The sequence below is a fragment of the Rhodamnia argentea genome, chromosome 7 (assembly GCF_020921035.1).
Source record: "Rhodamnia argentea isolate NSW1041297 chromosome 7, ASM2092103v1, whole genome shotgun sequence".
NCBI classification, from domain to species: domain Eukaryota; kingdom Viridiplantae; phylum Streptophyta; class Magnoliopsida; order Myrtales; family Myrtaceae; genus Rhodamnia; species Rhodamnia argentea.
The window spans coordinates 40,710-159,355 of NC_063156.1; the positions used below are offsets into that span (position 1 = coordinate 40,710).

A 118,646-nucleotide genomic window follows, 5' to 3' on the forward strand; every position below is an offset into this window, starting at 1 on the left:
GCGAATTCTAAATTCTGGCACCGTAAGCTGGGGCACATGAGCGAAAAGGGGATGAAGTTGTTAGCATCTAAGGGAAAATTGCTTGAATTGAAGTCCATAAATATTGGTCTATATGTAGATTGCGTTCTGGGCAAGCAAAAATGTATCAATTTTCTAAAGATTGGGAGAGAACCAAAGAAAGAAAAACTAGAGTTGGTGCATGTAGATGTGTGGAGGCTAGCCCCTGTACATTCCTTTGGAAGCTCGTGCTATTTTGTCATGTTTATTGATGACTCCACCAAAAAGATATGGGTTTATTTTTCTAAAAAATAAATTTGACGTGCTTGCTATTTTTAAGAAATGGAAAGCTAAAGTAGAGAATGAGACTTGCCTGAAGATTAAATGTTTATGGTTTAATAATAATGGCGAGTATGATAGCAAGAAGTTTAAGCAATTTGTGTAGATAACGGAATCGGAATGACAAGAATCGATCCCCATAGACTGCAGCAAAACGGAGTTATTGAGAGGATGAATAGAACTTTGAATGAGCATGTAAGAAGTATGAGGATGCATGCATGATTACCTAAGATGTTGCGAGCGAATGCAATTGACACAACATCATACTCGATCAATAGATGGCCTTCAGGCCCACTTAATTTCAAGCTACTAGAAAAAGAATGGAGTGGAAAAAAAGTGAATCTCCCACATCTAAAAGGTTTTGGTTGTGTTTTGTTTGTCCACATAGATTTTGATAATAGAGATAAGCTTGATGCAAAAGTTAAAAAATGGTTTTTCATTGGATATGGTTATGATTATTTTGGCTATCGGTTCTGGGATGAGCAAAATAGAAAAATAATAAGAACTGTTGATGTTACATTCAATGAAAACTTTTTGTACAAGGATAGAGATATGGTAGAATTTAGTGTGTAGAGAGATTGAATTGGAAGAGGTTTCTAAGAATATTATGGTTAGAAATCCTAAAACTGTTGTTGTAGACTCTAAAAAAAATCAAAATAAGAATCACATGCTCTTGAGCCCCCTTTGAGAGACCTAGTAGAACATTTAAACCCGTACATAAGTATTCTCAGTTATTAAATTGTTTGCTTTTAATTGATGTTGGTGAACTAGAAAATTTTTCAGAAGCAAGACAGATTAAAGATTCTGCTAAGTGGGAGCTAACAATGTAGGATGAGTTGGATTCACTCGAGAATAATATAACTCGGGTGTGAACTCATTACCGGATGGAAAGAAGGCATTGCCAAACAAGTGGGTGTACCAGGTCAAAGAAGAACTTGATGGCAGCAAGAGGCACAAAGCAATGTTAGTAGTAAAAGGTTTTTAACAAAAGGAGGGAATTGACTACATTAAGACTTTCTCTCCGGTTGTGAAATTGACTACTATTACGCTAGTGTTGAGTATTGTTGCTGCTAAGAATTTACATATAGAGTGGTTAGATATAAAGACTGCATTCCTCCATGATAATTTAGAGTAGGATATCTATATGGTACAACCGGAAGGTTTTCAAGTTTCTGGAAAAGAAAATTATGTCTGCAAATTGAAGAAAAGTCTATATGGCTTGAAATAGGCTCTTAGATAGTGGTACAAGAAATTTGACACTCTTATATGTGGTAACTGGTTCACCGGAAGTGAGATGGATCACAAATGTTACTTCAAGAAATTTGATGACCGCTACATTATTTTGTTACCGTATGTGGATGATATGCTCATTGTGGGATCTAGTTTGAGGGAGATCAACATACTGAAGCAGCAATTGTCAAAAGAGTTTGAGGTAAAGGACTTGGGCACAACGAATCAGATTATTGGGATGATGATCACGCAGAATAGATCCAAAGGAATTGTAAGATTCTCTCAAGAAAAGTACATTGAGAACGTTCTGGACAAATTCCAAGTTTAGAATGCAAAGCCTAGAAGTACTCCTTTGGGAAGTCACTTCAAGCTCTTGAAGAAGCAATCGCCAAAGAAAGATGAAGAGCAGGAATGTATGGCTAAGGTGCCGTATGCGTTAGGTATTGGTAGTTTAATTTATGCTATGGTGTGTACTAGACTAGACATATCTAACACTGTGGGAGTTGTGAGCAAACACATGGCTAATCTAGGAATAAAGCATTGGGAAGCCGTAAAGTGGTTATTAAAATACTTGAGAAGCACTTCAGATATGTCATTATATTTTATGAAAAAACGGTGTAAGTTTACAAGGCTTTGTTGATGCTGATCTTGGTGGTGACTTCAATAACGGGAAGAGCACATCGGGTTATGTTTTTACTTTAGGTGGCACTGCAATAAGTTGGATGTCTAGACTTCAAATGTGTGTGTCTCTCTCAACCACTGAAGCAAAGTATGTTGCTGTATCTGAAGCTAGTAAGGAGATGATTTGGTTGACAAATTTTTTGAAGGAGATAGGCAAGGAGTAGGATAGCAGTATTCTTTTCTGTGACTGTAAGAGTGCCATTTGTATTGCAAAAAATCCTTTATTTCATTCAAGCATAAAGCATGTTGAGTTGAAGTATAATCATATTCATGAGCTGATAGATGGTGTGACATTGTCATTGAAGAAGATTCTTGGTGCAGAAAATCCAATAGACATGTTAACAAAGGTTGTCACCATTGAGAAACTAAGTCTGTTCATTGCCTCGGTTAGCCTCCATGGTTAGTGATGCGGGGCCGCCGCACTAGGACAATTTGAGTTACAAAGGTGAGTGAAGATTGTGAAAGATTATTGTTGTTTTGAAGATTAGCCTCCAAGTGGGAGATTAATCAATTTGTGGAGTCCGATAGAAAAAAGTAATAGTAAGCGTAGAACTTTTTCATGGCATACTCGTAAATATTAAGCGCAGAGCTTTTACATGGCATACTTGTAATTTTCGTTATAATTATATATGCCCCAAATTCCTACTATATATTGGGGCAATATCTTCTGTATTTGTACTGAAACCGATAGTGAAGAGATTATCTAGTTCGGCATCGTGATTTTTTCCCCTTTTGATTTGGAGAGGGTTTTTCTACATAAAATATTCGCTTGTTTTCTTCTCTAGTTTTTTCTTTAATTCAAAGATTCGCGTTCCTAACAATATCATATTTGAATAAATAAAAAGATGAGAATAATGTTAAAAGGTGGGCCACATAAGGGGCAATATGTACAAAACATTACGATAGGGAGTGTTTAAGCCAAATACAAAGTGGAAAAAGCGCAGCCCTTTTATAAACAATACCATTTTTAGCTAATTACAACAAGTCATAAACATATTGCATTGGTACTAATTCAATTCTAAACTTTTTAGTTGGACCAATTTAGTCTTAAACCTTTTTGTGTTTGTGCCAATTGAGTTCATCCACACAATTTTCGCCAGAAATCGCAACGTGGACACCAATTGTCCCACGTGATACGGCCAACGCCGACATGGACCGCAATGACTTAACCATAAAAAAAGAAGAAGAGAGAACCATAAAATCTACGGTTTGGAAAGATCTTTCAAATTGATAAACCCCGGAAGGATCGGGGGTTGGCTTATGGGAGAGACAAGGCGGGCGGCAAAATCTAAAGTAAATCGATTTGGTATGAAAAACCCCGAGTGCCAAATCCACACGACAAGTTCACATTCATACGTTATACACAATGGAAACATTATTTGTAAGGACGATGAGTACACCGACAATTCTGACCCAAAGAAAAAAGCACACCGACAACACGTTACAAAAACACTAGTGAATTTGAAAAGCGACAAATACATGGTTTGGATTCGCGTAAGAGATGAAAACACATCAAGAGGAAGTACCCTTATTGCCGATACCACCTCTCGTGCGCTGTAGGGACAATAATGGAAGTCTCTTTTGAAGCGTCCATGGTTAAGATTAGTTGTAGATGACCATTCGACCTCTCCGTAATGAGGGCTTCTTTCCAAATTATGAAAAAAAAAGTTACAAAAATAGGCTAAAAAAAACATATTTACCGGTTTGGAGTCTACTCGGCGATCTTAATACCAATCGGGTCCCGCTCGGCAGCCTTACTATCGAGCGTGACCAGCTCGGCAATTACACAGCCAAGCAGGGGTCGCTCGGCAATTGGGCTGCCGAGTGGGCCGGCCACGTTGGGTCGCGCAAACGCCGAGCGGGAGCACGGTCTTTTTCGAAAAAAATTTCGTAATTTTTTTTACGTTTTTTGTAATATTTATTTTATTTATCATTTTTTTTCTTTTGAAGCTTATTTTTATAAAATAAGTATCAATAATTAATTAAGATATATAATTAATGAATAATTATGTATTTATGTAATTAATTAAGAATATTTATAAAATAAAAGTGCTGAGATATATGAAAAATATGTAATTTTCATAATAGATAACGATCGTTAACCGCAATTACATCTACGAACGATGTCGTCTTTCTACATTACCTCCTATTCCGCAATCGGGTTCTCTTCGGTGCTCGGCAGGTCTAGTATTGTACCGACGAGGACAAGGATTCGACCGAGTAGGATATGTAAATGATGAAGGCATATCTTGTGAAAATATGTTATGCTCAAACGGTGCATATCTTATTGTAGGAAAGTCTGGATAAAAAGGAGAGAAATCGGATTCATATGAAGCGGGAGAAGGAGTTGGAGTCTGCGGTTGTAGATTGTCAAGAAATGCAAAAGTAGATCCCTCGGGAAATGGAGCAAAGAACCGGGCGAATCCCGCATTGAAACCTGTCTAGCCTAACCCGGGAGTGAAACCCAGAGTGAAATCTGTCGTATGATACTCTAAGGTGTAAGGGACGACATCACCAACTAGATGAGCTCGATAAGTCCTCCGAGTTTGTTGAATAGGCTCGGGTGGGTCATCATAGTGAGGGCCAATGGGTACTGCTGTAGTTGCTGGTTGGGGTGGTGGTATCATTGTTAGCCGCATATCCTCATTCCGGGAGAATAGCATTGCCCGAATCAAGTTCACCTATGTGTAGCATCGCTCGTTGACATCTAAGGACTTCAATCGGATGTATCTGTGAAATATGACATGAACAGTTAGTTGCAATTTTGATAATGATGTTACAAAGGACAGATCAACTGCTAAATTCCTTAGTTACTTTAGCGTCCCATATAGCCCGAGATCTATGTCGGGCTTGCCCAATAAGTAGTGAACCATTCTCTAGGGCCGACTGAATGTGAGTACTCTGTGCCATATCTACATAATTGTAATATTATAACATTACAACAAATTCTCATATGTATTAATAATATGTAATAGATGAACCGAATAAATATCGCGCAATTGTGATATTATAACATTACAAAAAAATCATATATGCAATGTAAAAACTCGAAAAAAATGAACTTCATAAATATCAATCCAATAATGATATTATAACATTACAAAAAATTCATCAAACTAATTTACATAATTCATACAACTATGATCTACTCTTGGGGCCGATCTGTGTGCATAAGTTTTCTTGTTGTGCCATGATTTTCCATAGTGTGTGTAATGATTTCATGAAGTGCTACTGCTCGGTCTTCTCCAGTCCATCTCATTTCGTATCCGTGATGCACGGGGCCTTCCTTTCTTCCGAATACGACTCGGGTCCGGCACTAATAGCAGCTCGTCGGGTTCAAGCCGGTTATCAAGATGCCTTAACGGATGAAACATGTATTGATAGCACTGAAGAGTTTTATCTAATGTATACCATTCATCTACGTACGATTCGTAATTAATGCTATACGCTTGACATGCTGCAATTACGTGTGAATACGGAATTTTTAGCCCTTGAAATTTTTCACAAGTGCACATTCGCAAGTTTAGGTCCACTATGTGTTTGTGGGCCCCGAACTTCCTGGATCTGTCACATCCAGTTTTCACTTCGAAAATCCCGCTATCGTAGTCGAAACATGTTACTGCATGCCTATTTACTTTTTGACTATTGTGCTCGAGTGTGGCACCCGCAAATTGCCTATATTCCCACATATTGTCTTTCTACATCCTATACATTGTTCTTCTCATATCAAAATAGTGCACAAACCGATTAAATATCTTGTTCACCATGGTTACTATTGATAAACCACGAAAACCCTTTAGCATCCCGTTGAGTGATTCAACTTAATTTGTCATCGTCGATCCATATCTCCTCCTTTCATTATAAGCCTTTGTCTATTTTTCTCTTGGAATCTGATCGCACCGTGCGGCTATGGCTGGATCGAACTCCCTAATTTGGCTCATGATTTGATCGAACTTTCGCCGTTGGTTCGTGTAAGCTGTACATTACGACGATAATTAGTACTTTGTACTCAAATTTATGAACACGTATTTTCCTCAAATTTACAAATTCGAAAATTTACATGCCATCTCAACAAGTTTTTTGCCTTCAACATTTTTGAATTGTTTATTGTAGTTGATGACAACGTGCCGAATGCAATATCTATGGTGGCCATGTGGAGGACACCATTGTGCTGTCTCCATTGCTCGTTGAATCCCGATGTACCTGTTTGATATTACACAAATATCATCCCTCCTAGTGACATATCTCCACAACTGATTCATAAACCAAGTCTAATTGTCAACATTTTCTCGATGGACCACAACAAATGTCAAAGGGAAACTATGATGGTTGCCATCAAGTGGGGCGGCACAAAGGAACGTTCCTTGGTATTTTTCGTACAAAAAAGTACCATCAACAAATATCACAGGACGACAACTTGCGAAACCTTCAATTGTCTACTTGAAAGTCCAAAACATCCGGCTGAAAATCGTGCAACCCCGATCTAGGTTGATGTGATCATTGATCACGAAATGCGAACCTGGATTCTCGCTCGCTATTTCGATCACCCATATCTTCAACCTACCATATGACTTATCCCATCCTCCAAATTGTCCGGCAATCGCCATTTGTTTGGCCTTCCAGGTTTTATGGTAAGTAGGTTTGAAGTGCAACTTGTCTTGAATCTCCGCCATCAATGGTTTGATTTTGATATCCGGTTGGACGGGGACCATTGTTTCTATCTAGCTGCAGAGGTACTTTTGAATAAGGTGCCGATGATCCCGTGACATTTGCAGATTACTGCATGTATGTGGTCCATTGTACTTAATTATTTTCCAAACATGCCACTAGATTTAGCAATTGCGCGGAACCTCCAACCACACGGTTCATTTGGATTGGCATACTTTTTCACATATTCTGTTTTCTTTGTTAAATCACCGTAAAAATTTTGATTTTTTCTCGGAGAGTACTCTTTCATAGCCAACTATACCGCGTCACGTGATGGAAACAATATGCCAACATCAAATTCTTTTGATGGATCAAATAACATAAAGCCCGGCTTGGTTCTTGTATCGTCCTGCATCATGTCAAAGTCTATCTCTCAATAAGGCGGTGGATGTACCAACGGCAAAATGGGATTACTGCAATGGGTATTGTAATAAGCCCGCATATTGTCACATCCGCCATCTTCTTCATCGCTGTCATCAATGTCCATCCAAGGATCATTTTCTTGTTCACCATCATCATCATCATCATTATCATCGAACTACACGTACCGATTATGTAGACCATCGTCATCTTCACAAACATTCGAACATTCCCCAACATAATCATCTCTCATTTGGTGTTCACCTACAATTGTATAAAAGTGTAAAAACCCCATAGCACCCGCTTGAAGTGCAAATTGTTGGATCATCCTAACTATAGCATCATCATGCACCTCCGTAATGTCATATGTAAAACAATCGTGTGCTACAACCGGATATCTATACACCATTGTTTGAATATACTGGTTTTTTGTTATATTCAACGCACTCTCAATCGAACCGCGTAATTTTTCAAATGTCGATATGTTTGCAAACCCGAACATGGTAGATTGTTCGCCTTCGTAATCAATTCCATATTCAGTTCATACTATTATACCTCCTAGTACACAATCACAAAAGATGTATACGACATTACGCTTAATAAATAAATTAAAAATTATTTCGCACCTACAATTTAGTAAATATTGTCATGTATATATTAACAAATTAACATTATAACTATCAATATCAAATGAAATAAATATCCTAGTATAGCCTTAAGAGCTTAGAGAAATTTTTTTGAAATTTTTACTATTTTTTTGGGAGACAATTTGTCGGAAGGGCAAAAACGTCATTTTATTTAAAGTCGCCTAGCAAAATACCCAAAATAGTCCATGCTCAGTTGATTGTGGCCATTTCCTATTTTTTTGAGATTTTTTTTTGGAAATTTTTACTTTTTTTTTAGAGAATTTGCTAGAAGGGTAAAATCGTCATTTTTTAAAAGTCGCTCGGCAAAATACTCAAAATCGTCCATGACTAGTTGATTGTGGCCATTTCCTATTTTTTGAGATTTTTACTATTTTTTGAAAGATAATTTGTTAGAAGGGCAAAATCGTAATTTTTTAAAAGTCGCCGGACAAAAAATCCAAAATCATCCATGGCCGATTAATTGTGGTCATTTCCTATTTTTTGGGATTTTTACAATTTCTTTGGGAGACAATTTGCTAGAAGAGCAAAATTGTCATTTTTTAAAAGTCGCCGGCCAAATTATCCAGAATCATCCATGTCCAGTTGATTGTGGCCATTTCTTTTTTTTTTTTTTACTATTTTTGTGGGAGACAATTTGCTAGAAGGGCAAAATTATCATTTTTTTAGAGTCGCTGGCCAATATAAAGCAAAATAGTCTATGGCCGATTGATTGTGGCAATTTCCTATTTTTTCGGATTTTTTACAAATTTTTCTTCATTTTTTTTAAGTTTCTATGATTTTTCTATATTTTTACTCAATTTTCTAGTTTCTATTTTTTCTAATATTAGAATTTTGAAATTATTAAAAACATATTTTTCGAATCGGGCCAAACCCCGCCCCCGCTTCTCGGGCCATCCGATCACCGTTTTTTTTATTTTCCCAAAAAATTATTTTAAACTCCTAAAATTATTTTTAATATTTTGAAAATCATCAAAATGAATATGGACATAATTGCAAAAATGAGTCTCAAAAAATTTATTTTTACGAGATTAGGGTGATTTTTTATATTTACCTAAATTCGTAAATATTATAACTATTGAAGGTATAAATAATAACAAATTATAAGTAACATAATAACCAAATAAATAAAACTATACTTACGAAATTGTAAAAAATAATTATAACGAAATTTACCTCAAACTATCGAGGGTAAGCACATGCCGAATGAAGAGCTCAAACCGTCAAGAGAAAGCACCGAGTAAGGAGGCCGGTTTTGCTTTTGTCTCAACTTCTGTAAAAGAAAAAAGTCCCAATTTAATTTAAACATGATGAAAATATTAACAATAAAATAAAAACACTAACAACCTATAATAATATCAATAAAGGCACTTGAGCTGAGGGGGATCTCATTCAAAGAGCAAATGAGGCCGATGAACAGCAAGAGCGAGAAAAATTGAATGACAGTAATGAAGGGGCATATGAGAGAGAGGGCGTTTTGAGGCGAGACGAGGGAGAATTTTTTGAAGAAAACTTCGTAAGCTGAGTGAGGGAGAATGGGATAAAAATTTTCGAAAGTGCGAGAGGAGGGAGGGCTATGAGAGTGCGAGAAGAGGGAGAGTTGTGAGAATTTATTTTTGAGAGGAGAGACTTTGGCTCTGCTTTAAACAAGGTTGAAGGTTCTATCTCGTGAAGGTGCTGTAGCACCTTTGTAGGCGCTATCAGCGAGGCAGTCATGCTGCCGAGCGGGTGGGACCTCCCCCACGCTGCGCTGTCAGCCTCAGCCGCTCGGCACTGTCAAGGTTTTTGATAACTTGTTTTTCTATATTATAATAAGTGATTGAACTTTCCCCATTAAAGTTGAACGGAGGAAACGGTGAGTGGACAGAGTCTGAGAAGACTGGGTGACGCAGCCCGAAGTTGCGGGGACGTTTCGTCCGCTTTCCCAACTCCGATAAAAATGAACAAATGCAGAGATAGGCAGACAAATGTATCCTCCCCTAGCCCAACCTCCGTAACTTCACTCATCCCCACCAATATCATGACCTCACTCCGCATCCCTGTCCCCTCCGCCTCCCTCCCCTCTCCCCCGCCTCCGCCCTCCCACCACCGCCTCCGCCTCCGCCTCTTCTCCTCCTGCCCCCGCTCCCGCACTCCCCTACTGCTGGCGATGGCATCCTCTTCTCCCCCACAACTACCGGAGCTCAGGCAGGGGATTGCTGACTTCTACGACCAGTCCTCCGGCTCGTGGGAGCAGATGTGGGGCGACCACATGCACCACGGCTTCTACGACTCCGACGCCGACGACGTCTCCCTCTCCCTATCCAACCACCGTTCCGCCCAGACCCGCATGATTGAAGAGTCCCTCCGCTTCGCCTCCCTTCTCGATCCTGGTGAGTCTCCAAGACCGCTTTTTTTTTTTAATCTTTCATGGACGGATGTCCACGTTTCCAGTTGCCTGGCTCATCTCCCCATCGCAGCATCACCCTAACACCAGTAAGATTTGATTGATTCAATGTGGTAAAGCACGCTTCGCTGCTGTTTTCCGGCCACGGCCACCGTATCTCTGGGCTTGATGTCCCTTACAAAGTTCTTTCTGACTTTGAATCTGTGTGTACGCCCTCCGTGATGATGAGGACGAGATTATGCGAATGGGAGAGACCCCGTGGTTTTGATCCCTCCTCCTCTGCCTTTCGTGCTAGAATCCAAGAGACCGAAGCGAATCGTGGATGTGGGATGTGGAATAGGAGGGAGCTCCAGATACCTGGCCCGGAAATTCGGAGCCCAATGCCGCGGCATCACCTTGAGTCCTGTCCAAGCCCAAAGGGCCAACGCTCTCGCCACCTCCCAGGGCCTCTCCAACCAGGTGTCCGTCCTTCCTTTTCCTTTTGCTTTTCCTATTCCTTTTCCTTTCCTTTCTCCGATCAATATTGTCTCATTGGAAAGCAGCAAGTAGTAACCCTTACAAGCCTATATCCAATCCAGGTTTCTTTCCAAGTTGCAGATGCTTTGCAGCAGCCCTTTCCTGATGCTGAGTTCGACCTCGTTTGGTCCATGGAGAGCGGTGAACACATGCCTGACAAGCCTAAGGTCCTCCCTCTATTCTATCCTATGCAATCTGATCTTTCCCTTCACTTTTACTTGTATATTTATAATTTGCAGTTTGTGAAAGAGCTGGCTCGAGTTGCGGCCCCAGGAGCCACGATCATCATCGTCACCTGGTGTCACAGGGATCTCTCAGCCTCTGAAGACTCGCTGAACCCCTGGGAGAATGAGCTCCTCCAAAAGATCTGTGATGCTTATTTCCTTCCCTCTTGGTGTTCGGCTGGTGACTATGTCCACCTATTGCGCTCCCTTTCCCTCCAGGTAACTTTAGTGGCTCGACTATCTCCATAATCGCTCATTCTGAGCGGCACCCGAAACTAGACAAGGGAAGTACTTGTCGGAGGATTTAAGGTGATTAACATAGAGTTCCTGCGCCATCCAGGACATTAAGGTAGCGGACTGGTCCCCAAATGTTGCGCCTTTCTGGCCAGCAGTGCTGCGCTCGGCATTGACGTGGAAAGGCCTCACATCGCTGCTCTTCAGTGGTGAGTCTCTTGCTTCCCCACAACTCACCAGCCATTATCCTGGTCTTATTACGCATGGAATGGAGGGGGCATCTAGTCCCATTAGTGTGTTGGCGGCAAGGGTTATAATTCTCGAAACCATGCAGAGGACATTCAAAGTAATATATCTATTTTAGCTAGCTGAACAGAACATTTTTGGATCTGACTTTAGCATAAGATGGTGCCAAGCTACGGCAGACTCTTCCTTTTCTTATTCTGATAGAGAGAGAGAGAGAGAGAGAGAGAGAGAGAGAGAGAGAGAGAGAGAGAGAGAGAGAGAGAGGGGCAAACTATGGAACTGAGGGCATTGTGCATTGATTTGAACAGGATTCAAGACCATCAAGGGAGCACTGGCAGTGCCACTGATGATTGAGGGATACAAGAAGGGACTCATCAAGTTCACCATCATTACATGTCGAAAGCCCGAACAAGCTCCAGACGTGTAGACGAAATAAATGTCTAGAGTTAGTCTTCTGAACCTCGCATCATGATCATCGCGCCACTGTTGGCTTACTGAAACTCTGTCGTTGTAGCTACCTTGTGCTGAATAAAGATCAGGTGCCGCCTCCTTTTTTGTCCCTGGTTGTCTACACATTGGTGCCTCTCCAGTGCAATTATTCAAATTTGTTGCGATTGTAGAGATTCACATCTCTCCCAGCATGTTCGATATTTCCTTTTGCTTGTCGTATAAGCGCATGTCCTTTGGAGGTCGTTGCCACAAGAAAAGAAAACCAGAGGAAGAGAAGGAAAAGAAAAAGATGACCACTAAGTCAGAATTCACGATGCTTGAGGTGAGGGTGGCGATTGCCCTTCTTGTAATTTCGACTCCTATTATTCCGTGAAAATAAATAAAGAAAAGATATTTTCATTATATACGGAAGTATATCCATATAAATTATTGTTAATTATAAAAATATATTTTTAAAATCATTCATTTTTCGCAAACAAAAATAATATTTATTGCATTTAATAGGTGACTAACCACGAATGCATTGCAGTTGAATTTGATTAATATGGATGGCATATACTTATAGGGTGTATATGTGACTGAATCGGGGAACCACGGCCTTGTTTTTGCTAGGCCTGAATCCTAAACCCCAATTCTAAAAATAAAAAATTAAATTTTGTTTGGAATTTTTTTCTTGTCTAAAAAAAAACCAAACTTTATGTCTGTCTTGGACTTTTTTTTATGTAAAAAAATCACCAATTTTAACTCTAGTCCCAAATTTATCCCGAACTTCCTTTATTAAAAAAACCACAAACTTTCAATCTAGTTTCAAATTTGCTCGTTAACTCTCCATCCGACCCATGAAAAAAACTCTCCATCCAAAAATATTTCCACGTCGAAAATAAATCCATATCGGTTAGGTCACGTGAAAGATTATCTTCAATCTAAAACATTCTCTAAAATAAAAATAAAAAAATTAGTGACAACTAACAATGATTTTTGAATGGAGGGTAGAAAGGACAGATTTGAGACTACAATTAAAGTTGAGATGTTTTAGATAAAAGAAAAGTGGGACAAATTTGGACTAGACCTAAAGTTGATTTTTTTTTAGACATAAAAAGTTTGAGATAGAATTAAATGGGATAATAATAGAAATAGTCCCCGAACTTTGACCCAATGTGTAATGTAGTCACTAGATTTTTAATTTGACCAATATAGTCCCTGAACTTTAACATGTGCAATGCATTTCTTGAACTTCTAGTTTGACCAATATGGTCCATGAACTTTTGGAACATTTTTAATTTAATTCCCGAACTTGAATCGGATGCTCAATATAGCTTTTCCATTGATTCAATTTCAGGGATTAAATTAAACATGTTTCAAAAGTTCAGGAACAATATTAATCAAATTAAAAATTTAGGGGTCACATTACACATTGAGTTAAAATTGAAGGATCATATGAATCAAATTAAAAGTTTAGGGATTATATTGTATATTGGGTCAAAGTTCAAGGGCTATTTGTGTCATTTTGTCAATTAGAATTGGACCTAAAATTGATTTTTTTTTTAGGAAATTAGGCTTTTTTGGGATTTAAAGTCTACCCTAAACCAGCTCTAAATCATCCCAACTTTCTGTTAAATTCTTTTATTGCTCAAGAAATTGTCGCATTTTTGCCGATCACCAGACGCATTGAAAAAACAAGCAGGACGTGGGGTCGCGTCAACATCAGCAATAGGCCGAAATCTACAATGAATACTTTCATGGTTTTTAACTTCATTTGAGTACTTATCTGGACCATCTTTCTGATGTTAAAAGAAAAATGTAAAAAAGAATCATAAAAAATCACAAATCTCAACCTTCACCTGACCCAGTTGCCCCTTCTAATGAAAACCAAGCGCACCGTGGAAGGGCCAAGAGAAGAAAGAAGACCATGGGGGCAGTAAAAAGAGGAAAAAAAAAAAACCAAAAGAATATTGAAAGTGAAAAATAATAATAAAATGAAAAGAATAGTGGCATTATTATTTTATTGGGGATTTTTGGGGAAGAAAAAAAAAAAAAACAAAAAGAAGAGAGAAGGGTGGCTGTCCGAGTCCTCTCTGACCCGATTTCGTTTCACCTTTCACCTCTTTGCTCTGCTCTGCTTCATCCTCTTTTCCTTCCATTTCTTCAACAATTCGGTTCGTCTCGCCGCTTTCTCCTTCAATCCATCTCCTTTGATCTATCACTCCGATGCTGCTGTAGATTGATCGTTGATTGCGATTCAGAAATGCTGTGATACAGTATGGGATTAGATTCCGTTGGTGGAAGGTTTCTGTACCGCCGCTCCGCTCACTCTGCCTTCTTCCACGGGTATCTTTGATTGATCGCGGCCCCTCTCTGTCTTTCCATCCTATTATCCTTCTGCTCGTATTTAGGGATAACATGAGATAGGATATTTCATGGATGAGGTCAATTCGTGCTTTGGAGAGTGAAGAAAGGCCTTTGTAATGGATGAGGTCAGCCCTAACAATGACGCTGAACCTCAAGCCCGCGACCTGGGCCGTGCCAGCGATTCAGCCGAGCCATCGTCATCGTCGGGAAGGTGGCATCCCAGGCAGTTCGCCTTCAGAGGTTATGCGTCGCAGCCCGAGACTGGTCCCATGTCCCCAAGTTTGCGGGTTGTTGTTAGAAGACCTGTGAGTGTTCTCTCCTGTTTTTCCTTCTGATTCAGCTAGTTGAATGCCTTACTCTTTCCCCGTTTGTCTTCCGATCAAGAGTTTTCCTTCGTAATGGTATACATGCTTTTCTGTGGTGCGAATGATGCATGCTACTGGAAATGAAAGCAAAACCATAAATCTGAATATGTATTGACCTCTAGACTGAGCATCAAGGATTTGCTCGTTCGAGACTTGATCATCCTGGTAATTCCAGTTCCTCTCACACGACATTCTTTGGTAATGGTTAGGATGATTACTCTTTCTTTTTCTCTCTAATGTGCGACTTTTCCTCTCATCTTTGAGAATATGATCGAATTACTGGTGTGAAGTCTTTGCAGCGAAAGCATTTCTTGGAGTTCGATGCAGCTGCGAAAGTCCAAAATCTTGAGTTTTATTGCGACAATAGAATGCTAGTTAATTTAAAAATCTTGATTATCTGAAAATGTAACTTATGCCAAGGTAGCATAAGGAATAATGGGCAGTTTTTCCCGGTAGAATGTGAAACTCTTTCTTTTCGTGCTTCCAGGTGGGTCTTTTTCATCCTACTTATTTGTTAGGAAATTTTTTTTCCCTCTCCAGGTGTTAATTCTTTGATGTAGATTACCTAAGCGTGGGCTCCTTCAACAAAGTAGATGTTTCAGGTTAATGGACTAGGTCATTATAAGGATTGTCTTTAAAAAGTCAATTTCTTCTACTCTGCGAATGAGCCTTCCATATGCTTGGAGAGAAATCAAGGAGTTTTCGGAGATGCAGTATATGATGTTTGCTGAGAAATCTACTTGGTGTTTTCTTGAAACATTTTCCAGTGAAAGTAGTAGCACATGCCTAACTCATTATCATTCCAGTGTGAAAGTTGATGTTGGGAGATTAAATAGATAGCAGCTCTCTGGAAGAATGCTGCGAAAAATCTAAGATACGCAGTACCTGATGCCCCGTAAATGGGAATTCTTTTATCTAGTTTGCCGCAGAAGTAAAAAATTTCTGTGTTCATTAGAAAAATTGAGGCTAGAATGTGCATCCATTAGCTCTTTTTTTTTTTTTTGGGTCGGAATGCATTAGCTCTTGAAAGAGTTGATTCTGAGGTAAGTGTTTTCAGTAATTGAACATTCAATCAACTACATCAGAGTACTTGATTTGGATTTCGAGGGTGGGTAATCAACTTGGTATTGAGTAAAAAACTTAACACTCCATTTTTTTTTTTTACCTTGCAAATGGCATCAAAGCAGGTAGAGTTCCCAATTGTTTCTAGCAATCACCTGGTTTTCCCCCCTTTTATTGTAGGAATGGCCTCCAATATTAGTAAAGTCTCATAACTTTTTCGTCCTCCATTGTTTCTTGATGATATCAAGTCTCTTGTTCTGTCAGTAATGGTGACTTTGGATCTGCTGACTGTTTTGTGGGTCTGTTAGACTGGTTACTTTATTTGTGCTTGCAAATTTAGTAAACCATGTTGGCCCCTGGACAGTAGGTTAGGCTTCAGTCATGTCTGAGGCAATTGGTGCTATCTAACAGGTCGGGGTTGTGATTAGACAATGTCCATTGATGTATACAACATCAACTTTCCTTTTCTTCTGTAACCTTTACTGACACAACAGCTTTTTCTACCTTTTCATGTCACTTAGTTGCATCTGCCTTTACTATTGAGTTTAACCTCGGGTCAATGGTTGCATGACAACTGCAATGCAGCATACTTGTATCTTGACAAATGTTTTTATGTATGTGATGGAACTGAATACTAAGCATTTCAATAGACCTTAATACCACTAATTTCACCGTTGCAGATGGTGGTGAGACTAACCAAGGAGATAGTGGAGACATATCGAATATGCAACCCTCATTTCAGCTATTCTGAAGAATTGAACCCAAAGCGGTATTTGACCAGTCCATCAGTTGGAGTTCTTAATGATGGCTATGACAATGCAAACTCGGACCTTATTTTGACAGTAAACTTCGTCTTGGTCAATCCAGATACGAAACGAAGGTGTGTGATCGTTGAGTCAGTGAAGATATAGTTGTTGCAAGTGCTGCCGACTCTCGCTCTCGCTCTCGCTCCTCTCTCTCTCTCTCTCTCTCTCTCTCTCTCTCTCTCTCATTTGTGATTAATGAGCTTGGGCAATCTCATAACTTCAGTCTTCTGTGTGTCAAACTTCCTATCACTGACTCTGCTCATTAGCAGAACTAATTGGGATGCTTTGGGACCATTTTTTCTTTCTTTATTGAATTACTTTGACCAGTGTGTGCATTCCAACCGAGTTCCAACAATGCACTTCTGATTCAACAAGAGGGCATATAATTTATAGATGCCACAACACGTTGTTCACAGGTCGACCCCATGGCAGCAAGAAATGGAACTTCCTATCACTGTCTCTGCTCATTAGAAGAACTGACTGGGACGCTTTGGGACAATTTTTTTCCCCTTTATTGAATTCCTTTGACAAGTTTGTGATATAAATGTTCTTTATTTGTTTCTTATAATTTGAGTGGAATTAGATTTTCCCGGGGAGGGAATTGTAAGTGACATTCTGGATGTAGAGATGCTCTTAGAAGTCTGATTTTCTAGTTGGCTCAAGTGACGAACAAGGTTTGGTTATTTTTCCAGTTTTCCCTCATCTTGCTTCACCAGAATGCCCCAAAAGCTAATTCTGCAGGAGTAGTTGATTTTTCTCCGTGACCTTCACGGAGGCGTTTGCTGCACTTGAACCTTAATTGAAGTTCCTTAAGTAATTCGTTCCACTATTGAATTGGTATGCATGGCAAATAGGATCCTAACTTACTCTAACCTCATCATGGGCCTGTTAGTTTCTCAAAGTTGTACATCCATCATCAGCGCAATTGCTTGAAGTTATGTGAGTAAACAAGCCTTTACCGGGGTATAATTCATTTGATTAGATTCAAGCGTGCTTTAACTTGATGAGACAACTGAGGTCATTAGTGTCTACTTTTATTGTAATGAAATCATCGATTGCTGTTCTCACCTGAATGCTGTCTTGCAGATATATTGTCAAAGATGTCCTAGGCCAAGGTACCTTTGGTCAGGTTGCTAAATGCTGGGTTCCTGAAACTTGCAGTTTTGTTGCTGTAAAAATTATAAAGAATCAACCTGCATACTCCCAACAAGCACTCGTTGAAGTTTCTATTTTGACAACGGTAGTCCAATACGATATTATTGTGTATGCAGCGTTTGTACTACCTGTTTTGATTCTGCTCAGCATGCCTTTGTTTTTCCATTTGCAGTTAAATAAGAAGTATGATCCCGAGGATAAGCATCACATTGTCCGTATCTATGATTACTTCGTATGTCATCAGCACTTATGCATCTGTTTCGAGCTGCTTGATACAAATCTGTAAGTTATTTTGAACAGCTCATTAGAGCTTAGGTTTTTTTCCTTTTGATAGAAAGTCCAATTTTTTTTTTTTTTTAAGTCATTCTATGGAGGGGGACCACATGTACATAAAAGCGTATGGACCTTGTACACAAGCAAGTGGATACTTAAATAACTCCTCTCACGCGCAAACAAGTGAGTGGATACTTAAATACCCCCTCTCACGTGCAAAGAACTTACTGAGAAGGAATGTGAATTGATAATCGGGGAGCCGCACACATGAAATAAATATGAGGTCAAATGCGGTTCTGATACCATGTTTGGAAGTTCTAGTAAAACATTTCAGCCATTAGGGAGAGACCAAATGTAGATAAAGAGCATAGGAACCTCATAGACAAGTGATGTGGGATACGGTAACAACCCTCCGTATCACTGTATAGGGACTTGGAATAATGTTACATTTTCTCTCTTCTTCTTTTTGCCTTCTAACACGTTTGTCCATACTAGTATTATAATTCTTTCCTAATCATGCAGGTATGAGCTTATTAAGATTAACCACTTTAGGGGATTGTCGTTGAGCATAGTGCAGCTGTTCTCCAAACAAGTATAGCAGACTTTTCTAAACAATTTAGCTATTCTTTCTCGTTTTACTATGCTGAAAATTTATGCTTCTCTACTTGATTATATAGATTTTACATGGACTGGCTCTTTTAAAAGATGCTGGTATCATTCATTGTGATCTGAAGCCAGAGAACATACTCCTATGCACAAGGTGAACTATTTTCTTCATGCCTTTTATATCGTTCCATAAATTATGAAGTGATCACAACTGTTGTAAGTGATTGTTACGGCTTGTAATTGCCAGCATGAAGCCAGCAGAAATAAAGATTATCGACTTTGGATCTGCATGTGTGGAAGAACGAACTGTCTACTCGTACATTCAGGTTTTCTTCCATGCTTGACGTCGACTTATTTTATGTGATCATTCTTATGAAACCTAACATACGAATCACTTCTCTTCTCCTACAGAGCCGCTACTATAGATCGCCTGAAGTTCTACTTGGGTATCAGTATCCTTGTAAATGAATATTTAGCTTTGAATAGTGTATTTATCATGCGACATCTTGTTTGAGATTTTTCGTCCTTCATATTTCGTATATGTTTAAGTTTCTTTGTTCCAGATTTCTTTGTCATTTCCTCTCGTCAGTCTGCAGCTTGCTTGAAGTTTGCAGGGTAAAGTTCCATCAACATGGAAGCCAGCTTAATTCAAATGTCCTTCGGACCATTAAATTGTCTATTGTGAACAATTTACTTTCACAATGGTTGTGATTGCCTGCAATTAAAGTGATCGTTAAAGCTTTACAACCAGTTCCAGCTGTTTACATTGAGTTAATTTTATTTTTTTGGCACAATAATTGGTTTATTGAAATCCAGTCTCTGACCCTGACATAATTAATTTTGATATAACCCATCAACATTTTGGTTGAATTGGTTGAAAAATTATTGAAGCAGCGGGTTCACTATTTCACAAAAGCAAAAGACGCAGATCGGGTTGTAGGACTTCTACAGGGACTTCATGTGAGAGATTAATACGGTCAGCAGCCAGCTATCTGAATTATTGTGCTACCAGCATGAGGCAAATTACCAAAGAAAGGCATCTTCATACCTGAACTGAAGTTTGTTTCCTTGATCTTCCATTTGCTTGACTTGATTGAAACTTTGGATTGGACATACGCAGCTATTGAACTTAGTGACATGATTCAACATTGCCTATAATGTACTGAGGATTTTTTAACAGATAGAGCTAGCCCTTTGACAAAGAGTGTCACTACTTCAGTGCAAATCCTCTCTCTCTCTCTCGTACACACGCAAGTGTGGGAATCAGGTTGCACCTTGACCCTTCTTAGATACACAACCGCTATTGACATGTGGTCTTTTGGCTGCATAGTGGCGGAGCTGTTCCTGGGATTGCCGTTGTTTCCAGGAGCTTCAGAATTTGATCTTCTGCAGAGAATGATCAAAATACTTGGGTACTTTTCCTCCTTCTGTCTTCTGACTTCATTATTTTGTTGTTCTCAACATTCTTTGTTAGTTGGGTCGCTTCCATCCTTAACACCTTGCTGAAGACAGTTATTATTGTTGGCTGCTTAAATTCTGTATCTCATTCAGTTTCCTTTAATTATTCTTCCATTGTTTCCTTTCCTCCCCCTCCTTATTGAACGGAAAGTGGTGTGAAGAAGCAGAGGTTTTGTTTTCCTTTTATGTGAGAAGTTTGTCATGCACCAAAATGAATCTCATCATTATTTGTATACAATTTGCATTCTGTCGTTTTCCTTTTATGTGAGATGCTTGTCATGCAGCAAGATGAATCTCATCATTATTTGTATACAATTTGCATGCTGTCCTTTCCTCCTCCTAAGGAAGAAAAGAATGAATTAAGAGCAATTAGTCTCTTTTAGTGAGAAGTTTGTCCTTCATTTTTTATTGCTTCTGCTCCACATCAAATCATAGTGGTCTAGTCACCATCAAATCCTTGGGGTCGTCTGTTAAGTGCCCATCACCTAAAACTTTTTTCAAAATCTATTTTGTTGCAATATTTGAAACTTTAAATATTTTAGTTTCCATTTTTAAAATTTATTAAATACTTTTTAAGCCTGAATAATTGGACCCTAGAGATTTTGTGGTAGTGGTCCATGTGAAAAGATGTAAAGTGGGAGATACGTAGAAATTCTGAAGAGGGCTGAGTAACTGGATGCAAAGGAAACGCTCTAAGATAGAACATACTGATGTCATTGTAAAAGTATCCGCATGTATGTCCATCACCAATCTGTTATTGAAAGCATTGAGTTGTACCATTAATTAAGGGCTATATTGAATAATTTTACATGGTATGTTAGTCATTCAGAGTCAATGTGAATACTTATACATGATAAAGCAAATTGCATAGTGATTCAGAATTTTGACTGGACATTTGTTTCTCGTAGAGATTTCACGTTAGTTGTCATGTAAAAAGGTGAAGAGGAAAATGTAAGAAGATACAATGAAAAACTCTAAGGAGGCGCCCGAGTAACTGGAGACATACGAAATGCTACAAGATAGAATGTTCTAAGGTATAAGTACCTGCACATATATCCAGCGAATTGTTATCAAAAGCATTCTATTGCACCCTTAATAAAGGATTAGGTTGAAAGATACTTAATCATATCTTAGTCATTCAGATCAAACTGAATTCTTATTACATGACATAGTAAATTTAGGGATTCATGATGAATGTACATTTGTATGGACGCTCACTAGCATCTTATGCAAGAGACTCCATCTACCTCGAAAGGCCATAGAGCTTCTAGTAAATTAATGGGGATTGATGAAGCTGTTAACTTGTTTCCTGGATTGTGTAAATCATCCAGAAAATATTTGGTATATTTTCCTACAGTTTCTAATGGCTGATGTAAGTACTCTTAAGTCGGTTTCCTGCACGTGTGGAAATATTGCAGAGGACAACCCCCTGATTATGTGCTTAAGGAGGCAAAAAATACGAGCAAGTTTTTCAAGTGCATTGGAAATGTCCATGATATGGAGAATTTTCAGGCTTCCATTTGTCAGAGAAGCGTTTATCAAGCTTTATCAGAAGAAGAATTTGAAGCTGTAAGTTATCCAGCTTGGACAATGTTCTTGTTCTTTTTTTCCTTTTGTGGCCTTGTGTTCGCATTTTGGAAATTGATTCTTTTCTGGTTTCTTTGTTTTAAATAGAGAGAGCTGAAGAAACCTTCGATTGGGAAGGAGTATTTCAATTATATGAATCTTGAAGCAATCGTAACAAACTACCCATACCGAAAGAAGTTGCCTAAAGAAGATATCATCAAAGGTTAGCCTCTCTGATACCAACTGAACAAGATGTTTGCCACAACCGTTTTGGGAAGATTGCTAAACTCTGCAGTTCCTAAGATGTCTCGTTTCTCTTTTCCTTTGGCAGAGTCTCAAGTACGGTTAGCTCTAATTGACTTCTTAAGAGGACTTGTTGAGTTTGATCCTGCAAAACGGTGGTCACCATTTCAGGTCATTATTTGATCATCTTAAAGTTATTGCAGCAACCTCATCTGGCAAGTTTGCTGCCATTACGTTATTTTGTGTTTCACTTTGGACTTCTTTTGGTAAATCTGTCTAGGTGTTGTTTTTCAGGCTTCAGGACACCCATTCGTCACTGGGGAACCTTTTACATGCCCTTATCAACCGCCTCTGGAGACCCCTCGCATGGTAAGATAATAAGAACATGTTAGCTGGACTTCTTAGTCACTATTAGAAGCCTACCAACCCATTATTATATTTGAGAAATGAAACTATCAAGACATTGGAGGGTCACTATCAAGAGCATGGGTCTGTGATATTATATAAATTTATATGATGCTTATTTCATAGAATTTGAGCAAAAATGGTTTTTTGAGATTTTCTTAGCTTTTATCTTTTAACTTATTAGTGTGAAAATATAGACATTTTGTTTTGTCAGAGAATTATAGACGTTTGGGTATCCTATTGGTTTACAAGTGGTTTAATAAAGCAAACTGAACACAGACGAATGCTAGTACTATTAGTGAGAAGACTTGCCAATGAGCTGGTGAGGCTGTCTATTTTCTGAGCATCTTACAGTTTTTGCCATGCCATTGCTTTATGTTAAAGCTAGGTGTATAATTGAGTCGAGCAGATACAGGCTTGAGAGTTGACTCAAGCTCGACCTTTCAAACTCGATTCAGATAATTGTCAAATAAGCTGTACTCAAATCGATTAGTCAATAAATCTCACTTGAAACTTGACTCAAGATCGGACTCTCGCTTGAGCTCGACAATTTTTAACAATGAAAATTAATTATTTTCATCTATATATTCTATATATATATATAAACTTAATATATGCTTTGATCAGCATATATATAATTACAATACATGATAATACAAATATTTGATTAGGTTTACGGGCAACTCGAGTCATGTGTTTTTAAGCTCGAGCTAGCTCGTTTAAATACTTGAGCTACACAAACGCAAAGAAAAATCGAGAGTTGGACTAATCTGTGAGTTGAACTTGAGTAGCTTACAGGTAGCTCGACTTGCTTGCCCATCTAGGCTGAGCTTTGAATTAAAGAGGCTCATAAGGGAAAACATAAGATGAAGCACCCCAAAGGATGACATAGGCAGGTTGGTTGACCTGTTCCTGGTTTCAATCGCCTGGCTCAACTTTCTGAACTCAGTTAACTTGTTGCAGTGGGTTCTTGGACTGGACAAGTGGCCAAATCCTACAGACCTGCTGCAATGCAGTTTGTTTCTAAGGGTGAAGTCATAAGTTGGCTTGGAAACTTTTAAAGAAAATAATTTAGACTGCAGGTTCAGATTGTTTAGAGTCATCAGCATGATTACACAGAAATCTGCTTTGCGGCCAACGGTCCAATGTAGCTTTCTTGTGGACATTGCACTTTCAGTGAGAACTGCTTATGTCGCGTCTCTTAATTTCCTCTATTGAAAGGAGGAGAGAGAGAAGGATGAAATATGAGGAGGGCGGGAAAGGGAAGCAGGGTATACATTTTAGAAAATTTGACAAAACCGTGTATACATGGCAGTCAAACGGCAACACGTGTTTCCTCTGGGAATTAAGTCTACATGCTATTAATTTTCTTTCTATCTTTTCTTGAGTATCATATCTTTTCTTACGTCATCCGTCATGTTATGCTATATGGCCTGTGTTAAAAATATCAACATGAACCGTTGAAGTTCCAACTGTTTCTCCTATTGTTTCCTTTTCCTGTTAGGAATAGTTTGATTTTTAAAGCTTATCTTTTCCTTTTCTTTCTGTTTATTGTAGCTGGTTGCTCAAAATATAAAGGTAGATCATCACCCAGGCGGAGGACATTGGTTTGCTGCTGGTTTGTCTCCTAATGTGAGATTTTTGCCCCCTTAAAGTACCATCGTTTTTTTCGTATGAGGTCGTAAAGTTTTTCTTTTCAATTTCTTTGAATTTAACTTGATTGAATACGTTCTCCCCTCACAGAGATCTCTTGTGTAGGTAGTTGGCAGGAACAGGGTGCCCTTGCATAGCAGCCCTAATTTTCAGGCGGTGCCATATGCTCATGCAAGTAGTTATGGCAGTTTAGGAAGTCATGGAAGCTATAACGATGGTGCTGGGCTCGGCAGCAGCTATGGAAGTTATGGTGATAATGCAAATTTTTTCGCATATTATTCGCCTGTTGGTCCATCTGCTATGAACATTAGTTCGCAAGGCAATGGGAAAATGCTTGGAAGCAGTCCTGATGCAAGATGGAGGAATTTTCAATTTTCCCATGCAAATGGACTGGGTATGAGTCCATCAGCAGGGAACATTGCCTCCTTGCCCCTTGGCACTAGTCCTTCGCAATTTACTCCACCAAACTCCTATGGCCAATTTTCAGTTGGTTCTCCTGGGCAATTTGGCCCCCAGTCTCCAGCAAGAGGTAGTCTGCAGGGATCACCGCTGGGAAAGCCAGCTGCAGCAGGACAGTTTAACAGAAGAAAGGGTTGGACATATTCTGGAAGCTCACAGGTTCAGGAAAGTTCGTCTTCAATGCATTGGCAAGGGCACCATAATGAAGGAGCCAACTCTGGCCAAGCTGAGGGTAGCTCACAGCTGCCTAATGAATCACCCCTGCATTTGCCATCAAATCTTAATGCTGTAGGCAGGAAACAGCAGCAAGTGGTTGGTGGAATTTCTTCCGGATTTCCTGCTGTGCAGAATGTGTCTGGATCCTTTGCTCAAGGTTCCAATAGGCAGTGGCACCAAACTCTAGGAGCCGCTGATGACATGCACGAGACTGGTTCATCATTGCCCAATCCTGGAGATTGGGATCCCAACTACAGGTTAGTTTATAAAAGCTGTTAACAGATCAGTTGAATCTGGATAAGCCAATCTGTTGGATAAAATACAGTGCTATCCCTTGCATGCTATAGCATAGTCAACTTCTTGCTATATAGTTGAAACTAAAATTAAACTAATACAGGGGTAATTGATTCTAGTAATGTCAACATTTTGGGATATTTTGCGCTTGTTTATTTTGGAGAGAATATGGTTTCATATATGCCTGCTGGCAGAGTAAGTGTTTATATGAAATGGCTCTTTCGGTTTGCTTCTTTGTAGTTTCTACACTTAATTGAAATTTTTATGTTGATGTTGGATTGATTATCCATCTGTTTGGCAACTAGCTTAGACTTTAGAGAGAAAATATCCTTGTCTATTGTTTGGTACGAAATGAGCCCTAGAAACCCTAGTAGGCTGTCAAGAAAAAAACCTTTAGCATATTCTTTTCATGCTTGCCCTCCAGTAGGCTGGGCTTTACATTTGAAACAAATTAAACAGACAAGGGGAAGTATCAATTATAGAAATAAAATAGGCAGGCGTGTGGTTCACCAGGTCATAGTCTATTTCGATAGAATGGAACTATTATTCGATTGAAAAAATCTAAAAGATATAGCTTTTCTAGGAATAGCCTTTTCCATGAATCAAACATGATCGTTGCTTGCTGCCTTTAGAAATAGTTGTTCCACAGAATTGTCCCAACAGTTATCATAGAAACTATTATTTATTCTCAATGTCAATAAAATCATTAGATATGAGAGTATTATTGTTGAATAAAAAAACTAAATGATCATGCTTTATTGTAAATTAGTTGCATTTTGTATTGTTAGATTATTATATGTATATAGTAGAATTGCCTCTAATTAAGTTCTGAATAGCATATTATACTTTTAATATCTGTTATAACTTGTTATAATCTATTTTAACGTTTACAGATTATCATAACTTTATTTTAATGTGTGATCTTATGTAGTGATAAGCCTTTTATAATATCTGTAATATGATGTGAACTTTGATGAATAAATGTTTGAATTGATAACAAACTCATGCGATCATGATTATTTGAAATAACGATATTTGTAACGCATAAAACCAATTATTAGAATTTATGATACAAAACATTCGTGTGTGTGTTAAATCGTAGTTTTATTCACAATTAGAAATTTTTATTGAAATTCGGTTATTATAAGGCAATTGATAATTAAAAAAAACTTTGACAATTAAGTAGTTTTGTTTTTAATTCATAATCATTATTATTCAATAGATAGGCATCGTGCCACTAGCAGAGATAATTGAGCTATAATTGTCATATAGAATAAAGTTGATGAATGGACATGGGGGTACTTTGATGTTCTCTCTCTCTCTCTCTCATTGGGGATAAATAGGGGATACTATGTTGTCCATATGCTATTCTCAATTTATGGGGAGACAAAAGACGATAGAGATTCCATTCCGCAACCAAACTAAGAAATGTCTATGGTAATGCTATTGTTACGCTATTAATTTTCATGCTGTTCTATTCCTGTCATATATAAAACTGCAAAGATAACGAACTATTATGATGACATCAAAGGAGTGTCCAGACCCTCGCTCGTCGATATCATGATAGATATAGAAACCAATCTAAATTAGCAAATCTTTCTTAATGAACTTGAAAGATAAATCTTGCTTCTCTGGGTTACAAACTTGAAATGGGAGAAAAGGAAAATAATATGTGATGTAGGTGCTAGATATGAGTAGTCATTCATATGGCTAGAAGGAGGATGTGTGATATGTCGAAAGTTGAACTCTAGAAAAGCAAGGGTGAGAAGGGAGAATGAATTGGAGAATTTTTCAGTTATTTGTGTTTCATTAAAAGACCTCGGACTTAACCGAATTCTGGTTGTGAATCCGTGAGAGAAATGATATAATGCAATTAATTGACTTATTTATTTATTTATTTTTGGCCATGACACATGATAGACCTAAAACCATAGCTATCTAAAATGTATGTTTAAGTCTCCAGGTAGCTTGGCCTCCCTGTCTTATAACAATTCTAGTTAATTTGGATTTTGGTCAAGAAAAGGCTTGCTGTTTTCATTCTATGAAACTGGTCATTGGTTTAGGTCATGTGATCTAGAAATCACGATGAGATCACATGACCTAAACCAATGACCAGTTTCATAGAATGAAAACAGCAAGTTTTTTCTTGACCAAAATCCAAATTAACTAGAATTTTGGTTTTATTTTAATTTTCCTTACCTGTACACTTTAGTTACATCTTTGCTCTAGTCTGTAGATGGTAGTCTCTTTTTGACGAAATTGTAGATTTTAATTCTTAGCGCCTGCTCATGACTCTTGAATTGCCTAATGTTCCTTAAGTGGGAACTCTTTTCCCCTTGCACACACCGATACACGCCTGCATTTCTTGAGTTGCATTTAATTTGCTGTCTCTGGCCTCAGCGATGAACTACTTCTGGAAGAAGTGGAAGAAGAATCCTCAGATAAAAGTTGCCTAGCCACTGAGTTTGGGAAAGTGATGCATCTCAGTTCTGCAGAGTCATTAGTAGGTATCAGGAGGTCCACCAACGTGCCCACATCTAGTACAAGTTCATTCATAAGGTGGCCAAATCTCTTTCCTTGCTAATGGAATGTTATCCGCATTTAATCTATTACATGGGAAGTTTGTGTTTCTGCTTATAGCGTTGGTTTAGCGTATGGAAAAGAATCCATTCCGTTCTTTTATTCATGGACACATGCATTCACACATGCAAGAGACATTTGCTTACTTATGCTTCTTTGTATTCCAGACAACACGGTCCTGCTCAATCATTTACACATGTAGAGCCAGGCAAACCTCCATCTCATGATCAGTATTTTGGACAAATGCGTGGCTTGTCAAACCCTTCCCATTTTGTCCCGCAGCCCTCTCATAATTCTTTAAGCCGTTTGGGGCAGCAACCTGCACAGCGACTATATTATGGAAGAGCAACCTCTGGTCGTGGGAATGAGTGGAATTACAACAAGATGCAGGCTCCTGCTTCAAGTTTCAACAATGGGGGCCCACATCCTCATGGAAACAACTCTTTCATCAATGGCATGTCATGGGGTACTCTCTGAATTTAATACTCTTAGAGTTTTTGCCATTGCTCTTAAGTGGCAGAATCAAATAGTTTTGTGTCTTTGTGGGGGAAAATGAAGGGGTTATGTTAATCCTTTCTTATGAAGACCGGAATGTTGATGTAGGGCGAAGGGCCAGTGATGCTTTCACAAGCATACCTCCAACAAGTCGGGGAAGAAAAGACTATGGAAGAATTGCCTAATAGCAAAAGATTGATTAAATTTTTACAATGAGGAATCACTGATTTGGTTTGCCAAGAAAGTCAGATTGATAGTTCACATGTCTCGTGGGCTTGTGCAAAGAGATTCACAGTCATGTGATGCTCATTGTTGTGGCCGTGGTGAATATAATTTATGGTTCAGGTTTGCCAGCTCTCATGACGTATCTGGTGAATGATGCTTCCCAATTTGTGGCCATCTAATCAATTTATCTGCCTTTGAGGTGCCAAATCCTATTTGATTCTTGTGTAACAATGATACTGCACTGGTATAGCATCTTATTTTATTTGTCCTGTTAATCGAAGAAAGAAATGTAGATTGCTTGTGCTCGAAGGCAACTGCCACGAATTTTGGTGAATGGGAATTAGGAGGGGATTGTAATTGGGGTCACAGAGGAGTTCCCTCAGCGTCTTTGAAACTCGCCTGTCACATTTTTAAATGTGCTGTCTCTTATCTGCGGAATGTCTGATGACATCAGTCTGATGAACTCAATGAGCAGCATGCAGCAAAAAGTCGGCGAACTGGAAACCTCGATCCAGGGTGAATGTTGGGAGTTTCGGGATTACCATTTAGCAGACTAAGATTGCTCGTCATTGAACTTCAGGGTAAGTAGGATTCATCGTGATGGGGTTGGTTGTCTTCTGGTTTCTGTGGTTGTGGGGTGTGATTCGAAATGATCAAGGTTCTACTGTTATAGCTTAAACTTGAAGTCGTACTTGACTCTCAGGCTTCGGGTTTGCTGCATTTGATTAGAATATCCTGGTAACCTTCTAAAAGATTCTTTTGATTGCAAGTTTCAATGAAGACACACCTTTCAAAGAACGGGTAAAACTTAAGTGAACTTCTGGAGGTTGACTAAGAGAAACCAATGCAACGCAAGATTGTGCTGCAAACCGGAAGATGATTGAGAGTGTAGTGTAATTTGGTTAAACATAATATTTTATGACGCGGCATCCTCCAAAATTGGGTTGGGGAAATGAGTTGGGTAGAGTTTCTGCTTGTTTAAAATTAGGGTCCCGTGAACTTTTCTGTAAATTTTTCATGACGCAGCAAAGCGGAAGATGCTACTGCAAATTTTTTCTGTACTATCAGTTAACAAGTCTCATGGAATTCAAAATTTGAGGGAGTCTAACACCTAATTAAATGGAGATCGATGCTGTCCATCTCGCCCTCTCCCAATGGGTCATTTGTAAGGATCTCAAGGTGTTTGCTATTTCTTACCGCATAGTGTTGAACACCAGGTTGAGTTAATGTTGGAAGTAGATGCCTTAACTGCATAAAATAGTGGTGAAGTGACGAAGGAAAGATTGAGAAGTTGTAGAGTGAATGTGCTTCTGGTAGTCCTTTGTCACAATCTGATGGGTCCATCGACCGATTACCCATTATTGGAATATCACAAAGAGCAAAACTACACAAAGCAAGGTCAATATCGTACTGGGGCGTTAAATCTTGATCAAAATCTTGACGCAATTTGGCTGCTTCAGTATCTCGAGAGTTTTTGGCGCGTCTTCCAATTTGATCTCGTGTGTCAGAAGTTCATCAAGTTGGATCTCCTGTGGAACAAAAGCCAGCAAATTCAGTGGTTGTCTGCGTCGGGTCTGAATGGATGTGGCATGAAAAAGCTTATCGAAACCTTAGTTTTGGATTTGTGGAAGAGGAGGGGGAGGTGGGTCTTGCTTTTGAGGCCTCCAAAAACGGTTCCCTTCAATGTTCTCCCCATCAACAGATTCAGGAAACTAATCTGCACAAAATGGTCCAGCCCTGCACCCACCACCACTGCTTTGCCTTTTCCCTGACCACATGAAAAATGTACATATGAGACTTCAAAGATGAGTTTTGTTCTGTGTGTGTGTGAGGGTGAATGTGAGCGCGCATTATATTTTCATGGTAAATGTGACGGTATATTCATCACCACTTTAGTCGCTTCTAGTGCCTGGTTGATCAAGTCGGATACTCCAGTGCATTCAAAGCAGTAGTCCACCCCGACTCCGCCGGTCAAGTCTTTGACCATATCGGAGATGGATTTCGAATCTGCATTACCGGAGGACTGTTGATCATCTGGATTTATGAAATGAGTCATGCCGAAGGCTTCTCCCTTGTCCTTTTTCATCCCATTTTTGTCCACACCGATTATGGTTGTCGCTCCTTGCACTCTTGCTCCTTCTATGGCCTGCTCATAATCAAATCAACTGAACTATTACTGTGTACTGTGCTTTCTATCTTTCTAATTAGTTCTCTCAAAGCAGCATTTATATAGTGCACATGTAAGTTAGCAACACAACCAACCAACCACAGACCCCGAGTCCAACAGCACCGAGGCCGATCACTGCCACGGAGGAGCCACTCTCGACCTTAGAGTCCATCCAAGCGGCCCCAAACCCAGTGGAGAATCCGCACGACAGGAAGCTAGCATGCGGCAGAGCTACATCTGGGTCAACCTTCACAACATAATTGGCGTCGGACACCGTGTACTCGGACCAGGTGGAGCAAGAGAGAAGGTGGTACAGGGTCTGGCCTCGGATGGACATTCTCGAAGTGCCATCTGGCAGCACGCCAGTTAAAGAGAGCGGATGCCGGTGGCATAAGTTTGTCTTCTCCGAGTTGCAGTTCTCACACTCTCCACATTCTCCAAGGAAGGCGGGAATAACCACATCTCCTATCTTCAACTCTTTTACTTCCTCTCCAACACTTTCCACGATCCTGCCATTTTACCCTGTCAATCACACACACATACAGACAGCGCTGGATGCGCATGTTGTTGATAGCAGATGTACCTTATGCTGATGAAATGCTTTGATGAGTAACTATATTCCTACTTAACTATCGAGGTGCGTATCTGTGAGGCTTAATTTACATGTATTCCATCGAAATTTGACTTTAATCTATTTTGAACGCCACAAAATTCCTAGCCGGACAATCACGCTCCTTTTCTTCGACCAAAGCTTCTGGTGTATTGCTCTTCTTGTCTTCCCCCCTTTTTTTTTTCTGTACTATTCAATCGATTGCGATCCCACTTAATTTACAACAAAGCAGAGGCTTGATAAGATCGTCCATGGCCTGGCCATGGGCGATCTAATAATTTCTTGGGGAACCTAAGGCAGAGATGGGTGATGGAAGTCTCGAGCTAGCTAATTGATGCTATAGCTATGAAGACAGCTACATGCTTGGCGATTGGCTTTGTGAAGAGTCAGATTCATTGACAAAGCAAATTGGAATGTGAAGTTGACTATTTCATTTCACTCTCATCAACGACAGGCGCCGGCAGTGGAGGCAGCTAAGAGCTGTGTTGGCTGGCCGTGGATCACAAGACACTTGTAGGATTTGTAGTTGACTATTCATTATCAAGACTGACCGGGGGAAAACATGGTCCTGATTACATCAAACTGAATAGAGTGCAGTTATCCAGATTGGGTGATTGGCAGTACAGTTGCGATACGGGACTACACTCATTGCAAAGCAGGTAAGTGTGGATGTCCAAAAGCTGAGAGAGAGATTAAGTGCCTCGGCTGGCCATAGCTAGAGCCTAGAGGCATCCATCCATCCATATATATTTGGAGTATGACTATGAATGAGATGGATGCTGTTCTTGGGGGAGAAGCAGACCCTGGGAATCGATCCCGCTGGTTGTCTCGATGGGCATTAAGAGCCGTAAAGTCGCAACTAAAGAACATACATACGAGGCCCCGCCAAAAAGTAACGAAGGAATGCAACTCCTCACTAACAAAAAACCGACAGGGAAGAATTAGAAAACTTTACCCAACACCTTCATGGCCAAGAACTCGAGGGTAAAGCGGCTGCAACGCCCAACAAATTTCAGAGAAGAGTAAGAAATCATATGACAGTAAAAGAAAAGGAAAGAAGAGAGCAGAGCAGAGCAAAGACTAACGACAGGGAAACCCAGGGAGCATAAGACATCCGTGTGGCAAACGCTGGCGAGCAACATCTTCATCCTAACTTCACTCCCCTTTGGGGGATCCACTTGTATCTCCTCCACTTTCCATTCCTCCTCTGCTCCCCAGCACACCACCCCTTTGCATGTTACCACTCCTGAGCTACTCGTCATCTCCTTCTCTCTCTGTTATGTGGTTTTGCTTTACTCTCTCTCTCTCTCTCTCTCCCCACAAGAACCAATATTGCTTGCTCTTGATGAATTTGCATTACAATATATACAGGGTGCACTGTTCTGTACTTGGGAACGAGTCTTCTCTTTTTTCTGTCCACGTGAATTTTATAATCTTGGTCATGTGCGCCTGCTCGTGTTGAATTCTCCAACTGCTTTGCCACCATCACATGTTTATTGGACTATCCTACCACACATACCATACATCTATGCCCTGTGGGGTAGTTGGCTCTCATGGCTGATAGACTTGTGGATGCAGATACAAATTAAGCGCACGACTTGTTCCATCTGTCTCGTGGGCTCTACTATCAAAGTGCAAATAATATTTATGCTCGAATCATGCGTCCTGCCAGCTAAACTTTAGATTTGCTTCTTATTTAATCCGAGGGATCAGCATAAGTACTTGATGAGCCCGATTGTTATTTATCTGAATCGGGAAATGGAAAAAAAACAACTACATAAATAGATAGATAAATAAAATTGAACCATCGCAAGCAAGCTGTAGACGTGATATGCTGCCAATAGGAAAAGAGATAGGCGAAGAGTGAAGCTTGTGGACAAAATGAATCATTATCCGACTGACTTAAGACTTTCTTGTAGTTCAAGCCACACCATTCATTTTTCGTGGAAATCGATTTGTCATTGAGTTAAGCTGTAATGACTTCTGCCTTTTTTTGGCTTTGTTCTCGAATAATGTCCAAGTTTTGCAGCCCTGCGCGCAAAGGACATCTAGATAATTGCTCCTCCTATTAAGGTAACAAGGAAAAAAGTTGGTCTCCACTGAATTAACATGTTTTATTATTGAGTGCTCAATTACGACAAACTTGTTTAAGCCCTACTTCTGAGAATCAAACAGGTTATAGCTTGTACTTACGTCGTCCAAATTATTTTGTTCTTTCAAGATTGGACGACTCGGTTTGTCCCCTTGTCATATAGACCCCTGGTGAGTTGTGAGATCCCTTCCGGCTAAATTACAAGTATGGATCCCCCTCTGAACTGCTGGTCAAATCTCGCCAGCTTTTTGTCCTGTGTCCACTTGAAGACCTTGCAATGTCAGAAAGGTCCTTTTGAAAGCGCAGCCTTCGGACTCAAACTTAGCAGTATTCAATCCACGCGGCTAAGCTACAGGGTACAGGCCCCACCCGCAACAGCCATAAAGTCGGAGAAAGATAGGAACTTTTACAAGCAAATGAATCAAATTCAACATTGTACAACAGGGTAATGTACAGAGCAAGAATAATTAAGGAACACATGTTGTGATCCCCTAAACATGGGTGTATTGGTCGCCCGAGATATCACCGGATTTCAATTGGACATACCTCAGAATATCATTAGCTTATTGCTCTTCCTCCATCGTGCAACATCTTTTGCAGTAATGGATTCAAGCCTGCCTTACAAACTGAAGCCTCTCATGGCATGCAACCACATGCATTTTAACTGAAGAGAAATCCTCATTCATCTGCAATGTTACCACTATTGGTCAAGTGCTCTGCCCTGCATTTATTCCGATTGTAAAAAATTTAACAAGGAAAAGTGATGGGTCGCGGCCTTAAAAGCCACCAGTCAGCATAAGTGGAACTTTGAAGCTTCCACAAACAACACCCGATGAAAATATACACTTCTGTGAAAACAGCTAGAAGAAATTACCCGTCTGATGGATGACCAATACCAAGCCCATTACAGGTCAGTATCATTCCTTTGAATCTGGCAAGATACTCCTGCTCACAGTGACAGAACATGAGATCAAGCATGTTGAATGAGAAAGTTCCAATTTAACCCGAAATTCGAAATAATCTATAGTCTCACCCTCAAGGAATACTTCTCGATCTCAAAAATCCCAGTTAAGTCATAGTCAAAGCGTTTGACAGGATCGCTCAGCACTGCGAAAAGGATAATTTTAAAGGGAGAAATAGCACAGCATAAATGCTATAAACCTAGCAGAAACTGACGTCTGCATCTAAATTACTTTTCCTTATAGTCACCTAAATCTCAGACGAGGTATACCTTCATTAGTGTGTAAAGAAGAATAGACCACCAAGAAAGGTATCCTATTGCCCAAGGCTCTATGTTGCGGATGTCTGGACAAGTCATCGAATGTAAGCAACAATTCCCCTGCATTGCGGAGACAAATTCTCTGTGCCAGAAATCCATGCCCATATTGTGGTCAAGCCATCACCAGTGTTTTTCATATTCATCCTGATTTACCAATATCATAGCAAAGACGATCAACGGAAGCAGCTCAGCATATATCTTTCTATCAGTTCCAAATTATCGGCATATGTGACTTGCACCGACCAAAACCTCTCATATTCTTGTGATGATCTCGCCAAGGATTTAGACTGCTCTCCCTGTCATTGACAAGTTCCATCTACTGTTAAATGGCCGTGCCATTATCCTAAGGGATCCATTGATGACGGCAATGAGAATAGCAATTTTCATGTACTTGTGTAATTGTACCAGTTCTCCAAACTAATAAGATGCTTGATGGATGGAGGAAGAGTATGCTTGTGCCTATTTATAAGAACAAGGGGGATATTCAGAATTGTTCCAACTATAGAGACATTAAGCTTATAAGCCATACAATGAAGTTGCGGGAGAGAATTATTGAGCATCGTTTAAAAATAGGGACCAAGGTCTCTGTAAATTAATTTGGATTTATGCCAAGAAGATCTACCATGGAGGCCATCTTCTTGATACGACAGTTGATGGAGAGATATCGAGAAAAAAAGAAGGACCTACATATGGTGTTTATTGATATCGAGAAGGCGTATGATAGAGTTCCAAGAAAAGTTCTGTGGTGGATTCTTGAGAAGAAAAAAGTATCTTCAAAGTAAGTAGAGATTATCAAGGATATGTATGATGATGCTACTACATGTGTGAAGGCTTGTAATGGCACATCAAGTTATTTTCCAATCACAGTAGGCTTACACCAAGGTTTTGCTTTGAGTGCTTATCTTTTTACCCTAGTTATGGATGAGCTAACAAAAAATATCCAAGGTGAGGTGCCGCGGTGTATGCTTTTTGCGGATAATATTGTGCTTATTGATGAGACCAGGCTTGGATTGGCGCTAAATTAGAATTATGGAGAAGCACGTTTGAGTCTAAAGGATTTACGTTAAGTCGAAGTAAGAGCGAATACATGAAGTGTGATTTCGACACGGCAAGAGGAGGAGATCAAGAATCCGTGAATATGCTCGGACAAGAGGTACCCAAAAAAGATGCTTTTAGATATCTAGGATCTATATTGCAAAAGGAGGGAGAGATTGATGAGGATGTAAACCATAGAATCAAAGCAGGTTGCATGAAATGGCCCAAGTGCATCGAGTTTTTGTGTGATCGCAAAATCCTTCTTAGGCTAAAAGGAAAATTTTATAGAACAACAGTAAGACTTGCAATGCTATACGAAGCTAAATGTTGGCCAACACAGAGGCAACATGAGCATAAAATGGGCGTAGCGGAAATGAGGATGTTAAGATGGATGTGTGGTCATACAAGAATAGATAAGATAAAAAATGAAGATATTCGATGAAAAATTGGAGTAGTACCGGTGGTAGAAAAGATGAGAGAACATAGATTGAGATGATTTGGACATATTCTTTGAAGATCCCTAAATGCTCCGGTAATAACAGAAGTTTGTTACTGAGAGCATGACATGAAAAAAGGAAGAGGACGGCCAAAGCTTACTTGGGGGAAAGTAGTAAAACAAGATTTAATGAAGTGAAAAATAGATTTACGTAAGGTTTATCTTAGGACGAAGTGGAGAAAAGATATTAGCAATGATGAAGTGAGAAATAGACTAATGTAAGGTTTATCTTTTCCTTTTCTTTCTTTTTATTGTAGCTGGTTGCTCAAAATATAAAGGTAGATCATCACCCAGGCGGAGGACATTGGTTTGTTGCTGGTTTGTCTCCTAATGTGAGATTTTTGCCCCCTTAAAGTACCATCGTTTATTTCATATGAGGTCGTAAAGTTTTTGTTTTCAATTTCTTTGAATTTAACTTGATTGAATACGTTCTCCCCTCACAGAGATCTCTTGTGTAGGTAGTTGGCAGGAACAGGGTGCCCTTGCATAGCAGCCCTAATTTTCAGGCGGTGCCATATGCTCATGCAAGTAGTTATGGCAGTTTAGGAAGTCATGGAAGCTATAACGATGGTGCTGGGCTCGGCAGCATCTATGGAAGTTATGGTGATAATGCAAATTTTTTCGCATATTATTCCCCTGTCGGTCCATCTGCTATGAACATTAGTTCGCAAGGCAATGGGAAAATGCTTGGAAGCAGTCCTGATGCAAGATGGAGGAATTTTCAATTTTCCCATGCTAATGGACTGGGTATGAGTCCATCAGCAGGGAACATTGCCTCCTTGCCCCTTGGCACTAGTCCTTCGCAATTTACTCCACCAAACTCCTATGGCCAATTTTCAGTTGGTTCTCCTGGGCAATTTGGCCCCCAGTCTCCAGCAAGAAGTAGCCTGCAGGGATCACCGCTGGGAAAGCCAGCTGCAGCAGGACAGTTTAACAGAAGAAAGGGTTGGACATATTCTGGAAGCTCACAGGTTCAGGAAAGTTCGTCTTCAATGCATTGGCAAGGGCATCATAATGAAGGAGCCAACTCTGGCCAAGCTGAGGGTAGCACACAGCTGCCTAATGAATCAACCCTGCATTTGCCATCAAATCTTAATGCTGTAGGCAGGAAACAGCAGCATGTGGTCGGTGAAACTTCTTCCGGATTTCCTGCCATGCAGAATGTGTCTGGATCCTCTGCTCAAGGTTCCAATAGGCAGTGGCACCAACCTCTAGGAGCCACTGATGACAGGGGTAATTCATTCTAGTAATGTCAACATTTTGGGATATTTTGCGCTTGTTTATTTTGGAGAGAATATGGTTTCATATATGCCTGTTGGCAGAGTAAGTGTTTACATGAAATGTCTCTTTCGGTTTGCTTCTTTGTAGTTTCTATACTTAATTGAAATTTTTATGCTGATGTTGGATTGATTATCCATCTGTTTGGCAACTAGCTTAGACTTTAGAGAGAAAATATCCTAGTCTATCGTTTGCTACAAAATGAGCCCTAGAAACCCTAGTAGGCTGTCAAGAAAAAAACCTTTTAGCATATTCTTTTCATGCTTGCCCTCCAGTAAGCTGGGCTTTACATTTGAAACAAATTAAACAGACAAGGGGAAGTATCAATTATAGAAATCAAATAGGCAGGCGTGTGGTTCACCAGGTCGTAGTCTATTTCGATAGAATGGAACTATTGTTCGATTGAAAAAATCTAAAAGATATAGCTTTTCTAGGAATAGCCTTTTCCATGAATCAAACATGATCGTTGCTTGCTGCCTTTAGAAATAGTTGTTCCATGGAATTGTCCCAACAGTTATCATAGAAACTATTATTTACTCTCAATGCCAATAAAATCATTAGATATTATAATATTATTATTGAATAAAAAAACTAAATGATCATGCTTTATTGTAAATTAGTTGCATTTTGTATTGTTAGATTATTACATGTTTATAGTAGAATTACCTCTAATTAAGTTCTGAATAACATATTATACTTTTAATATCTTTTATAACTTGTTATAATCTATTTTTACGTTTACATATTATCATAACTTTATTTTAATGTGTGATCTTATATAGTGAGAAGCCTTTTATAAATAGGCCTGATAATTGTTATAATATCTGTAATATGATGTGAACTTTGATGAATAAATGTTTGGATTGATAACAAACTCATGCGATCATGATTATTTGAAATAACGATATTTGTAACGCATAAAACCAATTATTAGAATTTATGATACAAGACATTCATGTGTGTGTTAAATCGTAGTTTTATTCACAATTAGAAATTTTTATTGAAATTCGGTTATTATAAGGCAATTGATAATTAAAAAAAACTTTAACAATTAAGTAGTTTTGTTTTTAATTCATAATCATTATTATTCAATAGATAGGCCTCGTGCCACTAGCAGAGATAATTGAGCTATAATTGTCATGTAGAATAAAGTTGATGAATGGACATGAGGGTACTTTGATGTTCTCTCTCTCTCTCTCTCATTGGGGATAAATAGGGGATACTATGTTGTCCATATGCTATTCTGAATTTATGGGGAGACAAAAGACGATAGAGATTCAATTTACCCAAAAAAAAAAAAAGACGATAGAGATTCCATTCTGCAACCAAACTGAGAAATGTCTATGGTACTGCTATTGTTACGCTATTAATTTTCATGCTTTTCTATTCCTGTCATATATAAAACTGCAAAGATAACGAACTATTATGATGACATCAAAGGAGTGTCCGGACCCTCGCTTGTCGATATCATGATAGATATAGAAACCAATCTAGATTAGCAAATCTTTCTTAATGAACTTGAAAGATAAATCTTGCTTCTCTGGGTTACAAACTTGAAATGGGAGAAAAGGAAAATAATATGTGATGTAGGTGCTAGATATGAGTAGTTATTCATATGGCTAGAAGGAGGATGTGTGATATGTCAAAAGTTGGACTCTAGAAAAGCAAGGGTGAGAAGGGAGAATGAATTGGAGAATTTTTCAGTTATTTGTGTTTCATTGAAAGACCTTGGACTTAACCGAATTCTGGTTGTGAATCCGTGAGTGAAATGATATAATGCAATTAATTGACTTTTTTTTTTTTAAAAATTTTTGGCCATGACACATGATAGACCTAAAACCATAGCTATCTAAAATGTATGTTTAAGTCTCCAGGTAGCTTGGCCTCCCTGTCTTATAAAAAGGTAATCTCATCGTGATTTCTAGATCACATGACCTAAACCAATGACCAGTTTCATAGAATGAAAACAGCAAGCCTTTTCTTGACCAAAATCCAAATTAACTAGAATTTTGGTTTTATTTTAATTTTACTTACCTGTACACTTTAGTTACATCTTTGCTCTAGTCTGTAGATGGTAGTCTCTTTCTGACGAAATTGTTTAGCGCCTGCTCATGACTCTTGAATTGCCTAACGTTCCTTAAGTGGGAACTCTTTTCCCCTTGCACACACCGATACACGCCTGCATTTCTTGAGTTGCATTTAATTTGCTGTCTCTGGCCTCAGCGATGAACTACTACTGGAAGAAGTGGAAGAAGAATCCTCAGATAAAAGTTGCCTGGCCACTGAGTTTGGGAAAGTGATGCATCTCAGTTCTGCAGAGTCATTAGTAGGTATCAGGAGGTCCACCAACGTGCCCACATCTAGTACAAGTTCATTCATAAGGTGGCCAAATCTCTTTCCTTGCTAATGGAATGTTATCCGCATTTAATCTATTACATGGGAAGTTTGTGTTTCTGCTTATAGTGTTGGTTTAGCCTATGGAAAAGAATCCATTCCGTTCTTTTATTCATGGACACATGCATTCACACATGCAAGAGACATTTGCTTACTTATGCTTCTGTGTACTCCAGACAACACGGTCCTGCTCAATCATTTACACACGTAGAGCCAGGCAAACCTCCATCTCATGATCAGTATTTTGGACAAATGCGTGGCTTGTCAAACCCTTTCCATTTTGTCCCGCAGCCCTCTCATAATTCTTTAAGCCGTTTGGGGCAGCAACCTGCACAGCGACTATATTATGGAAGAGCAACCTCTGGTCGTGGGAATGAGTGGAATTACAACAAGATGCAGGCTCCTGCTTCAAGCTTCAACAATGGGGGCCCACATCCTCATGGAAACAACTCTTTCATCAATGGCATGTCATGGGGTACTCTCTGAATTTAATACTCTAGAGTTATTGCCATTGCTCGTAAGTGGCGGAATCAAATAGTTTTATGTCTTGACTGCATAAAATAGTGGTGAAGCGAAGAAGGAAAGATTGAGAAGTTGTAGAGTGAATGTGCTTCTGGTAGTCCTTTGTCACAATCTGATGGGTCCAAGGACCGATTACCCATTATTGGAATATCACAAAGAGCAAAAGTACACAAAGCAAGGTCAATATCGTACTGGGGCGTTAAATCTTGATCAAAATCTTGACGCAATTTGGCTGTTTCAGTATCTCAAGAGTTTTTGGTGCGTCTTCCAATTTGATCTCGTGGGTCAGAAGTTCATCAAGTTGGATCTCCTGTGGAACAAAAGCAAGCAAATTCAGTGGTTGTCTGCATCGGGTCTGAATGGGTGAGGCATGAAAAAGCTTATCGAAACCTTAGTTTTGGATTTGTGGAAGAGGAGGGGGAGGTGGGTCTTGCTTTTGAGGCCTCCAAAAATGGTTCCCTTCAATGTTCTCCCCATCAACAGATTCAGGACACTAATCTGCACAAAATGGTGCAGCCCTTCACCCACCACCACTGCTTTGCCTTTTCCCTGACCACATGAAAAATGTACATATCAGACTTGAAAGATGGAGTTTTGTCGTGTGTGTGTGTGAGGGTGAATGCGAGTGCGCATTATATTTTCATGGTAAATGTGACGGTATAGATTCATCACCACTTTAGTCGCTTCTAGTGCCTGGTTGATCAAGTCGGGTACTCCAGTGCATTCAAAGCAGTAGTCCACCCCGACTCCGCCGGTCAAGTTTTTGACCATTTCGGAGATGGATTTCGAATCCGCATTACCGGAGGACTGTTGATCATCTGGATTTATGAAATGAGTCATGCCGAAGGCTTCTCCCTTGTCCTTTTTCATCCCATTCTTGTCCACGCCGATTATGGTTGTCGCCCCTTGCACTCTTGCTCCTTCTATGGCCTGCTCATAATCAAATCAACTGAATTATTACTGTGTACTGTGCTTTCTCTCTATCTTTCTAATTAGGTCTCTCAAAGCAGCATTTATATTGGGCACATGTAAGTTAGCAACACAGCCAACCAACCACAGACCCCGAGTCCAACAGCACCGAGGCCGATCACTGCCACGGAGGAGCCACTCTCGACCTTAGAGTCCATCCAAGCGGCCCCAAACCCAGTGGAGAATCCGCACGACAGGAAGCTAGCATGCGGCAGAGCTACATCTGGGTCAACCTTCACAACATAATTGGCGTCGGACACCGTGTACTCGGACCAGGTGGAGCAAGAGAGAACGTGGTACAGGGTCTGGCCTCGGATGGACATTCTCGACGTGCCATCCGGCAGCACGCCAGTGAAAGAGAGGGGATGCCGGTGGCATAAGTTTGTCTTCTCCGAGTTGCAGTTCTCACACTCTCCACATTCTCCAAGGAAGGCGGGAATAACCACATCTCCTATCTTCAACTCTTTTACTTCCTCTCCAACACCTTCCACGATCCTGCCATTTTACCCTGTCAATCACACACACAAACAGACAGCGCTGGATGCGCATGTTGTTGATAGCAGATGTACCTTATGCTGATGAAATGCTTTGATGAGTAACTATATTCCTACTTAACTATCGAGGTGCGTATCTGTGAGGCTTAATTTACATGTATTCCATCGAAATTTGACTTTAATCTATTTTGAACGCCACAAAATTCCTAGCCGGACAATCACGCTCCTTTTCTTCGACCAAAGCTTCTGGTGTATTGCTCTTCTTGTCTTCCCCCCTTTTTTTTTTCTGTACTATTCAATCGATTGCGATCCCACTTAATTTACAACAAAGCAGAGGCTTGATAAGATCGTCCATGGCCTGGCCATGGGCGATCTAATAATTTCTTGGGGAACCTAAGGCAGAGATGGGTGATGGAAGTCTCGAGCTAGCTAATTGATGCTATAGCTATGAAGACAGCTACATGCTTGGCGATTGGCTTTGTGAAGAGTCAGATTCATTGGCAAAGCAAATTGGAATGTGAAGTTGACTATTTCATTTCACTCTCATCAACGACAGGCGCCGGCAGTGGAGGCAGCTAAGAGCGGTGTTGGCTGGCCGTGGATCACAAGACACTTGTAGGATTTGTAGTTGACTATTCATTATCAAGACTGACCGGGGGAAAACATGGCCCTGATCACATCAAACTGAATAAAGTGCAGTTATCCAGATGGGGTGATTGGCAGTACAGTTGCGATACGGGACTACACTCATTGCAAAGCAGGTAAGTGTGGATGTCCAAAAGCTGAGAGAGAGATTAAGTGCCTCGGCTGGCCATAGCTAGAGCCTAGAGGCATCCATCTATCCATATATATTTGGAGTACGACTATGAATGAGATGGATGCTGTTCTTGGGGCAGAAGCAGAACCTGGGAATCGATCCCGCTGGTTGTCTCGATGGGCATTAAGAGCCGTAAAGTCGCAACTAAAGAACATACATACAAGGCCCCGCCAAAAAGTAATGAAGGAATGCAACTCCTCACTAACAGAAAACTGACAGGGAAGAATTAGAAGACTTTACCCAACACCTTCATGGCCAAGAACTCGAGGGTAAAGCGGCTGCAACGCCCAACAAATTTCAGAGAAGAGTAAGAAATCATATGACAGTAAAAGAAAAGGAAAGAAGAGAGCAGAGCAGAGCAAAGACTAACGACAGGGAAACCCAGGGAGAATAAGACATCCGTGTGGCAAACGCTGGCGAGCAACATCTTCATCCTAACTTCACTCCCCTTTGGGGGATCCACTTGTATCTCCTCCACTTTCCATTCCTCCTCTGCTCCCCAGCACACCACCCCTTTGCATGTTATCACTCCTGAGCTGCTCATCATCGCCTTCTCTCTCTGTTATGTGGTTTTGCTTTACTCTCTCTCTCTCTCCCCACAAGAACCAATATTGCTTGCTCTTGATGAATTTGCATTACAATATATAGAGGGTTCATCCTTACCAAAAAAAAAAATATATAGAGGGTTCACTGTTCTGTACTTGGGAACGAGTCTTCTCTTTTCTCTGTCCACGTGAATTTTATTATCTTGGTCATGTGGGCCTGCTCCTGTTGAATTCTCCAGCTGCTTTGCCAGCATCACATGTTTATTGGACTATCCTACCATACATACCATACCTCTATGCCCTGTGGGGAAGTTGGCTCTCATGGCTGATAGACTTGTGGATGCAGATACAAATTAAGCGCACGACTTGTTCCATCTGTCTTGCGGGCTCTACTATCAAAGTGCAAATAATATTTATGCTCGAATCATGCCTGCCAGCTAAACTTTAAATTTGCTTCTTATTTAATCTGAGGGATCAACAAAAGCACTTGATGAGCCCGATTTTTATTTATCTGAATCGGGATATGAAAAAAAAACTACTACATAAATAGATAGATAAATAAAATTGAACCATCGCAAGTAAGTTGTTGACGTGCTATGCTGCCAATAGGAAAAGAGATAGGCTAAGAGTGAAGCTTGTGGACAAAATGAGTCATTATCCGACGGACTTAGACTTTCTTGTAATCTAAGCCACACCATTCATTTTTCGTGGAAATCGATTTGTCATTGAGTTGAGCTGTAATGACTTCTGACTATTTTTGGCTTTGTTCTCGAATAATGTCCAAGTTGTGCTGTCTTGTGCGAAAGGACATCTAGATAAATGCTCCTCCTATTAAGGTAACAAGGAAAAAAGTTGATCTCCACTGAATTAACATGTTTTATTATTGAGTGCTCAATTACGACAAACTTGTTTAAGCCCTACTTCTGAGAATCAAACAGGTTATAGCTTGTACTTACGTCGTCCAAATTATTTTGTTCTGTCAAGATTGGACGACTCGGTTTGTCCCCTTGTCATATAGACCCCTGGTGAGTTGTGAGATCCCTTCCGGCTAAATTACAAGTATGGATCCCGCTCTGAACTGCTGATCAAATCACGCCAGCTTTTGTTCTGTGTGCACTTGAAGACCTTGCAATGTCAGAAAGGTCCTTTTGAAAGCGCAGCCTCCTGACTCAAACTTGGCAGTATTCAATCCATGCGGCTAAGCTACAGGGTACAGGCCCCACCCGCAACAGCCATAAACTCGGAGAAAGCTATGACTTTTCACAAACAAATGAATCAAATTCAACATTGTACAACAGGGTAATGTACAGAGCAAGAATAATTAAGGAATACATGTTGTGATCCCTTAAAAATGGGTGTATTGGTCGCCCGAGATATCACCGGATTTCAATTGGACATACCTCAGAATATCATTAGCTTATTACTCTTCCTCCATCGTGCAACATCTTTTGCAGTAATGGATTCAAGCCTCCTTACAAACTGAAGCCTCTCATGGCATGCAACCACATGCATTTTAACTGAAGAGAAATCCTCATTCATCTGCAATGTTACCACCATTGGTCAAGTGCTCTACCCTGCATTTATTCCGATGGTAAAAAATTTAACAAGGAAAAGTGATGGGTCGCGGCCTTAAAAGCCACCAGTCAGCATAAGTGGAACTTTGAAGCTTCCACAAACAACGCCCGATGAAAATACACACTTCTGTGAAAACAGCTAGAAGAAATTACCCTTCTGATGGATGACCAATACCAAGCCCATTACAGGTCAATATCATTCCTTTGAATCTGGCAAGATACTCCTGCTCACAGTGACAGAACATGAGATCAAGCATGTTGGATGAAAAAGTTCCAGTTTAACCCGAAATTCGAAATAATCTATAGTCTCACCCTCAAGGAATACTTCTCGATCTCAAAAATCCCAGTTAAGTCATAGTCAAAGCGTTTGACAGGATCGCTCAGCACTGCGAAAAGGATAATTTTAAAGGGAGAAATAGCACAGCATAAATGCTATAAACCTAGCAGAAACTGATGTCTGCATCTAAATTACTTTTCCTTATAGTCACCTAAATCTCAGACGAGGTATACCTTCATTAATGTGTAAAGAAGAACAGACTACTAAGAAAGGTATCCTATTGCCTAAGGCTCTATGTTGCGGATGTCTGGACAAGTCATCGAATGTAAGCAACACTTCCCCTGCATTGCAGAGACAAATTCCCTGTGCCAGAAATCCATGCCCATATTGTGGTCAAGCCATCACCAGTGTTTTTCATACTCATCCTGATTTACCAACTATCATAGCAAAGAAGATCAACGGAAGCAGCTCAGCATATATCTTTCTATCAGTTCCAAATTATCGGCATATGTGACTTGCACCGACCAAAACCTTTCATATTCTTGTGATGATCTCGCTGAGGATTTAGACTGCTTCCGTGTCATTGACAAGTTCCATCTACTGTTAAATGGCCGTGCCATTATCCTAAGGGATCCATTGATGAAGGCAATGAGAATAGCAATTTTCATGTACTTGTGTAATTGGACCAACTATCCTATTCTAGGGTTGAGTTAGTTGAAAGCGATAGGCACCAGGTTCACATGTAAGCATTACCACTATAAGCTTCATTAATCTCTTGGAATTTTGAGGTCACAACACCATCACCCTTGTGTTTGTCAGGATGCCACTTCTACAAACGAAAGTACAGTATGAAATCAGCAAATTGTGCTTTATAGAGATCCAAATATAGTAATCCATTAACCAGATACTGGTTCAATAATAAAGAGTAAAAGGAAACCATTTAGACACTGCTGAGAGAGAAGTAGACACAGACCAATGCAAGTTTCCGATAGTTCAATCTGATTTTGTCATCAGTTGCATCATAATCCACCTCCAAAATTTTGTAGTAATCCTTTGTAGAAGCGAAGACCATTTGTCAGATCAAACAATGAAGTAGTCCAATGTATTGCAAAAGTAATGCATAGAATAATTGAAGCTATCACCATGTATTAGTGTAAATGACAGTTAACAGACAGAGAGTCATTTCAGTAGAAGCTGTAGTTTTTGAGCACATGGCAATCGAATCGAGAACTTGATGGCAACTCGCTTGGTTGACATGAGACTTATATCACAAACAAAATGCGAAGTCATACGTTGAGATAATTGACAGGCAATAGGGTTACTGCCCGTATCTGTAGCTAGGGACTGATGTCTCCCATAATCCATAACCTTATCCAGCAGTATGTTGCCAACCCAGATTGTCATTCCCGTATATCCGTGTACTAGACCAGAACACGCTTAAAGCAGCATAACCAATGCTAAGTTTTGACATGGCAAAAGCTAAATTTCCGAATTCGGCATAAAAAAGGTGTTACTTTTATCTAATTCTAGCCCACTCCATCTCTTTCCCTTTTTCCCTCTCGAACAACTAATCACTTGCGTTAGAGAGCGAGAACCCAATTATGGGGACGACGAAAGTCAGCAGGAACCCCCAATTTTGTTTACTGAACAAACGCAGGTGGCTAAAACAAAAGGGAACCAACCCAAATCCACCAACACACATCGAGTGGAAACTCAAATTGAGCTGTTTCGAGCAACAAAGCAGAACCAAGAGAGAGTAAAATTGGCAGGGGTCAGAGGAAGAAGGGAAAGAAGGGGTCCAGTCAGACGTACCTTGGGAGGAGCGGTATCATGAGGTTCCATGGGACAGGGCACGAGGACATTTAGCTACGACGACAGCAACCGAGGCACGACACTTCATTTGATCTTGAAGTGGCTGAAATCAAGCGCTGTTGCTTGCTGCTCACTGGGTGAATCTCTCAGGTCGATCACAAGAATCACCTGCGGTGGAGGAAGAAGAGGAGGGCGAAGGAAGAAGATGGATTGGATAATGGCGCCACGCGTTTGGGCCCCCAACGAGGGAATGCAAATCCAGGAATGAATTATTGTATTGTCTCCGGGTTTGGACAGCGTCAAAGGTATAGAGGAGTCGGTCGTGGGTTGGGCTTTTTGTTTCTCTTTTGCTTAGTGCCTAAGCTTTGTACGGACACGACCCTCAGCTTCTTCATCTTCTTCTTGGCATCCATCCATCCATGCCTATCGATTGAATTCCAAATCCTCCCCAACATTTCTGTTCCCTTCTCTCTGTCAGCATGTGGGTGGAAATCGTATGTGGGTTGGTTATCTACAAACTTTTTCGCCGCTTCTTCTCCGGCGACGACGACCTCTTGGACTTCGACTCCTCCGCTTCCAATGCCCTCTTCTCCGTCGCTTCCCGGTACTTCCTACTTTTCCTGCTGCTCCGTTTCTTCTTCTTTTTTGCTCATGTCATGTGATCGGAGATCCGGCTCCAGCCTCCCTTCATCGCTAAGTTAAGCTGAGCTGATCGTGAAAGTGGTAGTCCATAGTTTGGCTGATTCGTGTTTCTGTGTGATAGGCTTGAGAAGCTGTATGGTGGGAAGGCTTACGTTGGTCTCCGAATTCCAGACCCCGACACGGGTTCCAGGCAGCACATCGACTTGGCCCTCGTCACTAAAGGGTCTCTCTCTCTCTCTCTCGACCAAGTTGGACGTTCTTGGCGTATTACTTTTTTTCCAGTTTCGTCTGTATTCCTCAACAATTCGTACCTCTTTTGTTTATACTTTCTTCCAATTGCAGGGAACTTGTGGTGGTTTCTGTTAAGAACTTTGCGGGCGTCATTTCTATTCGCCCAGATGGAAGCTGGGTCTGTATAGATGAATCTCATTACAAAGAGCACTCGCATCCTGACCCTGTACGTCCTGTTTGCTTCACTCTCATCATCTACTTCGGGTTTCAGTTTAACTCGATGCTTCCTCTGTTTCTTAAATTTCAGGTTGCAGAGGCTAAGAAGGCAGCTTCGGTTCTTGAATCATATCTTGAACAGAGAGGAGTTGCTTTACCTGATGGATACCTTTCTTACAAAGTTGTTCTCCCTAACCCAAAGTTCTGGTATGTTATTAGCGTTTCTACTGATGATGTCTACTCCCATGTTTTCTGGACTTTCACATTTTCAAATATCAGAGGCGTGTGTCGCATTGTCGAAATAACTGCTCATTTGCGAGAGTTTTTGTCGCATGGGATAAGTATTTATGATTGACCAAGTTTAATGGCCTCAAGAATTGCAGCTTTTCAAGTACCTTCTTTATGGGCATTGCATTGCTCTCGGATAGAATAAAAGAATTTTCATTGACTGAGGTTTGGCAGCTTTTTGAAAGCAAATGGTTGGTTGGAACAGGCCCTTTACTATAACCTTAGGCACGACTATTTGTCTTGATCTTCATCTACTGTCTTTCATTCTTTGATTGTTGGTGAGTGCAGCTGGTAGTGAATGAGAAGGAAACTTTAGTAAGGTGCATCTCATAAAAATGCAAGTCCGACATCTAATTGATGTACCGAGAGAAGAGATTCTCATCCCCCATAGAGTCTGCTTAGGGGTTGATGACAAAAGTCATTGTAGTGATTGTTACTTAGTCTGACAATTGAGTCTGTAAGTTGATTTTAAGCCACCATCATATGTAGGTTTTTGCGACATCATGGTAGAGATTTTCTTATGTCTTCGTTTCTTTTCTCAGTTCCCGTAATTTAGTGCCCTTGGACTATTTTCCACCAGAGGCCATTACATATGAACAATGGGCACAGCTGAAACCAGAGTCAAAAAGTACGCTTTCTGGTTGGATCAAGGGAGCTTTCCGTGGTGCGAAGAAAGAGATGCAGGAAACCATGCACCAGCAACTTAATTTTGTTCTTGGCACCGCTCCGATGTGGGATAGGTTTGTTTCTTTTGTTTGATAAAACATTTTTGTTGAATTGGCCAATGTGGGGGTGCTGCATGTTTTGTACACAATGGTGATGTTGCTATCGAGTGGCCTCATGCATTATGCTTGTAATCAGCAAATCAAACTGCAGACTAGACCAGCTGGTATATCTAGTCGAACCAGGAACTAGACTTTAGTCTGCTCTTCTTTTTTTCTTTGGGTTTTTTTATGAAAGATGTGATGAATTGGGTTTGACCTAACTGAGCCAATAGTGCAATCGTGTCCGGCCAGTATAATTTTTTTAACATGAAACCCTTGAAACCCCACAAAACATATAATTTTTTTACACGTAGATTTATAATTTTTTTTTCACTTTTGTTATGAATTTTGTGCTTCTACTTCCCTCTCTCTACAAAATGTGTTGTGACGCATCTACGCTTGCTTGTAAGGAAATGGGACATTAGAAGACCAATGGAAAGGGATTAGCCCATAGATTATGAGCAGCGCTAACTTAAATGCACAATGTTCATCATGTTTGGCTATTGTTCTGAGCCATGACATTCCTCTGAGTTCTGTGCTTTTATGAACCTCTGTTGCATTCTTACCCTTATGCAGGTTGGAGCTTAAAGGGGATAAGTACGTTTTGGGTGATTTCCTGGAATTTAAAGGGAAACAAGAAGACATCCAGGCTTTGAGAAATATCAGAAGATCAAAAATTGGTCGTTTGATCATTCAAAAGACAAGCATGTTTGGATTTGGTAAATCTCATGAGCATTTTTTTGGTGGTATTTACTTTTGTAAACTATTTCTTGATGGTTACATTTTCCGCCACCGTTAGTTGGAGGAATTTGCTTTAACTAGGCCTCTGATTGATGGGTTACAAAATTGGCAACACCCACGTTTCGTTAGTTTTCATGTGGGTAATGTCTATATTTGTGACCCACCGAGTATAAGACCAACCTAGAATGGAGGAAGAAACAGCCTTTGCTTTTAGTTCTGATTACTATAGAGCATTCGTGGGAGGCTAGCCTGGTAGAAACAAAGTGTCTGGGGATGTGAAGTCATCAAGTATTTATAGGGTAATCATTTCTCATATGAGGTGCTATTTGAACATATCGATATGACTTTTCATGCGCAAATTGCAGCTCCATCGAGGCTCCAGGTTTTGTACTCTCCTCGTGATTATCGAAGTGAAGGAGCCTCATCTTCAGAGTGGGCGGAAGTGACTGTGAGATCAAGCACCGAAATTCTGTTCCAACCTGCCGACTCCAGTAAAGTCAGGAAGTTCAAGCTGTCTTCAATTGTATCCATGACACTGAGTGCATAAGATTTTTGTGACGAATGAAGATTCAAAGATTCAAGCAATGACATTTACCATGTCATTCTTGAATGTCATGTCATGAATCTTATCAGCTTGTTTGTGCTGTACAGATGTTCCATGTAAATGACTTCGAAAGATCCATTTTTAACTCGGATACAATATTTGTGAAGAAGGGGGAGTTCCTTGTTATTCCTTGAAAGGAAGTGGAAGGTTGCGATATTTCAGCATATTCTTGGTTTGGGCAATTATTGATACAGTGACATATGATTGGATTATCATCCCTTTCTTTTTGGCTAGGTTGATAGTTTTCCTGTGACATTGTCCTTCAGGACAAAATGTCACGGGACCCTGCAGCTAGAAAGCTCAAATAGTGAAGAATATTATCCATTGCATGATGGCACTTGTTCCTTACAGCAAAACCTTTTTTTCACTTATAGTGTTACTTGAACGTACAACAGCCCTAGGAAGACTTTTTTGTTTGGATGGCCAATGCTTCGAGGGAAAAATAGAAGCACCAAAAGGAGGGTATACTGTACTGTGTCAACCTTTGGAAAGGGTACATTCCTTTGGCGTTGAGCAAGCAGAATGGGAATAACATTGATATGGTCCTCGCTGCAGTACTCGTTATAATTAACACTTTTAACTCTGGACCTGTGATTCAAGCTCTTAGAGAGAATACTGCTGCATCTGCAGACGCGACATTCTTTGATTTCTTCTTAGAACGATCTTTAAATCTCGGTAATCTTCTTTTCTTGGATGTGCCACTTTCCAGCTCCTTGTTTTGGTTTTTCTCCTCACCAGCATTTTCTCCCAAAAGACCATACTCTAGATTCTCGAGACCTGAGTTCACTGGAGACCCATCATGAACTGCCGACCTGTCTACTTCAGGTTCAATGACAGACATTCCTGTCAATGTGTAGTCCAACAAGTACGTGCTTCTCACAAGCCTGTCCATCCTGCTGAAATGCCTCTGAGAATATGGAATAAGACCTTCAAGGAGCTCCCCAATGCCTTTAATCTAGAGACCAAAGAACCAAATTAGTGAACTGATCATCTATATAATGCCACCAAGGCTGGTTGCTCATTTTAACAGAAAGTTGTCTAGATTCAACAAAGCACAAGGACAATAACATCACCTTTCATTGAATGCACGTTACAACCAACCAAATCTCCATCCAAAATATCTTTCTAGATTACATAAGTCAACAAAACTCAGCCATAATAATTCAGTAAGTGATTTTGCATATGTGATGTCAAAAGAATGGCCAATCAATGTCAATGCATGCAATTTCCATGTAAATACAGCATTAAGGGCGATAGGAGAGTAAAAGGAAGAGCGAAATAGAGACAACCACCTCAACTATCCCCGTTGGAGAAAGAATTCTAAAGACTTGTGATAGCACAGACTGGGCAACATGGCACAATTTTGGCTTCGTGTTCCATTCCCGGACATATTCAAGAAGCAGACGAACCTCTTCGCTGCTGAGAGCAGAAAGTATTCTGTCTACACGATCTCCAACTTCTCTTGTCCTGCAAAATAACTTTATTAAGTACAAGGAAAGAATGCATCCAGATAAAAAAGAGTATATGACTAACCTGCAAAGTTCGGAGAATAATTGAAATAACTTATGAGGCCTCCGAAGTTCAAGGGCAAGCTCGATCGCTTTGGTGTAGTCAGCATCAGATACTGCATTTTCTAGCTCTTGACCTTTCAAAACACCTTCTTCCTGAATCAACATCATCGTGTATATTTTGTATCACAAGCAAGTTGAAAGTTCAACCATATTTGAGTACCAAGTTAAATCCAAAGAGAAAACTAGTCACGAAGTATGGCTTAAGTACTATATACTACATAATCACATGTTCACCATACAAACTTGTCTTTATATTACTCAAAATTCAACTTTGTTCAATACACACCAATGCCTAGAAAACCAGCCAGCTCGACTAGCTCCATGAAGAGGTTGAAAACGACTCAAGCCGCTTCAACCCCCTAGCCAACTTTGGGAAATGTATCAGTCAGGGCTGGTACATAGGACTCAATTGCCAGTCTAATGACCCGGTCAGAAAGTTAATAATTTCACCAGGAAAATTCTATTTTGGGTTGCCACCTTCAAGAAGTTGCACTGACCTCTTTATCTTGTTGAAAGGAAAAAAGAAACTTTGTTGATAAGAAACCAAGAGTTATCACCCTCAATGCAAACACTCTTTTTAAGTCATACATTAAATATACAGAATGATGAAGTCGGATACCATACAGAAGATGGGATCTTGCATCTAGGTGAATGAATGACCCTGAGCCTAAGTAACTTGTGCATAATATTGCTGCCTTGTCAAATGAGACTACCTTATTAAAAGAAGTCATGAAAAGCCAAAAAGGATAGATAAACAACGAAAAAAGAGAATCAGATAGAGCTACCAAAGCGGAAGGATGAACAATGAAGTAATGCTCAATAATACAAATCAGATGTAAACCAACACCTCCCCCTCCCCCAGTGGTCTCTCTCCCAGAAACACATACACACAGAGCAAATTGATGGATTACAAAGATGATTCACCTCTTTACGAAAAGCTTCCTCTTTGTCAGAAGCAGTTGCATCATGCCAGAGATTTACAACAGCATCACTGCCACCTGTTGCGAGCATTTCAGTCTTCTTTCCAACAGCCAAAGCCCATACCTGATCATTGCAAATCTTATCAGCAAAAGAAAGAAAAAAAAAAGAAAAGAAAAGGGAAGATGGTAATCTAAAACTGGAAACTAATTGTGAAATCTCTGTTACATCCCAAGCAAGGGACACTAGACAAGAATCGCCATTTCCTAGTGGGGAGACGAGATGCATCCGAAAATGACAAATGAACAAAATGGTAAATCAAGCTGACCAAGCATATATGTAGCATTGATATTTGAAAAGGAGAATCTCCTTAATTCTCTAGGACCAACAACGAAACTAGTAGTGAACTCAAATCTGGTTCAGCACCTTATCGCCATGTTGATCATAAGTAGCAATGCATTCATTTGTCCTGACAGTCCACAGCTTTACCAAGCCATCAGCACCTGAAAAATTGCAGGCATTTATCACGGGCTTAACGACAACTCAAGAGCAACTCGAGATGGAAATATCTTACCACAAGAAACAAACTGCATCCCACGGGTGAGAAATGATGCTTTTAGTACACTAGAAATATGCCCTTCAAAGGTCTTCAAGCAAGAGCCGTCAGATATAGCCCATATCTTCACTGTTTTATCGCCAGATGCCGTGAGCACACATTGATCAACTGGTGAAAACTCTACAGACCAAATCCCCCTCTTGTGGCCTTTAAGTACAACTACAGATACCAGGTCCGGAAGCCTCCAAACACAAGCTGTGCGATCCTAATCACAGTTGAGGTACAATGAAACCAAAGATATCCGTAGGAAAAACATCATTCAAGAACGCTATCTCCAAATGTGAAAGTCCTCTCACTTTGACAAACTATCTATGCTTGATCAAGATATGATCTCAGTAACTCCCTGTGAGAGACTAACCTGAGAACCAGAACAAACTAAACTGTCATTTGGTGAAACAGCAACGGAGTTAATATCTTTATCATGAGCTGCCACAACAGCTTTTGCTTTCAAATGTGTAGAGTCGATTCCATCCTCTGAGATGCCATCCAAGCTCCAAACCTTAAGAGTACGATCACTAAACAAACACTCAAAAAGAAAAAATAACTAAAATGTTACTCTCTCATCATTAAGAATCACTTAATTGTAGGAAGTTGAAGAGGAACACCACGCTACGTATCTGTAATCTCAGCACACATCTATGTCACTATGATCAAACATGAAGAAACTGACAAAACAAAGAAAAAAATGAAGACAGAAACTCAAACATTCATATGTAGAACTTCGGGGAGGAGTTCAAAGTGCAACAAATTTACAACAGAGCATCTCCTATTTTTCTTGTCGAAATTACTGAGGGCGCCCACTTAGTTGAAGAACGCACTCATGCAGATGGTGCTGTTATCTCAAAAGAAAACCCACCAATCATACATCACAGGTGAGGAAGGCAGAAAAAGACGACTGCCCCTCTGACATCACCGAAAGGCCTCTCTTATCTAATTTAACGTTGCTTTGGCAATCCTTCTGCTACCTCTTCACCATCCAGAGGCCAGTGAAGATCAGTCAAAGTCTCCTTCCATGGGAGATTCTCCTTATATACCTCAGAATCTCTCCTCCCTCCCCCCTCCCTCAGCCAGTGAAGATCAGTCAAAGTCTCCTTCCATGGGAGGTATATAAGGCCAGTGAAGATCAGTCACAGTCCCTTTCCATGGGAGATTCTCCTTATATACCCCAGAGTCCCTCCCTCCCTCCCTCGCTCTTTACGCTGCTTTGGCAAATCCTTCCGCTCCCTCTTCACCATCCCCAGTGCCCAGTGAAGATCAGTCAAAGTCTCCTTACATATGCCACAATTGGGAGATTCTCCTTTTATACGCCCGAACCTATGGGCAATCTCCCTCCCTACCTCCACACGCACACATGTTATATGTTACTTTGCCATATCAGTTATGATTGTGTTTAATTACAACTTAAGACCACCTTTAGGTGCACACGTGTTATATGTTCCTTTGCCATATCAGTTATGATTGTGTTTAATTACAACTTAAGACCACCTTTAGGTGCACACGTGTTATATGTTCTTTTGCCATATCAATTAGATTGTGTTTACTTACAACTTAAGAGCACCTTTAGGTGTTTGTTCCAGTATTCAGTCTTCATAGACTCCCAGCTTCCTGGGCATTCTCCGAAGGCTTACAAACTTACACTCAAGTCCTTTGCAAAGCTATCATTATAAAAAACGTAATAGGGAATTTTCCATTCTATTGTCTCATTGCAGTCTGTCACCAAGTGACTACTCAGAGAGACAACTCATCCACTAAGGCGGAATTAAATTTGCAGCCAAGGCCAGAATCAAGAAAGCTAATCATAAATAATGGCAAAGCTTATCACGATAAATGATCAGTCACTACTAGCCACGAGCATAGGAAGAATTTATGGCAACACAACACCGATGAACAATCACCTGCTGCCACTAACAAAAAAATCTAGTCTCTTCCTTGAGAAGGCAACTGCACCTACAGCACCCATGTGACCTATTCCAACTCCAATACAATGTCTGCTTTCTGAGTCCCACAACCTAACCTGCAACATTGAACAACATGAAGAAATCACCAACAAGCACACAGAGAGAGAGAGAGAGAGAGAGAGAGAGAGAGAGACTTACAGAGTTGTCTTTGCTTCCCGTGACAATAAGCGTCTTTCCAGAACTTGAAATACAAGTGTCAAGGCACAGTACAGTTTCAGTATGACCGGCCAAGACATACGAACATGACATGGAAGCAAGTTCATAAACCCGTACCTGTTGTTGGAATGACATATGAAGAACAAAAGCTTACTAATGGAGTACAGAATAGTCCAGTTGCACGAGCAGAAGCACTTTATAGATCCTGAGCTAAGCAAGAACACCAGTGATAACTTGAATATAGCAGGAGAGGTGAGCTAGTCCTTAATATGCAGCTAGCTACTATCCCAAGAATGGGTTGTGAAAGTGCACCAATTGGTTGGGGAAGGGAACCTCTATGGCAATAGGCTAGCCAACTATACCTGCTCACAAGAGAAGAGAGTTGATTTCAATGCCTCCGATAGGTTTGAGGGCTTCGTAAAACTAGGTGATAATAAGGAGTTTCGTTGCCAAGAAAAGCTTCAAAGTGTAACCAACTCTGTCTTAATGTTTAAGCACTCGTTTACACCCATAAAAAAAGGTGAAGTGGGAAGAGCCTTACAAGCATTATAAATGCATCTGAGCAATGCTTAATGTATGGACAGGAAAGATTGCAGCAGAAGATCTTTACCCCAAACGTTTCTAACCTCTGAATATTAAATGAGAATAGCTACTGCTTATATCTGTATTTTAAGTGTCCACAGGGAGAGACTCAAGCGAGCCTAATCTAGGCAGAGTTAGGATGAATCACACACGCCATATGGAGAACCACTGCCAAAACCTTTGTGTTCTCACAGGACATTCAAGTTTTCGAAGGAAAGGTAACTTGCAACATGTAATGACCCAAAAATGCAAATGCATATCATTCTTGAAATGTTTATGGCATCGTAAACAATAAGTCTTCTCCTTTCAGCGTGAAATATTGGACATAGTTGAGACTCGCTAGCTTAAATACAACAAGCCTGATTTCGACGTGAAATACAACTTTCACCTGTTCAAGAACCATGGTGCACTACCTGTTCAAGATTGGTAGCAACAGCGAGAAAATTTTCCTCCTCTCCTAGGAACTTCATATCAACTATTTCTTCATTGTAGCCTACAAGTCTTCTACGTAGGGTCAGCGAGAACATCCCTTCACTCTGTCTCTCTGGGTAATAGAACAAAAACTGTTGATCAGCCGCCACGCATAGCAATCCTTGATCCAAGGGTAGCATGACAGCAGCACTGAAGCCACACCTTGATTCATCCTCATCTGAGCTGACAGTTACATCAGAATACTCTTGCTTAAACAGGCAAACGGAACTGTGAAGATGAAAGCAATATACTCATTAGAGTTTATCCAGACATAAGGCACATTTAGTGCCGTTAAGCACATAGTACTTCCAAAATGGTTGTAAAAGTAACAACTCATACCCTTCAGATTTCCATATTCTTACAATGCCGCGTTCACCAGCAGTAATAAAGTGAATATTCTGTGCACTTTCTTTTGTCACAGTCAGCTGATCGTCTAACCCCAGTTGTGAAGCCAAAACAGTTCCACCATGTATCACACATACAGATTCAAGCACCTCATACATAGGTATGGTCTTCTTGCATGCATAACTACGAAGATCCCACAAAGATACAACCTGAATAATTTCATGGATCAATGTCAACCTAACTGGTTTAGTATGAGATCAGAGTCCACCAAATTATGACCCACAACAGGAGAGATTGACAACTCATTTGCCTAAGTTAGAAGTATCTTGTTATGTATCCGTAACTGCAGAAAAGAAACCCAAGCAAATTTGCCATTTGGACACCACGGATATAACTTACGTCCTTGAATCTTCTAGTAACAATCCCAAACAAAAATAGACCTTTTTCTCACGAGAATTTAGTTCTATACAGCCTTGACTAGAAGTGAAAAAGGACGTCCAAGAGTGATCTCTTCTGCTACTTATAAATATTGTCCATAAGTGAACATTGTCCAGAATCAAGATAAGCACTGAAAGTGAATTAGAAATAACGTATAGGCATTTGACCAGTCCAGCCTTAAAAAAACTCCTAGGTATATAGTGCCAGAATCCTCTATAAGAAACTTCTACAGCTAAAACTGTGATACTATTCACGCCCCTTACAAAGGTTTCCTCATTTTCATAATGGTAGGACAGCCACATGATGCAGCCAATGATTAATTGAACAAGCTCACTTGGAGCATTCACTATATCCTTAGCACTGTGGATGTGCATACACTTCAAACAGCAAGCACAGCACCACAACTACTATACATATCGAGGATATAGATCTCATGTTCGCAACCCAATAATAAAAAAAAAAACAAGGAATTAATTGACTGCTAAGCGTGCCTTATCTCTTCCAGCGGCAAGCAGGGTCGAGCCATCCTTGGAAAAAGCCAGAGAAGTGACTGTTGAATCATGTCCTCTCAGTGTTGAAGCACACTTCTTTGCCAAGAGATCCCAAACCCGTATGGTTCCATCATCACTTCCAGAGAAAAGCTGTTGATGGCCCGCCAAAAAAAAAAAAAAAAATCAGAGAATGCAACAAATGAACTAATATGTAATACTTACCGCTCGTCATTTAGTGTAGATATATCTTGTTCGCAACAAAGATGCTCCTAACATAGTGACATCTTATAATCACTGTTGTCAAAATCGTTGAAGGCCCTTGCCCAGGCTTGCTCAAGCTCTGGACACATTACCACAGAGCCAACCGCAATATCCCCAACTAACAAAAATCCAAAACCAATGCATATGCATGCCAATGGTTTCATGAGTTCATCAACTGAACCGAAGGTCAAATCGATGCAATTCACATCATGGTGGCTCAATGGACAGGATACATGGCAAATTCTAGCCCACCAGTTGAAGCCAACATTTCAGTTAGGCTTTGAAACCATTGCCAGTATCTGTTTCAGATCGACTCCAAGAATAAGACTAAGACCAGGTTAAGTAAAAAGTTTCATAGGTAAGACCACATTTTTTAGTCAGATTCATTGCGGCATAGTTACCCTAGATTCGGAAACCTTGAGTCTTCACAAACACATAACTCCTAGGAGGAACTACTCGAGACACTTGCTACAGGACAATAAAACCTTAGAAGCATTGTCCTTAAGGATGAATTCTCCTTGTTCCACCAATCCCAGACATACACCAGTAAAAAACTAAATAGCTATCATTGTCCTAGAGCATCAGTAGAAGTGCAGATAGTGCACTTGTCATGAGCTTCCATCATATAAAGATAACAATGCAGCAAAATGATATGATATCCATGGGCCAGATGATGAAATTACAACAGCATCGAGGCCTACTCACAAGAGAGCGATTAGAGTCAGGATGGAAGAGCATAGTGCTAACAACGCCGCCGTGACCTTTGAAGAAATGGGTACAGAAACCACCATCAACGTCCCACACCATGACTTTCCTATCAGCTCCTCCCGTCGCCAGCAAACCCCCAGAGACGTGGCAAGCCATGCTCATCACCGGACCATCATGCCCCTACCCGAAAAATCATACCATTAACAAACAGAAATCCAAAACCCGCAAACTCAATCACAGGGAAGCGAAAAGGAAGACAATATGGGAGGAGAGTTACCTTCCAAGAGCGCAGGCAGTTGGAGGTGGACAAGTCCCAAACCCTAATCTGCCTGCTGTGGCCGGCGGAGAAGAGCAACTTGGCGTCGGGGCTGAGAGAGAGAGCAGTAATAGTGTCGGAGCCGCAGTCGATGGAGGACCTTATGGAGGCATTGAAAGAATCGACGATCTTGATGGAGTCACCGCAATTGCAAGCGATGAAGGAGCCGTCGGATGAGACGGCGAAAGGGCCGCCGGCGTAGAACTGTTGGAGCGCTTGGGAACACCTGTAGTTCTTCTTGAACGGCAGAGACGCCATGGCTGGCTATCGAGAGAGAGGGGCGCAAGAGCACCACAACGAGGGTTTAAGGGAGGATGGAGGGTTTAACGGTCGGTGGGAGATGCAAGACTACTTGTATGGACCCCGGTGCAAAATCATCATGATTCAATTTATGCACACACTCCTAATCAATTACTAATTAAGTGCAAATTAGTTCCTAATGTCAGCATTTGAAATATAATGCCTAAACTATCTCATATTAACAGCAAATACAAATAGTAGGTGGATATTCTCGTTATTATGAATAATTTATATCGTGTGATCCATAAACAATGCAAAAATTCTATTGGCTTATAGATATAATGTATTCTAATGATTGAGTTAGCTCTATGAAGTGAAGCATATTATGTTTTTTGTAAGCATTCTTTTGACAAAACACCCTTGAAGGACAATCATTAGAGATCAATTGGAACTTATATCCTAAATTAAATCTCGAGCATGATGGCATGAATAAAACACCTTCTGTTTGCAGGAAATTGTTATGATTGAATATGTTTGGCTAGAAAAACAATCTCGAAAGAAAGATGCGTCTGGAATTTGAAAAGGCTCCTTGGTAGGTAAACATCAATTAGAGTAGAATTGTTTATTAAAATTGAATAATAATGACATAGTAACTCCGACCGGAATATCTTAAAAAAAAACATAAGTATATATGAGCTGTATAGTAGAGTCATTTTAGAAGCTTCAAGTCCAATTTTTTTTTGGTGTAAAGCATTGGACTTGGGCATGTCCTTAAAAGGCTTAACGGAAAGTAGGAACTAAGGTTTTCGCAAGTCTTTTTGCTGTATCTCTCCTACTCGGAAGAAAAAATAATTTTGTAGGAATTGGGGGGCTTGAGAGTCTGCCTCGTACTAACATAAAATAATTCTCAAGATTCGCAACTTGCTCCATTGGAAGACAGGTGGGACTAACCTCAAATTGCAATGATCTCTAGGTATTTCGTAACCACAAAACCCATAGAGAGGCATCACCAATTATGAAGCTTCAAGTCATTTTAGAAGTATATATTGTATATACGAGCTGTATAGCAGAGTCGTTTTAGAAGCTTCAAGTCAAGTTCCTTTGTGCAAAGCATAGGTAGAAGGATTATGAACGCAACCTCTCTTTTTAATCAACATTCAAGAGGCATTTAGTACAGTGCATGAAAGGGCTATGTTGACACATACAAGTAAATAGGTACACCACTATCAAACAACATCCATGTTACACTAAGGGTATGAAAATTGGCCCTACTTTCTACCAGTGGAGCAGTTAACCAAACCCCAAGGGCATTTCACCTTAATCTCCATACCAGATCCTTCTGCAGTAGGATCTCAATCTCAACACAGAGCTTTTCATTAGGCAAACGAGAACATTCCGCAGTACCCTAGCCTAGCGTTCTCCAGGAATTAAAGGATTCCCAATTGCTACTTGCAATATATCTCAGTCCAGCAAAGCAAGAGTCATCCATTGCAAAGGCTCATTCAGTAACTTGATCCAAACTTGTGGAGATAAGGCAAATATGCCAGAGGCCGTAGGATAATACCCCTTCACAAGCAGTCGAAAATTTGAGAATTCGAAGTCTTTCTACGTTTCTCACTAGCTCTCGAGCGAAACTCAGCATGCCCTACAATGATTCTAGCTAATTAAGAGCAGGAACAAATAAGAAAAGATGGCCATTCATAAGTTGTACGGCAAAAGTGAGATTGATCTCACCCCAGAGCAACACCGACGGCATCGCCATGAAAAGCAACGTTCGAGTTATTGCATCTTTAATTAGCTATGCATATTAAGTTTGTTGGGAGATGATACCTTAGGTTGGAATATAAGCAGATTTGGCAGGGTAGGTATCGGATTAGTTGTTCTTTTGAATGGGATGCCAGGGAGAATGGACATCACCTACCTACTAATCACCACATTTATAAGCACCTTCTTGCTTAGAATATTGGATTTGACTGCAGTCCCCTTAAACCCGGAGGGGAAGAAGTAACTTCCGGAAAATGCTTCGAGACACAAGCGGTTTGCTTTGGATCGAAAGACATGAACTCGAATACAATTTAGAAGTAAAACTCGGAAAGGGAAAAACAAGGAAACATACGATCACAAGCCATACGATGCAACATATCCTTTACTGCTTTTACCTAATGAGTAAAGAGGTCTTTTGACTTTTTTGGGCTACATTATTAGCTACTTTGAAGAGAATTTTTTTCTTTTCTCCCTTTTGAGAGATTGCTTGTTTGGCTTTCTAAAAGTGTGCATTGAAGAATTGTGGCGAGATGAGTGATTGCGCAAGACTCTCAAATGCGTGCAAAGGTCAACCCCTCGCTCTCTCTACCTTCACCGAAGACGAACAGCTCTCGTTTACATCGGTATCAATTCCGTGCCTCCAGTTTTTCCACAACTAACTCCCTCTTTAATCATACTACTTCCTTCATTTTCTTCGCCTTGTCAGCATCTTTCTCATCATCTGATATTTTAGCACGCAACGTAACGTAAGCATATTTATCCGGCATGGAGATGAAACAAAAAAATGTACTGAAAACGTTGAAGATTATCTGTTATGGATCAATCTGCACCTTCATAACTAGCACGGTACCCGAGTACAGACGGAACAAAAAGACTTGAATCATGTCAAACCCCGATATATTTGGATTGCTCCTTTTCGATACATATCAACGCCTTATTTTTTTTTTTTTGGGAATATTATACATGATCGTAAAGTTTAATCATGTGATATGGCGGCATCCGAAACGTTAGTTGGGACTTCAACTGAAGTGATATGGAGAGATTCAAACGCAATTAGCAGCAACCACTTATCTGAAATTTTTTTTAGAAAGACTTGCTCTATTAACATTTTCAATAGGTTGTGACATTGGGAATAAACTAAGACAGACGAAGAAATCATATGCACAAAAGATAATTGTACAGTAATAGGCATATCCACACGAGTCTTATTACAAACCAAGAGAGATGGACCTATAAAATCACAATCCAATGTTTCTGTGTTCCCTATTCCCTTTGACTGCAAACTAGCTTCGGACCTAAATGGTCATGCATAAAAGAAAGAAAGAAAGAAACCTCCGACATGACTTAATTGTACACTGTGAATGCTACAGTCTTAAAATATTCAAGTATCCCCGTCTGTGGAACAACTGCCCTGCATGAAGCTCCATAATACGAAGGGTTGTCTTCGGTTGTACAAATCGATGATTTATCATTGCCTGCAAAACAAGTCTATTCATTATCAGATGGAATTGGAACAAGCAAGCTGTCTCGAGTAACTAAGTGACTTAAGTGGATCTATCTTGTCTACAATTCTTGGGAAAGATCACGTCTATAAGGAAGGATGCTGCGCATGGCGTATGTGCATCTGGTTATTAATCCTGCAAGTAGGCTTCAAAACCATATGTAGTTGTCCTTTGGACTCACCGTATGGCAACATTTAGGTAAAGTAATGTTTTCATTGGTAGAGATGACGTCTTGAAAAATTTGAATCAGATAAACTGAGGGAGACAATAATACAAGGTACACTCAAGACTGTCACATTATTTAGCATATCAATTTTTCTACACCGATTCATAGATGTAATGCAGACATTTATTAAGCGAGGAATTTTACCGGATGAGTTCTTTCCAGAAGGAGTCGGACACCTCATCCTCCATGAGCCGATGAGGATCTCCCCAATTGTTAGCTTCTAGCTCCAACCGATCGAAGGTCGTTGTCGAAGTGGATGAAGAATATTCGTACATCTTGCTCTTCTCGGACTTATTGATGGACGAAACAGGATGACCCGGCGAAGCACATACGAGTGGAGGGATTGAATTTTCGAATGGCATCGGATAATTGTTGGAGTTCAACATGGAAGGACAAGGTAATTGAGGCTCTTTCCCCTCGAATGATGTCGAAGCAGAAAAGGCACCAGACGGTACCCATCCATCACCAGCTCCAAACCGATCAGAATATTCATTTGCGATTCTATTGTTTTTCAAGTAATCCTCCAGACGGTGCTCGTGACCGGAAGAAAAAGACGAAGATGAGCCAACCAAGTTCATCAGGAACGCATCAATATCATTTACGGGTGGCGGGTTACCATTGCCGGTAGCACCAAGAACTTGCAAAAACAATTGGATTCTAGCTAGTTGTGTCGCGTCCGACTGCAAGTGTAACGTCCTCAGAGCGTTATTAATTTCCAAAGGGGTAGCAAATTGATTATTGCTATTGAGCAAGTTGGTGAGGGTGAGCAACTGTTGCAAGTTGGAGAGAACATTGAGGTCGGCTCTGGGCTGGTGAGTCACTGGGTCTATACCCATTTGGAGCAGCTTCTTCTTGAGATGAGTGTTCCACAGGTTCTTTATCTCATTGTCGGTACGCCCTGGAAGATGAGTGGCTATGGCCGACCACCTGAACGATGAAGATCAGAAATAAGATAAACCGTGACAACAAGTTAGTCGCAGATGAATTGCAGAAGGAAGAAGAACATTTTCTCCTAGCTAGCCAATATATAGGGAACACGTGAAACAAAACACGCACTTATATGAATTTAATCTTATAATCAATCAAGTCAAATCATATATAATACTTGTTTCCAAGAACGGCATGGAGGTTGATGATCATCTGCTTCTCTTCGTCGGAGAAGTTGCCTCGCCTGATGTCAGGCCTCAAGTAGTTGATCCAGCGGAGGCGGCAACTCTTGCCACATCGGTTGAGACCGGCAAGCCCCGGGAGAGATCGCCAACTTCCATGGCCATGTCTCTCTATGTACTCCATCAGCGTCCTGTCCTCTTCTGGCGTCCACGGCCCCTTCTTCAGCGATGTCTCGTTCAACTCCTCCCTTTCCATCATTGCTTCACTCTGCATCTGCAGGGGGAAACTTTCAAAATGGTAACAATCAACCAGTGGCTAACTGCAGCTTCTAGTTCATCCTTAATGCAGCAGCAAGCGATGGAAAACCTTTCGGAAGTGGAGTCTCTTCAAACTGCTGGAGTTATTTATATTGTATTTGTGGGGGGGAGAGAGAGGAGGGGAGTGGGTATAGCTTTCACATGCGGGTTTACCATGATTTCGACGTTGGAGTAATGTACAAGGATTTTCCCAGGAGGATGGAAACATCCGCTAAAGTTCCGAGCATGTCCTCGGCCCCATGGTCAAACTACTTAGAAGAGTCATGCATTCGACTATTCCTATCGTCATACATGACAGAACTGCCTTAATTCCTATTGCGAAATGCATGACAATGAGCTGGGTTTTCATTTACAGTTGCATGTGTATATGTGGTTGTGAGCAATACACGTTTTGAAATAATTTAAGTGAATATGGGGGATATGTAGGGGATAGATAAGAGAGTAGATAAGAAGGTTAAGAGGGTCAAATCGTCAATGCTGGGGGGGTATTGTAACGAAGAAGATACGTGCGCGGGGCAATAATTTCAATCGGAAGTCCGCACACGAAACTGCAGAAGGTGATCCTTTGGGAACCGACCTACCAACCAAACTTCTAACGGTACCCGTTTATAATATTTGCTAGTCCCGCAAGCTATTCCATTTCCCACATCACTTTCTTTGGCTCCTCACGAACAATGCACTAACTTCGCTTGCATGGAGATCCAAGTACACATCATCACCAATACCATGCATTCTAATCGCGACCCTGATTGTCTCCTCGCCATGTGATAATTTTTTCCGAAGTGTAACCATAGGTATTCATCTCGAGCATGTACGATGTTGGCCCGTGAAAGTATGTGGTTGTTTTACCTTCATACGGTTACATGTTCGGCTTATTCCCTGCCATCCCACTTGGCGGATCGCATCTGGATTATAATCATCATGTGCATTCGTCGAGAACCTCTCTCCTCAAGCTCCTCGCAGAACGCAAAACATGGGCCAACTCGACTCCTCAACTCATGTTTGAATATAGTAGGAGCGAATAGTAACCATTGCAGCTTGCATCTGAATGGGTTTCGCAGGCAAAACTGCTCTCGACTGGTGTTGGGAATCGGGACATACTTAATGATGTTCGCAAACTGAATGTAGGGATATTATAATGAGAATGTTCAGCGACACAAGCAAAAGAAGTAGGGATCGTGGTTAAGCTGCCACAAAATTTAATTAATGCGCTCCTTTAATGAGAGAACTTGTCGGGTCAAACGGAACCCGGATTTCGTTATGGTTTTGTGCGATGGTAAAGTCCGTTAACCCCGAGGAGTGCTTAATTGTCTCTCTTTTTATGAATTTGTTGGGAAAACCTAGGTAATATAAAATCTCTATTGTGTGTGGCACTTTGATCTTGGGAAAAGGATGCGGAAACATGATGAGATCATTCGTGTTTTTGAGAAACCCTTTTCCCCTGAGCTAGTACGGAAGGCTAGGTGTGTCAAGATGGAACTGAAAACCTGAATAATCGAATCGAACCGAACCGAACTAAAAATTTACGCATTTCAATTCGGTTTGCTTTTTGGTTCAAATAATTGAAAAATAATCATTCCGTTTTTTTTCTAGTTCGCTTCGATTCGGTTAACCAAAACGAATTAAAAAACTTCAAAGTAACAGTTTTTTTTGTTTTTTTTTTTTGGGGCAAAGGGCCAGCGACCCCCGTCGGTCGTGGACAAAGGGTCGCAACCCCTCGCCGAGATTGGCGAGGGTGGCACGGCCCTTGCCGACCAAAGCCTCGCATGCCCTCACTTTGGCCAGCGAGGGCCTGGCCAAGGGTCATGAAGCCCTCATTGAGGGCAAGCAACCCTTGCCCACGAGTTGGCAGGAGTCACTGGCAGCCAGCGGCTCCACCGGATTTGAACCAAAAGAGGAAAAAGAAAAGAAAAAAGAAAAATTGAAAATCGAACCGAATTGGATTTTTAGTTCCGAGCGAGATTCGATTCGGTTCAAATTTACACTCTATTGGTTCGATTCGGTTTGATTTTCTTCAAAAACCAAAAAGAACCGAATCATTGAAACTCCTACAAAAGGCACAACTAGCATGTCATCTTTATTTACAGAAATTGAATCTCAAATAACCAAATCTCAATATTGTGGATGAAATAAGTTGTTATAAGAAGTAAATTAAGTCTGTGGCATACTTGCAATTTAATGTACACAATGGGGAAGACGATGCCAATTTCCCGGACCGTGCTATCTACGTTGAACAGAAGTAACACACATGCTAAATATACCGAAATGTCGCCTTTTGTTACGAATGTTGACATTTTACCAACCTAAGATTTTGGAGCACGACGTTATTTGTTTAGTCAAATCAATATATATATATATATATATATGATGGTACTAAAGTTATGTTTGTTTTGCAAAAAATGCGAGGTTTTTAGAAAATATTTTTCGAAAAGTTATTTTCAACGAAATTGACAATATTTTTCGATACTTAGCTAAAATGTAAAAAGACCCGAAAAATATTTTTCAATAATTTTTTGTATTTTTGTTTTTTATTTTTTAAAAAAATGAATGTTTTTAATTATTTATCTTTATTTATTTATTTATTCCTTCTGGTTTCGCCAGTGCAGGGTGGAATGACTTAACCTTTTTCTTTTGCCTCCGAGGCATGATGTTGTTGCGGACAGAGTTTAGAGCAGCGTTAGCAGCGGAAATGGTGTCGTTCTAGATCTGCATGAGAGTGGCCTTCTTGGACTTCCTCTCGGAGGCAGGAATCACCGGCTTCCCGAGCGCCGTCGGCTGACACTCCGGATACGACGTCGCAGTGGACAATGACGTCGAGGACACAATTGAGGGATCCGCGGTTATGGGATCCATGAGCGTAGTCCCTGCCGATTCCTAAAAACACAACAAGAGGATGAGGGAGGAAGAAATTGAGTTCGAAATTGAGATGCCTACGTGAATTCTGGATCCGCGAGCTGCTCAGCGGCGGATCTAGAGAGGAATTACTGCATTTTTCGTGGAGACAAGCGGTGTGAGCAAGAGAGACAACTCACTGCACGGTGCTGAAGGTTCCTTTGCGGCAAGGCTGGAGCTCACTGGTCGGCGTCATGACCGATCGCCGAGCTGCTAGCCATCGTCAAGGTCCGCGGTCAAAGGTGGAAGGAGGAAGGAGCGACGGGCAGAGGAAGGAGGGGGAAGAAGGAGAAAAGAAAAAGAAAAAAAAAATTAAATTTTTAAAAAAGAGAAAAAAAAATAATTTTGAAATTTTGAAAAATAAATAAAAATGAAAATAAAGTAAATATATAATTGAAAAAAAATACGAAAGAGAAGAGGAAGGAAAGATGAGGAAAATATTTTCCTCTTCTTAGAAAGAAGAAAATATCTTTCTCATTTTTGAAAAGGTTTTTTCTTTGGATGGAAAATATTTGCTTAGACTAGCTTATTTTCTGCGAACCAAATGCCGAAAAACATTTTCCTTGTTTTTCGCAAAACAAACCGAACCTTATCCTCCATTTGTTTTCCCTTCTTGTGTATGTGTTTTTTCCTATTGGTGAAAATTATTTTTCATGACTAGTTTATTATTATTTTCCCTCATCTTTCCTCCACTCATCATATTCTTTTTCTTTCAATAATTTTTTATTTCTCTTTTCTTTTTTTTCTTTTCTTTGCTTTTATTTTTTTTCCTTCTTCCTCGGCCATGTGAGCCAGCCAACTTGAGCTCGTGGGGATTTGGCAAGTTCAAGCTCTTTTGTGGCTACCGCCGACCGATTGCGGTGGAGGAAGAAGTAAAAAGAAAACGCAAAAAAAGCTAGAAATATCTATAAAAATATTGGATTTTCATTACCAAACAACAAAAAATATTTTCAAGTCTCAATCAAACACAAAAAAATATTGTCATTTTCTAGAAAATGACTTAATTGTAAACATTTTCCACAAAGAAAATGACTTAATTGTAAACATTTTCCAAAAATGTCCCATTTTTGGAGGGGCGTTGTTTATTTTGCAGAAAATATTTTCCTAGAAATGAGTAAACGGAAAATGTTTTCCTACCAAAACTTAAATCGAAGAAAATGATTTCCTCTTGAAAAATTGAAAATCACTTTTTCAAAATATGAAACTATGCGCTTGGGCATATGAATCTTAACACTCATTCCAAGCCCTTGGCAGCAAGGTCAGGTTTAGGTCCATCGAGACCAGACCTCGGGGTCTCGACCAAGGTCTATCTAGGTTGTGCCCGATACCCTAGCCGGTGCACTCGAGTCCATCAAGGCCAAGACACGCTTTGATGGACCCGGGGCCTAGCGCTAGGGACATGGGCCCAACCTCTATAAACTCGATATGGGGCGCTAGGGAGCCCGGCACCATTCTGAGGCTTGAGACTGTTGTGAAAAACGCCAAGAGATACGCAAATTCAAGCGTGAAAAAGCAAGGATGAAAGTAAATAAAAACACGAGACATGATATACATGGAAAATCCAAAACAGGAAAAACCACGGGAAGAGAGAGGGTTTCACTATTTTTAATCACGAGTACAAACGTACAATCAAAGAACTAAACATTTGACAAGAAGAAAGTGAAAAACAAAGGATTTGAGGACAAAGTAAAAGGCTCTGAGACAGAAGCAAAAGCAAGCATTGCAATATAATATGCAACATATCTTTTTTATGGCCCCTCTAAAAAATCCCAAAACAAAATGAATGGTCCAAAATAACATTGTCACTAATTTGAAAGTCAAAATATAACAAAGACCCCAATGCCCATGTTGAGTTCTTTTGACTACATATACACAAATGACTAGCACCCAAACAGGGTAGGAAAATCAATTTTTCTTATCAAACGACAGAAAATATTTTTCAGTTCCTTTTTAGGTCACAACCAAACATCGAAAAGTATTGTCATTTTTCCTTAAAAATGACTTCTCGAGGCCAGAAATGTTACTTTTTTTTTCGCAAAATAAATGAATCTTGATTTGATCGAGTCGAGCTATGCTGACACGTAGAAGATATCATGAACCATGGTGCTGGCATGGAAAATGTGAGATCTTTGCGTGGAATCGGAGAAAGGTGCATGGCAAACTGGTAAACAAAAATAGTCAAAATAGTGCTGAGAAAGGAAACAAAGGAGTTAGTGCCCAGATTTGATGGTGGATCGTTTTACGTACTTCCCTCTCTCGATACCCTTTCATCCCACCTACATAAAGCACACCAGCTACGGCTACAATGCCTAGTGTCGGCTCCCAAAAGCGTAACTGCGTTACTTCTTTCTCGTGGGTAATTTTAACTAGGGTTCTGTCCAAAAAGGCTTTTCAAAGTAATCCCATCTTATCCGTTTGAATCAGACAACTCAAACATTACCTCACGCTCGGTCAACCGGTCCGTCATCCACTTTTCGGAAACCGCATGGGATGAATTATGATAACCATAGTGCAGACCGGTGATGATCGGCCATACGCGATCCCGATTATTTTTCAAATCATCAAAGACATGAACGCTTGCATTCCCCCTGTGTGTGCATAAAGAGTTAATATATAGTCTTATGGCGGAAATAATGACTCCAGCGTAGGCGATGGAACGGGGATTCCATAAGTTACCCGTGAAAAAACGGGTATGTGTGGGCGTATAAAGTCATATTCTTATGAATGGAATAATAACTATCGAGCGTAGAAGTCGACGGACTGAAGCTATACAAGTCACAGATAGAAACATGCATACAGAGTTAGCAGGGAAGTGGATGGGAACAAAACAATAGGGAAAGACTCTCAAGTCAAAGAAATAAAAAGATGAAGAGATGGACGTGACGGCCAACGACAACAGAGAGTTGGTTTCTTGAACGGGATCGCAACTGCTCATCAAAGGTCTACGCCAGTCCAAATTAATGTAGCATTTTAGGCGTCGCTATCCTGGGGGGGACTCTGTTTTCAGAGGGCGTCCAACTACGTCTTCCAAAACAGCACCTTGTACATTTCGACTGAAACTTGTTCATCACCCATTCTAAGCATATCCCAGAAGTCGACTGACTCCCAAGAACTGAAGGGATTTATCGGAACCGAATCGGACGATCACACAGAGAATCGAGAAAAATTAAAAAGACGCACGAAATTACCCAGATTCACCCCAAGATTAGGGCTACGTCCCGCAAAGAGATTTCACTATATTTTTTTCGGTTTACGACCAATTCAACTCAATACAATGATAAAACCGAACAAAATATATATACCCAAAAACGGGCTAAAAAACCTAAAACCTCTTAATTCCACCATACGGGCCAACTTAAATAAAAGCCCAAACCCGTAGAGGTTTCGGGGCGCCGCCCCGAACCCCGTCCGCTCACCGGCGAGCGGGCGGCCTGTCTCGCGACCGGGCAATGGAACCCCGTCGGGAGGCGCCGCCCCGAACCCCCGCCCACCGACCAGGCAGCGGGACACCGTGTCGGGGCGCCGCCCCCGAACCCCCGCATCCCGCGCGTAGGGGTCATATGTCGTTGGGTAACACTTCGGTTTCCCTAAGCTCACGTGGGCGTACCTGGTGTGAGAAACAAGGGTCCCTGAAGTATTCGCCAACTCCAACATTCTCCCACTTGGTGAATACTTCGCGCAAATGAGAGCCCTTCCAATATCATTCTTCTTCAATCCAATCGCAGCAGAGCACCATTCAAACTTTGCACCTGTGACGGCTTTAGTAAGAAAGTCCGAACTATTTTCTACCGTGTCGACCTTTACAAGTCGAACCTCATTATTCTCCACTTTTTCTCCGATGAAATGATATTGAATATCAATGTGATTTGTGCGTGAGCGCGATTCCGTGACGTAAATACATGCCCGCGATCGCGATCCACGCTATAAATAGAGAGGCTATGGCAAAGAAAAGGAGAAGGGCGGATCATTTAGACATGTGGAGTTGCCAATTGGCCAAATGATTGTAGGGTGCTATTTGTGTGCACAAGCGCGGGTCGTCACGGAAAGGACTTGATGGGCATATCTTAAGACTAATTGCGGCGACCCTTTGCCTAAACTGCTTTAGGGTTTGCGTCGTGGCATTTCATCTTATCTTCTTCTCGCTGTCCCCACGCTTGAAATGGACGGCTCTCACGCTTCGCAGATTAGATCTTCATCGAGTGTTTTGTAGGCCAAAATGATCGAGGAATTGAAGTAATTCATGGCCGAGATGGCCACAGATATGTGGTGGCATGGCACAGTAAGGTTAGATTCTTCGTCGAGCAATCCTCTCTAGGGAGGTAGGGGAACAGCCCCGTTCAGGCACCACCATCGACCTCTTACCTCCACCGCCACCGTGTTGAGATTTAAGTTTGGTGAAGTATTGACTCATGGCCATAGTCTTGTTGCAAGATTGGAAATAGCTAGTTCTCCGACTTTACGCCATTCCTCCTCGAGAGCAGCGCCGGCAAGTTATCCCACACCTCCTTTGGGATCTTGGCGTTCTTTATATTCCATAACAACTGAACAATTACCAAAAAAAGTCCTAAGCCTATCGTAATTCTGTCATTTCAAATCTAAATTTTCTCTATTTTTTGTCATGAGTTATAAGCGTTTGCATTTATGTCAATTCAGTCCATTTGGTCAACTTTGATTGCTCTGCATTGACGTGATAATTTTTATTAATATTTTGATATTTTATGAATTATTCATTTATTCATCCTTTTTTTCTAGCCTTCTTCCTCCAGCCAATTGCCATAATAAATAGAAAATTTGAAAAATATCATATTTTATCCTATTAGTGTCGGCTAGTCAAAGTTAATTGGTCGGATGGACCGAATTGGCACAAATGCAAAAGGCTTATGACACAATAGGCAAAAAAAAAAAAAAATTAGATTTAGGACTAAATTGTTACTGACATTTATGGTAATTTTTTCCTTAACAAACAACCCATCTTCAATAATCACTACAAGAGCCTCAATCACCTTACCAGCTTTTATCTTCCACTTGCTCAACTCATCCGCTTACGGAACTCAAGATATACACCATCATGACTTGGTTATAATGCCTGGTACCATACCAAGTAAGCCTAATCTCATATCAACCGGCTTCACAGTCCGGAGCTATGCACTAATAAGACTTCGGCGTGCTTCGATCCTTGACCGTGGGCTCACTGTTTCTAACCACCTGCTCCGATACCACTTGTTGAGAAAGTTTGGGGACTCAACTAGAGAAAACACATTTTTCTTTATTCGAAACAATCTCTACAATATTGATTGGGAGAACTGCTTGCACGCTAACGTAAATGAGAGCACTTGGCTATTCGAGGCCTTCAAAAGAGGATGAATCTTAGGAGCGACGTCTTTTGCAATTCACAATAACAAAAAGAAACGAGAATGATTCTCAAACGGTACGCACATGCTTTTACCTTCCTGTCCTTGTCATATTAATCTTCAAACTTCAAAGGGTGTTCCTTATATTGCGTGGAGGAAAAGTTGATGATGGTTTATGGACCAAATGACATGCAAGTGATTGTTACTTTTCTTATTGTCATTGGAAGGTTACATCCGTTGCGTCTTCACTTCAGAAAATTACTTTTGGTCTATGAATAGTTACAATCAAAAGATGAACTTCCTATTTGCGAAAAATATCGAACCAACTATTTTCCCAGATGATTGCAACCGGCTCCCCCTGCTGTTTTTTTTTTTTTTTCCTTAATAATGCATGAAATTTGCTTTTGTTTTGCCTTAAACAATTTGCATGGAGGATAATTTTGAAAATTTGAAATCAATGTGTGAAAGTTCATAAATTGTTACATTATAAGAATGTCTATACAAAAAAAGATATTGACCACTTCATATGGTCTTAGATCACAGTATCGGTTTATATATTCCAATCCAATGAAAGACATAATAATAATGTGACATTTGTTAGGTTTGCTTTGCCAAGAAATTATTTTACACCCGGTCCGGCTGCGGATACGAAGAAGCACACGGATCACACTTTAATAGAGTAAACTAGAATCTATTTTACGCATGAAATTTCCTCTCCTCGTTCAGGACACGTGGTGCAACCATTACATAAAGTATGGATGATGAAGTTTGTCCGGATGGGTAATTAGAAATGTACGCCGTGGTATCATTAATGATAGCAACCTGATCTCCTTCTTCGTGAGCATATCTTGCCGCCGACATTACTGAGTGCGCAAAATTTGAAATGAAGGGATAAATTAAGGAAGAAAAAGCAAACGAATGCATGATTATTCTTGGGTCAAAACTTGGACATCATTTAATTTTGTTGATAGATTGCAACAAGATGATAACTTTGGATAGCCCTCTCGTCTCCCTGTGATGAATTTACAAGGGTGTCCAGCATGAGGAAGTTAAGGGATTATAAACCGCGGGAAGCAAGAACTTCTTGCCACGGGCCCCACGAACATTGAAAGCACCGCCGGTAGCGGGGTCGACCCGGACCTTGCCGGTGTAACCGGGGAAGGCTCCGCTTCCGAATACGTTAGGGCATGCCGTCCCGGCTTCGGTCGGGTCAAATATGGAACCTCCGTAGAAACCGTTGTTATAAGGATCGGTGACGATTCCTGCTAATGCCGAGGCAAAGGATATGACCATGGCGTCGGCGCCCACATTCCCGCTCGGCGGCCGCAATGTCACACCTTTCGGCCCGTAGTCGGATGGGTAGAATGGCCATGCGCACGTCCCCGGGCACTCAGTTTCAGGGTCACCTACCACAATGTATGGCTGCCCCCCTGCAAATATTAATTCAGTATTGTCACGTCGCTTAACTTATCAATTTTATACGGTTGCGGAAGCTTGTGCACCTACAACGAGTCGATGAATATACAAATAGATTGATTGATCATGGTACATACCGCTGAGTCCGTGTAGGGAGCACTTGCCCATGCAAAGGCCTTGAACGGTGACGCCTCTGGCGGCAAAAATGACGGGGATGATGCTCTTGTCCCCGCCCGTTGCCTTTTGGACGAGACCGGGGATGAAGTCCACGGTCAACACCTTGCCGACGGAGTAGAACTTGTCGGTGACCTGGCGCACCACCCTTACCCCAATGGGAGGCACCATGCCCCTCCTCCTTGGCTGGTAGCTCTCAACGACGCGCCACCAGGCGGACACCTGAGGCTCAATGTAGGCCCCGCGGGGGCCCCTGTAGTTGAGGGACTTGATGAAGCTCCGGATCACGCTCTTCTGGATGCGACCGGTAGGTCCGTACCACACCAGCCCTAATTTGATATTCCCGGTGAGGAGAGGTCCTCCATGGTATGTAAGCCGAGCAGGTCGGCCACCGCCGCCTCCTCTAGGGGACCCGAGCGCAAGAGGAGAGAAAAGGAGCAGCAGGAACAAGGAGGAGATAAACAATAGCAGAGGCTGTTTCGGCAGAGAAGACGCCATGGTTGAAGATTCCTGCGATTAGGCGCCCTTGTACGTCTCCTCTCACTCCTCCTACGTTTGGGCTTCGGAGGTATTTATACACAAGCATAAATGGTTTTTGGGGGACTGGATTTAGCTTTAGGCCGAGAGACAGTGCAGCCACTGATTTCGCACCGCACGACCGCCTACATTGGTGGATTCACCTTAAAAAATACGAACTTTATTAGAACGAGAGAGACAATCGGGTATGATAAGGATGTCTAATTCTGGTGGGTTTAACGTCGACCAAAAGACAAGAAGCGGTCAGACGAAGGACAGGGCATTGCATGCTTGCGTGGGGGTGTCATCAAGAGATTCACTTCAGACCTGTAGAACCGAAATGCAAGGGGTGAACGTCTTGCCAACTGCAGAGCAACTAGAGGTGAGCGAGTTCCCGATTCCCAATTTCCCGAGCCAAGGACCGCACAGATCGGTTCGATCCGATTTTCGGGCGGTCCAATGAAACCGGTAAACTACTCAATAATCGAGGAAAAAAAATATCAAATGAAGCAGCAAAACCACCGAATCTTAATAAGAGGAGGCGATGAATGCTCAAATTGTTAATTATTTGTAAATAAAACGCAAGACCCTCTTTAATTTGTGTGAAATGCCCAAGCAATTGCGCTTCAAGAGGTTCCACTCCCTAGCTTTTATATTATACGAGAGATTGAGTTATCATTTAACACAATCTCATCATTGTACACCAAACAAACAATTATCCCCGAATCAGTGCACCTACTGCACAGTGAGAAGCGAGAGAAAGCAAGTCAAAATCGACTGGTCTGTGGCGAGCAGTCCGATCCGGTGCTGTATCTTCGAAATCGAGAATCGAACTGCCCAGTCACCGGTTCTAATTTTAAGGACTGAAAATCAGACCGTCGCCCTTTAGAACCAAGAATCAAACCACCGATCCAAGCAGTTTAATTCCAATTGGCTCGATCCGACTTGTTCACCCCCAAAAGCCACACCCATTAATCAAATAGTCCATGAATGGCAGTGGGTATCTGTTTCGCCAATGTCCCCAAAAATCAGCGAAAACGTAATTTTTTCGCTCTAATTACGACAAAGGCAAGAGATGAGATTTCATCTATATCGCATTGTTCGCTGTACGAATCATCATCAGACAATGATTTTGTAAACACAAAAGAAAAAAAAAAAAAAACAAAGAGGTTATTTGCTTTCATTACAGGCATATACATCCTTCATTTGCAAATGCACGTTATATCTCACCCTCGAATTCTGGTAAGTAAAAAAGAACCAAAAGAGAAGAAAGGTAACGACATTGACATTATTCCAACTCATTACAACAATAGGTGAAACCATACACAGGTAAGAATACAAGTAAACGCAGACAGTACGGCCGCATCCCTCCTTCAAGCACTAACAACAGGTTGATAAAACATACATATAAAGACACTCATCTCTAATTCTCAGAGACTCGAGGATTCTCTTGTTCTGGGCTGCCTATATTAGAGAATGAGCTTCTTTACATCTGGACCATCTACCGACCTTCCTTTCATCGTTCCATAGCTTTGCAGTAATCGACTGGAAACCCATCCGTATGTATCTCATGACGACCGTGACAAGATCCCTGCAGGACAAGTATTTGGTTTTTTTCTTTTTTCAGACAACCTCACGTCTCAAAATGCTCAGACTCAGACGACTAATTTATTCAATCTATTTTCACAGAGATAAAAACCCAAGACCATCAATGCCATGCCGGTAGTTAAACTTAATAAGAGCATAGTGGGAAAGGGATCATTGCCAAAGTTCTGCAAAAGAAACTGCCATCCAACTGAATCTAAAAAAGGAGAACAAGAAGAAGAACAAGTAGTCTCTCGTTTATCAAAAGAGCAACTGGCAAATAAAGCATCATAGACCCACGTAGCTATTAGGAAACTTACAGCAGTGAGCAAGGAGATCGACAGGCCTTCACAAAGTAAACAAACAAGTACGCATCATAATGCTTGCTGTCAATCAGATAGAAACCGGGCAACCTCCGAATACACTTGAATGACATTTTCTTGTACAGGTGCATGGCAGGAATATTATATGATATCACATGCAAATAAACAGCCTGACAAGTGGGGATGCTGGAGGCATACTTGATAACCTCAAGAATAAGTGAAGACGCTGCACATCAAAGAACAGGCAATTTAGTTCCTTTGGTGCTCACAGAAACAGGATAAAGAGCCAAGGAGAACGAGAACAAGAACCCACCTATGCCAAGATTTCTGTAACTATCTATCACTCCCAGCGTCAAAATGTAGACTAATGACCATTCCGATTCTGCAGAATTATAATTAAGCAAATCCACAATCTGCGAGCACAATTTCATTAAAAAAAAAGTCATATTTCAGAAACTTATGCTCGTACAGTTCCAGACCATTGAGGTGTATTATAATCCCTTAAAGAATCTTCTTCAAATTCATAGCACAGAATCCATTTCCAGATATGATCACGCTTAAGGAAGAATGACATACTAAAGGAGCTTTAATACAAATGATCACCCATGACAGTATACAAACCTCACTGTCTTTAGCAAGAACAACCCTAGCTGTGACAAATCCAATTAGCTCATCACTTTTTCCATCATCACGGCTATGGTCAACAGCTGCCCAAGCCACTATACCACGTCCATGGACAACATTTTGGAAGAACTCAGATTCGTACCTGTAAATCCAACCGCTCATTTAGGAAAAGAAACCACTCCATCTAAATATCCACATCAGTTAAAAACCTCAAAGGACAAAAGTGTTTACAGGGCTAAACTACCTAATGGGAAATATATCCCCATGAATCTGCTCTAAGATTTCCAGATCAGATGGGCGTATGGGCCTATAGCTTATGGTCGGATGGCAACAGGTTAGCGTGACCATCGTCTATCAAGATCTTAATCCCCAGCAAAAACTGGATATATGTGGAGAAACCGTAGAAAGACCGCTCTTCCCATTTACGCCCCATCAGCTGCCACATCCATGCAGTAAGAACTGTAAACCAACAAGACAATTCCGCTTCAAGCTCTATAATTACGAAAGGTCATATACAAGTTCATAAGTAAAATAAAAGCAATAGAATATAATAAGGCACTGTATCGATAATCTTAAATTCAAACCAGACACAATTGCCCTGCATAATGGAAGGATGTAGAGCATCACATCACAAGCCAAACAGATCTTAGGGTATGTTTTTTTCCGGGGAAAACTTCATGATAAAAGAAAATTTTTTCCCCTTTTCAAGTTGGGAAATTCATTTTCCTAACTTTAAGGATGCATATTTACTTTGTTCGTAAACAGTTTCCCGTTGAATACTCATTTTCAGCAAACCAAACACGTAAAAGTCCAGAAAACCGACTCACAGAATATTCTTTCACTCAAACAAACACAAACCTTAGTGTTCTATTTGCACAGAGAAGAAAATGAAAGGCTAAAAGCAACAGCTGAACTGCCTATCATAGCATTTGCAGATGCCAAGTACCAAGGTTGCATGCACTCATCAATTAAGATTTTGGCCCAGCGACTTCTACGGCTGATAGCAAATGATTTAATTCAGTTCGAAGATGCTCCAATAAGCAAAAGGAAAGAAGAAAACTTGTTCTTTGCAATGAACTCCTCGAAATCCCAAAAAATTTCACTCGCTATGTTTTCTTTCTTTTTCTCGTTAGAAGGTTCACATGAGTAAGTCAAAACAGTATCGAATTATTCCCTTTGTGCAGATGCGAACACTAGAGAATAACCAAAGGGCGACTGACCCTTTCGCACCACACAATTCATTTTTCGCTGAAAAGGTGACTGCAGCCATTAACACTTATTTGATGATACTTGAAGTAAGCTGGATTAAGCCCAGACCGCATAACAAGGTAAAAACGACAGATGAATGAACAAGTAAACTGAGAAAGGAAGTTGGCGGATGTCTTTTTCTTTTGTCAACAAGGAATGTGATCAATCACCAGATTTCAGTCTCTTTAGACAATAAAGGCGGAACAGCAACCATGCCACTCATGTGGCCAATCGACGAAAACTTGATATTCCAAATGCTATAATCCCTTTTCATAGGTTAAAAGAGCTACGCTCAAACTTCCCAGCAGGCAGCCACAGTGACAAGTATGATTGGACGATACTAGTCAAAGGTGCAGAACAAGTGTTAACAAGTATAGAAGCAAGGAGCTGCGATCTCATTAAACAGCATGTGAGTCCTATAACTGGTAAACTGCTCCAATAACTCTTACCACACTCTAGACACACACAGAACGCCGCTGGACCACCTGCCCAACACCTATTTCTCACAGGCGAAATTTTTCGGGCCGATTGCCAAATTGCCGAAAACAAAGGCATACAACGAAAGTGAGAGGTGACCCCGCCTCGGAAGTAAACCTCCGGTACGAGTGTGGCCACGTTTACGCAACCAACCACGAGTCCATCATCAAGCAACCCAGACAGGACAAAGAAAACGAGAGAGAACCAGGGGGACAAACTAGAACTTGAGAGCTACAACACCGACATGATACAAAAAGCTAGGGGTAGGAAGAAGAAATGATCACCACCAAAAAAAAAGAAACAAAAAAAAAACACCCACGCGGACTCGTGGGAACGAGAAACAGCAAGGATAAAAGTAGGGGAAGCCAAGGGAATGGCGAAATTGGAACAAGAATTAGCAAGGGGAGGAGTAAGAAACGGACTAGGTTAGGTACACACTGATTGTCATGTGGCCATGCGAATCAGGGACAGGAGACCTGGAGTGAAAAAGAGGAACCGTTTCATACGATCGGAGACAAGACACAGAGCCGAAGAATTTTCTTGGAGGGAAAACGAGAAATCTTGATATGAAATTCGATTGAAGAGGGGAAGGGAACAACTTGGAATTTACCTCATCGGATGAGAAAGAAGAGGGCGGGCGGGGACGATGACGATGGATTGGATTGCAGGAATGGAAGAGTAGGGCTGGATTTATTCGTTCGTGTTGGCCGGTGGACGGAGGGGGAGATGGAATCTGGGAATTTTGCTTTGCTTTGCTCTGCTCTTTCTGCGTTCTTGAGCTTTGCTTGCTTTTCCACCCCTACTTCGTCAACGGACTCCCCCTCTCGCTCCATCCTTTTTTGTTCTTTCCTTCGCCAGTTCTTCCCCCTTTTTTTTACCTTTAAAATATTCTCTTCTTTTCCATTTTGCATCTTCGCATTCGATCCATTTCGTCATTTAATACGAGGGTAATACAACGAAAAATCTCAAACTACACTGATACACTTATAATAAATTTATTTTAAATTACTTTTTAATCACGAAAAATTTTAAATTAATACACATGTGATCCCAAACTATTTTTTTATCATCAAAAATCATACATCGATATATCTATAACAAGTTTACCCTAAACTAATTTATTTTATTACGAAAAATCTCAAATTAATACACATGTGATAAATTTACCCCCTCTTAAATTGAATTAATATCACTAAAAATTATAAACTAATACATTTGTGATAAATAAAAAGTAAATATCCCGAATCGATATACTCGTCAACTGTCGCGTATCATCCAACTCAACAATTTAACAATTAGATTTAACAAAAATTAACGGAGGGTAAATTTGTAAAAAAACGTACCAGTTTGAAATAAATTTATCATAAATGTATTAATTGAAGATTTTTTATGGTCAAAAAAATAATTTGAATAAATTTATCATAAATGTACCAATTTAAATTTTTCGTAATATGAACCCTTTAATATATTGTATTTCAAAATTGTAGTTTCAATAACAGAAGAGAGAGAAAGAGGGGGATCCGATCTGTAAAGCACCTGTTTTTATTACAAAGCAACTTTAATCTCAACGAATTAGTTCTATCAAAGTCTAGAATTCTATCGACGACACTCATGTTTGCTTGTCCTTCCGACATTATTATTTAGACAGGAAGTTTCTCTTCTCGTTCTAGAAATCTTTCCATCTCATCTTCTTCCGTGCATATTATAACTAGACATCCTTTCCTCAATACATAAACTCAGAACACAAAAAATTCAGAAAAAAGTTTGCAAGCAGTTGAGAGAGAATCCAACAATACCAAACACCTCGCTTTATCTCCTCTTTGGTTCAACTTAGCATGGCTTCATAGAGGACGAGGAAAAAAAAAAACAAGAGAGTTGCATACTACTCCATAAAAGAGTCATTGGGAGAATTCTGATCTCTCAAAAGTTTTCAAAAATCACAAACGATGCCGGATCGCCATCTCATCTTCATAATGCTGCCATTTCTTTCCTCATTTTTTGCGGAATAATCCTTCGGAGTGTTCCATATCCTTGTGAGATAAAGTATATTATTAGACTTCCATTCCTCCCCTTCATAAACTAGATTTTGCTCTTCAGACTTCCGAGATCTGCTATTTCGACTTCCTTTCTGGCTCAATCATCCTTTTGCTACAGCACCATCTGTCGGGTCAGCAGACAGACTCTGCAATTGAGACCGGAACTCCACCATGCCGGGCCAAAGGATGGAAGTGCACCTAGGCGGGATAGTTTTGTAATAACATAGGGTTCCCCAATTTGCACGCAATCATGGAGCAGCACCAGTCATGATACACTGATTCCGCGTTCATAGAACACCACCAGTCATAAATCGGTGCTTCACTACAGCTTCTGCTATTGGTCGTTTTCGGTAGTCGGGATTGAGCATAGCCTGCAGGAAGGAGGATGAGAACTATTGATCTTATCAATGCGATAACCAAGGAAGCAAGATCCTTGAGCTGTAATCGTGTAGAGTCAGTTTTCTTTTTCTCACTTGCACCCGGTGCATCATGTACCTTAGATTACTACAAAATGGAGGAAAGAGGGGAAAGTAACATTAAAAAGAAACGAAAAAGAAAAAATGGTACTTCAGTTCAGGATGGAAGACACCCAAAAGACCATCCGGCTCCAATGTGAATTTGAGAGAAACACCAAATCACTCTCTAATCTTATATCCTCGTGAAAACAGTATTCAAACCTGAAGCAACTCCCAACCAGCTCCATCACCTAGATCGAGAAACTTCACGGCTTCTAATAAGCGGTCATCTGCCAAACAATACCTGCCAAAGAAGATGAAGGAAATTACAACGAATAAGACCAGGGAGATACATCTTCATGAATACAGGACAACAGCTAATTCTAGTAACAAAAATAAGCATCTCTATTAAAGTTACTACAGCCAGTTCCCCCAACAAAGGCCCAAAATCCTGTCATACAGAATGGAGAAATCATTAAAGTATATGGTCAATTTTGTCATCGCTTCTGTCCATACAAGATAAAGAACGTACTTATCTTAAAAAACCAAGAAAAAGTGCACAAGCATCATTTCACATATCAAAGCTCCAAAACCTCTCAGCATCTGTATGTATTGCATTGAGACAAAGCATGGAGTATTTGACACCAAAAAGAAATAAACCAATCCATATTTAAAATGCACAAACTGGACACATCGCGCATTCAGGCTGCAGCACTTCTTTCTAGAGCATATAAATATACATCCAAAACAACCAGAGATCTAGGAGTATGAAGCATACTCTCTTGTGGCTTCAATATCAAGTTGGAAAGTGTTCTCCAGTAGCCTCTGCAAAATAAAGGTTTAAAATAACCTTAGAAGATATTTGCCGTGCACTGCAAGATGTAAAAGAAACAATCCCAAATATAGTGTTGCAGGAATTAACCTTATTAAACATTTCAATATTATTGTCCTGACTTTACCTAAAAAATCTAGTTGTCTGGTTCTTAAGGGAAAACCTTAAGCAACACATTGTATATATACATAAATGTAAGAAGCCAAAAAAAGGATTTACCAGTAAATCAAAAAGTTCAATCTAAAGTTCTTTCCTTTTATTTATTGTCTTTTGGAAAATCTAAATCATACAAAAGCATGCTCTCATATAACATTAACCATTCAACCCAAAAAAAAAAAAAATTAACATTAAAAATGTGTTAAATCGGCCTTGTTCTAACAATCAATCTTCTGACGTGGATTTGAGCCAAAAAACAAATATAAACTTTTCTTTTTTCTTTTTTCTTTTTCATTGCATGTACATACGTACAAAAAAAGAAAAAGAAAGTTGTGCCCCCAAACAAATGTTACAAATGGCGCTTACTTGCAAAGAGAGGCTATCAATTATGCCTGATTCACAAAATGGAACAAAAGCCAGGTAAGCCAAAAGAAGACCCGCTTCATATCTGAACAGGAATTACAAGATGATTATTCACAAGTCACAATTAAATGACGGCATGTAATCCGAGAATGTAAAATTTCCATAAAGTACATGTCATCTGCTATAGCAAAGTCTCTTTTCTCAAATGCAGTAATGGCACCAGCAGCAGCTGCACGTCTCCAAAGTTGTTCAGAGAGAATTCCACGACCTTCTTCTACGTATGGGTACCTAGGCCACAGCAGATCAGCTTAAAATTAATCAGGCAAATGCTGCTCTATTAAGATCATAAACCATTGTAAAAAAACCTAACTCTATTGACTATGAACCAATTGCAAGACTTGTATCAAGTCACATATATAAATATATTACCAAACTTAATTGCAATGACTAGGAACCCCTAGGAACTTGGGACCTTTCGAAGTGACAGTTCTTCAGTACATCACTTTCATTCATCTAAACTACCAAAGTTCCAATTTTCAACTTCAATATAAAAGCTAATCGGATGACGAACTACAAATTGATGTGTCAATGACAAAATCATAGAAATTGACAAAACAAAAATTCTATCAAACAAACAAGAAAGGTAAACCTACAACAAACAGAAAAAATCTAGTGTTCTTCATCCAGTTTCATGTTCATACGATTCACTGTCCTTGCAGTAGTTCAATTAGCAGAATATGAAAGCCAGCAACATGAGCATCGGCCCTTTTGCATGACGAGGCTTCACATACTAGCAAGTGACTTGATCATACCTGATATCAACAGAAAATGCTAGGTCTCGAAGCCGTGGAACCAAGTAAGCAGCATCCCTCTCTGTTATGGTACTGCATTAATCGAACAGAATAGTCTGGTAATGCAATCCAAGACTTAGCGGTTGCAGCATAATAGTTAAAAGGCATCATTTGAAAAACAAAGAATGAACAGCCAGAAACACACTTGAGAACAACAGAAGAAGGACCAAGACTCTGATGTAGCCTTTCACGCTCATGCATGAAAGCAAGACCGCGCATAGCACCTTGGAGAAGCTTAATGACGAAGAATCTTTTGCGACGGACCATCTCCTCTCGTTCAAAGTAGTTCCATGACATGCCTACTCCCAGAGATCGGCTCTTTGATAATTTTTCACTGGAGAGTTTTGCATAGTCTGCAGCACTATATATGCCATCATTCCGGAAAGCAAGCCACTGCGAAGGGACACTATCTATCCTGCTGTAAGTCGAAAAGACATTTTATGCATTTGAGCAGAACTGGATATACTTAAACTAACCTGTTCCCCAGTTGTCGTCTCAAAGCCACCTATCAGCATCAATAGATTCTGAGAGATGCCCTTTGGACTGCTCTGCATCATTGGGTAATTTGGTATAACAGAGATCAATAGAAATGTGAACACCCGTAATTGACAAGCTTTTTTCCCGGTATTGGTGTTCGTGACAAAATATGACCTGAAGGAAGGCATGAGAATTGAGCTCGTTGGCAGCCATCATATCGGCCTCAGTACCACCAGCTCGTTGTCCAGGATACACCTATCGTTAGTTACACAGGACAACCAAATTCGTAGGAATGATGATTACAATGAAAGGATTGACGAATGCATCTAGCAGGGCCTTAGGACTAGTTCAAACAGTGACCTTAAAGACGACGGAAGAGCCAGCGAGGGGACCCTGGACGACTCTGCCTTCGTAAAGCCTGAAAGAAGACTGCCACGCAAGTGAGAAAGAGGGTCAACAGTGATTAAGAGGAGGAGAAGACTCGGGGGGGATGCAGTGGCACCTGATTTTGACGCTTCCTTCACCGACGTCCTGGGTCTTGAACTGCCCAGAAGTTGAACTCGATTGGAGGCCCGAATAGCTGCGACCCGAGGAGCGAACAGAGTAAAGACAAGAGAAGAGGGAAGTGAAAGTAAAGACTGATAGTGGAGGAGGATGGAATTACCTGGTGATGTTGATGAAGCCATAGCTGCCCAGAAGGCGTCCGACCTGGAAGGAATCGGGGTCGGTGACGAGGTTGAGAGTGGCTTTGCAACTAAGAGCGCGAGGCTTTTGAGTTTGAAGAGGAAGCGAGATGGGGAGGAGTGAAAGTGGAAGCATTGTCCTCTGGATGAGGTTGATGCTGACGCAGAAGCAGAAGCAGAAGCCGAAGCAGAGGGAGGTGAGGCTGGAGTGGGAGTTGAACTGTTCATAAACGATGAGATCGATCATCGAGGCCTCGGCCTCGACTTTGGGCCAAAGTCCTTTGCATTACCCAAATCCCACAACCTTCTTTTCATCCTGATAATGCAATGGCCCTCTTTTTTTCTCCCCCACGTAATCATATTCCACCGCCACGTTCTGTAAAATCATTCACTTGGTGGTGGAAACACGTTTTCTCGTACCATTTGACTACGTCAATCGACACGCGTCTCGTCAACCTATATGTCTGTTTTCTCCTCCCTCCCCATCCTCCATTTCTCAATTCACACACTGTGTCTGTCTGTCTGTCTGTCTCTCTCTCTCTCTCTCTGTTGCGAACTGAACAACCAACACAGAGCACGCCATGGCGGTGAGCATCTGCTCATTCTTTCTCTGCTATCGATCTGCGTCCCGGTTTTAACAATTTTCACTTGGTGTTCACTGTTGTAAGATCCGTATATTACCTTACCCCTAGGATATGGAGAGCTCCAAAAAATCGGATACAGGTACCCATACTTGGGGTGGGGAGATCAGATTTGCTTATTGATCAGATTGATAGATGGATCGTGATAAAAGTTGTCGATTTCATCCGTAAACCTTGTATCTTCCAGTTTCACATGTTTTGGTTTCCATGTGCGGAATCTTGTTGCGGCAACTATCTTCCACTATCAACTTCGTTTAGCAGAATATCTAATAGGCCATCTTGTTCATGTCGCATCCCACTTCCTCTGCTTTTGCTAGATTTTTTCAATTGCTGGGCTGGTTACCAACGTTTTGCTGAATATATGTGCTAGTGCTCTGAGCTGAATTTACTTGTGGCATGTTTCCTTCTAGATGGGCGAATAGTTGCTTTCCCTGAACCCTGTTATCTGGGGTAATCGATTACACAATGGTGCTGTTTAGTGTTTACCTAAGATCAAATCGAAGCTTCATAAAATGTCAGTTTCCTTTTTGCACTAGGTTGTAGCTCATGATTGTATGATTCATTGTACACCCTTTTGTCACCTTCGCGCGTCCCTTGTCCCCGGCAGCTTAGTTTCATAGAGTCTCCTCAAGGGTTTCTCTTGATGAATACTTTAGGTATCTGACCTTTGAAATGTACTTGTCACGGATGGGATTCCTCAAGTTTCTGAAGAAGTTGCCACTTTTGGAAATATGTTATAGTTCTTCAAACTATTTATCTTGTCTGATCTATCGCATCTTCAATTTATTTGATTGCCGTGTGATTGCAGATAAGGACAGTGAAAGTCAACAATCTTTCATTGACAGCATCTGAGCTGAACATAAGGGAGTTCTTCTCTTTTTCCGGTGAAATTGATTGTGTCGAAATGCATAGGTCTGTTGTGAATCTGTTAGCATCACATACCTGACTTAAACTTCTGCGCCTGCCAATTTACCTGCTTCAGAAATGCTGCCGAGAACAAGTCAATTGGAGTGGCCTTTTCAATCTTATTCTGTGACTATGAGCTTCATGAATTCTTTCCTTCTAGGGCCTGGATATGTACTTTCCACACCTGATTCTTGAGCAATTCTAATTTGGATTTATGATGCAATCTTCTTTCAGTGATCATGAACGGAGTCAGATTGCATATGTTACTTTCAAGAATCCTAATGGAGCAGAGACTGCTGCTCTTCTTTCGGTATCTATTAGCTTTTCAATACATCCAAATTTGTTTAATACGTTGTTGCATATTTGCAAAGTGTTGATTTAAGGAGTGTTGCAAATGTGTGGACAGAATCTCTTTAAATGCCTAGAGTATTCCTTTTCATCATCTTGAATAAATTTTGTCCTCCATTGAATCTCATAAAAATGTCAACCAGTTTGTTAGTTGAGCATTACATTAATATGTTAGTTCTAAAAATAAAATCCAGTCTGGTTCTTAATCATCGAGGTAATTTGGACTCCAAATGTAAGGATGCAGATAAGGCTATCAATGTTCCTAAAAGGTAAACGCCAGTTTATCTACATTTCACTGTTTGAGCGGAAGCTATGACGACAGGAAAAGAAATGTTTGAAGTGTTTATCTGGATGATAGTTCATAGTAAAGTCCATTGCTATTTTATCATCAGACAATTCGAAATGCCTCGACTTTCTTAGAACAGGTCCGAATCAAATAGCAATGTTTCGAAGCACTTCTTTACCTGCATGAGTTTCCACTAGCAAGCTCCCTGTATGGTAACCTTTTCATTTCTTGAAGTTTACTTGGTTGATATCATATATAGGGTGCCACCATTGTGGATCGGCCAGTTACTATAGCTCTAGCACCGGATTACAAACAATCGGATGATGCTTCCACATTGCCGACTGTAAGATTGTGCTTGTAAGAGCTCGATTTAGATACTTCTTCTGTGAGGATTTTTTTCCCTGACAGGAAGGATACTTAAATAATTGTCAGGGGACTGAGAACAATGGAGCTGCTGCTGGATCTCCTTTCCAAAAGGCAGAGGAAGTCGTAAGCAGCATGCTAGCTAAGGGATTTGTCTTAGGCAAAGACGTGCTTAACAGAGCAAAATCATTTGATGAGAAACACCACGTCACTGCAACTGCTACAGCAACAGTTGCTTCTCTGGACCGGAAGATTGGTCTGAGTGGAAAATTCGGTGCTGGAACAGCTGTGGTGAATGAGAAAATGAAGGAAATGGACCAGAAGTTCCAGGTTTCTGAGAAGACAAAATCTGCAATAGCCACTGCAGAGCAGACAGCGAGCACTGCAGGGTCTGCCATCATGAAGAACCGTTATGCGCTGAGTGGGGCCTCTTGGGTCGCTGGTGCATATGGCAGGGTCACTAAGGCAGCAGGGGAAGTGGGGCAGAAGACACAAGAGAAGGTGGCAGCTGAGGAGGAATCACAGGGAAGGAAAACCTGAAAGGGACCTCTGAATTCAACCAAAAACTGCTGATGTTATAGAACCCTTCGCAAGCCTGTCAGCTCAAGGTTTCTTAACTTGATTTGGTAGTATGTTTGGCCATAGATGTTTGGTACTTGAAAGACTTTGTTGGTGCTGGTTGATAGCAGTTCTGGACGCTTCTAGAGAAATTCGAGTATATACTCATGGTTGCCTGTTTATTACTTGAGTGTGGATGCTACTGCGATAAATTGGGCTGACAACTGTATTCTTCTCTTTGCATTGCAATGGAGAACCTATTTTGTAGAATAAGCTCTTGATCAATCATCTGTGTCTGTCTGTGATGATGAATATGCGGATCATTCCAGATTCGATTTTCCGGTATTCTTTCGCTAGCGATAGATTGGTCAGTCTGCTGGACAGCAAGATAACTGTATGGTCTTCTGTCTGCTGGACTTCTGCAACACTTTTAACACTTTCAAAAACTAAAGGAAACATGTTTGGCAGAAATACATTGTAGGAAGGACCGGGAACGGTACCACTTCTGCCATATGCTTGCAAATCAGGCCCGAGTGCATGCCTGTCGTTTAGGTTGCAGAGTAACTTAAGAAGCCCTCTAGTCTTATGTTCATCAGTCTGTTTCTTTCCTGTCAACCAAACAACATTCTTGGCATCATCTTTTGAGCAAATCACCTTTGCGAAGTGCTCTTCTTTTTCTTTTTTCCATTTTTTGTTTGTATCAGTTCTGAATTCTCAGAGCCTCCAGTTGGTTTCTTGTCTTAGCCTAAGCAATTACGAAAGTAACGCTTCTATTTTACTAATGATATTTAACGTTTTCTTTTTCCACAAATGCAACTATATTTAGTAGATAATTCCAAAATGAAATTATCTGAAGAGTGGGATCTCTCATGAACAGAGAGGGATAGACACCCAAAATCTGCCTACTAAATTTAGAATCCCCTTCTTTTTCCCTATCTTTTAAGAAACCTTATAAAAAGCTCAAATCTTGAAATGCTTTCCTCTTTCCCACAAATAGGTGTAGAACTTCGTCATATTACTCTAATAAAAGTTTTCACAACTAGCAAGCAATTCAAATATTTCGCCAAAAAATTTTGTGAATGTTAATTTGGAGCAGAATGTATTGATGTTGTTACATGGAACTATGCATCCATGTTGCTACGTGCAACGATGCATCGCTAACTTTGTTCCAACATGCAAATCTCAAAGTCGACTTCAATAAATTAAGGAATCAGATCACGACAAAATCAATGCATGGAATTGAGCGTTGGTGTCCAAGGAAGGAACGCCTTCATTTACACTCCCGGTACCGCATTCCTCATCCATTTCACTGCCCACAGGTAACTTGCTCATTCTTTTTGTGCTCTTTTCTGGTATGCTTCTCTTCACATTTGCCTGCCCTCGGATCATCAGTTGGTGGTCTTTGAATGGTGTCATCTGACCAACTTTCTATCCATTTTTCCTTCACAATGTCTGTGCTTTCAGCTCAACCTTGAGGACCTCTTGGTTCCGGCATGAGTGATAATCTGATGGAGAAAGTTAGCACATTGGGCGACTGTCTGAAGACTAGCGGGGCCGAAGTAGGCTGGAAGATGAGTGCCGATGTGAGCTCCACGAGCTTCAAGGTGAAGGAGCTATTCCAAGGCCCCACCTGGGGGGATAAGCTCGTCGAGGACGCTACCTCCATGTTACTCGACAAGCCTGATTGGGCTCTGAATCTTCGAATATGCGATGTGATCAATCACGAGAGGATCGACTGTGTGGAAGTGATCCGCGGCGTAAAGAAACACTTAAAAGGGACGAGCCCGAGGACCCAATACTTAGCTTTGGCCTTGCTGGAGACTTGTGTCAAAAATTGCGACATGGCATTCTGCGAGGTGGCTTCCGAGAGGGTTCTTGACGACATGGTCAAGCTGATTGATGACCCGCAGACTATCCTTAGAAACCGGAACAAAGCCCTGATGTTGATCGAAGCATGGCGAGAGTCGTGCAGTGAACTCAGATACCTGCCTGTTTATCAAGACACATACAAGGTACACGTCTTTCATAGTTTCTCTAGGTTGAGTTGCATCAGTGATCTATATCAGAACGAAATAGAAGGAAATGGCGGTGTGTAGTCCATCTCTAGGAGGAAAAATCCCAACTTAAATCCTACTGAGCAATTTTTCCTTGTTCCTTCTTGTTAAATTCAGAGCCTAAAGGCCAGGGGCAATTGCTTTCCGGGTCGTGATGATGAAAGTTTGGCACCTATTTTCACTCCACCCGCTTCAGCTTTGGATTCAGAACCAGAGGTTACCCTTGCCCGACGGATGCAACTCGATATGCACGTCCCTATGCTCAACGCTGAGCAGACAAAGGAGGCGCTTGAGGTCGCAAAAAACATTATCGAGCTTCTCGCCACGGTTTTATCCTCCTCGCCAAAACAAGATGTTCTCCAGGTCAGTTTTGCAGCTTGGGGTGTAAAACCGAGTTACTATGCCTTTTCAAATGTCTAAAGTACTCGTTGGTTAAGCGCACAACAGTAGAACGCTTCAGTCATTTGCATGCTTCCTTATATCATTGGCGCCTGCCAATCGAAATTGAATTCTCACTTTTGTCGTCACAAGCATCTGCACTGCAGCAGCTTTCGCTCTTTGACTAGCGTCGCAGAAAGGGAGGTGCCGGTTACTTCAGGCCAAGATGCGCGCTCATGGTCCCTTTCCAATTGGTCGCCCTTTTTGTTGAAGTTTATATGTGCGTGGTGATGATTTCAATGGTCAGAACCCCCTTTTTTTTTTTTGGGTCTCGTGTCGCTAGGACGAGCTGATAACCACGCTGGTGGAGCAGTGTCATGAAGCTCAACAGAAAGTGCAGAGAATTGCGGAGACAGCCGGAGATGACGAGGCTCTACTCTTGGAAGCCTCGACAGTGAACGACCAAGTCCAGAAAGTCTTGTCCAAGTATGAAGAAGAGCTGCGGGAACCGGCCACAGCGGCTGCGGAGGATACGCCGAGTCAGGCAACGGAGGAGGAAAACGGTGTGATGGGAGAACCTCGGAGCTACGAAAGTGGTGGGAGGGAAAGGAGGCACGAGGACATGACGGAGGACCTGGACGAGATGATATTCGGTAAGAAAGGCGAACCAAAGCAAGACGACTTCATTTCCTTGTGAGGCGCGATAGGGAGAGGTGCCATTTTCCACTTCTTTGAAAGATTTTTGTGGGGATGATGATGTGGTTGGAGCTCCAAAATTGACATGGCTTTTGCTTTCGGAACGTGGCATTTTTCTATTACGATTTACCGCGACGCTCTTTGGAGGCCTGGCCAGGACTGGACTGGCCCACAAATTTGAAGGCCCACCACCGCCTACCCAAGGCCCTATCCGTCCCTGCGACGGTGGTGGTGATGCAGCTTTTGCTCGCTAGAAGCGAGCGACTGTTCCCTCCCAGTTACTAGGCTCTCTCTCTCTCTCTCTCTCTCTCTCTGCGAGAAGAAGATGAACATCGCGCTGCATCGCTCTTCGCCTCGTTGAGATCTGATCGAACAAAAGTCTGGCCATGGCGGGCAAGCACCTTCCCTCTTCGTTCCTTCCCCGCCGATTCAGGTCCCCCGTCCTCCTCTTCCCTCTTCTCTTCCTCCTCGCCTTTCTCCTCTATTTCTTTCTCTCCTATCTCTCCACCACGCCCCCCGCTTCTTCCTCCACCGAGCCCGAGACTTCGTTTTTGATCTCTCTCGAGCACTTCCTCGCTCACCGCTCCTCCTCCACGCTCTCTCGTAATCCCGACGATACGGCCGGCCCGGCCGCGGACGACGACGACGACGTCAGGAAGTTCGACGACTCGGTTTTTGCGTCGGAGAGTGAGAGGTTGCGGGGAGATCCGTACTACCCGCTCGGTTTGCCGCTTCGGGTGTACGTCTACGAAATGCCCCGCAAATTCACCTACGATTTGCTCTTGCTGTTTTGGAACATTTACAAGGAGACCTCTAATCTCACCTCCAATGGAAGCCCCGTGCATCGCCTTATCGAGCAGGTCTTCATCCCTCTTTTATCATTTCTACCTCCCTCTATAACTGCCATGTCCAGCGGATTTCTGTGCAACGTGCGCAATTTAATTTATTATAGCTAGTTGATACGTTCTTCTTAATTTGATGTTTGCTGCTGGTAAGATGAGACCTAATTTAAGAAGCTCGTCCCACTCTGCTTGTCTAGGTCGTTGGCACTCGCTAATATTCGGCAATTATGTCCGCAGCATTCTGTAGATTACTGGCTTTGGGCGGATCTTATTGCTCCTCAATCGGAAAGGCTCTTGAAGAATGTAGTCAGAGTCCACAGGCAAGAGGAGGCCGACCTATTCTACATACCTTTCTTCACCACAATTAGCTTCTTCTTGCTGGAGAAACAACAATGCAAGGCGCTTTATAGGGTGTGAGTGCGCTTTGCAGCTTTACAGATTCAGTCTCTGCATGTTCATTTTTTGCGGTTGTCGGTCTTCAGTTCTTTGCGTGGGAATCTTTTGTTTGCTTCATTTATTTTTTGAACTATTTTACCACCCTGCTGATGTTGCCTTTCTCCTGCAATTGTCTTCTGGGATCGTCATATTGTTTATCGCTGGCATCATCATGTCTTCCTTAGTATGTAACATGGGTGGAAGTTCAATTTGCCGCCTGCTAGTTCTTGCCTCTCCACAAATGACCTGAACTGATAATTTGGCTGTAACTGGGAGTACCTTGTGGCTGATATCCTGATTCCTGTGATAAACCATGCTTTACAAACCTGCTGTGGGTCCATCGAATATTTCTGGTATGAGCGCTGGCATCAGTAATATATTTTCTCCTGGTGTTTGGGATGGCTTTCCACATAAGTTTAGTGTTACTGATGCGTTAAAGTTCTTCATTTTGCTGATTCTTTTTGACGAAGCAAGCAGCTTAGCGAATAGGGACCGTTTTTGTCCTAGCATGCTCATGTTGCTTCTGATTGTGTTGATTGAAGAAATATCTCATGTAATTGCAATCTTCAATTGCAGGAAGCCCTCAAGTGGGTAACTGATCAGCCTGCTTGGAAGCGATCCGAGGGCAGGGATCACATTCTTCCAGTTCATCATCCATGGTCCTTTAAGTCTGTTCGGAGGTATATGAAGAATGCTATTTGGCTCCTGCCGGACATGGATTCAACTGGGAACTGGTAATACAGAGATCGAGACGAAATGACTTATTAAACAAGAACTTGCCTGCTTCTTTTTATGGCTGACGGGTAATTTTGCTGAAATTCAGGTACAAGCCAGGACAAGTTTCACTGGAAAAGGATCTAATACTTCCTTATGCACCGAACGTGGATCTATGCGATTCTAAATGCTTGTCAGACAGTCAATCAAAAAGAACCACTCTACTATTCTTCCGTGGACGATTAAAGAGGAATGCGGTTGGATTTTCTTATCCCTGATGAATAAACGTATATGGGAAACTGCTTAACTGATAGAGCAACTGCATTGAATCATATGTTTTTCTCTTTGGTCCAGTAACGATGCTTTAGCATTGGGTATGGGTGGGTCAGTTAGTTGGATTTAACCTCTTTGGTTTGTGCGAATGACACTGGCTTGGTAATTTCTAAATAGGGCTGCTATCTCAGAAACATTTAGATATCTTTATTGATTTATCACCCATTTAGTTGGCCCATTGCTGAAATAAGTCTGAATGGTGGATGATTGAAGAATATGACCTGTTTTATGTCTTCTGAATTGGTTAAATGCGGTTTTTAAGCTGGATCCATTGGACTCTCATGTGCTATCTTCATCCGGAAACCACAAATTAGTAGTAGAATTCGCATGTTTCACTTGTCTTCTGCTGCCTAGCTACATGCTTGAGCATTGAATTTTTGGTTAGACATGCTAGTGACCAGTGAGGATGGGGAAGCTGGTTGATGAAGTAAAAAGCACGACTTTGGAAACCATATTAAGCTAAAGATTCGTAAGTGTGCCTGTGTGTTCATGGTTTTGCTTTCTAAGTTTTCCTTTTCATGAGAACTAATCGTATGAAAGCAAATGATTCAATCAAAAGAGCTCTCCTTAACTTTTTTACGATGTGATGTTCCATTTCACACTTTGTAGTCTTTATCCAATTTTTACATTTCTTAGTTGTGACAGGCCATAATGTGTTTTTTAGGGAGGAAAGATACGTGCTAAACTTGTAGCTGAACTGAGTGGTGCAGAGGGGGTCGTCATTCAGGAAGGAAGTGCTGGAGATGCTGGGAAAACAGCAGCTCAGCGTGGAATGCGAAGGTTTAGTTAACATGTCCCTACTTTTCTTCTTTTCTATGGGTACATTGTTGTTGATTGTCATGGCTGAATCATTGTCATATGACCAGGTCTATTTTCTGCTTAAGCCCAGCTGGTGACACTCCATCATCTGCTCGACTTTTTGATGCTATCGTCAGTGGGTGCATCCCAGTCATAGTGAGTGATGAATTGGAGCTTCCCTTCGAAGGGATACTTGACTACAGAAAGGTCTGTGCGTGCATCCTTAAGGTCTCCTTACTTTGTTATGTTGATCTGTCACTCTTGAAGATGATTATTTATGCAATTTTGCAATATGGGAAAATGTGGAAAAAGCATAATTGTTATTTGAGAGTGGGTCTCTTTGTGTAGGCTTCAGTTTGGTTCAGCTATACCTTCTCTCTTTTTTTTTTTTTTTTTTTTGGATGAGCTATGTTTTCGTTGAAACACATATTGATTTTTACTGTGCAGATAGTTCTATTTGTTTCTTCCAGCGATGCTGTTCAACCAGGCTGGCTTTTAACATATCTCAGAAATGTCAGCAGTGCTCAAGTCAGAAGATTGCAAAACAATCTTGCTAAGGTTTGCATCTGTTGAGTCATGGTGGATTTTGTCTGTTGCTCTTTAGGTGGTTCAGTCAGAGATGGGCACTTTAACACTATGTTCCTCTTTCACAGAGTCTCTTTATTGTTCATCAGGCGAACGAGGATATTGAGCCGATTGCAGATTCCTCTTAGTCTTTCCTTCAGTTTTCTTTTCGTTTAGATATTCTGGAAGTACAGCTCTTCTATTCTGAAATATGTAGGAGTCACTTTACACCAGATGAGAGAAACTTTAGCGATAGGATTAAAGGCACTTACCTTTTTCTGCACCTTCTTTCTGATATTGATTTCCTGTGGCCTATATACGCCACCTAGTACACTCAATTTTTACATTAGATTACTAACGCTATAGCTTGTTATGTCTCTTATTGCTTCCCACCACCCCAAATTGGAAGGTGCTGATGCAATCTTTATCATCTTGGCAGTATTCTCGGCATTTCATCTATTCAAATCCAGCTCGGCCCTTGGGTCCTGAAGACTTGGTCTGGAGAATGGTTTGTTGACTTGCTCTGATATTCCACATGTAACTTTAGTTACTTTTGTCTGCCTCTTTATGATGAGATAGTAATGCTGTCCATTTGTTAGTTCTTGTTTGCCTGCATGAGAATGGACAACTATGAAAATGTTAAGCCAGGAATAGACAAGTTCAAAATTGGTTTTTTTAATTATCCTGGATCTTTCATCTGTGCTAAACTTCAAAGGCGACTACTGCTTGTATGAAAAAATTCTGCCTTGTTTAGATTTAGTTTGTGGATGATGCGGTGGAAAAACTAATCACAGAATAACAAATGTATGGGAACTTGTGTTTTTTAGTGAGACCTAATGTGGGTCCCCCAAATTTGTCAAATCTAATTAGATTGATCTAATAAACTCAATCTATGCACCATGCAATATTTGCTCTACAGTCATGGTCTGTCTGCTTCGTGAATAGAAAACGTGGGGCAGCATGTCAGTGTGGAGTTTGTTTCTTCATAAGGTGGCTGCCAGGTAATTGTGGTTGGGCGGATCTGAGTGATGTTTAAAAATCTCTTGTTCGACTATGGCAAGAGTCATTTGATCTGGAACATTGCTGAGGAGTTACATGGATTGATTATATCTAATATATCGAGTAAAACTGGAGCTGGTGATTGATAGTTGATATAGTCTTATGGCATTTATTTATGCCACAGATGGCTGGTAAGGTGGTGAACATTAAGCTGCACACTAGGAGATTGCAGCGGCTGGTGAAAGAGTCAAGAAGCATATGCACTTGCGACTGCAGGCGGGCGAATATTACGAGCCCAACGTCTCTGCAGTGAACAATAGTATGTGTATAACATCCCACTGATTTGCTTCGGCTGGAAATGGGGGTCGGCATTCTCCATTCGGAGTTGTGATCTGCACAGGGTGGTACATCATGTATTATGTAAAGGCTCATGGTTCTCTCTAAGAACTTGCTTTGCTAAGCATAGACTGGAATTCTGTTATTTATTCCTGGGTTCTATCCTCGACATAGGCTCGAAATTGATTCTTTTCCCACGATGTGGGATGCTTGGTCCTTGTATTTTGCTGTTCTAACTGCGTTAATTGGATATAGAGCACGAAAAAAAAGGAAGAAGAAAATTGGGGAGTGAGCATCGAGGAACATTAAGAGATACCTGGAGCTCGAATACAGGCTTTAGCTTGGTATGACTTTTTGCGACTCATTAGCATACTCTACCCTGTGTTCGTTTCTTAATCGTTATTGTGGTAGTTTTGAGAGCTCGAAGTGAAAAGCAAAAAAGGAAAGAAGCATGGAGGGAAATTCATAGATGATTAAAGTCGAAAGGGCTGAAAAATTGCAGGCGGTGGGACGGGCGGTCTTAAGCTTTGTTATGAGATCGTGGGATGGAGTTCTTCTGCGTTTGTTTAGTACGGTAGAAATAGGATGATCATGATCATCTTGTTGGGGCCCCTCACGGGCCTGCAGCCTGTCGAATCGGATCGGATCCGATCCGAGGTTTCTCCACCACGTTCTTTGGATCCTTTTGCACATGGGGCGGGGTGGGGGGGCCTGCTTGATTGAAGATGTAAAGTATATGGGAAGTGGGGAAAGAGCGTAGAGAGAGAGAGAGAGAGAGAGAGAGAGAGAGAATTTGAGGAATGATTTCTTTCTGGGTTCGGCGCATGTCATGGCATAATCACCGGCCTCTATACCATAATCCATGTCAAAAACAAAAAAAAAAAAAACCATTTCCTCACGCCTTCCCCCACTTGCTATTTTGACTGCTGTTTTGGGAGGGGGCGCTGAAGAGACCGCGCCCAACTAACCCTGTTCAATTCTATCTTCATTTTCCGACCAAAAAACAAAAATTCTATCTTCATATGGAGAACGTGTTTCAGTTCATTGCTCGAAATAGAAAAGTTTTTTTGACGAGGCCCATCCCAGCTGTTCCTATCGGCAGATGAAACCACTAGAATAGTACGGTATCGAACCCGTGGTTCCAGTGACAAATTCTCGACCCTTGTTGAAACGGCAAATGAAGACGACTTTGCCGGTTTAGTTGAGTTTAGTGGAAAAGATGATGTGCAATTTGAGGTTTGGAAAGGGTCCTCTCGGAACGGGTCAACTCGCGTTTGGTAGGACATCTTTTTCCATCTTACTTTGGTTCAAGTTAAATTGAACAAGCCAGCTACGATGTAGATTGAGATAATTTGGACAAAGGACGATGATGGACATGAAATTCGGACGTTAACTTCTGTTTTTCTTTGACGAGGTAGACATTTCCAAACTGAAGGAGGGAGGGGAGAGTGGGAGGCGTGCCACTCAACACGTCCGTTGTTCATTGCACGTCATTATAAAAATGTTTTGTAATCCATTTTTCATTTTACAAATGTCGATAATGAGCGAGTGATGTCGTGTAAATGAAAGAGGGTGGTCGGGGAAGGAAAGGAAGGTCAGTCTGGCTGAGCAACTGGAGCTTTCGGCCTTTGCGCGTGGAATACGCGTTTCCCCCAAATCTATTCCACCCTTATCAATAATCCGCTTGCCAAGTAGATCGGATCTACTAATTCAACACAAAGACGCTCACCCAACAACAATTTAAGTTTCATGCTTCACACAAAATGTCAATAATCTCATTCATATTAGATTGTCATACCTCGATTCACCACTCTCTCGTGCTCTCAACACTTATCCTAAATACGTGACACGTAAGTTCACGCATGATTTATTCATGGTTTTTTTTAAAAAAAATTGAATAATATTCTACATTTATTTGAGAAAGAAAGAAACCAAATAAATCTCGATTGCAATCGAAATCGTCTAATTCTCACAATTTAACATTCTCGACCACACTGGTACAACATTATTATTTTTTTTTACCCAATAATAGCTATTGATTCGGTAGTTATTTAATTATTAAATCAACGGCTAACAATTACTAATCTAATCAATAGCCATGCCGCTATTGAGAATTGGCCCAGCCCCTCCTAGGCTCCGCACAACTTGTGACTTGCCAAGCCAAAATGGCTCAGGGCACAATGTTGGTTGAGCTTGTCGTGCCTAAGCACGACCTACTTGGCAAGCGGGTTAGGCCTCGCTCGCCGGGCATGTGCCATGGTCGGGCCAATCCAACCCATTTGTTATGCCTATCATGGCCTAATTAAAAAAAAATGGAGAAAAGAGCAGACATTTTGTAAGAAATTAAGAAGGTTACGGAAAAATAGATTGGACGGTTACATAGGCAAAGAGGGAGAGAGAGAGAGTGAACACAACGGTCACATTGAGGATGGCACAACGTTGAAAGCCGACGACTTCGATAAAGTCGCTATCCTGTTCGAAAGCTGGAGTTTTTATGCAACGGATACGACTCATTGCATCGCCAATGATGCTTTAACACCTGACCAAGCTTTTCACATTAGAAAGAAACTCTTCATTTACCCACAGATGGCGATGGCGATCAGGCGATGACGCTGAGCCTCCCCCTCTTTCAAAATTTCAAAAAAGGCATTCTCTTTTCATTTCCTCTTTTTCCTTTTTGAGCCCCAGGCTCTCAGCCGGCGACCCACCCCCCCAACCCCAAAACCCATCTTCTTCTCTCTCAAAACCCTCCCAACTCTCTCTGTCTCTGACTCAATCTGGGAAGCTTCTTCCGCACGAATATAATTAAAACCCATTCCCTTATTACCTGCTCCTCCCCCTCCACCACCTCCTCCTCTGTTGCCGTTAATCATTTTTCTATTTATCTACTACGGCTTGGGTCGTGACCAAGTAGTGCTTGTTGTTTCTCTCACGACTCGGTCCATCTCCCTCCACCGCACTTCCTTCTGTCCAAGCAATGCAAGAAGAAGACAGCTAGACTTCACATCTCTCTGTTTGAACTCTTTCTCAGCAACAAAAAGAACCCTCCTTTTAAGATTTCTGATCGGACCCCAGCAGATCTCAGCCCTCCCCACTGCTTATAACTCTCCAAGGTACGGTTTATCACCTGGATCTGATAATTTCTTGGTCCTCTCTTTCGGGCGTGGTCCCGATCTTCCCTCCTTCAAGGTCAGTTGAGTTGACCCTTTTGCGCAGCTGTCGTAAATTGCGGAACTGGGCATTCATATCAAGTGTTCTTTCATTTTCATGCTTCGGTCGCGTTTTCTAAGGTGGTCTTGCTCGGTTCCTAGGGAATGTCTGAATGGGATATCGTGTGAAACCTTTTCGGGCTTGAGCTCTTTCGCTTTCGCTTATTTTCTTGGCTTTTTTTTTTTACTTACCATAAAGCACTCCTTCAGTTGAGAGAAGAAAAGATCTTAAGGATTGCTCAAGGATTTTCAGCTCGCTATCGGGCTTCAACCATTTTCATCTGGTCCATTTTCCCGAAAAGGGGCCAACTTTTATGAGATTTGAGCGTTTTCATCGGCGTCAGCATCTTTTGTATATGAGTAGGTTTGACAAAACCGTTTGCATCATCGCTGCAGGATTTATTCATAGTTCTGTGACAGTGAGGGATCATGGCATCGAAATCATTCAAGGGAAGCCGATCAACATTATCTCAAAGCTCAGAGTCAGCTGAAATCAAGCCTCCACTGCCTCCTACCGTGACCTTTGGTAGAAGAACTTCATCGGGCCGCTATGTCAGCTACTCGAGGGATGATCTCGACAGTGAACTTGGGAGCGGTGATTTTGTGAACTATACTGTGCATATCCCCCCCACCCCTGATAATCAGCCGATGGATCCATCAATCTCACAGAAGGTCGAGGAGCAGTACGTGTCGAATTCTCTCTTTACGGGCGGATTCAATAGTGTCACTCGAGCTCATTTGATGGACAAGGTCATCGAATCCGAAGCTAGTCATCCCCAGATGGCTGGCGCTAAAGGATCTTCTTGTGCAATCCCTGGTTGCGATGCCAAGGTGATGAGTGATGAGCGGGGCATGGACATACTCCCTTGTGAATGTGACTTCAAGATTTGCCGTGATTGCTACATTGATGCTGTGAAGACGGGCGGTGGGATTTGCCCAGGATGTAAGGAGCTTTATAAGAACACAGATTTGGATGAGATTGCGGTGGATAATGGGCGTCCCCTTCCGCTTCCACCACCTGTTGGCATGTCCAAAATGGAAAGGCGCTTGTCATTGATGAAATCGACAAAATCTGTTCTTATGAGGAGCCAGACTGGTGATTTTGATCATAACAGATGGTTGTTCGAAACAAGGGGCACATATGGATATGGAAATGCCATATGGCCCAAGGATGGGGGTTTTACTGGAAAGGACGATGATGTTGTGGAGCCAACTGAGTTGATGAACAAACCATGGCGGCCTCTGACTAGGAAACTCAAGATCCCTGCTGCTATTCTCAGCCCATATAGGTACTTTGTCCTTTCCAAATTTTATGCTTTATAACTCTGCTTCTTGGGATTTAGATTGCTCATGGTTGTCTATGAATTCAGATTTTTCTAATATCTGATTCCTAAGTTCTCTATCCGACCGTGTTTTGTTTATACCACAAAATGGATTTACATGGACGTCCAATATCATGAGTGCCCTCACGAAACCCATTGAGATTGACTATGAATCACAATGGCCATCATATATCTAGACATTCATGAGGCAGAGCCACAAATCATACATATTGGCTCATTGCGATAATACATTTCAGCTCATTGCCACGAGCATTATTGAAATGAGCACATTATAAGAACGAGAATCTCAAAATTGAAATAAATGACAAATCATTTCATTGTTGTTTCCCAATGATCATATCGGTTTAACATTCTGAATCTTTTTCTATCATTCGCACGCAGGCTTCTCATTGTTGTTCGGATGGTTGTTCTTGGGCTGTTTCTGGCATGGAGAATTAGTCACCCAAACAATGATGCTGTTTGGCTGTGGGGCATGTCTGTGGTCTGTGAGGTTTGGTTTGCTTTCTCTTGGCTTCTCGACCAACTTCCCAAGCTCTGCCCGGTTAATCGTGCTACAGATCTTAATGTTTTGAAAGAGAAATTTGAAACTCCTAGCCAGAATAATCCTGCTGGGAAGTCTGACCTCCCTGGAGTTGATGTTTTTGTCTCAACTGCTGATCCGGAGAAAGAACCGCCTCTTGTCACTGCAAACACCATCCTGTCCATTCTAGCTGCCAATTACCCAGTCGAAAAGCTAGCTTGCTATGTTTCTGATGATGGAGGTGCACTTCTAACCTTCGAGGCCATGGCAGAAGCTGCAAGTTTTGCAAACATTTGGGTTCCTTTTTGTCGAAAGCATGATATAGAGCCTAGGAACCCGGAATCATATTTCAACCTGAAAAGGGATCCTTACAAAAATAAAGTCAAGGAAGACTTTGTCAAAGATCGTAGGCGGGTAAAGAGGGAATATGATGAGTTCAAAGTGCGTATCAACGGACTGCCCGAGTCAATCCGCCGCCGATCTGATGCCTATCATGCCAGGGAGGAAATCCAGGCAATGAAGAATAGGAGAAAGAACAGAGACGATGAACCTGCGGAGGCTGTGAAGATTCCAAAAGCGACGTGGATGGCTGATGGCACACACTGGCCAGGGACTTGGATGAATCCTGGACCAGAGCACTCTAGGGGTGACCATGCTGGTATCATACAGGTAATCCAATTATACTTCCACTTGATCATTCGAGGATGTGTGGACCTTGTCTGCCCATAATGCTGTGGGCACAAGTAGTCTTTACATCCCTGGAGGCTGATGATTTTCTATTAATGATGCAGGTGATGTTAAAACCGCCAAGTGACGAACCACTGCTTGGCACTGCTGATGATGCTAAGATAATAAACCTTACTGATGTTGATATCCGCCTTCCCTTGCTTGTTTACGTATCTCGTGAAAAACGTCCTGGATATGATCACAACAAGAAGGCAGGGGCTATGAATGCACTAGTTCGTGCCTCAGCTATTATGTCTAATGGCCCATTCATTCTCAACCTTGATTGTGACCACTACATCTACAACTCACAGGCATTGAGGGAAGGGATGTGCTTCATGATGGACAGAGGGGGGGACCGCATTTGCTATGTCCAATTTCCCCAGAGATTTGAGGGTATTGATCCTTCAGATAGGTATGCCAATCACAACACTGTCTTCTTTGACGTGAATATGCGAGCCCTTGATGGGGTCCAAGGCCCTGTCTATGTGGGAACAGGATGTCTCTTCCGGAGGGTTGCTCTTTATGGGTTTGACCCCCCACGTTCAAAAGAGCATCATCCTGGTTGCTGTAGCTGCTGCTTTGCCCGTCGCAAAAAGGTGGGTAGTACCTCCGAAGAGAAAAGGGCCTTAAGAATGGGTGATTCTGACGATGAAGAGATGAACCTCTCCCTAATCCCTAAGAAGTTTGGGAACTCAACTTTCCTGATCGAGTCGATACCAGTGGCAGAATTCCAAGGTCGTCCCCTTGCAGATCACCCTGCTGTGAAGAATGGACGTCCCCCGGGTTCCCTTACCATCCCCAGAGATCTTCTTGATGCATCTACCGTTGCAGAAGCAATCAGTGTCATCTCCTGTTGGTATGAGGACAAGACAGAGTGGGGGCATCGTGTAGGATGGATTTATGGGTCGGTTACTGAAGACGTGGTCACTGGTTACAGAATGCACAACCGGGGATGGAAATCAGTTTATTGTGTGACCAAGCGTGACGCTTTCAGAGGAACTGCTCCTATTAATCTTACTGATAGGCTCCATCAAGTCCTTCGCTGGGCCACTGGCTCAGTTGAAATTTTCTTCTCGCGCAACAATGCCCTCTTGGCTAGCCCAAGAATGAAACTTCTCCAGAGGATAGCATACCTTAACGTCGGTATCTACCCCTTCACGTCCATTTTCCTGATTGTCTATTGCTTCCTCCCCGCCCTTTCCCTCTTTTCGGGCCAGTTCATCGTCCAGGAATTGAATGTTACGTTCCTGACCTACCTCTTGACCATCACCCTTACTTTGTGCATGCTTGCGGTGCTTGAGATTAAGTGGTCTGGTATTGAGCTAGAAGAGTGGTGGCGGAATGAGCAGTTTTGGCTGATTGGTGGTACCAGTGCGCACCTTGCTGCTGTGATTCAGGGGTTACTGAAAGTTGTTGCTGGGATTGAAATTTCTTTCACACTTACGTCGAAGTCTGGTGGTGATGATGTTGATGATGAGTTCGCTGATCTCTACGTAGTCAAGTGGACATCCCTGATGATACCACCAATTACTATTATGATGACGAATTTAATTGCTATAGCGGTTGGTTTTAGCAGGACAATTTACAGCGTGATTCCTCAGTGGAGCCGTTTGATAGGTGGAGTTTTCTTCAGTTTTTGGGTCTTGGCTCATCTGTATCCTTTTGCAAAGGGGCTCATGGGAAGACGTGGGCGCACTCCTACCATTGTTTTCGTTTGGTCAGGACTCATCGCGATCACCATATCACTTCTTTGGGTGGCAATCAACCCCCCAGCCGGGTCAACCCAAATCGGTGGCTCTTTCCAGTTCCCCTGATAGGTTATGCTTTTTAACATGCTTTATCTGTTTAGTGACGATTAGCCCATTCTTTTTTAAATGAGATGATCATGTTGACAAGGACGTGGGTATGTTCTATTTACTATGCCCGTTTGAATTTTGTTCCATAGAGCAGTTGGCGTTTAGATGGCTCGGCATAGAAAAATGGACAGTGGACGAGGCCCTTGTTCATTGTTTGTATGAAATGATTAGCGACATGGCTTGACTTATTACCTATTTCAGCTGCTTGTATAGCGTAATTACGAGGAAAATGACATCTTGTCTTTGATATCGTGGCAATACTTGGATGGATATTTTCTCGGTAACAATCTGCCGATGACTTCTTGTTCGATAAAAAGAATCATCTGGGCTGTGATTTAAACCCGAAGCTGATGCTGATTCAAGAAGGCTATGATTTGCATTCTTGTTTGCTCTGTCTATTACAATGCTACTTGTAAGAATTGCACCAATCTAGTTGTTGAAGCTGCCGTTTGTTTCACAAAATTAGTTCAACTTACCACTAAATCAGGTGAATTGAAGGCACAGTCACTATCCAATTTGGAATTACCTTTTTTTTTTTTTTTGGGGGGGGGGGTCAGATTTTGGAATTACTCTCACTCAGTATGTACTATAGGAAACTCTGACATGAGAAATTGCTAGAAGATGGTCTGGTGCATCTTAAAGCACATGCACTGATGTTAGTTATTGGACTGCCTGGGACTTACCCACGATCCGTTAACGATGCTGACATGATTCGATGGTTGGATATGCTATGGCGACATGCCCATATTGCTTCCAATAGTAGTGAGAAAAGCCTCATTCTCACCTAAAAATTGCTATTTCAGCTGGAGAAGTCTGAACATGCGGGAGGTATGAGACTGTGTTGTTAAGGAGCGGAGATGCGTGTCCTAGCTAATCTCATTGCAGGAGGTTCACAAGTACTAACCAGTTTACCAATGTCCCACGATAATAAAGAGCAAGTGAGCATGAAGACAACTCCCCAGTTTGCATCGGCTGTTCCATCCATCAGGTGCCAAGGAGAATTTGAATGGCGACCTTCAGAGCCTTGTTTATACTTCTTGTGGCACTCACCAAGCACTCACTGGCCGCCGCCCGATCCAACTCGCTGAGAAACCCGCACCTTCTTGCCGCAATTGAAGAGATGAAACAAGCCAATTACTTCTCCTTCGTCATGCTCATAAACATGTCGCCTCCCATGTTACTCGTGGGCAACCTCACCTTCTTTATGCCCGACGACAGGATGCTGTCGAGGATCGTTCTACCCACAGATGAGGTCTCCGGTTTTGTGCTTCGTCATTCTATACCTAAGCCTTTGCTCTTCGACTACCTCGAACACATACCGACGGGTTCTCTCATTCCAACATCAGTTCCAGGGAACATGGTCAGAATCAACAACGAAGGACGCAGGAGCTTCTTTCTCGACAATGTTAGGATCACTCAACCGAATGTGTGCGTGGCGGGGTCTTCAATCAGGTGCCATGGCATTGACGGGGTGTTGCTGCCGGTGACGAATGTCACCGAGTCTCCATCACCTCCTTGCCCTCGTAACCCTGCTAACCCCACAGCAATGCCAACGCCACCTCCACCTCCTCCTCCAGTGAGCGATGTAATGCAGCCTCTGAGTTCGGCTTCCCCCAAATCAGCCCTGGCAGCAAGTCCATTCACTCCCCCAGAGAAATCGGCTTGTTCACGCCGGCTGGGTGCCGAAGGACTGGCAAAATCTGTATTGACCGGGATTATGGTCTCAGCCATGATGGAGTTCCTCAGGAATTCGTCGTAATTCGAGAATGCAAATTAGTGAGCCTTAATATATTCAGTCGAGGGAAGGCGTTGACTGTTACGTTGTATGTCATCTCCGCCGCGCTCGCACGACAATGAATCTCGTTTCTGTCGTAATAACCTTACATTTCGCATATAGTCACTGATAACCTATATCTTAAGCTGCGCAAAACATCTTGTCAACACGATAATCACAGTAAAGTATTGAAATCCAAGGGCTAATTATATCTATCGAGGGGGACGAAAGCAGTCCATCGCATACGAACATTGACACACCGGTGAGATCATAATAAGGACCAGAAGGTTGAAGATGCAAGAGTGGTTCGCCCGCGAAAGGACAATGAATCGCGGGTCACATTCTGACCATTCGCTTGCCCCGCCAAATTCGGAATGAAAGAGAAATGCGCAAGCCGACATCCACGATTAAGTCGGAAACCATACTCAATTTGATGCAACAAAAAAATGATTGGAAGAGTCATAAATGTGTAGACATTGTCAAAACAAAATGAAGAAGCGATTCGTGGAAAGATATCAAGAAAGAAGGATGGATGGATGGATGGGAATTGGCCGGTGGTGGGAGGAGTGAAGTGAAGAGCCGAAGAAACAGGTTCTGGTGGGTGATTCAAAGAGAGAGGGGGCAGTTGCCCCTTCCAAATTGCCATTAATGGACCCATTCATTCACGAGATCTGCCCTTTTCCAGCTCCGATGGATGACCTGCCAACATCTCTATCTATATCTTTACATCATCAGCTCATGAGTTTGGTCAAATTAAGCATTTATTAAAGTGGTGGAGTTAGTCAATCCGACTTTGATTTACATCTCCGCCAAACTCACATTGTCATATTCAACCACTCTTAAGCTATACCCGGAAGGTGGGAAAAATTACTAAGTAATTCTTAAACATATTGCATTTGTTCCAATTTAGTCACAAAACCTTTTGAATTAGCCAAGTTAATCGTAATTTTATTGACAATATACCAATGTAGTTCTTCCGATCAACTTTCATTGAAAATTGATAATGCAGATGCCGGTTGTCCTACATGGCACGATCGACGCTAAAATGAAATTTTTTTTTTAGTTAAGGACCGGCCTTTAACCCAAAAAAAAAGAGTAAAAAATTAACGAAAATTTAAAAAAAATGTATAAATTTCAAATAACATCGGCGTCGGCTGTACTACGTAGGAGAATTTCAACATCCATATCATCAAGTTCCGATTAAGATTGGCCGAATGAATTATATTGACAAATTATCAAAAGGTATATGAATGCATTGACTAAAATGCTGCAACCACCATTTGACAAAGAACACAAGGTAGACTCGCAATACATATGTGCCAAGAAGTCGAGAGAGAAGCGTCAAGATGACTCTTATTTAATCCCTACATAATCTCATGCGCTGCTAATCTAAATCTCATTATTCTCCATCCTACGATGAAAGCAATTCATTTTTTTAAGGAAATTTTGTTTAAAAAGACCTAAACCTATTGCATTTTTGCCAATCGAGTCCATCCGACCAATCTTGGCTGAAAATCGCTAACATTGACGCGGCCTTCCTACGTGGCACAGGTGGCGCTGGTGATGATAATTGTTAACGATATTTTAATATATTTAAAAAAAATGATTTTTTCTATTATGTGTATTTTTTTTCCTCTTCTTTTCTTTGTTTTTTTTTTTTTTTCATCCTGAAAGTTGCCGGAGAGAGTTGTCGGGGGCCTCACCGACCGCTCGTTTAGGACTCGATTGTCAAAATTAAAAGGTTTGAGATTGAGTTGGTAGAAGTGCAATAAGTTTTGACAATTTTGCCCATCTCTTGAAGTTGAAGAGTAAGTAATTCAAGTCATCTTTTTCTTTGCCAGTACTTTTCAAATAATATCAATTATTTGCGTTACCGTCGGCCGAGTTACGTAACCCACCTATCGACCGTTTCACATCATCTTCTTTTAACTTCGTTAAATCCAATCCAATCCCTCCCCTACGACAGTTTCTTTTCTTCTATTGAAAATCCAAGCCCTCTTTCTGGATCGAAGGGCAAGCAAAGAAAAGGTACGCACGCTCCTATGATCTTGCCCTTCATGTTTCGTTTCGTGAGGACAGACCAAAAAGTAATTTAACTTTTTTCATCCGATACGACGGTAAAAGAATTATACAGACTACATAGGAGGAAAGTGAAAAATCTCCGGCTCTTGCGTCGACATGAACCTTCTATTAAACGCTCGTAGATGAGGAATTGAAAGTAGAGTACCCAAGTAGTGCGCATTGGTTTCACGGAATTCTACATATTAGCAATTTTCATCATTTCTCGGCGAGCTTTTAAACTTGTAAAGCGAAGGCGTGGCCGCAAGGGGGAAGGGGTGCTGTATTTGTTTATACTTATGTGAGGTATTTCTTAGGAATGGAATGGGAATGGGAATGGGAATTGTCATGTGCTGAATTCATACAGCAAAGAGTAAAAGTAGTAGATAAAGAGAGACTAGAGTAGAAGTCTGTTGGTGGTCGTGCTCTGGGGCGTTGGGGGTTAGGTGCACATGGAGTTTGGAACTTTTGGGGGGGCGGGGGTTAGCGGTCAAGTTGTGTTGGATCGGGTTGAGTTGGTTTGGGTTTAGAAAAATCCATTTTGAAGGTGAGATGGGGCGTGCCATCTTCCTCCCTCTCCATTTTATCAATCTACCCCCCCTCCTCTTCCTACCTACCTGCCTCATCCTTCCCCTTCCTCTTCCTCTTCCTCTTCCATCTCTGTTTTGCCTTCCATTTCATTAAAGTCTTTCATTTGCCCCTCCCCCTTAAACCAGACCAAACCCAACCCATCCCCGACATCATCGTCATCCTCCTCCTCCTTCTCAATCATTGTAACCACCGCCGCCGCCACCATGATCTCCGTCGAAACCGCCCCCCAGAACCCCTCCGAACTCCCTCCTCCTCCTCCTCCTCATCACGATGACGAGCAGCACCGCACCTGCACCATCTTCAGATCCAAGCTCCCTGACATCCCCATCTCCAACCACCTCCCCCTCCACTCCTACTGCTTCCAGCATGTCTCTCTCTTCTCCCACCGCCCCTGCCTCATCTCCGACTCCACCGGCAACAACTTCTCCTTCTCCGACACCCTCCTCCTCTCCCGCAAGGTCGCTGCCGGCCTCCACCACCTCGGCATCCGCAAGGGCGACGTCGTCATGACCCTCCTCCAGAACTGCCCCGAGTTCGCCTTCTCCTTCATGGGCGCCTCCATGATCGGCGCCATCACCACCACCGCCAACCCCTTCTACACTCCCTCCGAGATCTTCAAACAGTTCGCCGCTTCCCGCGCCAAGCTCATCATCACCCAATCCCTCTACGTCGACAAGCTCCGCCGCCACGGTGCCAGCGGCGACGATGGCCCCGTCCTTGGCAAGGACTTCACCGTCATCACCGTGGACGACCCGCCCGAGGGATGCATCCACTTCTCTGTCCTCAGCGAGGCCAACGAGGACGACGCCCCCGAGGTGGCCATCCACCCGGACGACCCGGTGGCGCTGCCCTTCTCCTCGGGGACGACCGGGCTTCCCAAGGGGGTGATCCTGACGCACCGGAGCCTCATCACCAGCATAGCGCAGCAAGTGGACGGCGAGAACCCGAACCTCCACCTGAGGGAAAAGGACGTGGTGCTGTGCGTGTTGCCGCTCTTCCACATCTACTCCCTCAACAGCGTGCTGCTCTGCTCGCTCCGCGCCGGGGCGGGAGTGCTGCTGATGCACAAGTTCGAGATAGGGACGTTGCTTCAGCTGATCGAGCGGCACCGGGTGTCGGTGGCCGCGGTGGTGCCGCCTCTCGTGCTGGCCCTCGCCAAGAACCCCCTGGTGGAGAAGTTCGACCTCTCCTCCATCCGCATGGTGCTGTCCGGTGCGGCGCCGCTTGGCAAGGAGCTGGAGCTCGCCCTCCAGAGACGCCTTCCCGGAGCCATCTTGGGCCAGGTCAGTCAGCCAGTCCGTCCGTCTTTCACTGATTCTCTCTCTCTCTCTCTCTCTCTCTCTCTCTCTCTCTGTGGCCATGGAAGGTCAAACGAACTAACGAACTCCACGGCTGAAACACAGTCATGCTCGCTCGCGAGTGGGGGTCGTACCGTAATTTCAGCTGCTTCTGATGTGCTCTCGTTGCGCCATTTTTTTACATTCGTACTTTACTTGCGGTTGTGGCAGAAGACAACGTGAGTGCGTGCGTCGTGTCGTGTGTGTTCCTAACGACCACCAATGCCGAGAATAGGTAAAGACTGATTTGCCATAATGACAAGTTAAAGTGACGTGGCTTCATGGAAGACTCCCATATCATTAAGCATATCAAGTACGTTTACAACAATCACAATAATATAAAATGCGTAAAAAAAAAATCTTATTTTAAAAATACAAAAATTTTATTTACTAACAATAATTTACGTCAAAATAAATTCGTTAAAGACGAAAAGAAATGGCTCATCCACTCTTGGGAATGGAAGAGATATAAATAATCATTTAAAAAAAATTATATATTTTTTTAATCATTCGTCTTTCGTGAACTAAACGAAGATTAATTCATGACAGGTTTCTTGACAAATCTGTGCAATGTAATGTATTTTCAGCAGCTGAGAAACAGGGCTTTTGTATTTTGTTCCTGATGATCTACATAAAAGTTAAAAACAAAACCAAAGAAAGGATCCGAAAATGATGAGTTGGAGCCATGAGAGGCTTTGCTTGGACTTTCAATGCCTGGGGAAGGAAGCAGTTGAACTCATTAAATGTCTTCTTTGACAATCACATGCCCATTCCGCTGAATTCTTCGGTGATTGAAGACTCCCACCGCTTTCATTTCGACTGCGAAAGCTTGACCATTCTCCTCCAAGTTCTTGCCCTCCTTGATACCAACGACTTTTCTGTATTTGCGTCGTCTTTCTCCTCCGAATTTAACTGCTAGAGGAAATTCAGGATCTCTGAGATTCTCCATCAACACAAAACTCTTTTCAGTCTCAAACTGCGAAACCTCGGGCCGTTTCAGGACACACATTGCACAGGTGCTAAGCTTGCGGCCATTAATGCGGACTCCATATGTCTAACTAACATCACTAAACGAGGCTCAGTTGTTGCAATTGTATAGTCCGTGACTAAGCCCTCCCTTATGTGCGTTCGATCGGCGTTGTAGGGATATGGAATGACGGAAGCAGGACCGGTGCTTTCGATGTGCCTAGGGTTCGCGAAGCAACCCTTCCCAACCAAGTCGGGTTCATGCGGCACCGTTGTTAGGAATGCCGAGCTCAAAGTTGTTGACCCTGAGACCGGTTCTTCCCTTGGCTCCAACCAGCCCGGCGAGTTATGCATCCGTGGCCAACAAATTATGAAAGGTTTCTCTCCTCCTCCTCCTCCTCCTCCTTTTCACATATGTACATTTCGTCTACTCAAGACCGAGACAAACCTCTGACCTTGACTTCATTCCAGGATACCTGAATGACCCGGAGGCAACTTCAATCACCATTGATGCGGATGGCTGGCTCCACACCGGTGATATAGGCTACGTCGATGATGACGATGAGATCTTCATTGTAGACAGAGTGAAGGAAATAATCAAATTCAAGGGGTTCCAGGTAATACATGGTTCTGATCAATGCTCGACTTGAGATTGTGACAAGAAAAGGATGCTCATAGTTTCTCTCAGTTATAACTAGAAGGGAATGTACTTTGAGGAGGCCTAGTTTTTCTGTAAACCCTGAGATATCCTCTGCTGGGTGTTTAGGTGCCACCGGCGGAGCTCGAAGCGCTGCTTGTGAGCCACCCATCCATTGCGGATGCAGCTGTTGTCCCGTGAGTAGGCGAGATAATCATTTGTCACGACAATGTCTTTCTTTGGGAATAGAAAGTTCGGCTCTGACCATGTGTTGTCGACAGGCAAAAGGATGAAGTCGCCGGTGAAGTCCCGGTTGCGTTTGTGGTGAGATCGAACGGCTTTGAACTGACGGAAGAAGCAGTTAAGGAGTTCATAGCCAAACAGGTAAAGTCTCCAAAGGCTTTGGAGACATTCAAATCCCTATTCTGCTTAACCTGTTTTTTCAATGCACAATCACCGGCCAGAAAGGCTAGTCTTTCCTTGCTTACTACATAAGGAACATTCAAAAGCTAATAACATCTTCTTAGAAAACTATGACTTGATGCTGCTCTGATTCAAAAAATGGAACATAAGTTGAGATTCTAAAGTGGCATGGTGCGTTGAAACAGGTGGTTTTCTATAAGAAGCTTCACAAAGTCCACTTTGTGCACGCGATCCCCAAGTCTCCCTCCGGAAAGATACTGAGGAAAGATCTCAGAGCCAAGTTAAACACGGCGGCCTCCATTTCTTAAATATGTTCGGTTGTGATTTCGGGTTCCGGGAGCATTACTGGTGATGGGTCCTCCATGTTCTTCTTCTTCTTCTTCTTCTTCTTCTTCTGCATTGTTTTTCCAGTTAGTTGCATAAACAGGAGGTGGGGGAAGGGAGAACAAGAAGTGGTGAGCAATGTGATCATCTTGAAGATTCAATAATACAGTCAAATATGTTCCCCTTTTGCATTTAATGCAGTCTGATTGGTTGTCGGTAAGATCGTTTTCACCTTTTGCATTTGGGGACAGTGAAATGGTCATTGGGTTCCCGTTCGCCGGTTCCCTTGGAAACGAACATCACCGCTCATGAGACCAACAGCGTTGGATGAACGGTACAGAGCTAGGACCGACAGAAAGTTAACCAAAAAAACAAAAAAAAAACTCGATCCCGAAAATTTCCAGGGACCCACGACCGTAGCATAACAGTTTTTGATCATTGTCAAAATAACACCATGCTGTGAACAATAAATTCTTAAAGTTATGGATCTCACTACGATTTATAATTATTTGTTACTTTTTTTTTTATTGTGGCCCATAACAAACCGTTGTTCTTAAAGCAGAATAATAATAATAATAATAATAATAATAATAGTCGCTTAATTATTTCTCTTTTTGGTATGTCCAAATAAAGAAATATCGATGTGACACTACATTGTGTATTAAAAACGATGCGGTGTTACAGGTTGGGATTGAATGGGCAAAAGATGCTGGAAATGGAAAATAAAGCCAGACATCCCTAGAAATTGGCAAACTAGACACGGATGATAATCGATGGATTTACATAAAGGATGAAAATGATAGAACCCATTGTACCAAAGCAATTATGATATGACATGATACAATACCCTCTCGATTACTTTTAATCTTATTCGAGAAAATTTCAAATAAGGGAATAAAGTGCCTTTATTTTCTTAAATATAAGCGTAAAGTAAATTTTATTTTAAATAAATGCCTGAAATGTCCCTATTATTTCAAAGAATGACCTAATCGAAAGGTTTTTTCATCTTTTACTTTTTTTTTTTTTCCTTTTTCCTCTCCCCTTCCCGGGCCACCAGCCAAAACAAAGTGATGGGTCTAGGGTTTGTTCATCCATCTTTCCATTCGAAGTGCCTATATCCCTGTCTACTTAACCCAAAATAGGGTGGACAATGTAGAGTGAGAACAGTCCTAACCAGGCCACAATGAAGAAGATTCTTTTTTTAAATAGTGCACTTGTTTTCTAGGATCGAAATGCAAGAAGCCTTGCTACTCCACGTTCGTAAGATTCTTCAACATGTCTTGGCCAGAGGATGTACTCTCCGAGGCCTAAAAACCAATAATAAGAAAAGTGATTTAGTAAAGTAGTGGAATTATGAACGAAGGTAAAAATATAAAAAAATCTAACAAGTAAATGATAAGAATGTCATTGGTCAAAACCTTCTTTGATATAATAAAGGCACTTTAGAATCTTAGGCTGCATTTGGTCATTCGAATTTCTAATAAGTATTGGACTTGATAGAATAGGAAAAGAAATTCAATGACTTTGTTATATCATACTTGCTGTTTGGTGAACTACGGATTTAAAGTTGAATAAGATGAGGCAATGCGTGACTAAGATCGATTCTATTTTGCTAAATCATTAGGACGCTTTAGAAATTATTCAATGATGAGTTCTAACGAGTGAGTTATTGTTAAACAAAGGTTTGTGCCATTTGATTTTGGACATAACGTCAACGGAGCAAACCTCGTAGTATCAAGGGTTTAGATTTGGAGTCGAATCATTTGAGAACAATCCATTGGCCTTACTCATTATCTTGTCGAGTGAGTAAATAAGTGATGAACATTATTTAATCTCTTTTTACAAGTTGAAGATGAATTCATGCAAGTCGTCCAAGAGAGCCCTTTCGATTGTCGAGACTCATTTTAAAAGTCGATGATCAACCTCGAGTTCTTCATAATATGTCGAGACTTGTTTCGAACGTTGAAAATGTTTAAGTTGTTAAAGAACAAGCGACATGATCTCATATCACACCAAACAATTGATAAAAAAATAAGATCGTGAAGATACCTAGCTTTACGGCCGGAGACCATAACTTGGCGTCTCCGGAGAGACGACCACACTTAACAATTACTGTCATTGGAGAGGAGGGCCCCTCGTTAGAGAGGCAGCTCAACGAGGCGGAAAGGCGACCAAACTTGGAGGAGAGACAGTGGTTGTGGAGAAAATGCGATGCTCTTCGTGTTTGCTTTCTTGAAAAACCCTGTCATGATTTATCCCACCCTTTTCGTTGGATTTTTTTAATCCTTGCTATATTCCTCATATCCTATCCTCTAAATATAAGATAAGATAAAACGTATCATTTATTATCTTATATATTTAGAAAAAAAACAACATTATTTGAAATAAAATTTACTTCAAATTTTTATTTAAGAAAATGACCGCACTTTAATCTTTATTTGAAATAAAATAGAATAGGACCAAATAAAAAAAATTCTTATTTGAAAAATTTTCCATCTTGGTGACCAACACCAAAGACTTGAACCGATTATTGACCCGAAGTCATCTTTCATCTCAACCCGAGCGAAAAGCCCGACTCCATTTTCCTCATCCTCAACCTCTCCACGACCAAGAAGAGAAGAAAATAAAGAAAAATCAGCTGAAACGATGGCGAGTTCGACGGGGTCGCCTACACCTCCGGCTCCCAAGATCCTGTTGGCGAAACCTGGGCTCGTGTCTGGTGCATCCATCGCCCCTAAGTTCGGACGAGGCGCTCCCAGCGACGACGACGCCGCCTCCCTCCGCCCTCGCCTCCCCCCGATTGGATCCCTCAATCTCCTCTCCGACTCTTGGGATTTCCACTTTGACCGCTTTCTCCCTGTATGTACTTTGCCCTCTCTCTCTTTCTCTCTCTCTCTCTCTCTCTCTCTCTCTCTCCCCCGAACCGGCATTTTCTCACGGTGGAGTGTGATTTCTTAGTTTCTGACCGAGAACACCGACTTCACTGTGATTGGCGTGATTGGCCCGGCTGGGGTGGGTAAGTCCACCATCATGAATCAGCTCTATGGCTTCGATCCCACTTCTCCAGGTCTGTATTGATTACGATACCTCCCTACTGTTTTTCTCAGCTTGCCTTGACAGTAACACTACTCACCGTAATCGTCCAACTTAGGGTACTGTATTGTTTATCGCGATCCCCATTAGTTGGCAACTACCATTGCTCACCACTGTGTTCCTGTTTGTATATACTATTCAGTTGTCTATTGATGGACGGGATTAGTGGCGAATTTACAAAATGCTATATGTTTCCAGGAATGTTACCTCCTTTTGCAACGCAGTCAGAGGATACTAGAGCAATGGCAAAGCATTGTTCTAGTGGCATTGAGCCCAGAGTTTCTGCTGATCGTCTTATACTTCTCGACACCCAGGTAATATGCATTCTCTAGAAATTCTCATTCACCGTCAAACAGGACTTACTAGCATTTCAAAGGAAACTTACTAAAATCCTTTTGCCTTACTCAGAGAAATTGTATAAATTGTCTATTTAGCATGAAAACTTGAACTGGTGAATTCTTGGCCATTCCTCTGTTTTTCCTTTCTTTATGTGCCAAAAGCATCACGCGGATTTTGTATTCCCTTTTATTTGCAGCCAGTATTTAGCCCTTCTGTATTGGCTGAGATGATAAGACCAGATGGCTCCTCAACCATTCCAGTTCTAGGCAATGAATCTCTGTCGGCAGAATTGGCACATGAAATCACGAGCATTCAGGTAGCTAGAGATTGAGCAATGGAATCATAGTCTTATTATATGCAAAAAAATTCTTCTTATCATAAGTTGATAACTAGGAACAGTTTCTTACATTGTCTTTTTGTCAATAGTAACAAAATTGATTTTTTTGGGGATCCTGCAAGGAATTCTTCTAGCTTGGTGTTCTACTGTCGTCCATTTGCCACATCCTGCTGATAGTATCTGAGGGAGTACATGATAACAGCATGTGGCGTCTGATGTTGACGGTATGCTTTTTGTCTTAGTTGATTCCAGACTTCGTGCCCTTATCCTTGCTCACTTATTTATAGGTGTCTTATGATTTCCTCTTGTTTAATTACCTGTCTGCTGCTTTTTCACCTTTTGCATTGGCAGATTGTACTGGCATTTATTAATTGTGTATATATGCAGGGCTCCATCTTTCCTCTATGCTATTTTGTGGTTTTTTCTCTGTCCTGGGGACACCACCTTCTGTGGCATCAAAGATTATTTGTTACGGGAATTACCTTTATCTTTTTGGGTGATTCAGAGAATTAGATCCCTCGGGGCCCCTGAAAACCCCCCTCAACCGCCCAGCACTAGGCCAGATGCCTAGTGGCACATTCTGGGGATTACCTTAGTAAAAGCTTGAAATGCCATTTGAATTAAAGCATGTGTTAGGATGTCGCATTATGGCATAAAAGATGCCTTATTGGTCAATTTTCAAGTGTAGTAGCATTGGCAGATTGTACTGGCATTTATTAATTGTGTATATATGCAGGGCTCCATCTTTCCTCTATGCTATTTTGTGGTTTTTTCTCTGTCCTGGGGACACCACCTTCTGTGGCATCAAAGATTATTTGTTACGGGAATTACCTTTATCTTTTTGGGTGATTCAGAGAATTAGATTCCTCGGGGCCCCTGAAAACCCCCCTCAACCGCCCAGCACTAGGCCAGATGCCTAGTGGCACATTCTGGGGATTACCTTAGTAAAAGCTTGAAATGCCATTTGAATTAAAGCATGTGTTAGGATGTCGCATTATGGCATAAAAGATGCCTTATTGGTCAATTTTCAAGTGTAGTAGCATTGGCAGATTGTACTGGCATTTATTAATTGTGTATATATGCAGGGCTCCATCTTTCCTCTATGCTATTTTGTGGTTTTTTCTCTGTCCTGGGGACACCACCTTCTGTGGCATCAAAGATTATTTGTTACGGGAATTACCTTTATCTTTTTGGGTGATTCAGAGAATTAGATCCCTCGGGGCCCCTGAAAACCCCCCTCAACCACCCAGCACTAGGCCAGATGCCTAGTGGCACATTCTGGGGATTACCTTAGTAAAAGCTTGAAATGCCATTTGAATTAAAGCATGTGTTAGGATGTCGCATTATGGCATAAAAGATGCCTTATTGGTCAATTTTCAAGTGTAGTACCTTCCTATCTTACGTAAATGAGTTCTATAGTGGCTTGTCTAGGCCTTTTCTCTTTGATACGAAATATATGATAGTTGACTAGAATCCGTGCTCATTTTGCAGGTTGACCTCTTGAAACATGGCATACCTGATCCGTCTTCTCTTATACCTACACATACGCAAACAACTAATTTGGGGCTTGAGAAGGAATATAAGGACAAACTTTTAGGACGTGAAGAATACATGGCTGCTCCAGTTTTTGTACACACAAAGTGAGTCACTCTTCACCTGAATTGTGTTGAAGTCGAACTTTCATTCTAAGAACGGAAGACAAGAACCATATAGTTGTGTTATTGGAAAGAAAGTTTATTTCTTAAATATTAGCAGGTATAGCATGATATGACAAGTAAGATATTGGCATTCTGAGTTACAGGGGTTATGTCTAGTTAGATTTATGTGGAGTCTGTATAATGCATGTCAGATTAATCTCCATAACGATCACCAGGGGAAACTCTATCTGTAGACAAATTTTGCAGCTGAGCAAATTCCAAAACTTTTTTGCTTTTGCACGAGTAAGTTCGCCACTGAAAAATCAAAACTTGATGTCATTCTATATGTACATGAACACCTACTCTGAAGTCTTGGATGTCGTTTTGAATGCTAATAGGTTTCAAAGTAGATTGATGTAAAGAACATAGTGTGACCACCAGTAGTCATTTATGTTTGTCACTCGTCTATGCATTGTGCCTCTTTGTCCCTAAATCATTTGGAAGCATGTCACTGTGTCTTGGTATTGCCAGCGGATGAAAACCATAGAATAGCCTGTACTGAAATTTTTACCCAATATGAAGAGATGCAAGAAACTGATCGAACTACTTTAACTCTATTGGTAGGCTCCATGATCAAGAGATGAATCCGCGTAGCATTGTGTATTTGAGGAAGGCCTTTGCACAATGTTTTAGATCCTCTTCTTTCATGCGAGAGAAGCATGACGAAGAAGCTAAACTCATTGAATATGTGTCTGCCTGCACTGATAGCAATGTCCGGGGATCAACATTGCCCAATATATCTTTGATACCATCTAAGAACAGTGATGACTCTTCAGAACCTCTGTATGAGAGTTACAATTCTGCATTGTGGAAGCTTAGGGATCAGGTCAGCTCCCCCCTATGAAAGTTACAATTCCAGCGTATCTTTTTTATTCCCCCCCCTCCCGCACGCGCTGGGAATGAATTTCTTTTTGTCTTTTCTAAGTTTCTTTTCTGATTCAGGTTCTGTCTATGAGCGGCCCGACTTTTACAAGGACTGTGTCTGAACGAGATTGGTTGAGAAATTCCGCAAAGATATGGGAATTGGTGAAGAATTCATCAATCATTGGAGAATATGCGAAGACACTGCAAAACTCAGGCACTTTTAGGAGGTAGATTCTACTGTTTATCTGCTTGCGGCATTGAGGTGGGTGCATGTCTCAAGTGCAGCATTCTGTGAGGTATCCTTGCAGCTTGACAGTAATGTTGTGTGTGTGTGTGTGTGTGTGTGGGGGGGGGGGGGGGGGGTGGGTGGGGGGAGGGTTTCAGGGAGTTAGAATGATATTGGGCTTGCACAGTTTCTTAGACTACGGCCGCCCTTTTTTCTGGAGTAATATACTTAGTTTTCGAGTATACATAGATGTACTACCAATCTGTGTCGTGCTCTATTTACTGCTCACCATGCTGGTTCCCAGTTCTTTTTATCGTTTCATGCACTTTAATTTGGATTAGTCCTTGTAAGGAATAGAAGTGCATCAAACCAAATCCAGGTGACTCGTGCTTTTCCACTCTTTACTCTCAAATTATGTGTAGACTTCCCCAGCTCGGCATAGTGATAGTATTCCTCTCAGTAAGAGCCCATTATCATGCCATATATTTAAAGCAGCTGCATTCTCTCTCTCTCTCTCTCTCTCTCTCTCTCTAAACGATGAATGTACTCAGTACGT

At 41.4% G+C, this 118,646-nt stretch overlaps 18 protein-coding genes and 3 long non-coding RNA genes across 33 annotated transcripts; 10 read left to right on the forward strand and 11 right to left on the reverse strand.

Annotated features, from left to right (window-relative positions):
* Nucleotides 1–9,960: 9,960 nt before the first annotated feature.
* Nucleotides 9,961–12,113, forward strand: LOC115728394 (probable tocopherol O-methyltransferase, chloroplastic). Its single transcript, XM_030658728.2, has 6 exons — nucleotides 9,961–10,330; nucleotides 10,640–10,803; nucleotides 10,923–11,027; nucleotides 11,100–11,303; nucleotides 11,425–11,527; nucleotides 11,873–12,113. Exons 1-6 carry the CDS (start codon nucleotides 9,979–9,981, stop codon nucleotides 11,989–11,991), a joined length of 1,047 nt encoding a protein of 348 aa, XP_030514588.1. The 5' UTR covers nucleotides 9,961–9,978; the 3' UTR covers nucleotides 11,992–12,113.
* A 1,936-nt stretch (nucleotides 12,114–14,049) lies between these two features.
* Nucleotides 14,050–40,124, forward strand: LOC115728393 (dual specificity protein kinase YAK1 homolog). Of its 6 annotated transcripts, none has more exons than XR_007199241.1 (18): nucleotides 14,051–14,668; nucleotides 16,471–16,670; nucleotides 17,683–17,836; nucleotides 17,924–18,033; nucleotides 18,547–18,616; nucleotides 18,702–18,784; nucleotides 18,878–18,956; nucleotides 19,042–19,082; nucleotides 19,920–20,042; nucleotides 21,507–21,657; nucleotides 21,763–21,877; nucleotides 21,986–22,068; nucleotides 22,192–22,266; nucleotides 23,860–23,934; nucleotides 24,061–24,887; nucleotides 39,405–39,563; nucleotides 39,867–39,970; nucleotides 40,004–40,124. XR_007199241.1 is itself a non-coding variant. In XM_048282374.1 (18 exons), the coding sequence occupies exons 1-18, from the start codon at nucleotides 14,480–14,482 to the stop codon at nucleotides 28,182–28,184; spliced, it is 2,910 nt and encodes a 969-aa protein (XP_048138331.1). In that variant the 5' UTR covers nucleotides 14,052–14,479; the 3' UTR covers nucleotides 28,185–28,533. The 6 variants fall into 6 exon arrangements, 4 of the variants coding, with proteins under 4 accessions (XP_048138332.1, XP_048138333.1, XP_048138331.1 ...); XR_007199240.1 differs by lacking the exons at nucleotides 39,405–39,563; nucleotides 39,867–39,970; nucleotides 40,004–40,124 and adding exons at nucleotides 27,325–27,483; nucleotides 27,787–27,890; nucleotides 27,924–27,975 and having other exon boundaries at nucleotides 14,052–14,668; XM_048282374.1 differs by lacking the exons at nucleotides 39,405–39,563; nucleotides 39,867–39,970; nucleotides 40,004–40,124 and adding exons at nucleotides 27,325–27,483; nucleotides 27,672–27,970; nucleotides 28,108–28,533 and having other exon boundaries at nucleotides 14,052–14,668.
* Nucleotides 29,556–32,307, reverse strand: LOC115731347 (CYP enzymes assisting alcohol dehydrogenase-like). Its single transcript, XM_048282379.1, has 6 exons — nucleotides 32,087–32,307; nucleotides 31,957–31,994; nucleotides 30,498–30,900; nucleotides 30,113–30,370; nucleotides 29,834–29,992; nucleotides 29,556–29,753 (listed from the first exon to the last, which is right to left on the reverse strand). The coding sequence occupies exons 1-6, from the start codon at nucleotides 32,261–32,263 to the stop codon at nucleotides 29,643–29,645; spliced, it is 1,146 nt and encodes a 381-aa protein (XP_048138336.1). The 5' UTR covers nucleotides 32,264–32,307; the 3' UTR covers nucleotides 29,556–29,642.
* Nucleotides 33,500–34,435, reverse strand: LOC115731349. The gene is made up of 3 exons (XR_007199242.1): nucleotides 34,127–34,435; nucleotides 33,968–34,038; nucleotides 33,500–33,814 (listed from the first exon to the last, which is right to left on the reverse strand). It is a non-coding gene; the product is annotated as an uncharacterized LOC115731349 (long non-coding RNA).
* A 29-nt stretch (nucleotides 40,125–40,153) lies between the features above and the next one.
* Nucleotides 40,154–43,010, reverse strand: LOC125315932 (CYP enzymes assisting alcohol dehydrogenase-like). The gene is made up of 6 exons (XM_048282380.1): nucleotides 42,748–43,010; nucleotides 42,618–42,655; nucleotides 41,159–41,561; nucleotides 40,770–41,027; nucleotides 40,488–40,646; nucleotides 40,154–40,407 (listed from the first exon to the last, which is right to left on the reverse strand). Exons 1-6 carry the CDS (start codon nucleotides 42,922–42,924, stop codon nucleotides 40,297–40,299), a joined length of 1,146 nt encoding a protein of 381 aa, XP_048138337.1. The 5' UTR covers nucleotides 42,925–43,010; the 3' UTR covers nucleotides 40,154–40,296.
* A 1,149-nt stretch (nucleotides 43,011–44,159) lies between these two features.
* LOC115743552 (chaperone protein DnaJ) lies at nucleotides 44,160–46,789 on the reverse strand. Its single transcript, XM_030678397.2, has 6 exons — nucleotides 46,586–46,789; nucleotides 45,747–45,824; nucleotides 45,527–45,602; nucleotides 44,809–44,882; nucleotides 44,650–44,720; nucleotides 44,160–44,496 (listed from the first exon to the last, which is right to left on the reverse strand). The coding sequence occupies exons 1-6, from the start codon at nucleotides 46,613–46,615 to the stop codon at nucleotides 44,454–44,456; spliced, it is 372 nt and encodes a 123-aa protein (XP_030534257.1). The 5' UTR covers nucleotides 46,616–46,789; the 3' UTR covers nucleotides 44,160–44,453.
* A 114-nt stretch (nucleotides 46,790–46,903) lies between these two features.
* Nucleotides 46,904–50,232, forward strand: LOC115743523. The gene is made up of 7 exons (XM_030678348.2): nucleotides 46,904–47,189; nucleotides 47,349–47,450; nucleotides 47,570–47,684; nucleotides 47,766–47,881; nucleotides 48,505–48,702; nucleotides 49,303–49,445; nucleotides 49,833–50,232. The coding sequence occupies exons 1-7, from the start codon at nucleotides 47,065–47,067 to the stop codon at nucleotides 50,012–50,014; spliced, it is 981 nt and encodes a 326-aa protein (XP_030534208.1). The 5' UTR covers nucleotides 46,904–47,064; the 3' UTR covers nucleotides 50,015–50,232.
* LOC115743488 (transducin beta-like protein 3) lies at nucleotides 50,023–59,250 on the reverse strand. The gene is made up of 14 exons (XM_030678279.2): nucleotides 58,864–59,250; nucleotides 58,584–58,766; nucleotides 57,618–57,767; nucleotides 56,683–56,897; nucleotides 56,286–56,571; nucleotides 55,273–55,407; nucleotides 55,072–55,190; nucleotides 53,535–53,691; nucleotides 53,135–53,381; nucleotides 52,987–53,063; nucleotides 52,567–52,686; nucleotides 51,605–51,735; nucleotides 51,364–51,538; nucleotides 50,023–51,026 (listed from the first exon to the last, which is right to left on the reverse strand). Exons 1-14 carry the CDS (start codon nucleotides 59,158–59,160, stop codon nucleotides 50,667–50,669), a joined length of 2,652 nt encoding a protein of 883 aa, XP_030534139.1. The 5' UTR covers nucleotides 59,161–59,250; the 3' UTR covers nucleotides 50,023–50,666.
* Nucleotides 59,251–61,012: 1,762 nt separating this feature from the next.
* LOC115743562 lies at nucleotides 61,013–79,116 on the reverse strand. The gene is made up of 3 exons (XR_004015707.1): nucleotides 78,986–79,116; nucleotides 70,551–70,560; nucleotides 61,013–61,024 (listed from the first exon to the last, which is right to left on the reverse strand). It is a non-coding gene; the product is annotated as an uncharacterized LOC115743562 (long non-coding RNA).
* On the reverse strand, nucleotides 62,011–64,130 carry LOC115743511 (transcription factor MYB53-like). 2 transcript variants are annotated; one of them, XM_030678334.2, is made up of 4 exons: nucleotides 63,740–64,130; nucleotides 62,940–63,561; nucleotides 62,779–62,906; nucleotides 62,011–62,381 (listed from the first exon to the last, which is right to left on the reverse strand). In XM_030678334.2, the coding sequence occupies exons 1-4, from the start codon at nucleotides 64,015–64,017 to the stop codon at nucleotides 62,375–62,377; spliced, it is 1,035 nt and encodes a 344-aa protein (XP_030534194.1). In that variant the 5' UTR covers nucleotides 64,018–64,130; the 3' UTR covers nucleotides 62,011–62,374. The 2 variants fall into 2 exon arrangements, with proteins under 2 accessions (XP_030534194.1, XP_048138481.1); XM_048282524.1 differs by having other exon boundaries at nucleotides 62,779–63,561.
* LOC115743532 (protein EXORDIUM-like 2) lies at nucleotides 73,237–74,574 on the reverse strand. The gene is made up of 2 exons (XM_030678359.2): nucleotides 73,858–74,574; nucleotides 73,237–73,734 (listed from the first exon to the last, which is right to left on the reverse strand). The coding sequence occupies exons 1-2, from the start codon at nucleotides 74,390–74,392 to the stop codon at nucleotides 73,328–73,330; spliced, it is 942 nt and encodes a 313-aa protein (XP_030534219.1). The 5' UTR covers nucleotides 74,393–74,574; the 3' UTR covers nucleotides 73,237–73,327.
* On the reverse strand, nucleotides 75,674–79,476 carry LOC115743545 (histone acetyltransferase MCC1). Of its 2 annotated transcripts, none has more exons than XM_030678384.2 (6): nucleotides 79,277–79,476; nucleotides 77,186–77,400; nucleotides 76,939–77,083; nucleotides 76,631–76,730; nucleotides 76,315–76,543; nucleotides 75,674–76,001 (listed from the first exon to the last, which is right to left on the reverse strand). In XM_030678384.2, exons 2-6 carry the CDS (start codon nucleotides 77,287–77,289, stop codon nucleotides 75,875–75,877), a joined length of 705 nt encoding a protein of 234 aa, XP_030534244.1. In that variant the 5' UTR covers nucleotides 77,290–77,400; nucleotides 79,277–79,476; the 3' UTR covers nucleotides 75,674–75,874. The 2 variants fall into 2 exon arrangements, with proteins under 2 accessions (XP_030534244.1, XP_048138482.1); XM_048282525.1 differs by having other exon boundaries at nucleotides 76,939–77,095.
* A 932-nt stretch (nucleotides 79,477–80,408) lies between these two features.
* LOC115743503 lies at nucleotides 80,409–84,781 on the reverse strand. Its single transcript, XM_030678313.2, has 12 exons — nucleotides 84,501–84,781; nucleotides 84,339–84,416; nucleotides 84,197–84,254; nucleotides 84,011–84,091; nucleotides 83,836–83,907; nucleotides 83,505–83,752; nucleotides 83,321–83,392; nucleotides 82,680–82,796; nucleotides 82,512–82,593; nucleotides 81,936–81,982; nucleotides 81,380–81,461; nucleotides 80,409–81,073 (listed from the first exon to the last, which is right to left on the reverse strand). Exons 1-12 carry the CDS (start codon nucleotides 84,764–84,766, stop codon nucleotides 80,990–80,992), a joined length of 1,287 nt encoding a protein of 428 aa, XP_030534173.2. The 5' UTR covers nucleotides 84,767–84,781; the 3' UTR covers nucleotides 80,409–80,989.
* Nucleotides 84,782–85,003: 222 nt separating this feature from the next.
* On the forward strand, nucleotides 85,004–87,623 carry LOC115743539 (binding partner of ACD11 1). Of its 2 annotated transcripts, none has more exons than XM_030678370.2 (5): nucleotides 85,004–85,106; nucleotides 85,969–86,072; nucleotides 86,301–86,376; nucleotides 86,960–87,043; nucleotides 87,133–87,623. In XM_030678370.2, exons 1-5 carry the CDS (start codon nucleotides 85,101–85,103, stop codon nucleotides 87,601–87,603), a joined length of 741 nt encoding a protein of 246 aa, XP_030534230.1. In that variant the 5' UTR covers nucleotides 85,004–85,100; the 3' UTR covers nucleotides 87,604–87,623. The 2 variants fall into 2 exon arrangements, with proteins under 2 accessions (XP_030534230.1, XP_048137691.1); XM_048281734.1 differs by lacking the exon at nucleotides 85,004–85,106 and adding an exon at nucleotides 85,206–85,301 and having other exon boundaries at nucleotides 85,966–86,072.
* On the reverse strand, nucleotides 85,978–90,213 carry LOC125315826. Its single transcript, XR_007199126.1, has 3 exons — nucleotides 90,204–90,213; nucleotides 88,125–88,126; nucleotides 85,978–86,115 (listed from the first exon to the last, which is right to left on the reverse strand). It is a non-coding gene; the product is annotated as an uncharacterized LOC125315826 (long non-coding RNA).
* LOC115740666 (TOM1-like protein 1) lies at nucleotides 89,025–90,750 on the forward strand. The gene is made up of 3 exons (XM_030674209.2): nucleotides 89,025–89,633; nucleotides 89,793–90,038; nucleotides 90,397–90,750. The coding sequence occupies exons 1-3, from the start codon at nucleotides 89,115–89,117 to the stop codon at nucleotides 90,748–90,750; spliced, it is 1,119 nt and encodes a 372-aa protein (XP_030530069.1). The 5' UTR covers nucleotides 89,025–89,114.
* Nucleotides 90,751–91,041: 291 nt separating this feature from the next.
* LOC115743492 (probable arabinosyltransferase ARAD1) lies at nucleotides 91,042–96,029 on the forward strand. Of its 2 annotated transcripts, none has more exons than XM_030678303.2 (9): nucleotides 91,042–91,609; nucleotides 91,829–92,004; nucleotides 92,638–92,760; nucleotides 92,850–92,997; nucleotides 93,738–93,853; nucleotides 93,940–94,078; nucleotides 94,319–94,429; nucleotides 94,875–94,943; nucleotides 95,619–96,029. In XM_030678303.2, the coding sequence occupies exons 1-9, from the start codon at nucleotides 91,136–91,138 to the stop codon at nucleotides 95,745–95,747; spliced, it is 1,485 nt and encodes a 494-aa protein (XP_030534163.1). In that variant the 5' UTR covers nucleotides 91,042–91,135; the 3' UTR covers nucleotides 95,748–96,029. The 2 variants fall into 2 exon arrangements, with proteins under 2 accessions (XP_030534163.1, XP_030534154.1); XM_030678294.2 differs by having other exon boundaries at nucleotides 91,829–92,002; nucleotides 92,603–92,760.
* Nucleotides 96,030–98,513: 2,484 nt separating this feature from the next.
* Nucleotides 98,514–103,612, forward strand: LOC115744561 (cellulose synthase-like protein D3). 2 transcript variants are annotated; one of them, XM_030679800.2, is made up of 4 exons: nucleotides 98,514–98,959; nucleotides 99,376–100,268; nucleotides 100,704–101,511; nucleotides 101,634–103,612. In XM_030679800.2, the coding sequence occupies exons 2-4, from the start codon at nucleotides 99,409–99,411 to the stop codon at nucleotides 103,380–103,382; spliced, it is 3,417 nt and encodes a 1,138-aa protein (XP_030535660.1). In that variant the 5' UTR covers nucleotides 98,514–98,959; nucleotides 99,376–99,408; the 3' UTR covers nucleotides 103,383–103,612. The 2 variants fall into 2 exon arrangements, with proteins under 2 accessions (XP_030535660.1, XP_030535669.1); XM_030679809.2 differs by having other exon boundaries at nucleotides 98,514–98,883.
* Nucleotides 103,613–104,162: 550 nt separating this feature from the next.
* Nucleotides 104,163–105,210, forward strand: LOC115744597 (FAS1 domain-containing protein SELMODRAFT_448915). The gene is made up of 2 exons (XM_030679854.2): nucleotides 104,163–104,392; nucleotides 104,427–105,210. The coding sequence occupies exon 2, from the start codon at nucleotides 104,431–104,433 to the stop codon at nucleotides 105,181–105,183; it is 753 nt and encodes a 250-aa protein (XP_030535714.1). The 5' UTR covers nucleotides 104,163–104,392; nucleotides 104,427–104,430; the 3' UTR covers nucleotides 105,184–105,210.
* Nucleotides 105,211–108,037: 2,827 nt separating this feature from the next.
* LOC115744575 (4-coumarate--CoA ligase 2-like) lies at nucleotides 108,038–111,772 on the forward strand. The gene is made up of 6 exons (XM_030679821.2): nucleotides 108,038–109,130; nucleotides 110,329–110,527; nucleotides 110,622–110,767; nucleotides 110,917–110,984; nucleotides 111,069–111,171; nucleotides 111,396–111,772. The coding sequence occupies exons 1-6, from the start codon at nucleotides 108,051–108,053 to the stop codon at nucleotides 111,516–111,518; spliced, it is 1,719 nt and encodes a 572-aa protein (XP_030535681.1). The 5' UTR covers nucleotides 108,038–108,050; the 3' UTR covers nucleotides 111,519–111,772.
* Nucleotides 111,773–114,117: 2,345 nt separating this feature from the next.
* LOC115744585 (nonsense-mediated mRNA decay factor SMG9-like) lies at nucleotides 114,118–118,375 on the forward strand. 3 transcript variants are annotated; one of them, XM_048282818.1, is made up of 9 exons: nucleotides 114,118–114,393; nucleotides 114,493–114,601; nucleotides 114,826–114,941; nucleotides 115,163–115,282; nucleotides 115,438–115,527; nucleotides 116,795–116,943; nucleotides 117,565–117,826; nucleotides 117,943–118,189; nucleotides 118,241–118,375. In XM_048282818.1, exons 1-8 carry the CDS (start codon nucleotides 114,181–114,183, stop codon nucleotides 118,093–118,095), a joined length of 1,212 nt encoding a protein of 403 aa, XP_048138775.1. In that variant the 5' UTR covers nucleotides 114,118–114,180; the 3' UTR covers nucleotides 118,096–118,189; nucleotides 118,241–118,375. The 3 variants fall into 3 exon arrangements, with proteins under 3 accessions (XP_048138775.1, XP_048138774.1, XP_030535693.1); XM_048282817.1 differs by having other exon boundaries at nucleotides 117,943–118,184; nucleotides 118,238–118,375; XM_030679833.2 differs by having other exon boundaries at nucleotides 117,943–118,177; nucleotides 118,274–118,375.
* The last annotated feature ends 271 nt before the right edge of the window (nucleotides 118,376–118,646 follow it).

Bases quoted from the DNA above. Each gene is read 5' to 3' on its own strand.
- LOC115728394 (XM_030658728.2), top strand. From the start codon at position 9,979: ATGACCTCACTCCGCATCCCTGTCCCCTCCGCCTCCCTCCCCTCTCCC. The intron at 10,804-10,922 runs GTGTCCGTCCTT...TATCCAATCCAG, and splicing joins CCCAGGGCCTCTCCAACCAG to GTTTCTTTCCAAGTTGCAGA. The intron at 11,528-11,872 runs GTGAGTCTCTTG...TGATTTGAACAG, and splicing joins CACATCGCTGCTCTTCAGTG to GATTCAAGACCATCAAGGGA.
- LOC115728393 (XM_048282374.1), top strand. From the start codon at position 14,480: ATGGATGAGGTCAGCCCTAACAATGACGCTGAACCTCAAGCCCGCGAC. The intron at 16,671-17,682 runs GTGTGTGATCGT...GCTGTCTTGCAG, and splicing joins AATCCAGATACGAAACGAAG to ATATATTGTCAAAGATGTCC. The intron at 20,043-21,506 runs GTACTTTTCCTC...GAAATATTGCAG, and splicing joins AGAATGATCAAAATACTTGG to AGGACAACCCCCTGATTATG.
- LOC115731347 (XM_048282379.1), bottom strand. From the start codon at position 32,263: ATGACGAGTAGCTCAGGAGTGGTAACATGCAAAGGGGTGGTGTGCTGG. The intron at 31,995-32,086 runs GTTAGTCTTTGC...TGGGCGTTGCAG, and splicing joins GCTCCCTGGGTTTCCCTGTC to CCGCTTTACCCTCGAGTTCT. The intron at 29,754-29,833 runs GTTTCGATAAGC...TTTGTTCCACAG, and splicing joins TCCACAAATCCAAAACTAAG to GAGATCCAACTTGATGAACT.
- LOC125315932 (XM_048282380.1), bottom strand. From the start codon at position 42,924: ATGATGAGCAGCTCAGGAGTGATAACATGCAAAGGGGTGGTGTGCTGG. The intron at 41,562-42,617 runs GTAAAGTCTTCT...GTAAAATGGCAG, and splicing joins CTTGGCCATGAAGGTGTTGG to GATCGTGGAAGGTGTTGGAG. The intron at 40,647-40,769 runs GTGATGAATCTA...TCATGTGGTCAG, and splicing joins CACTAGAAGCGACTAAAGTG to GGAAAAGGCAAAGCAGTGGT.
- LOC115743552 (XM_030678397.2), bottom strand. From the start codon at position 46,615: ATGGAACCTCATGATACCGCTCCTCCCAAG. The intron at 45,603-45,746 runs GTCTGTGTCTAC...TTTCGTTTGTAG, and splicing joins ACTATCGGAAACTTGCATTG to AAGTGGCATCCTGACAAACA. The intron at 44,883-45,526 runs GTAATGCTTACA...TCCTTTTCGCAG, and splicing joins GATTAATGAAGCTTATAGTG to TGCTGAGCGATCCTGTCAAA.
- LOC115743523 (XM_030678348.2), top strand. From the start codon at position 47,065: ATGTGGGTGGAAATCGTATGTGGGTTGGTTATCTACAAACTTTTTCGC. The intron at 47,685-47,765 runs GTACGTCCTGTT...CTTAAATTTCAG, and splicing joins AGCACTCGCATCCTGACCCT to GTTGCAGAGGCTAAGAAGGC. The intron at 48,703-49,302 runs GTTTGTTTCTTT...ACCCTTATGCAG, and splicing joins ACCGCTCCGATGTGGGATAG to GTTGGAGCTTAAAGGGGATA.
- LOC115743488 (XM_030678279.2), bottom strand. From the start codon at position 59,160: ATGGCGTCTCTGCCGTTCAAGAAGAACTACAGGTGTTCCCAAGCGCTC. The intron at 56,898-57,617 runs GCACGCTTAGCA...GAAATTATTCAG, and splicing joins TTGCCGCTGGAAGAGATAAG to GTTGTATCTTTGTGGGATCT. The intron at 51,539-51,604 runs GTTAGTCATATA...GTTATTTTGCAG, and splicing joins TTATTCTCCGAACTTTGCAG to GACAAGAGAAGTTGGAGATC.
- LOC115743511 (XM_048282524.1), bottom strand. From the start codon at position 64,017: ATGCAGAGTGAAGCAATGATGGAAAGGGAGGAGTTGAACGAGACATCG. The intron at 63,562-63,739 runs GTATTATATATG...TTCATCGTTCAG, and splicing joins CATGCCGTTCTTGGAAACAA to GTGGTCGGCCATAGCCACTC.
- LOC115743532 (XM_030678359.2), bottom strand. From the start codon at position 74,392: ATGGCGTCTTCTCTGCCGAAACAGCCTCTGCTATTGTTTATCTCCTCC. The intron at 73,735-73,857 runs GTATGTACCATG...TAATATTTGCAG, and splicing joins CTCCCTACACGGACTCAGCG to GGGGGCAGCCATACATTGTG.
- LOC115743545 (XM_048282525.1), bottom strand. From the start codon at position 77,289: ATGGTCACGCTAACCTGTTGCCATCCGACCATAAGCTATAGGCCCATA. The intron at 76,731-76,938 runs GTTTGTATACTG...TTGTGCTCGCAG, and splicing joins TTCTTGCTAAAGACAGTGAG to ATTGTGGATTTGCTTAATTA. The intron at 76,544-76,630 runs GTGGGTTCTTGT...TTTGATGTGCAG, and splicing joins TTACAGAAATCTTGGCATAG to CGTCTTCACTTATTCTTGAG.
- LOC115743503 (XM_030678313.2), bottom strand. From the start codon at position 84,766: ATGATCGATCTCATCGTTTATGAACAGTTCAACTCCCACTCCAGCCTC. The intron at 83,908-84,010 runs GTCATATTTTGT...CCAATGATGCAG, and splicing joins ATTCTCATGCCTTCCTTCAG to AGCAGTCCAAAGGGCATCTC. The intron at 83,393-83,504 runs GTGTGTTTCTGG...CGATTAATGCAG, and splicing joins CCTTCTTCTGTTGTTCTCAA to TACCATAACAGAGAGGGATG.
- LOC115743539 (XM_048281734.1), top strand. The intron at 86,377-86,959 runs GTATCTATTAGC...TATCATATATAG, and splicing joins AGACTGCTGCTCTTCTTTCG to GGTGCCACCATTGTGGATCG. The intron at 87,044-87,132 runs GTAAGATTGTGC...AATAATTGTCAG, and splicing joins ATGCTTCCACATTGCCGACT to GGGACTGAGAACAATGGAGC.
- LOC115740666 (XM_030674209.2), top strand. From the start codon at position 89,115: ATGAGTGATAATCTGATGGAGAAAGTTAGCACATTGGGCGACTGTCTG. The intron at 89,634-89,792 runs GTACACGTCTTT...TGTTAAATTCAG, and splicing joins TTTATCAAGACACATACAAG to AGCCTAAAGGCCAGGGGCAA. The intron at 90,039-90,396 runs GTCAGTTTTGCA...TCGTGTCGCTAG, and splicing joins CAAAACAAGATGTTCTCCAG to GACGAGCTGATAACCACGCT.
- LOC115743492 (XM_030678294.2), top strand. From the start codon at position 91,136: ATGGCGGGCAAGCACCTTCCCTCTTCGTTCCTTCCCCGCCGATTCAGG. The intron at 91,610-91,828 runs GTCTTCATCCCT...TTATGTCCGCAG, and splicing joins TGCATCGCCTTATCGAGCAG to CATTCTGTAGATTACTGGCT. The intron at 92,998-93,737 runs GTTGGATTTTCT...TGTGTTTTTTAG, and splicing joins GACGATTAAAGAGGAATGCG to GGAGGAAAGATACGTGCTAA.
- LOC115744561 (XM_030679800.2), top strand. From the start codon at position 99,409: ATGGCATCGAAATCATTCAAGGGAAGCCGATCAACATTATCTCAAAGC. The intron at 100,269-100,703 runs GTACTTTGTCCT...ATTCGCACGCAG, and splicing joins GCTATTCTCAGCCCATATAG to GCTTCTCATTGTTGTTCGGA. The intron at 101,512-101,633 runs GTAATCCAATTA...TTAATGATGCAG, and splicing joins ACCATGCTGGTATCATACAG to GTGATGTTAAAACCGCCAAG.
- LOC115744597 (XM_030679854.2), top strand. From the start codon at position 104,431: ATGGCGACCTTCAGAGCCTTGTTTATACTTCTTGTGGCACTCACCAAG.
- LOC115744575 (XM_030679821.2), top strand. From the start codon at position 108,051: ATGATCTCCGTCGAAACCGCCCCCCAGAACCCCTCCGAACTCCCTCCT. The intron at 109,131-110,328 runs GTCAGTCAGCCA...TCGGCGTTGTAG, and splicing joins CCGGAGCCATCTTGGGCCAG to GGATATGGAATGACGGAAGC. The intron at 111,172-111,395 runs GTAAAGTCTCCA...GCGTTGAAACAG, and splicing joins AGGAGTTCATAGCCAAACAG to GTGGTTTTCTATAAGAAGCT.
- LOC115744585 (XM_048282818.1), top strand. From the start codon at position 114,181: ATGGCGAGTTCGACGGGGTCGCCTACACCTCCGGCTCCCAAGATCCTG. The intron at 115,528-116,794 runs GTATGCTTTTTG...CTCATTTTGCAG, and splicing joins TGTGGCGTCTGATGTTGACG to GTTGACCTCTTGAAACATGG. The intron at 116,944-117,564 runs GTGAGTCACTCT...CTCTATTGGTAG, and splicing joins CCAGTTTTTGTACACACAAA to GCTCCATGATCAAGAGATGA.